Source organism: Gadus macrocephalus, chromosome 17 (assembly GCF_031168955.1).
Source record: "Gadus macrocephalus chromosome 17, ASM3116895v1".
Lineage (NCBI taxonomy): Eukaryota > Metazoa > Chordata > Actinopteri > Gadiformes > Gadidae > Gadus > Gadus macrocephalus.
In genome coordinates, this window is record NC_082398.1 from 14536996 (window position 1) to 14679810 (window position 142815).

Here is a 142815-nt window from a genome sequence, read left to right on the forward strand (position 1 = left end):
TGTTGGCTTGGACCCCTAAAAAATATAATACTAAACATGACGGTAACTCTAAAGTCAAACCGTCCAATCTGAAGGCTTTACTTAACCACTCCCCCTACTCACTTCCACCAATGCAAAGTGAACAGAACTGAGTAGGGGAGGGCGTAGCCCAACTAGTTTGTGACAGACCCAGAGGAACGCAACGCAAATTAAATGTGAACATGTATTGAGGCTTTATTAAAATCCCGGACGATTTTGAAATTTCACCCGGACGCATTTGATTCCTACCCTTCCACTGTCAAATAGCGGCGCAAGTTGTGTGTCGTGTGAGCGTGTGCATGGGTTGAATTGCGTGCGTCTCACGGAGAGCCCTGCGCAATGTGCAGCTGTCAGAAATGTGTTGTAATCACTTGTATTCCTCATAGCTCTCAAGGCCGATTTATGCTCAGTTACGTAAGCGTAAGCGCAAGCGCAAGAGGCCCTTGCGCGCCCTTGCGCACCCCTTGCGCGACTTCTCACGTCTTGCGTGCGTCGGGCGATTTTTCTAGACTTGCGTAATTTTTTACGTAAGCTTTTACGCGAGCCGCGCAGCCTGCAAGGCTGTGATTGGTCTGCTTACTACTTCCTGTCTGGAGTATCACATTTCTCTGCCATAGTTCACTGAATGTGTAGAACATGACTGGGAGGCGGTTTATAAACAGCCGACGACGACGCCCACACACAAATACACCATATAGGCTTCACTTAGGTAGTCTTCGACCAATACCATGAAAATCTCCTTTTCATGGTTCAATTTGAGAAACGCTGCCGTAGGAGGAAGGAGGGTGGGTGGTTTGATAGAATGGAACCCGGCCGGCAGGCTCATATGCAAAATCATTAACGTGAAGTGAAGTTAACTTTGCTGCCAACACATTATGTCGTTTTAAAATGTAGAGAGATATGCACATTTATACAACCCCAATGATCAACAACTTCATCACCCCTGTTCCTCTGTCTGTTGCCATCATTCACTGTGTATGGGGAGAACACGATCTGGCACATAAACAAACCAACGACTCCCACAGACAAAGACATCATTCTCGAGGTCGTCTTCAACGAAAAACTTCACTCCACATATTACTCCACCTACTGTTCTGGCGGTAAATTGCTTGGCAACACGCGCAACCTAAAGGGAGCATGAATTGCTTTGAGTAAATTTTGCGCAACAACGTAACACCAACGCTGAAGCATGCAGCCGCCTTCAGGCTGTGAGGAAATCAGCAGCCCGCGATCGCAGCTCCTTTGATGTGAACGCGTACAGAGCGCATAGTTCAGAGCCGGACAATGATGTCGTAGTAAAGCCCTCAGGTCTATTCTGCATGTATTAACTGTGGCTAAACATCAACTGCACTGAAGTCATCATAACTTCATAAGTTCTCATTGTCAAATGATTATGAACACTATTATTGTTATTTGAAGCCGTGTCAGTCTTGACTGTGGGTGGTGTGGTCCTCTGTGTCTGCTAGTGTCTATAATAAAGTAATATTTTTGTCGACATGATCAAACGGAAGAACTTTTATTATGAAGAGCACAGGTCAATGAAGCACGCTAGCCAATAGAGTGGCGAAGTCACGCCCCTTCCGGTAGGGCTCATGGGACCTATGAGATCGAAAAATATGAATGGGTGTCAATGGAGAGAAAATAATTATTTTCTGGTCCCGGTCTTTATATGCCCTGGATTACACATATGTTGTTTGTGGATTTAAAGGATCATTTTTCATGCAAAGAGTTCGACCGTTTATTGTGCAATTGTTCAGATGAAGGCTGTAGAGAAAACACAACGAGAAAGACTACACGGCTCGTATGTGACGTCACGCTCCCTGCGACTGGCGTGGAGAAGACCGACAATCTTCCCATCGGCATAACTGAAACTCTGCACGTGCCCCGACTTATAATGGTTTTCACCTCTTTCGATGCTTTTATCCTCCCCTTGGAAAAAGCGGTGAAGTGGGGCAGAGAGATCGCCATCTCTGTGCCGAGTTCCAAGGGCGGGTGTGGTGACGTATATCATATGCGTCTAGAGCAGCGAAGAGCTGTAGTTCACAAAGCGGCCTCACATAAAACCTAAAATTATCAAACTTCTTCAAGAACATTTTTAGTTTTCTTTGCATGAAAAATTATCATTTAAATCCACAAACAACATATGTGTAATCCAGGGCATATAAAGCCTGGGACCAGAAAATAATTATTTTCTCTCCATTGACACCCATTCATATTTTTCGATCTCATAGGTCCCATGAGCCCTACCGGAAGAGGCGTGACTTCGCCACTCTATAAGAGGACCCGCCCACCGGCGGAAACCAGATATTAGCTGTGTTCGAAATCGTTCCCTATCATGGATGTGGTGCACTAAATAGGGTGCACGCCATTTTGTAGGGTGTTCGAATTCTCAGTGGTCCACTATATAGGGCACTATATAGTGGACTTAAAATAGGGTACATACGATGTACCCTACATGATACTCCCGTATACCACAATGCAATGCGGTCGTGTTTTCCCGGAGGAAAAGAAGCTGAATAACCTCGAAAACGAATAACATTTAATGACGGCTTTCGTTTACAAATGTCAACAATTTATTTGGGGTTTAACATTAAATATTTAACATTCAAAATTAATTAAACAAGGAAATGTAACATTCAACATCAATACAACCTCCAGCTTTCGTCGTGAGTGCCCGGTTTGTTTACATGATGTGGGCGCATCTGTCTGCGTCACACAAATACCCGGTGCATTTACTGACGCAAATGACGTTTAGAAATCTTAAGCGTAGTGTTCGAATTCTCGTTTGTTCGTTCCCTAAATAGTGCACTATATCATGAACACCATATAGGGAATAGTGAGTGAGTGGATAGGGAACGATTTCGAACACAGCTATTGAGTGGTAAATTCGTTTCGCTCAGTAAGAACCAAAAAACGAATAAACGAACTGAAATCTTGATTTTCGTTTTCTTGTCAAAACGAAAAAACTGCTATTTTTTTTTGGTTTCTGCTTGCGTCAATTATTCCCAGAAAACAGTAATAAAACGTACCTTGCTCGTGAAGGATCCGGTGGATCCTTCGAATCCGGGAAAAGAAGGCTGCATTTGTCGGCCGCATTTGAAGGATTTGAAGGAGCCTTCGAAATGGGACAGCCTTGACGCGTCGCAGTGACGCAATCGCCCTTCGAATGTACCCTTCGAAGGAATGCGTCCCTATAAACTAGATGCCTCGTCCGCGGTGCTGACCAATGGAGCCGAACGTCACCACTGGCGGCCATCTTACCACAGTAAGCTGTTCACCAATGTGTTTGTAGTGATTGATTTTAAATAACCATAACTTGCTAAATTTTCAACCGATTTTCAAACGGTTTGGTTTGGTTTGTTATAAACGTCAGAGATGTAGGTATGACAGTACATACTTATGAATAATTGCTAGGTTCTAAGAAAAGTAGAATGTCCTAAAATAGGTACAATATATCCCTTTACAAATATACATCAAGAAAGGCTGCATGTTGAAATCCCCACCCTGTTGTATAGATGTAATTATAACCATGTGTTTTCATATGAAATGAACATTAAACAGAACAGATAGGTGCAAAAAATACACACGCACAAGGTATTCATGTTATGTTAAATCAATATATGGGCTGCTAAAACTCAGCAATCTATTGTTTTGGTAACTTCACTCAAATCTATCGACAGTCAAGTATGCATTTAGAAAAATACGATAATATATTATGTTCAACCTTTGTGGCTGTTCAAGACACACTGAAGGCATGATGCCACCATAGGTTTGAAACCTTAAAAAAGTGAGAAATTCACCCAGATATATTAATTATTGTCAATATTTTCAATCAGTATTTAAGATTAACCACACTAAAAACAACATATTCCAAAAAGCCTTGTGTCAACAACAATCTAGCAATACTATTATGTAGGGCTGGGGGTAAACGATTATTTATTAAAAGATTAATAGGGCGATTATTTCATCGATTAGTCGACTAATCTAATGACTAATTGGATGGTTATCTATTTCTGTTGGTCGATTAATAAAAACCATAATGTATCTCAAATAAATACCAAAAAATTCTTAATAATATACTTTATTTAACAACAGTTTTGCACAGCAAAAAACCTTATGCTTTACACAAAATAAAATAAATAAAATAGTTTCACTGTTATACAAAATGAAAGGCCAGCCGTGCTCAAATCTGCCAGTGTGAGTGTGGCCAGTCTGGCCAGGCCGGGCCAATTTGGCCACTTGGGAGAGGTGTGCTGCTACGGTACGGGCCGCTACGGTACAGATGCTAATGAGCCGACACGCGCAGTCGAGCACACGCACGGCTACGCAACCTGAGCTGGATGACGTATAGTCCATGCGACGACCACGGACATAATAAAGGCGACAAGCTTTCTTTCCCATTAAACGTTAAACATATATCCAAATAAGCAACAGACTCAGCAAAGTGCGAACTGTGTTCTCTGTGTTGTTGTCCATTGTCCTCGAAAATCGTCGACAGAGAAATTTGACGTCGACGAATTTTTGACGTCGACACGTCATCGACGCGTCGCTACAGCTCTACTATTATGTCATACTAGCCCCGCTGTTCCTGTGTAACAGGACCTGTATTGTATATAATTCCACTAAGTAACTACCGATTATCCTAAAAATAAAAGTCATAATATTGTAATATCCTACAGGTGAAAGGTGATCCCACGGGTTCTCGTTTCGAGAGTTCGCAGATTAACGCATCGTAATCTGCGAGTCAGCAATTTCCTGTAGAATTCATTATGTAAGACAAACAAACCCGATTGGAAATCATGTGCAACTTCAGTTTAATCATGTTCAAATTAAATTAGAATGAAAATAGCAATTCTGCCTCTCCCATCGATGTAAAATTACTGGGTAGCTAGTAGCCTACCCGTGATACACAACCAAGCTGCACGATTAAGTAGTTTTTCGAAGAGAAAAGCTGCAATTTAAACATGTTCAAGCATCCAGAATTATAACCACGTTAATAACGTTTGTAAGTGCCAAACCCGTTTGTAAATCCATCCAGATTTCAGCGAGATAAGAGAATTAGCGTTTGTGCAGATCACTGCCTTACGTCCGCTACAACAAATTCCACCAGAAAGCTTTACTGTGGTAAGATGGCGGCCTATGGTGACATTCTAGACGCCGCTGTAGGGCATCTAGTTAATATATATATCGATGTTTGGAACAGTACTTGGGCTACGACTGATGACGTTTCACAAGAACGCAAGCACACAAGTACAGAAAATAATGTAAATTGAGAAACGGCCCGATGCTAAATGGCGTATTCAGTTCATGTCACATATATATTATATCCTGACGTTGTTTTTAAGTTTCACACACATATCTCGGGCAATTTAACACACAATTACTTATTTTAGCAACAACCAGGTGATGCTAAGCTGCTAACCAAGTGCTAATTAGCTAACCAGAGCAGTTGACTCACCAGGATAATCCGTCTATTAACTCGGAAAGCACCTGTCAGGAGCTCTCCCCAGAAGACTTCTCCCAAACCACTAGCAGTTTTCTTATCATTTAGGTATATTATATATTCTATATCATTCTATATTATATATTCTATATCATTTTCTTCATCAATAAACTATCGCAGTTGCGTGTGTGTCTCGTATCTTTCTCGTTGCTGCCGTTGTGGGTGTCGGATTGACTCGGCTGCAAGATCGACATGGGGTCCTAGATGCGCAATAATGACGCACTTCCTGTAAACGCTGTCTTTTCATTGTCATTCATTCCCATGTTATCCCTAAGTGTTAACGATCTCCTTTTGTTTTCTAATCTATGAATAATAATCGAATGTACAAATTAATGTTGCCGATACTTGGGTTATAAAGAAGAATCGGTTAACTCCATTCACTGAACGGGGCGATCCACTTTATTTCCAGCGCTCCCAACAGAGTCAAAACAGCGACCCACACGCAGGCACTTCCGTTCTCCGCCTTCAGAATAAGAGTCCCTAACAGGAACTGGGTTACATAATGCATTCATCAGTGCTTTTAGACGTGTTTCCATTTACTTTGTTTGTGTGAAAGAACGGGCTGCGTTCAGTGAAATCAAAACCAAAACGGATTGAACCTTCTTTTTAAGTCCATGATTGAGCCCCGTTTATAAACAACCCTTCCGGGTTTTGTCCGTTGGCTTGTATCGATACGTCATCTGTAAGCGCAGGATCCCGAGTCGATCTGACAGCCGAGTCAATGCGGTACCCACACTGTGTCATTGGCTGTCTGCCGTACATGAGCCCGCGATGCGTTTAGCGGGCATCGTAAACTACAGTACTTCTGAATTCCTGTATCTTTGGAACTACACAGAATACCCTGGGTTACATTTGCATTTTCACTCTATATTTGTTATGATGTCATCTAAATAAAGTTCCATAAAAAAAACACATCCTGCTTGAGTTGAAAATAATAAACAGTCTGTGCAAATGACTGAGCGGCATAACACAATGTGATACTTATGCAGCCCCTTGTCTATATGCATTGGCTTCAAGGTTCTCAGCATTTCAAAAATATGCACTTCATTTTCCAAGCTCTCTTTCATAAAGCTGTTCCCAGCAGTGGTATTGAACTTGGAACCGCCGTAACATAAGTTCAAATAAAGGACTGCTCGGTCTTCTTGCTGCAGCCATTCGCTTGTCCGTGCAGTTTAAGCTGTAATGGCATCAAAGAAAAAAATATATGCGAGGGTCCATCCTGTATTATTCCTTCATATTTCTTGCCAGGTTAATATGAGCACTCATCTTGGATGTGATAATCATTATTTCTAATCTGTTTAACATGTTTCAACCTCTAAGCCTCAATTGGATGAGTGTTTTACTAGCAAGAGAGGTCAAGATAAGGGGAGATAAACATGCCGCTATGAAGGTCAGATGGTTATTCAAATACATTCATCTGACCTTCACGTCATCTGCCTTTGGGGGTAATGGCATTTATTTAAATTATTCTACAAAAATGGTTCTTTGCCGGATGAGGGTCAGGGCCATGAGGTTGAACCTTGGGCCATGGAGCATGGATAGAGCCTGTGTCCTTCCAGGAGAGGGAGGGGAATCAGAGGAACGGGGGAGAGATGGCTTGCAGCTGTGCTCTTCATCTGCTCAACACATTTCCCTTTTATACCTCCTCCTGGGCCCAAGGAATTCTTTCTCTTTTTGGTCTTGTTCCTCCTTGGCCGGTTTTCATCGATGTCTGCTTCCCATTTCAGTTTGCCCTTATGAAACATATTGTGCATTTGTGTTACCCATGGAAGATTCTGAATGCCTTCATATTGCAATCATGATAGAGCTGCATTTGCAACATGGTCTCACAGGAATCCGTGAAATGACTACGGTCGAACGCTTAACTCGAAATCCGTGGCCACATCACGGAAACACGCCGATATCCGTGTGTGAGCCACGGAATAACAGTGTCATTTACTTGCATTGGAGCAAATTGCGTGGCCACATCACGGACAATTGAAGTGATTCCGTCAGACCACCACGGATTTTGAGTTAAGCCCCCGCTGTGGTCAAATGTGGCACACACACAGGGAATGGGAAATGGGAATCTGTGTGTGTGCCACGGAATATCATTGTCATTTACTTGCATTGGAGCAACTTCCGTGGACACAACAAGGACAATTTAAGTGTTTCAGTGAGACCACCCCGGGTTTTGAGTTAAGCCCCCGTGGTCGACTCGCTCGTTGAAACGGGGATCCGTGTGTGAGCCACGGAACATCAGCGTCATTAACTTGCATTGGAGCGAATTCCGTGGCCACATCACGGAAATCGGCGTGTTTCCGTGATCGCTCCACGTATTTCGAGTTATCATTTCCGTAGTCATTTCACGTATTCCTGTGAGACCAGGTTGTGCATTTGCCAATGTATTCTCATGCCCTAAAAGTCTTAATTTGCTGCTGTACTGTATATACGGTTCTATTGATATTTGAACATGTCTAAAAAGCCTGGCTACGATTATTTAAACAAAACTACAAAACTAAAGGTTAAACGTCATCTTTGATTGATTTCATTTGTTATATTACAAGAAGATAAATATTTTCGGTTACGCTTTATATTAAGGTCCTTGTAATAGCCTTAGTTATATGTAATAAGACCCTTATTATATAAATTTGTGTTAATAAGACTATCAATAAGTGTTAATAATAACATATTAAACATGTTTTTTGTGAGATGAAAGACATTTATAAGCACTTATAAGAAACTATTTATGTATTGCTTAATAATATTATGAGTTTCTTAAGTTGTTAATAAACGCATTACAAACCCATTTATTGAGTCTTCTTTGCATATTATATCATTGTTAAACCTTTACTAAGCATTTTTTATGCTTATTAAGGTTAATAAATCCTTTATTAAACTGCTAATTATGCATTTTGCAGATACAGGATCTAAAGCAGGAAAGCATTTTTTATTCTTATTAAGGTTAATAAGTCCTTTAATATACATTGATTAGCAGTAAATGATTAGGCTACTAAATGCTATGAAGGTTGCTAAAATGTGAAATAAAAAATACATATACTGTAAAAAAAAAAATTATGGTGGCAAGACTATAACATTGACTCACAAAAACACAGTGTAAGACAGCTCTTTCCAAAAATATATGCTGTATTTTTAATTTTTAAAAAAAATTGAACATCAACATTTAAAAAAACTGACTAGATGAGTCCGGCTTCTCCATGGCCTCAGGGTATGGTTGGGAATTCTTCTGAATGGTCTTTCTTGTTGGTGTATAAAGAAGCACAAAGAACATTGACCACAATAGACAGTTAGCAGACATGTTACATTAAGCCGTTTAGACATGGACAAATGTAGCACGCGAAAGCCTTAAGCCTCTGAAAGAAAGTTTGCTAGAAAAAACAGCTTGCTAGCTAGAACCAGCTACCGTTACTATAGCATTAAACTCTTAAACTTACCAGAAGAGTCGTCCTCCAGTTCGGACTTCTTCCTCTTATCCATGTTTTTTGTGCTAGTTGCCTGACTTTTGTCTGTCAGTTGTTGGTTTGGGGCATCGACCTATAAAGAAACCTTAATAAGCATTGTTCGCGCTTTAGATCCAGTACCTGCAAAACACATATTTAGCAATTTAATAAAGGATTTATTAACCTTAATAAGCATAAAAAATGCTTAGTAAAGGTTTAACAATGACATAATAGGTAAGATAGTAAGACTCAATAAATGTTGTTTTAATGCTTTTATTAACAACTATAAGACTATTATATATGTTCTTAAGCAATCAATAAATACTTAATAAGTTTCTTATAAGTGCTTATAAAAGTCTTATAATCTCACAAGAAACATGTTTATTATGTTATTATTAACAATTACAAATAGTCTTATTAACACCTCATCCTCATCCTCATCCTCATCCTCATCCTCATCCGCTTATCCGGGGTCGGGTCGCGGGGGGAGCAGCTCAAGCAGGGGGCCCCAGACTTCCCTTTCCCGGGCCACATTGACCAGCTCTGACGGGGGGATCCCGAGGCGTTCCCAGGCCAGTGTTGAGATATAATCTCTCCACCTAGTCCTGGGTCTTCCCCGAGGTCTCCTCCCCACTGGACGTGCCTGAAACACCTCCCAAGGAAGGCGCCCAGTGGGCATCCTTACCAGATGCCCGAACCACCTCAGCTGACTCCTTTCTAAGTAAAGGAGCAGCGGCTCTAATCCGAGTTCCTCACGGATGGCTGAGCTTCTCACCCTATCCCTAAGGGAGACGCCAGCCACCCTTCTGAGAAAACTCATCTCGGCCGCTTGTACCCGCGATCTCGTCCTTTCGGTCATCACCCAGCCCTCATGACCATAGGTGAGGATAGGAACGAAGATCGACCGGTAGATCGAGAGCTTTGCCTTGCGGCTCAGCTCTCTTTTCGTTACAACGGTGCGGTAAAGCGAACGCAATACCGCCCCCGCTGCTCCGATTCTCCGGCCAATCTCACGCTCCATAGTACCCTCACTCGCGAACAAGACCCCGAGGTACTTGAACTCCTTCACTTGGGCTAAGGACTCATTTCCTACCCGGAGTAAGCAATCCACCGGTTTCCTGCTAAGAGTCATGGCCTCAGATTTAGCGGTGCTGATCCTCATCCCAGCCGATTCACACTCGGCCGCCAGCCGATCCAGTGAGTGCTGAAGGTCACAGGCCGATGATCCAATGAGGACCACATCATCTGCAAAAAGCAGTGACGAGATCCTCAGACCACCGAACTGCAACCCCTCCCCACCACGACTACGCCTCGATATCCTGTCCATGTATATCACAAACAGGATTGGTGACAAGGCGCAGCCCTGGCGGAGACCAGCACCCACTGAGAACGAAACTGACTGGCTGCCGAGAACACGAACACACTTATTAACACCAATTAATGTTAATAAGCATATAATAAGCGTCTCGTTACCTATTAACAAAGGCTTATTACAAGGACCTTAATAGAAAGCGTTACCATATTTTTCATTTTCAAATAAAGTACTTTGGAAAATAAACTAGTGTTACAGACACTAGAGTTACATTGCGATGACATTTCTCCTTGCACAGTGCTCCTGCCAACAACATACTTTCATAGCTGGGTAATATTTATACTCTTCAATTCATTTAGATTGTTTTTTCGGCATTCTTCACTTTAAATCTTAAATCGGGCTCAAGAAAACAGGCCTGGCCTGAGCCTGAACTGGTTCTGTCCGCCAGGCACGGCCCATTGGCTGCAATAATGGGCCTGAGCACGCCTTCAACCCAAACTGACTTGGTAGGTTGACTGAAGTTAACAAATACATTTGAGTTGATTGAATGACAAAATTTGATTCACAATTACGTGCACAGGATCATAATGAATACTTCCTCTCTTTAAACATTTTATTAACAGGTAGAAGGACGTAATATAAACAAATTAGGCATAGAATTTAGTCTGATAATGAATTCTATTCACTCTATTCAGACATGGCAGAATACAGTTTTGTGCATACATTTGTATGACACACAAAAATAGCCCAACACGGATAAATGTCATTGTAGAAATATCAGTAGTGTAGAAACGTTAAGTCCTGCTAATTAAAGAAATTATTAAATTTCGCTATTAAATTAAGCTTCTTCATGTATGAACTACGTAATGAACCAGTGTATGAAGCCTCAATTATGAAATACCAATGCCCTTTTCTACATGTCACAGTTTTCTCCCTGAAAGTCATGTGGGAACAAAGCCATTTTTGATGGCTGCAAGGTCATACATTGATGACATTCACTTTTTGTCTAAATGGACTGGTTATTTAACTAGATTGCACTTCAACCCCTCCCTGGAAGCATGAATGCCTGTATGTGTCCCTGCTAATGTTAACTCCCGTTCCCTGTGGGAGTCCTTAGAGAGTGAGAGTGTAATAGTGTGTATCGAAGTGTAATATTCGCTTGCTTGAGCCTGACCTGTGACTTTTATGACATTTGAATCCTGCCTCTGACTGTTAACTCTGCTTGCTGTTTGGTTTAACCATGCTGGCTGCTAACCTATGGGGAGTTAATAATAGCCATTTAGCTAACCATGCTGTGCTGGTAATCTGGGTACTTGAATCAGCATTTCTTTATTGAGCAGTTTAAGTCCAAGCAGTTTTCTTTTTGGCGGGGAGCTCATTGCGAAAGATTGTTTTGCAATTGTGGTGGTCTTGTCTTGCCCAACTGATAGAGCATTGCATTAACACTCAAAGGTTACTGGAGCCAGCCATTCTAAAAATGCATGCCCTCACGCATTGGCTAAAACATAAATAGCATACATATGTCATTATTTCATAACAAAATCATCACAGTCCACCCATGTTAAAATAAAAGATGTACTCAAAATGTAACTAAATTAATGATTTCTCCAACAATACAATGCAAAATTTATATTAGCCATCATAATACCAGCAAATCGTCTAGCGTAGTGTGAGTAAGCTGAGGGGAATCCAGTGTCTCCCTTCTGTTTGCTATGCCTGAGTGGAAATGTACCCATAAACGTAGGGTAACACTCTACACGCCAAACGGTCCACTGAGCAGTTTGTTCCTACTAGTAATGTCTTCATTGGGGCAAGGCAGGGAAAGACCTGCTAACAAATTTCAATAATCCGTTATGTGCAAGTTCGTCTTTGTTGCTTTATATGACGAGGGAAAATAAACTGTGTGTTTCATGGCATGGCTATTCATGGTAACTAACATTTTGCCTGATTAATTTCTGAAGCTTGTACACACTTTCCACGCACTGAAAGGGCCTAGAACTGTCCATGTCACACCTACAATGTCATCCGAATGTTCCAAAAATGGCCAATCGGTTTAATTGGATACTCTGTGCTAACTATATATATATATATGTGTATGTATGTGTAGAAATATATACATATACATATATGTGTGTATATATATATATATATATATATATATATATATATATATATATATATAAATATTAGGGCCCGACCGATATTGATTTTTGAGTGCCGATGCCGATTATTTTCAGAGAAAAAAAAAAAGGCTATAAAACATAGTTTTTGATACCTTAAATATACTTTAAACACTTTTGACGAATATGTGAATTGAAATGCAGAACCTTTGAGTGTTTTAGAATACATTTACAGTCAAAAATTAGTGCAATGTAAAATGTAAAATAAATAACTAACTCCCAATGTGCTGCGCTCGTGAGCAGTGACTAACACGTGCGTGCTGAGCAGTATGGTCTCACTGTTAGAGTCTACAGTATAACAAATTAACATGGCCTGGGACCTAAAGAAAAACAGGCACAACATGCTCAAACAACGCGTCTTGTGTACATTGGTGAGGTAAGCGCGCAGCTGCCTGAGCGAGCATGCTTTCATGTTGTACGGTAAAATTCAATCTCCTCTTTTTTACTCCAGCTAAAGTTGTTAGTTAGCAAGGCGAGTAGGAGCGCAATCTGCAGGATACTAAGCGCAATAACATTTCTAAAAGAAAAAAAAATCGGTTGTAATCGGCGTCTTTTTGGCAGATGTCGATTATTTTCAAAAAGGCTATAATCGGCCGATTAAATCGGCAGGCCGATTAATCGGATATATATGTGTATATATATATATATATGTATATAAATTGCAGGTATAAGTATTCACTAACAATTTACTAACAGTTAAATAATTCTAGTAATTGTTTACTAATGGTTCTCATGTGTATTGATGGTTTTCATGTTAAATAAGATAATCGTGTTCATGTTAACCATGGTATTAAATCATACATTCATACATAACGCAATTAATAAGTTCATACCTTGAACATGAACACTATTGTCTTAGTTGACATTAACACCATTAGTAAATCATTGAAAATCCCTCAGTTAACTGTGATTTACTGAGGGTCTTTTACTTTTAGTTAATTGCAAGTTAATGCTTAATACGGCACCAACTAAAGTTAGTTAATTTAATTATTGTACCCCTATCATAGGGTTAGGGTTTTACTATATATATATATACACACACACATATAGATATAGATCTATACATATATATATCAAAGCTGGAGATCATTAGGTAGAAGAAGTGGTTGGTTTAGAGGACAGGAACTATTGCGTTCTTCTAGCCACACCCTATGAGGTCACCCAGGTGGCGTAGCTATAACGTTGGGCCAGATGTTAGGCTCGCTGTGCCTTGACATCCTGGCCAAGTGCTGTGAGTGTGATGTTAATAGCCCACAACAATGTCATCATTAGCTTTTCAAAGGGGCGCAAAAGGGTGTGAATTGAAAAGCTCTCGGTTTAGTTAGTGCTTGCTGTCCATGTGTGAATGTGTGGCCTGTTTCTAAAATCAGACATCTTTCTCTTGATCGACATGTTGCGTAAGGATCTCCTAACTTTAGCGTCCACAGAACCCGATTTGTTGCTAAAATACGTACATGACGATGTCACTCATCGTCTGGCCTGCCTCCGTTTCATCAGAGCAGAAAGCCTAAATTTGTACCGCTCTTGTGTCGTCCAGCTAGCCACACTGCAAGCATTTATGTGAGAACATGAGACTAAAGAACAGCTTGTAGTCTGATGGGATGCAACAGCATTTCCAGGATGGGGTTGCCTAGCAGCATAACAGCACAACACAATGCAGGAAGTGTGCGAGCATTGACCTATTAACTCTGACTGTACTGCACATGGACTAGAGCAGGCTACATGAGGAACCTACAGAGAAACACCTATTAGCTAGTCAAGTGATTCATTACCCTTTTTGCATTCACGATTAAAGACATCTTTGGGTCATTTTTAAGAAAATTGTGTGGAGGCTCTTTTCAGTGACAGATTTGGAGATTTTTCTTAGTTGGGAAACATATAGTCTATGGTTTTTGTGGAAACGGAAGTGAGGATGCAAGGTCCACTACACTAAGGCCACTGAGAATAGCTCAGGTCTTGCTCACTGCTCAACAATTGCAGACGTCCCCAACAGCTGTCCCCCTCTTCTCATCATGGTCTGGTCTGGACTCTAGTTCTAGTTCGTTGTCGTTCTACAGTCCTGTCCCCTCTGCGTGTGCCCTCTTGTGTGCCCACTTGTATTAAACTCAGCCAATCAATTATACTGGTCCTTTCACTTTGGAAGTCGTTAGTGTTAGCATATATCATCATAGTTGGTGTTGTTATAAATATAATTACTATGGCCTTGTAGTGCTGTTTTTTTTATTGTGTGCTTGTGGGCAAAATTGCCTAATACTGACAAATCTTCTGTGGTAGCATTTGAAACGATATGTCTCAATGATATAGATGTCATATGAGCAGTGACATTGCAATGAGACAACAAAAACCCACTAACTGTAGTAAGTCTAAGCAATAAAACACTCTACAATGCACATCCAACTGACAAGGGTTTTCCTGCCGCTTTATACGTGTACATTAAGGGATCCATACATTCTCAGTCGGGATCAGCTGCAGATCATTTTGCAGCAGCTGTAATGAGGCTCCATGAAAGGCCGCCTGATATGCTGAGGCTCTGCTAATCGTGCCTACCACAGTGTGTCATTGCTTTTCCCAGGCAGCAGAATCCTATCTTCAATGGCTGCCAAGCCCACAGCCCTGTCTGTTGCACATTCCCGAGTGATCTGCAAGTGTAAACATTTATTTGGAGAAAAACAAATCCCATGGCTCATCCTATCCTGCTACAAGTAGTGTTCTTCGGACTGTGAATACGCCCTAGAAAAGAGAACCGGAATAGGTGTTTTAGCTGAATATGTGTGCTGAAAACACATTTTGGTCTTCATGAATAAGGACATTTTATGGTTTTCGTGTAGTCTGAGAGAATTTTACATGGATGGGGTAAGAGAAATCCCACCGAGGGGCTGTGACATCATCCCCCCCCCTCGCTCACATCCAACACCAAACAGGGCCCGGGGTCTGGTTCTCGTTTGGGGCTACTCTTTTCCTTTTTTTCCTCTTTGCTCCCACCCTCTTCGGCCTCCTTTTTTCTTCTTCTGTGGATAGAGTGGGAGGAGGAAAAGAAAGGTGGCAAGGCTCCAGAAGTCGAGAGGTTTGTCCCATCGCAGACTCGGAGTCCGTACCACAGCTCCTCTGGTGAGAGACTAGGAGGTTGTCTGTCCGTCTCTCTGTCTTTGCTCCTTCTGCTCTCAGTTGCCCCCCCCCCCACATCCTCTCCCTGAAAGACTTTTCTTATCATCTCCCCTCAAACCCCATGCCCCCCACCCCACCCCCATCACATCCTTTTTCATCCACCTCCCGTCAGGAAGAGTTGGTGCAGCCAGGGGATTTACACCGGAGGATATTGCCCAAGAGGGCACTGTTTTCTCCTTTGGTATAAGTGTTTCTTACAGTTAACGAAGAGAAGAAGACAATACCTTGGAATACATCCAGTTCCATACAGGGTAAGTAGATTATAAATGTGGGCCTAACTGGGAAAGTTTGATGTTTGGTGGCTTACTTTTGTGCAAATGGTTGCAATGTGCATACTCAAACTAATCCTTTTTTGTTGCCTCCTTTGAGGTTGACATTGACAATGGCATGTGCATGAAATTGAACATACAGTTGGAATTCCAGTTGTGACTCGGGAGCTTACACTGTGTGCCTTGATCATAGAGTTGCAGAGGCCTTTTGACCTGCTCATAAATATCAGGCAGCATGCATTTATCTTATGAGCGAGAGCAGTAGTTTGGCGGAGAGACTCATGGAAAGGGCTAAAGGGGAACCACAGACTAGTCCAGAGGACTGAGATATATATTGTTATGGAATATACTAGTCGTGTGTGTGTGTGTGTGTGTGTGTGTGTGTGTGTGTGTGTGTGTGTGTGTGTGTGTGTGTGTGTGTGTGTGTGTGTGTGTGTGTGTGTGTGTTCCATATGCTTTTTCTATTTGCCATCATCTTTGTATTCTTATTTAGTTTTTAAGAGGTTTGATATCTGCAACCTGACCTGACCAACGTTATATATGCAAACTTTATTAAATTATATTCTTGAGAGAACTGAGACTTTCCTAGCATCAAAGATCCCAATAAAAATACCGGGGCTGACCCGAGTATTTCCATACAGAGAGCTGCAGACTTTTATAGACTCAAACAAACAGTCGGTTATTTCAAATTGTACTACTAAATTATATCATCTTCAGTGATCTGCAATTGGATCAAAAATACATTCAGCCATATATTCAGTGTTAAAGGACGGAGTCCATTGTGCAGAACAGAAAACCTCAACAACTACTGTGCCCCAGCACACAGTGGTGGTTGAACAGATTGAGGCGATGCAACGGTAGCGCACACAAAGACCACACCCTCTCTAAGGCCGACGCAAGAGTGGAAAGTGTGAAAAGTCTATTTTCCACCCCACTGGCCAGATTTGGCCGGGCCAGCGGTCTTTGGGTCCCCTGGAAGAGGGGAGTGGGGGGTGGAGGATTGAGCCTGTCCAGGTGTGGGCCGTTAATCTTCATCGCCGCCTGCATGTCTGTCCAGGTGGAGACGGACAGTTTCCTTTACTTTTTAAACAAATATTAAAAGAAAAAAGGAAACATAAAATAATGTATAACTTCATGTGACAAAGGAACGGTAATTTTCACAACAGCGTTACATGCTACGTATCTAGAATAATACGATGGGATCCCGTTTTACTATGCTGGAGGCGCTGAATTCCCCGCCGCTCACCAGTGAAATGGAAAGTGAGGGTTGCCTCCGGCTTGCGCTGCTGTTTGTCTAAACATAAGGTTTACAAGCAGCCGCCCTGCACGCCCATATATAGCCGTACCTAAAGAGCACACTCAGGACAGACACCAAATAGAATCCCATTTTATTGGCTGTTGCCAACAGTCTCTTCTGCTGCTTTGGTTGATGGAAACAAACAGGTTTGCTAGTGTGATCAGAAGCGTGCCAGGTACCTTATTTACGAAGATAAGTCAAATTCAAGAAAAGTACTTTGGTTACTTTGTGGGCCTGTCCGTTGACCAAAGTCATGTGGACGCCCGGATAGAGGCGTCCTGTAGACGTAGCCGGAGCGCGGTGCTTGAGGGAACATCTGCTAGGTGTCAGACGAGCTCTAACTCACTGCTGGAGGAGCTGGCCGCCCTGTCTGCTGGCTCCTCCCCCTCGACCCAACCCCTCCTCTTAAACTCGGCCCTTGATCCGCCTCCATCACCTGCAGCACACATGTCATGTTCAAGAGGCAGAGCCTGGGCTAGGCCTGCCCTAGGATTGTGCTGTGCCTGCCCTAGGGCTGTGCTAGGTCTATGATAGGCCTGTGCTAGGACTGTACAGGGCCTGTGCTAGGCCTATGCTACGCCTGCACAGGGCCTTAGCTATTCCTGTGCTCGGGCTGCAGTAGGCCTGTGCCTAGTGCAGGCCTCTGATAGGGCTACACCGGGCCTTTGCTTGGCCTGCACAGGGCCTATGCAGGCCTGCACTGGGCCTATGTAGGCCTGCACTGGGCCTATGTAGGCCTGCACTGGGCCTATGCTAGGCTACGGGGCTGGGCTTTGGGTAGCAGGGCCAGGTAGTGGGTCAGAGTGATTCAAACCTCATGGCCTTGTTCATTTGTTACCTACGAATGAAAGACAATAGGTACATTATCACACCCTTGATTATTTAATCGTATTTAGTGTCACATATTAGGAGCTGTGACAGGTAACCCCTTAACAAGAAGCAGGAAGGGGTCTGTCTGGTGAAGTGTTGAGAGAGGTGCTAATGCAACCTACGTGAGAATGTGAATCATAAAGCCCAGGGAAACACCTATTCAATGGAAGGGTTACTTATGATCGTGTGTGTGTCCGTGTGTGCCTGCCTGCGTGTGTGTGTGTGTGTGTGTGTGTGTGTGTGTGCTGCAGAAAGAAAAAGCAATAAACAGACAAAGCCATATGCACATAGTGTGCATATGGCTTGGACTGTTTATTGCTTTGGATTGGTAAAAAGAACATATGTTTTTTTGGCAATGGACACCCATTATGGTGTCTTTATGCTTGGTTCATTATCACATGCCTTTGCCATGAGGGAACCAGAAGGACGGGGTGTATGCACAGAGTGCTGCAGACGGTTAGATGTTCTGTTCTGTACTGGAGGATGAGGTCGGTTGCTGGAGTTCCTGGGGTCACCCTTAGTGGGTGGCAGGCAGCGTGTCATTAATATTGTTTCCCTTTAATCTTGTGGCTCTGACTGTTGTTGGTACAGTAATGAGGGGATGATTATAACATTATTGATGTGTGTTTTTGTTTGTGCATGGTTGCTAGTGATATGTTCCTATGAACATGCTTGTGTATTACGTGTGTGTGCTTGTGTGAGTCTGTGTGTGTGTGTGTCCGTGTGCGGCTGTTGGTGTGTGTGTGTGTGTTCATGTTTGTTTGTGTGTGGGTGTGTGTGTGTGTGTGTGTGTGTGTGTGTGTGTGTGTGTGTGTGTGTGTGTGTGTGTGTGTGTGTGTGTGTGTGTGTGTGTGTGTGTGTGCGTGAGTGTGTCTCTGTATTTGCGTGTGGGTGTGTGGTCTTGCCTTAAAAAGATAAACTTGTGAGGTCCGGCTTCACAATGTGCTTGACAGCAGCTATTGGTTTGCTGAGACACTCCTCAAGGAGGGCCACAGCCCGCACAACCTTGAGGGTCCCATAAAGGAGTGCTTTAAAGAGGTGTGTTTGTGGTGGGCTGGGCACAGGTGCTAAGAAGTAGGTTACATGGAACACGCACCTCGTGGCATCTCCGTGTGTCTCCAGTATTGACTGATCCTCATTAAGAAAAAAAAACATTTTTGATTGATAAATTAATCCAACTAATTACCCCAACATGAAGAGCATGTGGGCGAGCGCCACTTGATGTTGTAGAATCGTATGGAAAAATGTGTACACTGGCCAGACTGGATTTGATTGGAATTCACTAGCCTTTGAAATACCACTATTACAAATCAACTGTTACAATTTATAAAAGAAAGTGTATTGCATTTTGTTAGTTGAGATAGATTCCTCTTGTTGTGCAGACCCATTTAAAGGTCCCTTGACATGCCGTTTGAGTGTGATTAGCCGTTACAAGCCTTAAAGAGAGAGAGACAGAAGGCCATAGAGATGTTAGCGCCAGATAGGCAGAGAAGAAAATATTGGATTTACGAGAAACCCTGTAGTGACATGTAGGATGGCTGGCTAGCACTTAGCCTCTCAATCCGGAGGGGCTTAGCACTCTTGTTTTTGCAAGACGGTGAAGGAAGTTCTGAGATATCTCAGACTATATGACATAACACATCTGCCTTCTGAAAAATGTCTGGTTAAACGTGGGACTCAAATAAAAGTATTGTTTTAGCTGGGATAGTTTGAAACATTGCTTTGGAGTTGTAATTGGTAGTAAACTGCATTGTGACCACTGGGATGGCTGATTGGATGTCCCCAGTGAAGAGCCTAACCAAGGAGCAGGTAGTATGTAAACATGCTGCTGCAACCGTAACTCAGTGCGCCATAGGCAGGCCTGTGCTATGACAGCCTCATGCTAGTGTTTTATCATCCATGGTTTAGTTCAACTGCAGCTGACCCAAGACTTGCCGTCGCTATGAAAGCTTTTCTTTCAGCGCAGAGACCAACCACCTTTCATTCAATTCCCACAAGCTTTGCAAATGTTTGCTTTCAATTAACAAGAGTCACAGGACCTGGAGCATAAGCTATTAAACCACATGGAGCGAATTAATGATTTGTTAGTTGATGATGAGTCAATTATGTTTTTTTTTAACCTGCTAATTTTCCGGTTCTATTTTCAATGTTTTACTTTCTGTTCTATTAAAAACTACATTGAGTCTGCTTAACCGGACAGTGATGTAATGTCTCCCCTGTCCACCAGAGGGCACTAGTAATGCAATGTATCTGAGACAGGAATCCTAGCCTTCTGTTATAGTTCATAGTACTTCAGTCTTACCCTTAACAAATGCACATTTATGTCACGTTTTAAGAAACCTTTAATTTCATTTTCGATTTTTGACACTACTATATAATGAACCAACAGTTCCTGATTACTCTGACCTTTCTGTCAGAAGGTCGCCTGGTGAAAGCCATTAGTTCTGAGGGCTCCAATGGGCCTCAGGCCATAAGCTTCTCTCATTATCCATCAGCCACTTAATGAGGAACACCTACTCACATGATTACCACTCAAGTCAAACAAGGCACGGTGTGGTTTCCACAGATGAGGGAGTGTAAGTGCATTACCGCATTGTTGCGTCACCTTTATCTTGGTCTTTACCATGGATTTTATAAACCTTGCACTGTCTATAACCAAATAATGTATTACCAATAAAACCTGCATGACCACCTGGCACGTACAACATTAGGAACAAATAGCACATTAGAAGATTTAAGACAGTAGAATATTTTAATAATTTGTTTCACTGACTCTCTTGCTTTTGCAGTTCTCTATCTGAAAAAAAATACATTCACACACACACACACACACACACACACACACACACACACACACACACACACACACACACACACACACACACACACACACACACATTGTTACTTTAGCTGTATTTGTTATATCCCTTTAACCTGCTGACAATTAAGCATTCAAAGCCCTGAAATGTAGTCTGTTTAGTGAAGGAGCTGCTGTAGAACAAAACCATAACATGTAGAAAGTAAGTGTTGAACATTAAGAGCAGGAACTCTGGGCTTTTCATTTTAAAAATGAAATGATGAAAGACCTTAAAGATAGCCAATTTGAATGCGTCATGGAAAGCTTGGACAACACAATTGCAGCATTCTGTGCTGCCTTGACAACATGAAGTCAACAGCCTGTGCTGCTTTGACAACACGATGACCACGCCCTCTGCTAACTCTGCAGGTGTCCTCGTTGGAGTGGACGATGGGGAGGCATCTGCTGCTACCGCTGTGCGCCCTCCTGGGCGTCCTGCTCGCAGGGTCCCTCCATAAAACCGAAGCACAGGAAGGTAAGGTTCACACGGTGCTGTTAACCTCCACAGCAGGGACCCCCTCCGTCACTCTGCCAGTAACGCATTTCCCCCCAGTTTCCAGCAATGCTCACAGCTGGCCTGAGGAGTGTGGTTATCTCATTGCTGCCAAACAGTGTGTCCAGATCTGGGTCCACGAGGGGCAGCTCCGCCTGAGCGCAGCCAACACATCCCAATACAGATGTTCAGTTTAGCTCATTCAAATCCACAATTGGACCAATGGTTATTATCGTTAAATACAAAAAGAGAAATTCACACCAGCGCTGAGCATTGTTACAAGCTGGACCTATTGAGTCTCTTGACTATGTGTTTAACTTAAGGTCTGTGGAAAACCAGAGTACCAAATCCAGTGGAGTGGCTTTCCTATAATTCAAAAGTATATTTTTATTAGTACAAAAACATTAAAATGATCTTAATGTATTTCCTGAGAATAATGTTGCAGCAGTTGTAGTGCGATCAAATGAGAGGTGATGGTTTCGTTCATACACTGGACTTTGTACTGGGCTCTTTATCATCTCAATGGGTATCTCCTCAAAACAACGGCTTTTCTCTTTTGAAGATTGCGCTCAAGGCCTACCAGCCGATGTATACTTTCTAGTGGATTCGTCCTGGAGTATGGGCCAGCAGAACTTTGAACATGTCAAGCACTTTCTGCTGGGGGTGATCAAAGCGCTGCATGAGAGGGCGGGGGACAGCTTCCAGTACGCCCTGGTGCAGTACAGCGCCACGCCCCACACACAGTTCAAGCTGAACACCTACGCCGCCGCCGAGGACGCCATGGAGCACGTGGCGGCCATGCGCTACCGCGGCGGCGGCACCCGTACAGGCCTGGGCCTGGACTTCCTGATCCGAGCCCACATGACCACGGCGTCGGGCAGCCGCGCCGGCGGGGGCGTGTCCCAGCTGGTGGTGGTGCTGACAGATGGCCGCTCGCAGGACGACGTGAGTGAGCCGGCGCGGGTGCTGCACCTGGCGGGCGTGGAGGTGTTTGCGGTGGGCGTGCAGGGCGCCGCAGAATGGGAGCTAAAGGAAATGGCCAGCCGGCCCGCTGACTCTCACGTGTTGAGCGTAGACTCTTTTGTGGCCTTGAGGGACATAACGCAGGATTTAGTAGCGGGGATCTGCGGCGCGGTGAGCCAGGCTCTGGGCGCTCCCGTGGGGATGGAGGCCCGGGATGTGGCCGCAGGCGGGACAGGTAACGCCAGAGGGGTCGGCACTACCATACTAATTTTCCCACGTCATCAGACAGAGGCGGCTGCACAGCAAGCCTCCGTGGGGATCTAGGATTAACGCAATCAAGGGTTCTAACCACTATAACCCCTCACCACCTACCAGCAAGATTAACATCACTTGTTTTCGTTTGTTTGTTCTCACCCCATTTGATATGCTTATAACACAATTCACCAGACAATTATGCATGTTTATAGACATTGTTGAGCAACAGTTTGGTTGCGAATAGCCATGTTAAAACACAGTAATGCTTGAGCATGGAACAGTCTTAGCTGTGTATATAATTGCTAAGCGCTTTCCACATTCACACACACACACACACACACACACACACACACACACACACACACACACACACACACATGCAGACACGCACACATACACACTTACATATATATTTGAGCAAATCCATAAGAGAACCCAAAAGGAAGTGTGGCCTGTTATTAATAATATTAATAAGAATAATCTTATTACAAAGGTTACTGGGCATTTTTACAATGGCTAACCTTCCACCACTGCTTGTATGGCGTTTTTATGTTTGTCTTTTTCATTGTCAATGTGTCAATCACAATAAAACATGTGATCTATTCTGCACTTGAAACAGTGATGAACTTGTATGGATCCATCCTTGAATAGCAACAAGTTATCATTTTACATTGTTATACAGTAATGTATTCCTACATTGTGTTAGGGTTAGGGCCTAACCCTTTAGGGCACAATGTTATTGAGTAATAAGTGAACAAATAAAAGTTACCTTTAATAAAATAAGTGAAAGATGGGAACTCTGAAGCAACAAGGATGGACCACAGGGTCATGACTGGTCACTTTATCTGGGGTCTGTAACATGAGTCTGCATGGTGTGGCTGAACTCAGTGGAGTAAATATTTAGCACAGGGGCTTCTGCACCTGTCTTACAGGCTTTATAGGCAAATCGTTAGGATTATTCTAATGAAATATAACAGGCAAAGTCCCCCCTTAGTACTTTCAAACATAATCCATTATTATTTTCATAACTAGTAGACATCTGGTAATTAATAACCATAATTGCTAAAAATACAGGAATTAATTAAAGGATAAGAATACAAAAAACAATTATATATCCCTAGCTCCTTGGTTCAGCCTACATGTAGTATGATTTGTTTTGCAATGTTTGTGTTTTACAATTGAATGTAACTTGACACATGCAAAAATGTGCTAGCATGCAGTTTTTTGTCCCTCACTGTTTTAACACATTCACTTTGTTGCACTTTGTTCTGTTTTGTCTCTCTCTCTCTCACTCTCTCTCTCCCACTCCTTAAAGCACAAGAGTCAGCCGACCTTGTGCTGTTAATTGACGGATCAAAGAACGTTGGAGCAGCAAACTTCCCCCGTGTGCGTGATTTGGCTTTGAGAATCATTGAGGGCCTTGATGTGGGCAGGGACACTATTCGAGTCGCCGTGGCCCTGTACAGTACTGACCCAGAGGTTCAGTTCTATCTCAATAGTTATGAGAGCAAGGCGGCGGTCCAGGATGCGGTGAAGGGCCTCTCCTTCACGGGAGGCGAAGAAGCCAACCTGGGGGCGGCCTTGGCGGAGGTGTCCGAGAGCCTCTTAAGCCAGACATCCGGGGGCAGGGCGGAAGAGGGCGTGCCCCAGGCTGTGGTGGTCATCAGCGCCGGGCCGTCCACGGATGACACTAGCGTTGGCGACAGGGCCCTTAAGAAGGCCAACGTTATCACGTTCGGCCTTGCCATCGGTGGCACCACCGTCGCTGAGCTCGAGTCAGTAGCCTCTGACAAAAGCTTTGTGCTAGAAGCCCCTGATTTCCAAACGGCAGCAAGCATGGGTGACCAGCTGCGGCCGTACATTGTTGGGGTCGCCCAGCGTACCATTGTGGTTCAGAATGAGTTCACTGAAGGTATGTTTCTTCACTGCATGGAGGGTGGGGCAGCGAGTGTTGGTGATGCTGAATCAAAGCAGATAGCGTTTACGAGGTTCATAAGAAGTATTGTGACATATAGTTGGGCAAGGTAAGAATTCCCTGTGAATAGTCACCTAAAGAAATGTATATGCGTTGGAATGATCACACCTACAGACTTAAAGAGCCAGTGAGCCCACTGCTTCAGATTGAATATGAACACTATGCCACAACCCGGGTCACAACCCAGGCCAACTTCATGATACTTTTTCAGTTCCGGCATTGTGAACGCGGGTATAAAAAAAACACACTGTGGCGTTAGACAGGTCGCCCAGACAGATCTCCACACGTCCACACACACTGCCCAGACAGAGCTCCACACACACTGCCCGGACAGAACTCCACACGCACCGCCCGTACAGAACTCCACACACACCGCCCAGACAGAGCTCCACACGTCAACACACACAGACTGCCACTGCCACATGGTCGTGACGTCAGACTACCTTATCCGAGGTAGTCTGATGTCAACGACCAAGTGGCAGTGGCAGTGCGGTCTGTGGGAACGAGACTATTCCTCTAAATTAGGGACTTATTATTAGTCACTGACAAAATGGCATAGATTACTGTGTTTATGATCATATAAGAAAAAAAAGATTTATGGTTTTGGAATCGATGGCTCTTGAGACTATGGCCCCGTCCACACGAAGCCGAAACGGGCAAAACTGTTAAGGTTTCGATCTATCCGGTTTCGGAGTATCTCCGTAAAGACGGAGTCAAGCGAAACCGGGTAGATCTGTAGAAACGCTGTAGTACACATTCCAGGCCCATAAGGGGCGCCGCTTCTGCTACAGAAATCCAGAAGAAAAATAAATAATAAGAAGAGGCGAGCATGCGCACAAAGGGTGAGACTCCGCGGCCTTAACAGTCATTGGCTAGAGGGTCGAGGGGTGGGGCGTTGACGTCATGGTTTACATGTGGACGGAAGGCCGAACCGTACAAGGCCTTTGCGGTTTCGCCATGAAATTGGCTTCGTGTGGACGGGGCCTATGAATACCTATGATTGGCTGACAACACAAAAGGATTAGCATTGAATATCATAAGCATTTATTGATTTAAAGTCATTTGCTTTCGTCTCTTTCAGCCATTGCAGTAGGCAGAAGGGACATCGTTTTCCTTCTGGACAGCACAATGGGCGCAACCATCATCAACTCCATGCGCGAGTTCATCAAGCGCTTCGTTGACACGATCCCCATTGGACCCGACGACGTGCAGATCGGTGTGGCCCAGTTCAGCAACGTTGGCCGGCGTGAGATAGATCTCAACAGCTATGGAACCCGTGATGAGCTCTCTGCGGCGCTGGGCAGAATCAAACCCAAAGCCGGCCAGACGGTGAACATCGGAGCCGCCCTGGACTTTGTGAGGACCAACATGTTTCAACCTGACAAGGGCAGTCGCATCCGGCAGGGAGTTCCACAGCTTCTGCTGGTCCTGACCTCTAAGAGGTCCAGCGACAGCGTGGATGCCCCAGCCCAGGCCCTTCAGCAAATGGGGGTTCTGACCTTGGCTGCGGGATCCAAGGCTGCCGATGAGGCTGAACTGAGGCGGATTGCTTTCGATGACTCTCTGGTCTTCATGATGAAAGACTTCCGCTTTCTGGTCCGCAACCCCAAGTCGGTCATCTCTCCACTGTCCACTCTCAGTGGGGTTGTGGTGACAGAAGGACCTGGTAATGGTTACAAGTTATACTTAAACACGTATTTAAAGCACTTACACATGTTACAAATAGATTGTGGATTAGCTTTATTCTATAAAACAAATGTGAGATAAATACATTCCTCAAGTGGCTTCTAATACACTTCTGCATTTTACAATTGATTGGTTATACCACCTGTTCATTGAATTGATCCTGACTGGAAACATCTTTAATGTTAAAAAGGTGGTAATGTGTTTTTACCCTCTGCTGTTCCTCAGAATTGGAGATAACCACTGTCCAGACATCTAAAGTCATTAGGGACATTGTCTTCCTTGTGGATAGCTCCAGCTACGTTGGGAACCAAAACCTCCCCTACGTGCGTCAGTTCATCACTAAGGTGGTCAACCAGCTGGATGTGCGGCCGGAACGAGTCCAGATTGGCCTCATGCAGTTCTCTGAACATCCCAAAATTGAATTCTACCTGAACACTTACCAAAACAAGGAGGACGTTTTGGACAGAATCTCCCAATTGAGTGTAACCGGGGGAAATGTATTGAACACAGGAGCCGCCATGAATTATGCTCTATCCAACATGTTCCAATCCTCCAGTGGCTCCAGGAGGAGCCAGAATGTCCCTCAGGCATTGGTTCTGATTACAGGGGGCCCTTATCAGGATGAGGTTGCAAAGGTTGCAGATAGGCTGGCTCTAGCTGGAGTCCTGACCTACACAGTCAGTACTGGACATGCAGATCCAAACTTACTACGATCAGTGGCCTTTGTTCCAGATTTGGCCTTCCATACGGAAAGTTTTGCTGACATGCCACAGCTCGCTGAATCAATCTATCCGCCATTGATAACGGTAGTCGGTGACACTGATGTGACTGAAACCACAGAAAGTCCTGAAGTCCCAAGTGGTGAGCTCTCTTTTACTTGCCGTAAAAAACTTTAATATTTAAGTTATTCAAATGACTATAATTCAAATAATTTTGCATTTGTTCATGCTGTGGTTATCATATTACAATAGGAGAATAATTTGGGCAGTGAGAAAATATGTGTAAATTGTATTTTTTTACTTTGTTTAATAATTAATTGTTTTAATAATTTCTTATTCATTTTTTCTATATTTCATCTAGATCCTACAAGGGCTGAGAGGGATGTAGCTTTCCTCATTGATGGCTCAGACAATGTTCAAGACGACTTCCCCTACATCCAGGATTTCATCCTTAAAGTCATCCAGCCACTTGATATCGCAAGGGATAGAGTGCGTATTTCAGTGGTCCAGCATAGTGAGACGCCAACTTCTGTTTTCTACCTTAACACCTACCAAACCAAAGACGAGGTAATAAGAGCTGTTAATAACATGAGGATCGCTGGTGGGCGTAGTCTGAACACAGGATCTGCCCTAAAATTCATGAAGGAGACCATCTTGTCTGAAAGTAATGGCAGTAGGGCCCGACAAAATGTCCCACAATTTCTGATTGTCTTGACCGGAGGTAGATCCAGGGATAATGTTAAAGATTCCGCCGTTGCGCTGAAGACCGGGGGAGTGGTGCCATTTGGCGTGGGTGTCAAGGATGCAGACATGAGGCAGATCCAGGACATCTCACACAACCCATCCTTTGCTTTCAAAGTGAAAGAATTCAGTGAACTGAGCACAGTCCAACAAAAGCTCAACAACTATGTGAGCCTTCCCAAAGAGCAGCTTCAAGTTGTCCTTGAACAAGGTAAGCAAAGCGTTTCATTAGTATATAAAGTGTATCTTTCAAATGTGATAAGAAATGTGATGATATTGGTGCCCTAAAAACTGTACCCTAAAATGACTTTCATGTGTTGTGTCTTAGCACATAGGGATGCTGAAAAAATTGATATAGTGTTCCTACTGGATGGCACTGATGGTACAAAGGTTGGATTTCCAGAAGTACAGCACTTTGTAAAAAGTATAGTTGAGAGGCTCACTGTGGAGGAGGACAAAGTAAGGGTATCTGTTGTGCAGTATGCCAATAGACCTGAAGTCAATTTCTATCTGAGTTCTCACAGAACTAAGGATGATGTCTTGAATGCCATAGATGGTTTAACCCACAAGGGTGGAAAGATCCTGAATACTGGGGCAGCTCTCCAGTTTGTCAGACACAATATCTTCACAGCCTCCACAGGAAGTAGAACACTCAAGGGCGTTCCCCAGGTATTGGTTCTTCTAACAAGTGCCCAGTCCAGGGATTATGTCAATGCTCCAGCTGTGGCTCTTAAAGATCGAGAAATCATAGTGCTTGGTATTGGAGTGGAGGATGCCAATCTCCCCGAGTTGGAAAAAATTGCTTTCCAACCAGATTTTGCATACAAAGTGAATGACTTCTCTGAGTTGCCATTACTTCAACCACTGCTTGTTGGTAAATTAAATGTGTCAAAAGTTGCAATGGAATATCCAGGAATCCCAAGCTTAATAGGTAAGATTTTTAACATTACATTGCTTATACATATGTAAAAAATGCTTCAACAGGTCTTCAATATTCGGTCGAGAATATTGTTGCATGAACTTTTCATGCATCCTTTCAACTTTCCAAAGTGTCCTTTTAGAGCAAGATGTTTTGCCACTTTTTCCCAGACTTTGCATTTTTTATTTTCAGCTACTAGTTTAAAGCAGAATGTCAAATCATTGACTTCATTTGTCTACACTTCTCATCGTACTTGTCCTTCATGCTGCTAAACAGCATGCATTTTCTTCTTCTACGACTTTGGATTCTCTGCAGTTGTTTCTTTGTAGTTTGTTTTCATCTATACAGACATTATCAAATCTTAAACACCAGGTACTTGTATTCCGTGTGTTTCTAGTTGATACAGCAGGGGGAAAAGGGACATAGGGCCCTATTTTAACGGTCTGAAACGCAAGTGGGAAACGCAAAGCGCAAGTAGCTTTGTGGGCGGTTCTACGGCGCTATCGCTATTTTACAGGCGGATAAATGACACTTGCGTCGCGGTGCAAGTGTCAAAAGGGTTGGTCTGAAGCAGCCTAGTTACCCGTAGGTGTGGTTTGGGCGTAACGTAACGAGAGTGCCAGCTCCCATCCCCTTTAAGAGCCATGAGCGCATTTGAATCGGAGGAGTTGATATTTTGACAGCGCGTCTGCAGTCTCCGATGAGACAGATGCACATGAATTTCAAACTGCAAATGGCTCAGTTTATTGCCAAATAATATGGCCTAATTCACACATGGAATAAGGGGTTTTCTTCCACAACTTCAGAAATACTGAGTCCTCAAATAAATTTCGGCAAAGAAAACGTATATGATATAACATATGATATGCGGTAACTGTGGTTCTATTTAATGATATACGCAATACATTATAAACTTTTTCTTATCAGTATTGTATGCTATCCTAATATGCATGTGTCCCCGCGGTAATAGACATTGCCATTGATTGTATTATGCGTAACGTGTTTAGTTTGCGTGTGTTTAAACAGAGCACACACGCGCGCCCGCATTCATTCATTATTTTTAACACTCACTCGCGGTAAAACAATGTTTTTCACGATCAAATACTCATCAATCCTAAAAGTTATGGGCATGTAGGCCTACATGATGTCTCTGTCAAGAAAATATGTGTTTGCTGTACGGTGTTTGCAGATGCATTGATTTAAAATTACAACTTATTACCGCTGCATCAGCTGTTCTTTCCCAAATAATTTACCAAGAATGTGAGGCTAGGTAGATGGGAGAGGCAAAGTGTATGCGCGAGGTGCACAAGCAATCCGTATGCATCGCATGCGCATGCATGCCCCTTAAAATAGCATCTGAACAACGCGCAACTAACTTTAAACCAGGTATTTCCTGGTCAGTAGCGCAATGGTATTCAGAAACGGCAAAATACCGTTTGCGCCAGAACACGCCTCCTCCTTCCGCCGAACCGCCCCTTGCGGCGCATGATCAATCCCTAATTTACCGGCGAGTGGCGGTGGTGGGAAAAGAACGCTCTGCGCCAGTTGTAAACTAGCAACGACACATGCGCCAGTGACTAAGTCACTTGCGCCGGATGCAAGATAGGGCCCATAATGTTCCTCCTTGACAGTTCTGAAGACTCCAGAAACGGATTGCCGGCCATTCGACAATTCATCAGAAGAATGGCAGAAGGACTAGACTTTGATGGGGAAAACATTCGTGTGGCGGTTGTTCAGTATAGTGGCGACACCAGAGTATATTTTAATTTGCTAACACATAAATCCAAAAGAGCTATAATTCACGCTGTAAGAAGTCTTCGCCATAAAGGGGGTGTACCTCGCAACACTGGTACAGCAATTCAGTTTGTTCAGGATAACGTTTTCTGTTTGTACTTACTGGAGGCCACTCCAATGATAATGTCGCAGTCGCTGCAAACAATCTGAAGCAACTTGCGGTTCTCTCTTTTGCAATCGGAATGAAAAACACAACAGTTGAAGACCTTCAAGAAATTGCGTACTCCTCCAAATTCGTTTTTAACTTACCAGTCTTTGGTGAACTCTTGTCTATTCAGCCGGAAATCCTTGCTTTTGTCCAATCAAAAATGGGAATCAAACCGCCTACTATTGTAGGTAAGAAGTATCATTGATTCTATGCTGGGAATCAATGTGATCTTGCGCGATCTTGGTACTTGTATGTGTAGATAGTATTCTCCTTATCATTACCAATGAAATCATCGTCTTTTGAGGAATACTATTGTTTTGTTTCATGCAAACAGTTCTCACTTGATGCCTGCCTGACCTCATGGAGCATGTTTGTTCCCATTCATAAGATTAGCTCTTTCTTGAGCGAATGATAAACAGATCATTGACCTGACCTTTTACTCCAGATTTTTCTGTTCCATATAATTACTATCTAACTTTCCTTTTTCATTCAAAGACAATGGATGCACTTCCTTAACACCGTTTATGTGTGGAAGTTTACATGGATTTCTTGTTAGCTAGATAACCTTAAATGTTTTGTAATTTAAGACTACATTTCCAATTTTTGCATGAATTGTTTGCTAGACTTTCTAGATGTTTGATGTGCATGACATTTTTAGCACTGCAATGAAAAATATATTTATTGTTGTGGTTAAAATAACAATAATATATCCCAAGTTTGTCTTTTGTTTTAAAAATGTACTTCCCATCTCTCCTAGTCAAATTAAATGCAACACAGAAGGACATAGTGTTCCTATTGGATGGGTCAGATGACACAAGAAGAGACTTTGCTGAAATGCTCAGCTTTGTCCAAAAAGTTATAGAGGCATTGAATGTTAAAGAAAACAAAGACCGTGTTTCTGTGGTCCAATACAGCAGCGATCAACAGACTCATTTTGACCTTGGCACGTATAAAGGAGAGCAGGATGTTCTTGCAGCCATCCGGCAAATACAACAAAAAGGAGGCATGCCCCTGAATACTGGGGCAGCACTTGACTATGTGAGGAGAAATGTCTTCACTGAGTCCTCTGGAAGTCGACGCCTTGAAGGTGTCCCCCAGATTCTGATTGTTTTGAGTGGGGGAAAATCTCAAGATGAGGTTGCCAGTTCTGCCACAGCCTTGAAACTGGAACAGGTCATTGTGTTCAGCATAGGCTCAAGGAATTCAGATTTACTCGAGCTCCAAATGATGGCACATAGCCCTTCCTATGCTTTAACTGTGCCTCGATTCAATGACCTGATGAGCATCTATCAACAACTTATGTCATTTGTGAAAAGAGTGCCTCGCCAACCAAAATATATGCAAAAGACTGGATTAGGTAAGAGGACATTTATTTTGCCATTTACCATCTTTTCTACCCAACGTGTTAATTTCATGGTGTATGGCAAATGAAGACATAAAGTGAAGACATAATGTGCAACCTAATTAAGCAAATTTTCCTTCCATAAAATAGCATTCACAGATAAACGGGAATCCATCCACCGAGATTTTGTGTTTTTACTGGATGGCTCGGATGACGTTCAGAATGCGTTTGAAGCAATGCGTGGCTTTGTTCAGAGAATTGTGGCAAAATTCGACATAGATGAAAACAGAGATCGCATGGCATTGGTTCAGTACAGCGACGACTCAGCTGTCGAATTCTATTTGAACACTCATAAATCACAACAGGAGGCTGCCAATGCCATACAAGCTCTGGTGCATAAAGGAGGAAGTCTACTCAACACAGGAGCAGCTCTCCAGTATGTGAGGGACAATGTCTTCACGGTTTCCTCTGGGAGCAGGCACCAACAGGGCATCCCTCAGATATTGATTTTGTTGACAGGAGGGCAGTCCAGTGATGATGTTAGAAATGCGGTGGCAAACCTGGAAGAAATGGATGTGACATCCTATGCTTTGGGAATGATGCATGCTGATGCTACTGAGCTTTTAAGTATTTCACATGAACCCAGTAATGTGTATTTTGCAGCAGATTTAACTGACCTTGCATATATGGATGCACGTTTATTTTCTACCATTGAGATGGCTAAAGCAACAGCTAATGTGGCAGCTCTATATGGTAAGTCCAATCACATCTTGCACATGATTTATCAATACAACTCAGCGCTGAATACTGCTCTTAATAGTAATATGTTTTTTTGATAACCTTCATACAACAGAAAACAGCAAGAAAGACATTGTATTTTTAGTTGATGGCTCTGATGATTCCCGGGGAAAATTTCAAGATATCAAAGCCTTTGTGCAGGGAATTGTTGTGACTTTGAATTTGGAGAAAAACCAAGACCGTGTGGCTGTGGTCCAGTACAGTGACACAGCAGAAACTATATTCGCTTTGAACACACACTCAACAAAAAGTGAGATCATTACAGCAATAAGAAGCTTAAGTCACAAAGGAGGTTATCCACACAACCTGGGAGCAGCTCTCCAACATGTAGAGCACAATGTCTTTACTCCAGGCTATGGAAGCAGACGTACTGAGGGAATTTCACAAATAGTAATACTACTGAGTGGTGGGAGATCTGGAGATGACATTAGAGCCCCGCTCAAACACCTCAAAGAAACGGGTGTTATTTTAATTGGGGTTGGAACAACTGACGCAGATACGCTGGAACTACAGACAATGTCTCACAAACCTAACTATGCCCTCAAAATCAATGATTATGGCGAGCTTTCGACCATCCAACGTGATGTTTTATCATTGGTGGATGAGGTTTCTGTTAAAACAGTTTACACTGATCCCATAAAGAGTTTTGGTAAGGTAGTATTTCTCTTGCCTTCCCTGCTAAAACATTACTTTGTTAATCCTTAATAATACCACAAAAATTTATTCACTAGGGCTGTAACGATACGCGTATCGAAACCGAAATCGCGACACTCAAAGCCACAAACCTGTCTTGCGGTGTGAGAAGGCTGAAGCGCGATATGTATGGCGACACATTAGTGCCGTAATTCACTAATGTGATAAAAGATGCATTCGGCTTATTATATTATTCCACACGCGTAGATGTTAACTGCGAGCGCGCAAATGATATCTGCGTGTGCAAAACAGCCTCTCGCGCGAGCAAATTACCTCAGCGCGCGCAAAACAGCCTCTCGCGCGCGCAAATTACCTCAGCAGGCGCAAAACCTCTCGCGAAAGATGTTTTTACGCTCTCGCTCGAATTTAATTTTGGCACTATGGGGGAGGGAACCAAGGGCTTTCCTATGATTGGCCGTTTCTAAAGCGCGATATTTGATTGACAGCCCTCCTCAGCCCTCTCATTCAATTCTGATTTGTACAGTAAATGGCTGAAACGATAGTTACGTATTGTAACTCCAGATTCTATGAGTATAGGCGCAGCCTTTTAAGTGTCGGCCTCATTGTCCTTTAAATAGCTGAAGAAAAGCTGTTTATTGGGAGCAGACTATATCTGCGAAATGCGGACGTCGTTGAGGCACGCCGCACGCGGACGTAATTGAGGCCCGCGCTGTTGGTGGTCGGGGATTACAAATTTTTCAGTGCTACGGCTCACGCCTAGGGATAACCCAATAGCGATAGCCTTAAAAGGCTGCGCCTATACTCATAAAATCTAGAGTTACAATAAGTAACTATCGTTTCAGCCATTTACTGTACAATTCAGAATTGAATGAGAGGAGGGCTGAGGAGGGCTGTCAATCAAATATCGCGCTTCAGAAACGGCCAATCATAGGAAAGCCTGCCCTGCCTTGGTTCCCTCCCCCATAGTGGCAAAATTAAATTCGAGCGAGAGCGTAAAAACATCTTTCGCGAGAGGTTTTGCGCGCGCTGAGGTAATTTGCGCGCGCAAGAGGCTGTTTTGCGCGCGCTGAGGTAATTTGCGCGCGCGAGAGGCTGTTTTGCGCGCGCAGAGATCATTTGCGCGCTCGCAGTTAATATCTACGCGTGTGGAATAATATAATACGCCCGAATGCATCTTTTATCACATTAGTGAATTATGGCACTAATGTGTCGCCATAGATATGCCCTTTCTAACTCTTCGGTCAAATTGTCCGATTGAAATTTGCTAATAATTTGTCTGAATAATAGTCTGCTGACAGCGCGCCCTCCTATCGATGCCGTAAGTATGTGACGAGATGCCCTCTCTGTAATGACAGCTCTCCGTGGCTACGGAGGATTGCATTTCTCCACAGCCGTCGAAGTCCTCATATGCGATATGAACGACATTTATCCAGAGTGGGCCAAGCGCGAAAAAAATTGCCTGTGTGATCCTGTCTCTATTGTTTTGTGTGATTTGACTGGCAGTTTGTCTGCTTATAGGTCGGAATGAAGCGGCCACCGATTATTGACAGGATGGGTACTTTATTCTACCGGACTCGTTCGCTTCTTCACTAGACACACGCGCTACCGCTCGCTCTCCTCGCTCGTCCACTCACTCGCTGACGTCACTCACACACGCATACGCACACTGCCATTCTCGCGCACACACATATGCTACTCGTAACACTATGCCTCGTTATTGCGACGTTCATGTTTTTCCTCATCTATTGAAAGTTAGGCTATTAAACATGTTTCATTCTATACGGCCTGATTATGTCATTATTTAAGCTACATAGCCTAATAAGAAGCGCAGTTAAAGGGGCCATATTATGCCTACCAGCAAAAAGCATCCTCCAACTGCAATCTTTGGTTATTTCTTTATTAATTTAGCTATACTTTAATAGTATTCTTTCTGTTCAAATCTGTTTAGTGTTCCAAATTATTTGTTATTAAATGTTACATTAAGATAATTGGTATATATGTGTTGTTTAAATAAAATGCTTTTTAAATTTAAAAAAATCGTGGGATGTATCGAACCGTGGGTCAAAAATCGTGATACAAACCGAATCGTGAGTTTGTATCGTTACAGCCCTAGTATTCACTATTGATTTTTCTTATAATTATGTCTTATTTACATTTTTCATCTTGACAAGGTTTACTACTACACCATATACACTGTTTAGAATTAGAATAGACTTTCACTTCTTTCTTTTTGGTGTCTTTGTTTGCAGATTCAGAGAAAACTGATGTAGTGTTTCTTATTGACGGCTCATCTGACGCTAGAAATGGCTTTGAGGGAATCCGTAGCTTGATGGAAAGAATTGTTGAAAACATGAAAGTCGAAGCAAATCACGACCGCGTGGCTTTGGTTCAATATAGCCGTGATGCCACAACCAATTTCTATTTGAATTCATACTCCATCAAAAATGATGTGCTGAATTCCATAAGAACTATCAGGCACAAGTTGGGAAGGCCCCTCAACACTGGCAAGGCCCTGGAGTTTGTCCGAGATAATGTGTTTTCTGCTTCAGTTGGGGGCAGACGTGCTGAGAGTGTGCCTCAATATTTATTTGTGTTTACTGGTGGAAGATCAGGGGATGATGTCAGAGGGCCGGCACAGTCACTCAGAGACAGTGGAATTAAGACCATTAGTGTTGGAACAACAAATGCTGATACTTTAGAACTGCAAACCATCTCTTTCAACCCATCGCATTCTTTCTCCGTCATGGATTTTAACACTCTATCTCATGATACCTTATACTCAATTGCAAAAGATATAATGAGTGGTGCCCAGGTAACAACAGAAATCCGAACTCTTACGGGTAAGAAGCAGATATAAACACTCTAAAACACAAATTAATACAATTTCGAGCAAAGTCTTTCAAGCATGGATTTATAAAATTGATAATTGTCAGATATAACCTTATGCTTACTTTGAACCTCTTGTATCAAATTTAATTGTGTTTTTCAATCTATTGCAGACACTTACGATGTTGGTGATGTAGAACAACTAAAAGCTGATATTGTTTTTCTCATGGATGGATCTGATGAAATGCAGCAAAGTGCCAGGGGAATTCAATCTTTTCTCAAGGAATTTGTTGAACGAATAGATATTGGGCCAGACAAGGCACAGGTTGCTATTATTCAATTCAGTGAAAAACCGACTCAAGCCTTTTATCTGAATACATACTCATTAAAAAGGGACATCTTGAAGTATGTAAGCGATTTGAAGTTAAAAGGAGGCAAGCAAGTGAACACCGGAAAAGCCCTTGATTATGTGGCAAGGAATGTCTTCACATCATCTGCTGGAGGCAGAGCTCTGACAGGAGTTCCTCAGATACTAATTCTCTTAAGTGGCAGGAAGTCACAAGATGATGTCCAGGTTCCGTTGGAAGGTTTGAACAATGCTGGAGTGGTACTTTTCAGTGTTGGAGTGGGAAATGCAGATTGGTTGGAGATGCAGAGTCTAGCACACAATCCCAGAGATGCATATCTAATCAAAGAGACTTCTGATTTTTCTGTTGTGCGGCAAAAGTTGTTATCTCAAATTGCTTCTCACAAAGCTTCAATCATCCCAAGTATAGGTGAGTGAAATAAAATACATTGTTGTTTTACTTTTTTGTTAGCTGGGCATTTATGTCATTTGAAAAATACAATTAATTGTGGTATCTTAGTTTCAGGTCCAAGTGTGAAAAGGGATATCGTTTTCCTTCTTGATGGGTCTGACGACAATAAGGATAGATTTACATCTATGCTTGATTTTGTTGCCGAATTGGTGAGAGGCCTTGACCTGGAAAAGGGGAAGGATCAAGTTGCTATTGTACAATATAGTAACAATGCAGAAGTTAACTTCAACCTGAATACTTACCAAAATAGAGATGAAGTCATGACACACATAACAAACCTTAAGCAAAAAGGAGGAACGGCACAATACATTGGAACTGCTCTAGAGTTTGTAAGAAACAATATATTTGTTTCAAAAGCTGGAAGCCGAAAACATGAGGGAGCAAAACAGATACTTGTCCTTATTTCTGGTGGCAGATCAAGAGATTCTCCTCGAGGACCATCAGTTGCTCTGAAGGCTGGTGGTGTTATTACATTTGCCATTGGATCAAGGATGACAAACGTGGTTGAATTGCAGGGAATTTCTTCGGATCCAAACTATGCTTTCCTAGTCTCTGACTTTGCAAATTTTGACAGCATTCAACACACATTGGTGACTCACATGAGGAGAATCAGTAGTCAAAAGGAAACTGCATCTGGTAAGATACTAACAGTTTGAATGATCTACTATTATCAACAAATTCTATTCATATGAAAACAGATTCTAGAAAAGATAATGTATTCCTTCTGGATTAATTAATTTAAGCCTAAATTCATATATTACAAAATTTGACGGATACAAAAAAATTATGCCATTGATATGTTAAGCTCCTCTTTGTGCTTTTCAAATAACTACTGCAAATACAGTCCCCCTGATCAATGTTTATTATTCATGTTTTCAAGTTGAGGGCAGCCTGGCCAAAAGGGATGTTGTGTTCTTGCTGGATGGATCTCATGGCACCCGAACTGGATTCCCAGCAATGCGTGACTTTGTGCAGAAAGTCGTAGAGACGCTCAATGTGGATGACGACCGAGATCGAGTCGCAGTTGTTCAGTACAGCAGTGATCCAGCTGTCCAATTCTATCTAAACACGTACAAAACACAGGGCGACGTCATTGCTAATGTCAGGGGCTTGAGGCACAAGGGCGGAAGACCACTTAACACTGGAGCAGCGCTCCAATACTTGAGGGATAATGTCTTCACTGCCTCGGCTGGAAGTAGGCGTCTGGAAGGAGTTCCACAGATGCTCATAGTCCTCAGCGGTGGAAGGTCCTTTGACAGCGTTGACGCAGCAGCCACCGCTCTGAAGGAGCTGGGGGTCTTTACCCTTGCCATTGGAACCAGTGGCTCTGATAGCAGAGAACTGCAGAAGATATCCCATGGTCCCAATCAGGCTCTGTCTGTGTCTGATTTTACTGACCTTCCCAGTGTCCAACAGCAACTGCAGTCCTCAATGGAATCAGTGGTCATTGTTGTAACTCCAGAATCTCCCACAGTTTTAGGTATGTTCCCAAGCGTGGCCATTTGTTGTGGTGTCAGATTAAATGATGTATTTTAGGGATAACCTGAAGCTATATCAGCTATGTCAACCATGTGCTCAAAAGGGAAAAGGTGGCATGCTTAATCACACATAGTAGCCAAACGTAGGCATTTGCAGTCGTGCACAATCAATGTCTGTCCCCAAAACAAATGTCCCTTGCTCATCAATGTCTTTGTACGTTTGCTCAGTTGACCATGAGGTTGCCGGGAAGGATGTAGTATTCCTTCTGGATGGCTCTGATAACACAAGGAATGGATTTGCTGCCATGCGTGATTTTGTTCAGAGAATGGTGGAGGAACTTAATGTGGGCGAAAACAACGACCGTGTGTCAGTTGTCCAGTACGGCAGAGACGCAGAGGCCCACTTCTATCTGAACACATACACCACAAAGGACGATATTCTTGACACGGTCAGAGGACTCATACACAGAGGGGGAAGACCCCTCAACACCGGTTCAGCCCTCAAGTATGTCCGAGACAACGTGTTTACGGCGGCCTCTGGAAGTAGGAGGCAAGAGGGCATTCCTCAGCTACTGATTGTGCTGAGTGGAGGGCGATCTAGTGACAACGTAGACATACCGGCGTCTGCCCTCAAAGACAACGGGGTCTTAATTCTAGGCATCGGAACTAGAAATTCTAGCACAGAGGTTCAAAGAATCGCCTCCGATCCTAGTTATGCCCAGTCTGTGTCTGACTTCTCTGACCTCCCAAACGTCCAGCATCCATTCGCCTCCTCTCTTAGCCATGTAGTTGTTGGGGTTAAACCAATGACCCCTACAGTGAGAGGTAAGACACTGTTGCTAATTTCAACGCAAATCATGTTGTACCTTTTGGTGCCTTCCTGCACGTAATGTCAGCACAAAGGCCAATGCTTGCATGCCGCTTTCAACTTTAGCATCAATGTTCTGTTTTTCACATTCTCCCAGTTGACCAGAGAACTCCAAAAAGGGATGTGGTATTTCTTCTGGATGGCTCTGATGGCACAAGGAATGGATTCCCTGCCATGCGTGATTTTATTCACACGGTGGTGGAGAAACTGAATGTGGGAGAAAACAACGACCGTGTGTCTGTTGCCCAGTACAGCGGAGATGCAGAGGCCAATTTCTATCTGAACACATATAACACAAAGGAAGATATTCTTGACATGGTCAGCGGGCTTAGGCACAAAGGAGGCAGGCCCGTCAACACCGGGGCAGCCCTCCAGTATGTCAGAGACAACGTGTTTACAGCCTCTTCCGGCAGCAGGCGCCAAGAAGGGGTTCCGCAGTTGTTGATCCTTGTAAATGGTGGAAGGTCTTCTGACACTGTAGATACACCAGCGTCTGCTCTTAAGCAGCTTGGAATCACTGTCCTTGGAATTGGAACAAGGAACTCTGACCATGGACAACTGCAAAAGATCTCCTCTAAGCCAAATTATGCTTTGTCAGTGTCCGACTTCAGTGACCTGCCCAACATACAAGAGCAACTGTCCTCTGCCATCAGCACAGTCACAGTTAGGGCCACACCAATGACGCCAACTGTAATCGGTGAGCTATTAATCGTCTCCAGAAGGCCATTAGACCATTCAAATGGGCCTTTTAAGACGCCAGATGCATGTCTTGCTAGCTCATGTGATTGTTCCCAAGTTTTTAGCTCAAGCAATGTTTGATAAGGCTGAGGTTAGACATCTTTTATAACAGGGTTTAAGGCAGAAGCCTATATATTTTAAAAAATGCTAATAGAATGGATTAGCTTCTGTTTCCGCCTTTCCCAACACATGTGTAAATACAGCCCCCTAATCTTTGTCTACTATTATTATTTTCTAGTTGAGCACAGCCTGCCCAAAAGGGATGTTGTGTTCTTGCTGGATGGATCTCATGGCACCCAAACTGGATTCCCAGCAATGCGTGACTTTGTGCAGAAAGTCGTAGAGACGCTCAATGTGGATGGCAACAGAGATCGAGTCTCAGTTGTTCAGTACAGCAGTGATCCAGACGTCCAATTCTATCTAAACACATACAAAACACAGGGCGACATTGTTGCTAATGTCAGGGGTTTGAGGCACAAGGGCGGAAGACCACTTAACACTGGAGCAGCGCTCCAATACTTGAGGGATAATGTCTTCACTGCCTCGGCTGGAAGTAGGCGTCTGGAAGGAGTTCCACAGATGCTCATAGTCCTATGCGGTGGAAAGTCCTATGACAGTGTTGACGCAGCAGCCACCGCTCTGAAGGAGCTGGGGGTCTTTACCCTTGCCATTGGAACCAGTGGCTCTGATAGCAGAGAACTGCAGAAGATATCCCATGGTCCCAATCAGGCTCTGTCTGTGTCTGATTTTACTGACCTTCCCAGTGTCCAACCGCAACTGCAGTCTTCAATGGAATCAGTGGTCATTGTTGTAACACCAGAATCTCCCACAGTTTTAGGTATGTTCCCAAGCGTGGCCATTTGTAATGGTGTCTGATTAAATGATGTATTTTAGGGATAACCTGAAGCTATATCAGCTATGTCAACCATGTGCTCAAAAGGGAAAAGGTGGCATGCTTAATCACACATAGTAGCCAAACGTAGGCATTTGCTGTCGTGCTCAATCAATGTCTGTCCCCAAAACAAATGTCCCTTGCTCATCGATGTTTTGTTTTTCTACTTTTGTTCAGTTGACCATGAGGTTGCCGGGAAGGATGTAGTATTCCTTCTGGATGGCTCTGATAACACAAGGAATGGATTCGCTGCCATGCGTGATTTTGTTCAGAGAATGGTGGAGCAACTTAATGTGGGCGAAAACAACGACCATGTGTCAGTTGTCCAGTACGGCAGAGACGCAGAGGCCCACTTCTATCTGAACACATACACCACAAAGGACGATATTCTTGACACGGTCAGAGGACTCAGACACAGAGGGGGAAGACCCCTCAACACTGGGTCAGCCCTCAAGTATGTCCGAGACAACGTGTTTACGGCGGCCTCTGGAAGTAGGAGGCAAGAGGGCATTCCTCAGCTACTGATTGTGCTGAGTGGAGGGCGATCTAGTGACAACGTAGACATACCGGCGTCTGCCCTCAAAGACAACGGGGTCTTAATTCTAGGCATCGGAACTAGAAATTCTAGCACAGAGGTTCAAAGAATCGCCTCTGATCCTAGTTATGCCCAGTCTGTGTCTGACTTCTCTGACCTCCCAAACGTCCAGCATCCATTCGCCTCCTCTCTTAGCCATGTAGTTGTTGGGGTTAAACCAATGACCCCTACAGTGAGAGGTAAGACACTGTTGCTAATTTCAACGCAAATCATGTTGTACCTTTTGGTGCCTTCCTGCACGTAATGTCAACACAAAGGCCAATGCTTGCATGCCGCTTTCAACTTTAGCATCAATGTTCTGTTTTTCACATTCTCCCAGTTGACCACAGAACTCCAAAAAGGGATGTGGTATTTCTTCTGGATGGCTCTGATGGCACAAGGAATGGATTCCCTGCCATGCGTGATTTTATTCACACGGTGGTGGAGAAACTGAATGTGGGAGAAAACAACGACCGTGTGTCTGTTGCCCAGTACAGCGGAGATGCAGAGGCCAATTTCTATCTGAACACATATAACACAAAGGAAGATATTCTTGACATGGTCAGTGGGCTTAGGCACAAAGGAGGCAGGCCCGTCAACACCGGGGCAGCCCTCCAGTATGTCAGAGACAACGTGTTTACAGCCTCTTCCGGCAGCAGGCGCCAAGAAGGGGTTCCACAGTTGTTGATCCTTGTAAATGGTGGAAGGTCTTCTGACACTGTAGATACACCAGCGTCTGCTCTTAAGCAGCTTGGAATCACTGTCCTTGGAATTGGAACAAGGAACTCTGACCATGGACAACTGCAAAAGATCTCCTCTAAGCCAAATTATGCTTTGTCAGTGTCCGACTTCAGTGACCTCCCCAACATACAAGAGCAACTGTCCTCTGCCATCAGCACAGTCACAGTTAGGGCCACACCAATGACGCCAACTGTAATCGGTGAGCTATTAATCGTCTCCAGAAGGCCATTAGAACATTCAAATGGGCCTTTTATGACGCCAGATGCATGTCTTGCTAGCTCATGTAATTGTTCCCAAGTTTTTAGCTCAAGAAATGTTTGATAAGGCTGAAGTTAGACATCTTTCATAACAGGGTTTAAGGCAGTAGCCTATATATCTTAAGAAATGCTAATAGATTGGATGAGCTTCTGTTTGCGCCTTTCCCAACACATGTGTAAATACAGCCCCCTAATCTTTGTCTACTATTATTATTTTCTAGTTGAGCACAGCCTGCCCAAAAGGGATGTTGTGTTCTTGCTGGATGGATCTCATGGCACCCGAACTGGATTCCCAGCAATGCGTGACTTTGTGCAGAAAGTCGTAGAGACGCTCAATGTGGATGGCGACAGAGATCGAGTCTCAGTTGTTCAGTACAGCAGTGATCCAGCTGTCCAATTCTATCTAAACACGTACAAAACACAGGGCGACGTCGTTGCTAATGTCAGGGGTTTGAGGCACAAGGGCGGAAGTCCACTTAACACTGGAGCAGCGCTCCAATACTTGAGGGATAATGTCTTCACTGCCTCGGCTGGAAGTAGGCGTCTGGAAGGAGTTCCGCAGATGCTCATAGTCCTATGCGGTGGAAAGTCCTATGACAGTGTTGACGCAGCAGCCACCGCTCTGAAGGAGCTGGGGGTCTTTACCCTTGCCATTGGAACCAGTGGCTCTGATAGCAGAGAACTGCAGAAGATATCCCATGGTCCCAATAAGGCTCTGTCTGTGTCTGATTTTACTGACCTTCCCAGTGTCCAACAACAACTGCAGACCTCAATGGAATCAGTGGTCATTGTTGTGACTCCAGAATCTCCCACAGTTTTAGGTATGTTTCCAAGGGTGGCCATTTGTAGCGGTGTCATTTTAAATGACGTATTTTTGGGATTACCTGAAGCTATATCAGCTATGTTAACCATGTGCTCAAAATGGAAAAGGTGGCATGCTTAATCACACATAGTAGCCAAACGTAGGCATTTGCAGTCGTGCACAATCAATGTCTGTCCCCAAAACAAATGTCCCTTGCTCATCGATGTTTTGTTTTTCTACGTTTGCTCAGTTGACCATGAGGTTGCCGGGAAGGATGTAGTATTCCTTCTGGATGGCTCTGATAACACAAGGAATGGATTCGCTGCCATGCGTGATTTTGTTCAGAGAATGGTGGAGCAACTTAATGTGGGCGAAAACAACGACCGTGTGTCAGTTGTCCAGTACGGCAGAGACGCAGAGGCCCACTTCTATCTGAACACATACACCACAAAGGACGATATTCTTGACACGGTCAGAGGACTCAGACACAGAGGGGGAAGACCCCTCAACACCGGGTCAGCCCTCAAGTATGTCCGAGACAACGTGTTTACGGCGGCCTCTGGAAGTAGGAGGCAAGAGGGCATTCCTCAGCTACTGATTGTGCTGAGTGGAGGGCGATCTAGTGACAACGTAGACATACCGGCGTCTGCCCTCAAAGACAACGGGGTCTTAATTCTAGGCATCGGAACTAGAAATTCTAGCACAGAGGTTCAAAGAATCGCCTCTGATCCTAGTTATGCCCAGTCTGTGTCTGACTTCTCTGACCTCCCAAACGTCCAGCATCCATTCGCCTCCTCTCTTAGCCATGTAGTTGTTGGGGTTAAACCAATGACCCCTACAGTGAGAGGTAAGACACTGTTGCTAATTTCAACGCAAATCATGTTGTACCTTTTGGTGCCTTCCTGCACGTAATGTCAACACAAAGGCCAATGCTTGCATGCCGCTTTCAACTTTAGCATCAATGTTCTGTTTTTCACATTCTCCCAGTTGACCAGAGAACTCCAAAAAGGGATGTGGTATTTCTTCTGGATGGCTCTGATGGCACAAGGAATGGATTCCCTGCCATGCGTGATTTTATTCACACGGTGGTGGAGAAACTGAATGTGGGAGAAAACAACGACCGTGTGTCTGTTGCCCAGTACAGCGGAGATGCAGAGGCCAATTTCTATCTGAACACATATAACACAAAGGAAGATATTCTTGACATGGTCAGCGGGCTTAGGCACAAAGGAGGCAGGCCCGTCAACACCGGGGCAGCCCTCCAGTATGTCAGAGACAACGTGTTTACAGCCTCTTCCGGCAGCAGGCGCCAAGAAGGGGTTCCACAGTTGTTGATCCTTGTAAATGGTGGAAGGTCTTCTGACACTGTAGATACACCAGCGTCTGCTCTTAAGCAGCTTGGAATCACTGTCCTTGGAATTGGAACAAGGAACTCTGACCATGGACAACTGCAAAAGATCTCCTCTAAGCCAAATTATGCTTTGTCAGTGTCCGACTTCAGTGACCTCCCCAACATACAAGAGCAACTGTCCTCTGCCATCAGCACAGTCACAGTTAGGGCCACACCAATGACGCCAACTGTAATCGGTGAGCTATTAATCGTCTCCAGAAGGCCATTAGAACATTCAAATGGGCCTTTTATGACGCCAGATGCATGTCTTGCTAGCTCATGTAATTGTTCCCAAGTTTTTAGCTCAAGAAATGTTTGATAAGGCTGAAGTTAGACATCTTTCATAACAGGGTTTAAGGCAGTAGCCTATATATCTTAAGAAATGCTAATAGATTGGATGAGCTTCTGTTTGCGCCTTTCCCAACACATGTGTAAATACAGCCCCCTAATCTTTGTCTACTATTATTATTTTCTAGTTGAGCACAGCCTGCCCAAAAGGGATGTTGTGTTCTTGCTGGATGGATCTCATGGCACCCGAACTGGATTCCCAGCAATGCGTGACTTTGTGCAGAAAGTCGTAGAGACGCTCAATGTGGATGGCGACAGAGATCGAGTCTCAGTTGTTCAGTACAGCAGTGATCCAGCTGTCCAATTCTATCTAAACACGTACAAAACACAGGGCGACGTCGTTGCTAATGTCAGGGGTTTGAGGCACAAGGGCGGAAGTCCACTTAACACTGGAGCAGCGCTCCAATACTTGAGGGATAATGTCTTCACTGCCTCGGCTGGAAGTAGGCGTCTGGAAGGAGTTCCGCAGATGCTCATAGTCCTATGCGGTGGAAAGTCCTATGACAGTGTTGACGCAGCAGCCACCGCTCTGAAGGAGCTGGGGGTCTTTACCCTTGCCATTGGAACCAGTGGCTCTGATAGCAGAGAACTGCAGAAGATATCCCATGGTCCCAATAAGGCTCTGTCTGTGTCTGATTTTACTGACCTTCCCAGTGTCCAACAACAACTGCAGACCTCAATGGAATCAGTGGTCATTGTTGTGACTCCAGAATCTCCCACAGTTTTAGGTATGTTTCCAAGGGTGGCCATTTGTAGTGGTGTCATTTTAAATGACGTATTTTTGGGATTACCTGAAGCTATATCAGCTATGTTAACCATGTGCTCAAAATGGAAAAGGTGGCATGCTTAATCACACATAGTAGCCAAACGTAGGCATTTGCAGTCGTGCACAATCAATGTCTGTCCCCAAAACAAATGTCCCTTGCTCATCGATGTTTTGTTTTTCTACGTTTGCTCAGTTGACCATGAGGTTGCCGGGAAGGATGTAGTATTCCTTCTGGATGGCTCTGATAACACAAGGAATGGATTCGCTGCCATGCGTGATTTTGTTCAGAGAATGGTGGAGCAACTTAATGTGGGCGAAAACAACGACCGTGTGTCAGTTGTCCAGTACGGCAGAGACGCAGAGGCCCACTTCTATCTGAACACATACACCACAAAGGACGATATTCTTGACACGGTCAGAGGACTCAGACACAGAGGGGGAAGACCCCTCAACACTGGGTCAGCCCTCAAGTATGTCCGAGACAACGTGTTTACGGCGGCCTCTGGAAGTAGGAGGCAAGAGGGCATTCCTCAGCTACTGATTGTGCTGAGTGGAGGGCGATCTAGTGACAACGTAGACATACCGGCGTCTGCCCTCAAAGACAACGGGGTCTTAATTCTAGGCATCGGAACTAGAAATTCTAGCACAGAGGTTCAAAGAATCGCCTCTGATCCTAGTTATGCCCAGTCTGTGTCTGACTTCTCTGACCTCCCAAACGTCCAGCATCCATTCGCCTCCTCTCTTAGCCATGTAGTTGTTGGGGTTAAACCAATGACCCCTACAGTGAGAGGTAAGACACTGTTGCTAATTTCAACGCAAATCATGTTGTACCTTTTGGTGCCTTCCTGCACGTAATGTCAACACAAAGGCCAATGCTTGCATGCCGCTTTCAACTTTAGCATCAATGTTCTGTTTTTCACATTCTCCCAGTTGACCAGAGAACTCCAAAAAGGGATGTGGTATTTCTTCTGGATGGCTCTGATGGCACAAGGAATGGATTCCCTGCCATGCGTGATTTTATTCACACGGTGGTGGAGAAACTGAATGTGGGAGAAAACAACGACCGTGTGTCTGTTGCCCAGTACAGCGGAGATGCAGAGGCCAATTTCTATCTGAACACATATAACACAAAGGAAGATATTCTTGACATGGTCAGCGGGCTTAGGCACAAAGGAGGCAGGCCCGTCAACACCGGGGCAGCCCTCCAGTATGTCAGAGACAACGTGTTTACAGCCTCTTCCGGCAGCAGGCGCCAAGAAGGGGTTCCACAGTTGTTGATCCTTGTAAATGGTGGAAGGTCTTCTGACACTGTAGATACACCAGCGTCTGCTCTTAAGCAGCTTGGAATCACTGTCCTTGGAATTGGAACAAGGAACTCTGACCATGGACAACTGCAAAAGATCTCCTCTAAGCCAAATTATGCTTTGTCAGTGTCCGACTTCAGTGACCTCCCCAACATACAAGAGCAACTGTCCTCTGCCATCAGCACAGTCACAGTTAGGGCCACACCAATGACGCCAACTGTAATCGGTGAGCTATTAATCGTCTCCAGAAGGCCATTAGAACATTCAAATGGGCCTTTTATGACGCCAGATGCATGTCTTGCTAGCTCATGTAATTGTTCCCAAGTTTTTAGCTCAAGAAATGTTTGATAAGGCTGAAGTTAGACATCTTTCATAACAGGGTTTAAGGCAGTAGCCTATATATCTTAAGAAATGCTAATAGATTGGATGAGCTTCTGTTTGCGCCTTTCCCAACACATGTGTAAATACAGCCCCCTAATCTTTGTCTACTATTATTATTTTCTAGTTGAGCACAGCCTGCCCAAAAGGGATGTTGTGTTCTTGCTGGATGGATCTCATGGCACCCGAACTGGATTCCCAGCAATGCGTGACTTTGTGCAGAAAGTCGTAGAGACGCTCAATGTGGATGGCGACAGAGATCGAGTCTCAGTTGTTCAGTACAGCAGTGATCCAGCTGTCCAATTCTATCTAAACACGTACAAAACACAGGGCGACGTCGTTGCTAATGTCAGGGGTTTGAGGCACAAGGGCGGAAGTCCACTTAACACTGGAGCAGCGCTCCAATACTTGAGGGATAATGTCTTCACTGCCTCGGCTGGAAGTAGGCGTCTGGAAGGAGTTCCGCAGATGCTCATAGTCCTATGCGGTGGAAAGTCCTATGACAGTGTTGACGCAGCAGCCACCGCTCTGAAGGAGCTGGGGGTCTTTACCCTTGCCATTGGAACCAGTGGCTCTGATAGCAGAGAACTGCAGAAGATATCCCATGGTCCCAATAAGGCTCTGTCTGTGTCTGATTTTACTGACCTTCCCAGTGTCCAACAACAACTGCAGACCTCAATGGAATCAGTGGTCATTGTTGTGACTCCAGAATCTCCCACAGTTTTAGGTATGTTTCCAAGGGTGGCCATTTGTAGTGGTGTCATTTTAAATGACGTATTTTTGGGATTACCTGAAGCTATATCAGCTATGTTAACCATGTGCTCAAAATGGAAAAGGTGGCATGCTTAATCACACATAGTAGCCAAACGTAGGCATTTGCAGTCGTGCACAATCAATGTCTGTCCCCAAAACAAATGTCCCTTGCTCATCGATGTTTTGTTTTTCTACGTTTGCTCAGTTGACCATGAGGTTGCCGGGAAGGATGTAGTATTCCTTCTGGATGGCTCTGATAACACAAGGAATGGATTCGCTGCCATGCGTGATTTTGTTCAGAGAATGGTGGAGCAACTTAATGTGGGCGAAAACAACGACCGTGTGTCAGTTGTCCAGTACGGCAGAGACGCAGAGGCCCACTTCTATCTGAACACATACACCACAAAGGACGATATTCTTGACACGGTCAGAGGACTCAGACACAGAGGGGGAAGACCCCTCAACACTGGGTCAGCCCTCAAGTATGTCCGAGACAACGTGTTTACGGCGGCCTCTGGAAGTAGGAGGCAAGAGGGCATTCCTCAGCTACTGATTGTGCTGAGTGGAGGGCGATCTAGTGACAACGTAGACATACCGGCGTCTGCCCTCAAAGACAACGGGGTCTTAATTCTAGGCATCGGAACTAGAAATTCTAGCACAGAGGTTCAAAGAATCGCCTCTGATCCTAGTTATGCCCAGTCTGTGTCTGACTTCTCTGACCTCCCAAACGTCCAGCATCCATTCGCCTCCTCTCTTAGCCATGTAGTTGTTGGGGTTAAACCAATGACCCCTACAGTGAGAGGTAAGACACTGTTGCTAATTTCAACGCAAATCATGTTGTACCTTTTGGTGCCTTCCTGCACGTAATGTCAACACAAAGGCCAATGCTTGCATGCCGCTTTCAACTTTAGCATCAATGTTCTGTTTTTCACATTCTCCCAGTTGACCAGAGAACTCCAAAAAGGGATGTGGTATTTCTTCTGGATGGCTCTGATGGCACAAGGAATGGATTCCCTGCCATGCGTGATTTTATTCACACGGTGGTGGAGAAACTGAATGTGGGAGAAAACAACGACCGTGTGTCTGTTGCCCAGTACAGCGGAGATGCAGAGGCCAATTTCTATCTGAACACATATAACACAAAGGAAGATATTCTTGACATGGTCAGCGGGCTTAGGCACAAAGGAGGCAGGCCCGTCAACACCGGGGCAGCCCTCCAGTATGTCAGAGACAACGTGTTTACAGCCTCTTCCGGCAGCAGGCGCCAAGAAGGGGTTCCACAGTTGTTGATCCTTGTAAATGGTGGAAGGTCTTCTGACACTGTAGATACACCAGCGTCTGCTCTTAAGCAGCTTGGAATCACTGTCCTTGGAATTGGAACAAGGAACTCTGACCATGGACAACTGCAAAAGATCTCCTCTAAGCCAAATTATGCTTTGTCAGTGTCCGACTTCAGTGACCTCCCCAACATACAAGAGCAACTGTCCTCTGCCATCAGCACAGTCACAGTTAGGGCCACACCAATGACGCCAACTGTAATCGGTGAGCTATTAATCGTCTCCAGAAGGCCATTAGAACATTCAAATGGGCCTTTTATGACGCCAGATGCATGTCTTGCTAGCTCATGTAATTGTTCCCAAGTTTTTAGCTCAAGAAATGTTTGATAAGGCTGAAGTTAGACATCTTTCATAACAGGGTTTAAGGCAGTAGCCTATATATCTTAAGAAATGCTAATAGATTGGATGAGCTTCTGTTTGCGCCTTTCCCAACACATGTGTAAATACAGCCCCCTAATCTTTGTCTACTATTATTATTTTCTAGTTGAGCACAGCCTGCCCAAAAGGGATGTTGTGTTCTTGCTGGATGGATCTCATGGCACCCGAACTGGATTCCCAGCAATGCGTGACTTTGTGCAGAAAGTCGTAGAGACGCTCAATGTGGATGGCGACAGAGATCGAGTCTCAGTTGTTCAGTACAGCAGTGATCCAGCTGTCCAATTCTATCTAAACACGTACAAAACACAGGGCGACGTCGTTGCTAATGTCAGGGGTTTGAGGCACAAGGGCGGAAGTCCACTTAACACTGGAGCAGCGCTCCAATACTTGAGGGATAATGTCTTCACTGCCTCGGCTGGAAGTAGGCGTCTGGAAGGAGTTCCGCAGATGCTCATAGTCCTATGCGGTGGAAAGTCCTATGACAGTGTTGACGCAGCAGCCACCGCTCTGAAGGAGCTGGGGGTCTTTACCCTTGCCATTGGAACCAGTGGCTCTGATAGCAGAGAACTGCAGAAGATATCCCATGGTCCCAATAAGGCTCTGTCTGTGTCTGATTTTACTGACCTTCCCAGTGTCCAACAACAACTGCAGACCTCAATGGAATCAGTGGTCATTGTTGTGACTCCAGAATCTCCCACAGTTTTAGGTATGTTTCCAAGGGTGGCCATTTGTAGCGGTGTCATTTTAAATGACGTATTTTTGGGATTACCTGAAGCTATATCAGCTATGTTAACCATGTGCTCAAAATGGAAAAGGTGGCATGCTTAATCACACATAGTAGCCAAACGTAGGCATTTGCAGTCGTGCACAATCAATGTCTGTCCCCAAAACAAATGTCCCTTGCTCATCGATGTTTTGTTTTTCTACGTTTGCTCAGTTGACCATGAGGTTGCCGGGAAGGATGTAGTATTCCTTCTGGATGGCTCTGATAACACAAGGAATGGATTCGCTGCCATGCGTGATTTTGTTCAGAGAATGGTGGAGCAACTTAATGTGGGCGAAAACAACGACCGTGTGTCAGTTGTCCAGTACGGCAGAGACGCAGAGGCCCACTTCTATCTGAACACATACACCACAAAGGACGATATTCTTGACACGGTCAGAGGACTCAGACACAGAGGGGGAAGACCCCTCAACACCGGGTCAGCCCTCAAGTATGTCCGAGACAACGTGTTTACGGCGGCCTCTGGAAGTAGGAGGCAAGAGGGCATTCCTCAGCTACTGATTGTGCTGAGTGGAGGGCGATCTAGTGACAACGTAGACATACCGGCGTCTGCCCTCAAAGACAACGGGGTCTTAATTCTAGGCATCGGAACTAGAAATTCTAGCACAGAGGTTCAAAGAATCGCCTCTGATCCTAGTTATGCCCAGTCTGTGTCTGACTTCTCTGACCTCCCAAACGTCCAGCATCCATTCGCCTCCTCTCTTAGCCATGTAGTTGTTGGGGTTAAACCAATGACCCCTACAGTGAGAGGTAAGACACTGTTGCTAATTTCAACGCAAATCATGTTGTACCTTTTGGTGCCTTCCTGCACGTAATGTCAACACAAAGGCCAATGCTTGCATGCCGCTTTCAACTTTAGCATCAATGTTCTGTTTTTCACATTCTCCCAGTTGACCAGAGAACTCCAAAAAGGGATGTGGTATTTCTTCTGGATGGCTCTGATGGCACAAGGAATGGATTCCCTGCCATGCGTGATTTTATTCACACGGTGGTGGAGAAACTGAATGTGGGAGAAAACAACGACCGTGTGTCTGTTGCCCAGTACAGCGGAGATGCAGAGGCCAATTTCTATCTGAACACATATAACACAAAGGAAGATATTCTTGACATGGTCAGCGGGCTTAGGCACAAAGGAGGCAGGCCCGTCAACACCGGGGCAGCCCTCCAGTATGTCAGAGACAACGTGTTTACAGCCTCTTCCGGCAGCAGGCGCCAAGAAGGGGTTCCACAGTTGTTGATCCTTGTAAATGGTGGAAGGTCTTCTGACACTGTAGATACACCAGCGTCTGCTCTTAAGCAGCTTGGAATCACTGTCCTTGGAATTGGAACAAGGAACTCTGACCATGGACAACTGCAAAAGATCTCCTCTAAGCCAAATTATGCTTTGTCAGTGTCCGACTTCAGTGACCTCCCCAACATACAAGAGCAACTGTCCTCTGCCATCAGCACAGTCACAGTTAGGGCCACACCAATGACGCCAACTGTAATCGGTGAGCTATTAATCGTCTCCAGAAGGCCATTAGAACATTCAAATGGGCCTTTTATGACGCCAGATGCATGTCTTGCTAGCTCATGTAATTGTTCCCAAGTTTTTAGCTCAAGAAATGTTTGATAAGGCTGAAGTTAGACATCTTTCATAACAGGGTTTAAGGCAGTAGCCTATATATCTTAAGAAATGCTAATAGATTGGATGAGCTTCTGTTTGCGCCTTTCCCAACACATGTGTAAATACAGCCCCCTAATCTTTGTCTACTATTATTATTTTCTAGTTGAGCACAGCCTGCCCAAAAGGGATGTTGTGTTCTTGCTGGATGGATCTCATGGCACCCGAACTGGATTCCCAGCAATGCGTGACTTTGTGCAGAAAGTCGTAGAGACGCTCAATGTGGATGGCGACAGAGATCGAGTCTCAGTTGTTCAGTACAGCAGTGATCCAGCTGTCCAATTCTATCTAAACACGTACAAAACACAGGGCGACGTCGTTGCTAATGTCAGGGGTTTGAGGCACAAGGGCGGAAGTCCACTTAACACTGGAGCAGCGCTCCAATACTTGAGGGATAATGTCTTCACTGCCTCGGCTGGAAGTAGGCGTCTGGAAGGAGTTCCGCAGATGCTCATAGTCCTATGCGGTGGAAAGTCCTATGACAGTGTTGACGCAGCAGCCACCGCTCTGAAGGAGCTGGGGGTCTTTACCCTTGCCATTGGAACCAGTGGCTCTGATAGCAGAGAACTGCAGAAGATATCCCATGGTCCCAATAAGGCTCTGTCTGTGTCTGATTTTACTGACCTTCCCAGTGTCCAACAACAACTGCAGACCTCAATGGAATCAGTGGTCATTGTTGTGACTCCAGAATCTCCCACAGTTTTAGGTATGTTTCCAAGGGTGGCCATTTGTAGTGGTGTCATTTTAAATGACGTATTTTTGGGATTACCTGAAGCTATATCAGCTATGTTAACCATGTGCTCAAAATGGAAAAGGTGGCATGCTTAATCACACATAGTAGCCAAACGTAGGCATTTGCAGTCGTGCACAATCAATGTCTGTCCCCAAAACAAATGTCCCTTGCTCATCGATGTTTTGTTTTTCTACGTTTGCTCAGTTGACCATGAGGTTGCCGGGAAGGATGTAGTATTCCTTCTGGATGGCTCTGATAACACAAGGAATGGATTCGCTGCCATGCGTGATTTTGTTCAGAGAATGGTGGAGCAACTTAATGTGGGCGAAAACAACGACCGTGTGTCAGTTGTCCAGTACGGCAGAGACGCAGAGGCCCACTTCTATCTGAACACATACACCACAAAGGACGATATTCTTGACACGGTCAGAGGACTCAGACACAGAGGGGGAAGACCCCTCAACACTGGGTCAGCCCTCAAGTATGTCCGAGACAACGTGTTTACGGCGGCCTCTGGAAGTAGGAGGCAAGAGGGCATTCCTCAGCTACTGATTGTGCTGAGTGGAGGGCGATCTAGTGACAACGTAGACATACCGGCGTCTGCCCTCAAAGACAACGGGGTCTTAATTCTAGGCATCGGAACTAGAAATTCTAGCACAGAGGTTCAAAGAATCGCCTCTGATCCTAGTTATGCCCAGTCTGTGTCTGACTTCTCTGACCTCCCAAACGTCCAGCATCCATTCGCCTCCTCTCTTAGCCATGTAGTTGTTGGGGTTAAACCAATGACCCCTACAGTGAGAGGTAAGACACTGTTGCTAATTTCAACGCAAATCATGTTGTACCTTTTGGTGCCTTCCTGCACGTAATGTCAACACAAAGGCCAATGCTTGCATGCCGCTTTCAACTTTAGCATCAATGTTCTGTTTTTCACATTCTCCCAGTTGACCAGAGAACTCCAAAAAGGGATGTGGTATTTCTTCTGGATGGCTCTGATGGCACAAGGAATGGATTCCCTGCCATGCGTGATTTTATTCACACGGTGGTGGAGAAACTGAATGTGGGAGAAAACAACGACCGTGTGTCTGTTGCCCAGTACAGCGGAGATGCAGAGGCCAATTTCTATCTGAACACATATAACACAAAGGAAGATATTCTTGACATGGTCAGCGGGCTTAGGCACAAAGGAGGCAGGCCCGTCAACACCGGGGCAGCCCTCCAGTATGTCAGAGACAACGTGTTTACAGCCTCTTCCGGCAGCAGGCGCCAAGAAGGGGTTCCACAGTTGTTGATCCTTGTAAATGGTGGAAGGTCTTCTGACACTGTAGATACACCAGCGTCTGCTCTTAAGCAGCTTGGAATCACTGTCCTTGGAATTGGAACAAGGAACTCTGACCATGGACAACTGCAAAAGATCTCCTCTAAGCCAAATTATGCTTTGTCAGTGTCCGACTTCAGTGACCTCCCCAACATACAAGAGCAACTGTCCTCTGCCATCAGCACAGTCACAGTTAGGGCCACACCAATGACGCCAACTGTAATCGGTGAGCTATTAATCGTCTCCAGAAGGCCATTAGAACATTCAAATGGGCCTTTTATGACGCCAGATGCATGTCTTGCTAGCTCATGTAATTGTTCCCAAGTTTTTAGCTCAAGAAATGTTTGATAAGGCTGAAGTTAGACATCTTTCATAACAGGGTTTAAGGCAGTAGCCTATATATCTTAAGAAATGCTAATAGATTGGATGAGCTTCTGTTTGCGCCTTTCCCAACACATGTGTAAATACAGCCCCCTAATCTTTGTCTACTATTATTATTTTCTAGTTGAGCACAGCCTGCCCAAAAGGGATGTTGTGTTCTTGCTGGATGGATCTCATGGCACCCGAACTGGATTCCCAGCAATGCGTGACTTTGTGCAGAAAGTCGTAGAGACGCTCAATGTGGATGGCGACAGAGATCGAGTCTCAGTTGTTCAGTACAGCAGTGATCCAGCTGTCCAATTCTATCTAAACACGTACAAAACACAGGGCGACGTCGTTGCTAATGTCAGGGGTTTGAGGCACAAGGGCGGAAGTCCACTTAACACTGGAGCAGCGCTCCAATACTTGAGGGATAATGTCTTCACTGCCTCGGCTGGAAGTAGGCGTCTGGAAGGAGTTCCGCAGATGCTCATAGTCCTATGCGGTGGAAAGTCCTATGACAGTGTTGACGCAGCAGCCACCGCTCTGAAGGAGCTGGGGGTCTTTACCCTTGCCATTGGAACCAGTGGCTCTGATAGCAGAGAACTGCAGAAGATATCCCATGGTCCCAATAAGGCTCTGTCTGTGTCTGATTTTACTGACCTTCCCAGTGTCCAACAACAACTGCAGACCTCAATGGAATCAGTGGTCATTGTTGTGACTCCAGAATCTCCCACAGTTTTAGGTATGTTTCCAAGGGTGGCCATTTGTAGTGGTGTCATTTTAAATGACGTATTTTTGGGATTACCTGAAGCTATATCAGCTATGTTAACCATGTGCTCAAAATGGAAAAGGTGGCATGCTTAATCACACATAGTAGCCAAACGTAGGCATTTGCAGTCGTGCACAATCAATGTCTGTCCCCAAAACAAATGTCCCTTGCTCATCGATGTTTTGTTTTTCTACGTTTGCTCAGTTGACCATGAGGTTGCCGGGAAGGATGTAGTATTCCTTCTGGATGGCTCTGATAACACAAGGAATGGATTCGCTGCCATGCGTGATTTTGTTCAGAGAATGGTGGAGCAACTTAATGTGGGCGAAAACAACGACCGTGTGTCAGTTGTCCAGTACGGCAGAGACGCAGAGGCCCACTTCTATCTGAACACATACACCACAAAGGACGATATTCTTGACACGGTCAGAGGACTCAGACACAGAGGGGGAAGACCCCTCAACACTGGGTCAGCCCTCAAGTATGTCCGAGACAACGTGTTTACGGCGGCCTCTGGAAGTAGGAGGCAAGAGGGCATTCCTCAGCTACTGATTGTGCTGAGTGGAGGGCGATCTAGTGACAACGTAGACATACCGGCGTCTGCCCTCAAAGACAACGGGGTCTTAATTCTAGGCATCGGAACTAGAAATTCTAGCACAGAGGTTCAAAGAATCGCCTCTGATCCTAGTTATGCCCAGTCTGTGTCTGACTTCTCTGACCTCCCAAACGTCCAGCATCCATTCGCCTCCTCTCTTAGCCATGTAGTTGTTGGGGTTAAACCAATGACCCCTACAGTGAGAGGTAAGACACTGTTGCTAATTTCAACGCAAATCATGTTGTACCTTTTGGTGCCTTCCTGCACGTAATGTCAACACAAAGGCCAATGCTTGCATGCCGCTTTCAACTTTAGCATCAATGTTCTGTTTTTCACATTCTCCCAGTTGACCAGAGAACTCCAAAAAGGGATGTGGTATTTCTTCTGGATGGCTCTGATGGCACAAGGAATGGATTCCCTGCCATGCGTGATTTTATTCACACGGTGGTGGAGAAACTGAATGTGGGAGAAAACAACGACCGTGTGTCTGTTGCCCAGTACAGCGGAGATGCAGAGGCCAATTTCTATCTGAACACATATAACACAAAGGAAGATATTCTTGACATGGTCAGCGGGCTTAGGCACAAAGGAGGCAGGCCCGTCAACACCGGGGCAGCCCTCCAGTATGTCAGAGACAACGTGTTTACAGCCTCTTCCGGCAGCAGGCGCCAAGAAGGGGTTCCACAGTTGTTGATCCTTGTAAATGGTGGAAGGTCTTCTGACACTGTAGATACACCAGCGTCTGCTCTTAAGCAGCTTGGAATCACTGTCCTTGGAATTGGAACAAGGAACTCTGACCATGGACAACTGCAAAAGATCTCCTCTAAGCCAAATTATGCTTTGTCAGTGTCCGACTTCAGTGACCTCCCCAACATACAAGAGCAACTGTCCTCTGCCATCAGCACAGTCACAGTTAGGGCCACACCAATGACGCCAACTGTAATCGGTGAGCTATTAATCGTCTCCAGAAGGCCATTAGAACATTCAAATGGGCCTTTTATGACGCCAGATGCATGTCTTGCTAGCTCATGTAATTGTTCCCAAGTTTTTAGCTCAAGAAATGTTTGATAAGGCTGAAGTTAGACATCTTTCATAACAGGGTTTAAGGCAGTAGCCTATATATCTTAAGAAATGCTAATAGATTGGATGAGCTTCTGTTTGCGCCTTTCCCAACACATGTGTAAATACAGCCCCCTAATCTTTGTCTACTATTATTATTTTCTAGTTGAGCACAGCCTGCCCAAAAGGGATGTTGTGTTCTTGCTGGATGGATCTCATGGCACCCGAACTGGATTCCCAGCAATGCGTGACTTTGTGCAGAAAGTCGTAGAGACGCTCAATGTGGATGGCGACAGAGATCGAGTCTCAGTTGTTCAGTACAGCAGTGATCCAGCTGTCCAATTCTATCTAAACACGTACAAAACACAGGGCGACGTCGTTGCTAATGTCAGGGGTTTGAGGCACAAGGGCGGAAGTCCACTTAACACTGGAGCAGCGCTCCAATACTTGAGGGATAATGTCTTCACTGCCTCGGCTGGAAGTAGGCGTCTGGAAGGAGTTCCGCAGATGCTCATAGTCCTATGCGGTGGAAAGTCCTATGACAGTGTTGACGCAGCAGCCACCGCTCTGAAGGAGCTGGGGGTCTTTACCCTTGCCATTGGAACCAGTGGCTCTGATAGCAGAGAACTGCAGAAGATATCCCATGGTCCCAATAAGGCTCTGTCTGTGTCTGATTTTACTGACCTTCCCAGTGTCCAACAACAACTGCAGACCTCAATGGAATCAGTGGTCATTGTTGTGACTCCAGAATCTCCCACAGTTTTAGGTATGTTTCCAAGGGTGGCCATTTGTAGTGGTGTCATTTTAAATGACGTATTTTTGGGATTACCTGAAGCTATATCAGCTATGTTAACCATGTGCTCAAAATGGAAAAGGTGGCATGCTTAATCACACATAGTAGCCAAACGTAGGCATTTGCAGTCGTGCACAATCAATGTCTGTCCCCAAAACAAATGTCCCTTGCTCATCGATGTTTTGTTTTTCTACGTTTGCTCAGTTGACCATGAGGTTGCCGGGAAGGATGTAGTATTCCTTCTGGATGGCTCTGATAACACAAGGAATGGATTCGCTGCCATGCGTGATTTTGTTCAGAGAATGGTGGAGCAACTTAATGTGGGCGAAAACAACGACCGTGTGTCAGTTGTCCAGTACGGCAGAGACGCAGAGGCCCACTTCTATCTGAACACATACACCACAAAGGACGATATTCTTGACACGGTCAGAGGACTCAGACACAGAGGGGGAAGACCCCTCAACACTGGGTCAGCCCTCAAGTATGTCCGAGACAACGTGTTTACGGCGGCCTCTGGAAGTAGGAGGCAAGAGGGCATTCCTCAGCTACTGATTGTGCTGAGTGGAGGGCGATCTAGTGACAACGTAGACATACCGGCGTCTGCCCTCAAAGACAACGGGGTCTTAATTCTAGGCATCGGAACTAGAAATTCTAGCACAGAGGTTCAAAGAATCGCCTCTGATCCTAGTTATGCCCAGTCTGTGTCTGACTTCTCTGACCTCCCAAACGTCCAGCATCCATTCGCCTCCTCTCTTAGCCATGTAGTTGTTGGGGTTAAACCAATGACCCCTACAGTGAGAGGTAAGACACTGTTGCTAATTTCAACGCAAATCATGTTGTACCTTTTGGTGCCTTCCTGCACGTAATGTCAACACAAAGGCCAATGCTTGCATGCCGCTTTCAACTTTAGCATCAATGTTCTGTTTTTCACATTCTCCCAGTTGACCAGAGAACTCCAAAAAGGGATGTGGTATTTCTTCTGGATGGCTCTGATGGCACAAGGAATGGATTCCCTGCCATGCGTGATTTTATTCACACGGTGGTGGAGAAACTGAATGTGGGAGAAAACAACGACCGTGTGTCTGTTGCCCAGTACAGCGGAGATGCAGAGGCCAATTTCTATCTGAACACATATAACACAAAGGAAGATATTCTTGACATGGTCAGCGGGCTTAGGCACAAAGGAGGCAGGCCCGTCAACACCGGGGCAGCCCTCCAGTATGTCAGAGACAACGTGTTTACAGCCTCTTCCGGCAGCAGGCGCCAAGAAGGGGTTCCACAGTTGTTGATCCTTGTAAATGGTGGAAGGTCTTCTGACACTGTAGATACACCAGCGTCTGCTCTTAAGCAGCTTGGAATCACTGTCCTTGGAATTGGAACAAGGAACTCTGACCATGGACAACTGCAAAAGATCTCCTCTAAGCCAAATTATGCTTTGTCAGTGTCCGACTTCAGTGACCTCCCCAACATACAAGAGCAACTGTCCTCTGCCATCAGCACAGTCACAGTTAGGGCCACACCAATGACGCCAACTGTAATCGGTGAGCTATTAATCGTCCCCAGAAGGCCATTAGAACATTCAAATGGGCCTTTCATGACGCCAGATGCATGTCTTGCTAGCTAATGTAATTGTTCCCAAGTTTATAGCTCAAGCAATGTTTGATGAGGCTGAAGTTAGACATCTTTCATAACAGGGTTTAAGGCAGTAGCCTATATATCTTAAGAAATGCTAATAGATTGGATGAGCTTCTGTATGCGCCTTTCCCAACACATGTGTAAATACAGCCCCCTAATCTTTGTCTACTATTATTATTTTCTAGTTGAGCACAGCCTGCCCAAAAGGGATGTTGTGTTCTTGCTGGATGGATCTCATGGCACCCGAACTGGATTCCCAGCAATGCGTGACTTTGTGCAGAAAGTCGTAGAGACGCTCAATGTGGATGGCGACAGAGATCGAGTCTCAGTTGTTCAGTACAGCAGTGATCCAGCTGTCCAATTCTATCTAAACACGTACAAAACACAAGGCGACGTCGTTGCTAATGTCAGGGGTTTGAGGCACAAGGGCGGAAGACCACTTAACACTGGAGCAGCGCTCCAATACTTGAGGGATAATGTCTTCACTGCCTCGGCTGGAAGTAGGCGTCTGGAAGGAGTTCCGCAGATGCTCATAGTCCTATGCGGTGGAAAGTCTTATGACAGTGTTGACGCAGCAGCCACCGCTCTGAAGGAGCTGGGGGTCTTTACCCTTGCCATTGGAACCAGTGGCTCTGATAGCGGAGAACTGCAGAAGATATCCCATGGTCCCAATAAGGCTCTGTCTGTGTCTGATTTTACTGACCTTCCCAGTGTCCAACAACAACTGCAGTCCTCAATGGAATCAGTGGTCATTGTTGTAACTCCTGAATCTCCCACAGTTTTAGGTATGTTTCCAAGGGTGGCCATTTGTAGTGGTGTCATTTTAAATGACGTATTTTAGGGATAACCTGAAGCTATATCAGCTATGTCAACCATGTGCTCAAAATGGAAAAGGTGGCATGCTTAATCACACATAGTAGCCAAACGTAGGCATTTGCAGTCGTGCACAATCAATGTCTGTCCCCAAAACAAATGTCCCTTGCTCATCGATGTTTTGTTTTTCTACGTTTGCTCAGTTGACCATGAGGTCGCCGGGAAGGATGTAGTATTCCTTCTGGATGGCTCTGATAACACAAGGAATGGATTCGCTGCCATGCGTGATTTTGTTCAGAGAATGGTGGAGGAACTTAATGTGGGCGAAAACAACGACCGTGTGTCAGTTGTCCAATACGGCAGAGACGCAGAGGCCCACTTCTATCTGAACACATACACCACAAAGGACGATATTCTTGACACGGTCAGAGGACTCAGACACAGAGGGGGAAGACCCCTCAACACTGGGTCAGCCCTCAAGTATGTCCGAGACAACGTGTTTACGGCGGCCTCTGGAAGTAGGAGGCAAGAGGGCATTCCTCAGCTACTGATTGTGCTGAGTGGAGGGCGATCTAGTGACAACGTAGACATACCGGCGTCTGCCCTCAAAGACAACGGGGTCTTAATTCTAGGCATCGGAACTAGAAATTCTAGCACAGAGGTTCAAAGAATCGCCTCTGATCCTAGTTATGCCCAGTCTGTGTCTGACTTCTCTGACCTCCCAAATGTCCAGCATCCATTCGCCTCCTCTCTTAGCCATGTAGTTGTTGGGGTTAAACCAATGACCCCTACAGTGAGAGGTAAGACACTGTTGCTAATTTCAACGCAAATCATGTTGTACCTTTTGGTGCCTTCCTGCACGTAATGTCAACACAAAGGCCAATGCTTGCATGCCGCTTTCAACTTTAGCATCAATGTTCTGTTTTTCACATTCTCCCAGTTGACCAGAGAACTCCAAAAAGGGATGTGGTATTTCTTCTGGATGGCTCTGATGGCACAAGGAATGGATTCCCTGCCATGCGTGATTTTATTCACACGGTGGTGGAGAAACTGAATGTGGGAGAAAACAACGACCGTGTGTCTGTTGCCCAGTACAGCGGAGATGCAGAGGCCAATTTCTATCTGAACACATATAACACAAAGGAAGATATTCTTGACATGGTCAGCGGGCTTAGGCACAAAGGAGGCAGGCCCGTCAACACCGGGGCAGCCCTCCAGTATGTCAGAGACAACGTGTTTACAGCCTCTTCCGGCAGCAGGCGCCAAGAAGGGGTTCCACAGTTGTTGATCCTTGTAAATGGTGGAAGGTCTTCTGACACTGTAGATACACCAGCGTCTGCTCTTAAGCAGCTTGGAATCACTGTCCTTGGAATTGGAACAAGGAACTCTGACCATGGACAACTGCAAAAGATCTCCTCTAAGCCAAATTATGCTTTGTCAGTGTCCGACTTCAGTGACCTCCCCAACATACAAGAGCAACTGTCCTCTGCCATCAGCACAGTCACAGTTAGGGCCACACCAATGACGCCAACTGTAATCGGTGAGCTATTAATCGTCCCCAGAAGGCCATTAGAACATTCAAATGGGCCTTTCATGACGCCAGATGCATGTCTTGCTAGCTAATGTAATTGTTCCCAAGTTTTTAGCTCAAGCAATGTTTGATAAGGCTGAAGTTAGACATCTTTCATAACAGGGTTTAAGGCAGTAGCCTATATATCTTAAGAAATGCTAATAGATTGGATGAGCTTCTGTATGCGACTTTCCCAACACATGTGTAAATACAGCCCCCTAATCTTTGTCTACCATTATTATTTTCTAGTTGAGCACAGCCTGCCCAAAAGGGATGTTGTGTTCTTGCTGGATGGATCTCATGGCACCCGAACTGGATTCCCAGCAATGCGTGACTTTGTGCAGAAAGTCGTAGAGACGCTCAATGTGGATGGCGACAGAGATCGAGTCTCAGTTGTTCAGTACAGCAGTGATCCAGCTGTCCAATTCTATCTAAACACGTACAATACACAAGGCGACGTCGTTGCTAATGTCAGGGGTTTGAGGCACAAGGGCGGAAGACCACTTAACACTGGAGCAGCGCTCCAATACTTGAGGGATAATGTCTTCACTGCCTCGGCTGGAAGTAGGCGTCTGGAAGGAGTTCCGCAGATGCTCATAGTCCTATGCGGTGGAAAGTCTTATGACAGTGTTGACGCAGCAGCCACCGCTCTGAAGGAGCTGGGGGTCTTTACCCTTGCCATTGGAACCAGTGGCTCTGATAGCGGAGAACTGCAGAAGATATCCCATGGTCCCAATAAGGCTCTGTCTGTGTCTGATTTTACTGACCTTCCCAGTGTCCAACAACAACTGCAGTCCTCAATGGAATCAGTGGTCATTGTTGTAACTCCTGAATCTCCCACAGTTTTAGGTATGTTTCCAAGGGTGGCCATTTGTAGTGGTGTCATTTTAAATGACGTATTTTAGGGATAACCTGAAGCTATATCAGCTATGTCAACCATGTGCTCAAAATGGAAAAGGTGGCATGCTTAATCACACATAGTAGCCAAACGTAGGCATTTGCAGTAGTGCACAATCAATGTCTGTCCCCAAAACAAATGTCCCTTGCTCATCGATGTTTTGTTTTTCTACGTTTGCTCAGTTGACCATGAGGTTGCCGGGAAGGATGTAGTATTCCTTCTGGATGGCTCTGATAACACAAGGAATGGATTCGCTGCCATGCGTGATTTTGTTCAGAGAATGGTGGAGGAACTTAATGTGGGCGAAAACAACGACCGTGTGTCAGTTGTCCAATACGGCAGAGACGCAGAGGCCCACTTCTATCTGAACACATACACCACAAAGGACGATATTCTTGACACGGTCAGAGGACTCAGACACAGAGGGGGAAGACCCCTCAACACTGGGTCAGCCCTCAAGTATGTCCGAGACAACGTGTTTACGGCGGCCTCTGGAAGTAGGAGGCAAGAGGGCATTCCTCAGCTACTGATTGTGCTGAGTGGAGGGCGATCTAGTGACAACGTAGACATACCGGCGTCTGCCCTCAAAGACAACGGGGTCTTAATTCTAGGCATCGGAACTAGAAATTCTAGCACAGAGGTTCAAAGAATCGCCTCTGATCCTAGTTATGCCCAGTCTGTGTCTGACTTCTCTGACCTCCCAAATGTCCAGCATCCATTTGCCTCCTCTCTTAGCCATGTAGTTGTTGGGGTTAAACCAATGACCCCTACAGTGAGAGGTAAGACACTGTTGATAATTTCAACGCAAATCATGTTGTACCTTTTGGTGCCTTCCTGCACGTAATGTCAACACAAAGGCCAATGCTTGCATGCCGCTTTCAACTTTAGCATCAATGTTCTGTTTTTCACATTCTCCCAGTTGACCAGAGAACTCCAAAAAGGGATGTGGTATTTCTTCTGGATGGCTCTGATGGCACAAGGAATGGATTCCCTGCCATGCGTGATTTTATTCACACGGTGGTGGAGAAACTGAATGTGGGAGAAAACAACGACCGTGTGTCTGTTGCCCAGTACAGCGGAGATGCAGAGGCCAATTTCTATCTGAACACATATAACACAAAGGAAGATATTCTTGACATGGTCAGCGGGCTTAGGCACAAAGGAGGCAGGCCCGTCAACACCGGGGCAGCCCTCCAGTATGTCAGAGACAACGTGTTTACAGCCTCTTCCGGCAGCAGGCGCCAAGAAGGGGTTCCACAGTTGTTGATCCTTGTAAATGGTGGAAGGTCTTCTGACACTGTAGATACACCAGCGTCTGCTCTTAAGCAGCTTGGAATCACTGTCCTTGGAATTGGAACAAGGAACTCTGACCATGGACAACTGCAAAAGATCTCCTCTAAGCCAAATTATGCTTTGTCAGTGTCCGACTTCAGTGACCTCCCCAACATACAAGAGCAACTGTCCTCTGCCATCAGCACAGTCACAGTTAGGGCCACACCAATGACGCCAACTGTAATCGGTGAGCTATTAATCGTCCCCAGAAGGCCATTAGAACATTCAAATGGGCCTTTCATGACGCCAGATGCATGTCTTGCTAGCTAATGTAATTGTTCCCAAGTTTTTAGCTCAAGCAATGTTTGATAAGGCTGAAGTTAGACATCTTTCATAACAGGGTTTAAGGCAGTAGCCTATATATCTTAAGAAATGCTAATAGATTGGATGAGCTTCTGTATGCGCCTTTCCCAACACATGTGTAAATACAGCCCCCTAATCTTTGTCTACTATTATTATTTTCTAGTTGAGCACAGCCTGCCCAAAAGGGATGTTGTGTTCTTGCTGGATGGATCTCATGGCACCCGAACTGGATTCCCAGCAATGCGTGACTTTGTGCAGAAAGTCGTAGAGACGCTCAATGTGGATGGCGACAGAGATCGAGTCTCAGTTGTTCAGTACAGCAGTGATCCAGCTGTCCAATTCTATCTAAACACGTACAAAACACAAGGCGACGTCGTTGCTAATGTCAGGGGTTTGAGGCACAAGGGCGGAAGACCACTTAACACTGGAGCAGCGCTCCAATACTTGAGGGATAATGTCTTCACTGCCTCGGCTGGAAGTAGGCGTCTGGAAGGAGTTCCGCAGATACTCATAGTCCTATGCGGTGGAAAGTCTTATGACAGTGTTGACGCAGCAGCCACCGCTCTGAAGGAGCTGGGGGTCTTTACCCTTGCCATTGGAACCAGTGGCTCTGATAGCGGAGAACTGCAGAAGATATCCCATGGTCCCAATAAGGCTCTGTCTGTGTCTGATTTTACTGACCTTCCCAGTGTCCAACAACAACTGCAGTCCTCAATGGAATCAGTGGTCATTGTTGTAACTCCTGAATCTCCCACAGTTTTAGGTATGTTTCCAAGGGTGGCCATTTGTAGTGGTGTCATTTTAAATGACGTATTTTAGGGATAACCTGAAGCTATATCAGCTATGTCAACCATGTGCTCAAAATGGAAAAGGTGGCATGCTTAATCACACATAGTAGCCAAACGTAGGCATTTGCAGTCGTGCACAATCAATGTCTGTCCCCAAAACAAATGTCCCTTGCTCATCGATGTTTTGTTTTTCTATGTTTGCTCAGTTGACCATGAGGTTGCCGCGAAGGATGTAGTATTCCTTCTGGATGGCTCTGATAACACAAGGAATGGATTCGCTGCCATGCGTGATTTTGTTCAGAGAATGGTGGAGGAACTTAATGTGGGCGAAAACAACGACCGTGTGTCAGTTGTCCAATACGGCAGAGACGCAGAGGCCCACTTCTATCTGAACACATACACCACAAAGGACGATATTCTTGACACGGTCAGAGGACTCAGACACAGAGGGGGAAGACCCCTCAACACTGGGTCAGCCCTCAAGTATGTCCGAGACAACGTGTTTACGGCGGCCTCTGGAAGTAGGAGGCAAGAGGGCATTCCTCAGCTACTGATTGTGCTGAGTGGAGGGCGATCTAGTGACAACGTAGACATACCGGCGTCTGCCCTCAAAGACAACGGGGTCTTAATTCTAGGCATCGGAACTAGAAATTCTAGCACAGAGGTTCAAAGAATCGCCTCTGATCCTAGTTATGCCCAGTCTGTGTCTGACTTCTCTGACCTCCCAAATGTCCAGCATCCATTCGCCTCCTCTCTTAGCCATGTAGTTGTTGGGGTTAAACCAATGACCCCTACAGTGAGAGGTAAGACACTGTTGCTAATTTCAACGCAAATCATGTTGTACCTTTTGGTGCCTTCCTGCACGTAATGTCAACACAAAGGCCAATGCTTGCATGCCGCTTTCAACTTTAGCATCAATGTTCTGTTTTTCACATTCTCCCAGTTGACCAGAGAACTCCAAAAAGGGATGTGGTATTTCTTCTGGATGGCTCTGATGGCACAAGGAATGGATTCCCTGCCATGCGTGATTTTATTCACACGGTGGTGGAGAAACTGAATGTGGGAGAAAACAACGACCGTGTGTCTGTTGCCCAGTACAGCGGAGATGCAGAGGCCAATTTCTATCTGAACACATATAACACAAAGGAAGATATTCTTGACATGGTCAGCGGGCTTAGGCACAAAGGAGGCAGGCCCGTCAACACCGGGGCAGCCCTCCAGTATGTCAGAGACAACGTGTTTACAGCCTCTTCCGGCAGCAGGCGCCAAGAAGGGGTTCCACAGTTGTTGATCCTTGTAAATGGTGGAAGGTCTTCTGACACTGTAGATACACCAGCGTCTGCTCTTAAGCAGCTTGGAATCACTGTCCTTGGAATTGGAACAAGGAACTCTGACCATGGACAACTGCAAAAGATCTCCTCTAAGCCAAATTATGCTTTGTCAGTGTCCGACTTCAGTGACCTCCCCAACATACAAGAGCAACTGTCCTCTGCCATCAGCACAGTCACAGTTAGGGCCACACCAATGACGCCAACTGTAATCGGTGAGCTATTAATCGTCCCCAGAAGGCCATTAGAACATTCAAATGGGCCTTTCATGACGCCAGATGCATGTCTTGCTAGCTAATGTAATTGTTCCCAAGTTTTTAGCTCAAGCAATGTTTGATAAGGCTGAAGTTAGACATCTTTCATAACAGGGTTTAAGGCAGTAGCCTATATATCTTAAGAAATGCTAATAGATTGGATGAGCTTCTGTTTGCGCCTTTCCCAACACATGTGTAAATACAGCCCCCTAATCTTTGTCTACTATTATTATTTTCTAGTTGAGCACAGCCTGCCCAAAAGGGATGTTGTGTTCTTGCTGGATGGATCTCATGGCACCCGAACTGGATTCCCAGCAATGCGTGACTTTGTGCAGAAAGTCGTAGAGACGCTCAATGTGGATGGCGACAGAGATCGAGTCTCAGTTGTTCAGTACAGCAGTGATCCAGCTGTCCAATTCTATCTAAACACGTACAAAACACAGGGCGACGTCGTTGCTAATGTCAGGGGTTTGAGGCACAAGGGCGGAAGACCACTTAACACTGGAGCAGCGCTCCAATACTTGAGGGATAATGTCTTCACTGCCTCGGCTGGAAGTAGGCGTCTGGAAGGAGTTCCACAGATGCTCATAGTCTTATGCGGTGGAAAGTCCCATGACAGTGTTGACGCAGCAGCCACCGCTCTGAAGGAGCTGGGGGTCTTTACCCTTGCCATTGGAACCAGTGGCTCTGATAGCAGAGAACTGCAGAAGATATCCCATGGTCCCAATCAGGCTCTGTCTGTGTCTGATTTTACTGACCTTCCCAGTGTCCAACAGCAACTGCAGTCCTCAATGGAATCAGTGGTCATTGTTGTAACTCCGGAATCTCCCACAGTTTTAGGTATGTTCCCAAGCGTGGCCATTTGTAGTGGTGTCAGTTTAAATGATGTATTTTGGGGATAACCTGAAGCTATATGAGCTATGTCAACCATTTGCTCAAAAGGGAAAAGGTGGCATGCTTAAGCACACATAGTAGCCAAATGTAGGCATATGCAGTCGTGCACAATCAATGTCTGTCCCCAAAACAAATGTCCCTTGCTCATCGATGTTTTGTCTTTCTACGTTTGCTCAGTTAACCATGACGTTGCCGGGAAGGATGTAGTATTCCTTCTGGATGGCTCTGATAACACAAGGAATGGATTCGCTGCCATGCGTGATTTTGTTCAGAGAACGGTGGAGGAACTTAATGTGGGCGAAAACAACGACCGTGTGTCAGTTGTCCAGTACGGCAGAGACGCAGAGGCCCACTTCTATCTGAACACATATACCACAAAGGACGATATTCTTGACACGGTCAGAGGACTCAGACACAGAGGGGGAAGACCCCTCAACACTGGGTCAGCCCTCATGTATGTCCGAGACAACGTGTTTACGGCGGCCTCTGGAAGTAGGAGGCAAGAGGGCATTCCTCAGCTACTGATTGTGCTGAGTGGAGGGCGATCTAATGACAACGTAGACATACCGGCGTCTGCCCTCAAAGACAACGGGGTCTTAATTCTAGGCATCGGAACTAGAGATTCTAGCACAGAGGTTCAAAGAATCGCCTCTGATCCTAGTTATGCCCAGTCTGTGTCTGACTTCTCTGACCTCCCAAACGTCCAGCAGCCATTCGCCTCCTCTCTTAGCCATGTAGTGGTTGGGGTTAAACCAATGACCCCTACAGTGAGAGGTAAGACACTGTTGCAAATTTCCACGCAAAACATGTTGTACCTTTTGGTGCCTTCCTGAACGTATTGTCAACACAAAGGCTTAATGCTTGCATGCCGCTTTCAACTTTAGCATCAATGTTCTGTTTTTCACATTCTCCCAGTTGACCAGAGAACTCCAAAACGGGATGTGGTATTTCTTCTGGATGGCTCTGATGGCACAAGGAATGGATTCCCTGCCATGCGTGATTTTATTCACTCGGTGGTGGAGAAACTGAATGTGGGAGAAAACAACGACCGTGTGTCCGTTGCCCAGTACAGCGGAGATGCAAAGGCCAATTTCTATCTGAACACATATAACACAAAGGAAGATATTCTTGACATGGTCAGTGGGCTTAGGCACAAAGGAGGCAGGCCCGTCAACACCGGGGGAGCCCTCCAGTATGTCAGAGACAACTTGTTTACAGCCTCTTCCGGCAGCAGGCGCCAAGAAGGGGTTCCACAGTTGTTGATCCTTGTGAATGGTGGAAGGTCTTCTGACAGTGTAGATACACCAGCGTCTGCTCTCAAACAGCTTGGCATCACTGTCCTTGGAATTGGAACAAGGAACTCTGACCATGGACAACTGCAAAAGATCTCCTCAAAGCCAAATTATGCTTTGTCTGTGTCCGACTTCAGTGACCTCCCCAACATACAAGAGCAACTGTCCTCTGCCATCAGCACAGTCACAGTCAGGGCCACACCAATGGCGCCAACTGTAATCGGTGAGCTATTAATCGTCTCCAGAAGGCCCTTAGAACATTAAAATGGGCCTTTTAAGACGCCAGATGCATGTCTAGCTAGCTCATGTTATTGTTCCCAAGTTTTTAGCTCAAGCAATGTTTGATAAGGCTGAGGTTAGATATCCTTCATAACGGGGTATAAGGCAGTAGCCTATACATCTTAAAAAATGCTAATAGATTGGATGAGCTTCTGTTTGCGCCTTTCCCAACACATGTGTAAATACACCCCCCTAATCTTTATCTACTATTATTATTTTCTAGTTGAGCACAGCCTGCCCAAAAGAGATGTTGTGTTCTTGCTGGATGGATCTTATGGCACCCAAACTGGATTCCCAGCAATGCGTGACTTTGTGGAGAAAGTCGTCGAGACGCTCAATGTGGATGGCGACAGAAATCGAGTCTCAGTTGTTCAGTACAGCAATGATCCAGCTGTCCAATTCTATCTAAACACATACAAAACACAGGGCGACGTCGTTGCTAATGTCAGGGGTTTAAGGCACAAGGGCGGAAGACCACTTAACACTGGAGCAGCGCTCCAATACTTGAGGGATAATGTCTTCACTGCCTCGGCTGGAAGTAGGCGTCTGGAAGGAGTTCCGCAGATGCTCATAGTCCTATGCGGTGGAAAGTCTTATGACAGTGTTGACGCAGCAGCCACCGCTCTGAAGGAGCTGGGGGTCTTTACCCTTGCCATTGGAACCAGTGGCTCTGATAGCAGAGAACTGCAGAAGATATCCCATGGTCCCAATCAGGCTCTGTCTGTGTCTGATTTTGCTGACCTTCCCAGTGTCCAACAGCAACTACAGTCCTCAATGGAATCATTGGTATTCGAGGTTGTTCCTGGATCCCCAACATTCGTAGGTACGTTAACATGTGGCAGTTGCTTTTTTATTGATCTTGTCAAATTTTAATAAATGTTCAATTATTTAATTTAAACAATATATTTTTTCGTATTATTTTCATCTATCTCTATTATTACCGTACCTTGACTAATATAGTAAACATGTAGCATTTGTGCTTCTATAATTTGATTATTTATGATAAAAAGGGATTTTTTTTGGGTTACAATTATTGTTGATGTTCTGTTTGTCTGTTGAGCCCTAGAATGCATTTTTAGGTAACATTGCATCGTTGTTGGATATATTTAACGTTCAATTTGTATTTCTTTTTAATGTCTGGTTTTTTACCTGCTATTTTGAAGCTTCAGCATTGTATACTCTTTCAAGCAATCCAGCATTTCTTTTCTTTTGAAATGTGGGTTAATTTCTTCGTCCTTTCTTTCCGTTGTTCATTGGTGAAATGAGAACAATGTGCTTTTCTTTTTTGAATCAGTCTTAGCCTGCTCATTTCAAATATTTACCAATCTTTTCTTTGGACTTTTCTTTGCCATCATCCGTGGTTCAAGAAAATTGTACTACTTGCTAGAGAGCATGTGCTGATCTTAATTATTTTGGGCTACGTATTCAATCATTCAGTGTTCCTGAAAGATGGCATTCATATCTTTTCTCTTCGGATACTTTTTTACATCATTCTTTGCAGTGAATGATGTTGGCATGCCTTGTCCATATCCATTCTTATCTGAACTTATTAAGACCAAGGATATTTGTATATTACTGTCTGTACCTATCAATCAGCTTGTCAACCAAACATACTGTCTCATTATGACACTCTCTTGTACAGAATTGCGCACCTTGAGACGAGATGTGGTGCTTCTCATTGATGGCTCTGATAGTAGCCGAAGTGGATTTCCCGCAATGCGTGACTTTACACAAAGGATTGCTGAGAATCTTGACATCGCCAAAGACAAGGACAGAATTGCCGTAGTACAGTTTAGTGGGGATACAAAGGTTCACTTCTATTTGAGATCTCATCCGACCAAAGACGCTGTTTCCAGGATAATTAGAACACTCAGGCACAGGGGAGGGAGGGAGCGGAACACTGGAGAAGCTTTTCAGTACATCTTGGATAAGGTCTTCACCACCCAGGCTGGGAGTCGGCATCACGAGGGGGTCAAACAAGTGTTGATAGTACTTTCAGGAGGACCGTCCAGTGATAGCTTTATTCAACAGGCTCTGTCCGTCCATTCTCGTGACATTTTCATATTTTTCATTGGTGTAAACCTGGTTAGTCCTTTGTCCACTGAGTTGACAAATGCATATACATTCCCGATCATTGACTTTGGAGTTCTCGCAGACATCCTTGTAGATGTGCTTTTTGCTTTAAAACATGTTACCGTGGCAGGTAAGTTGACACGACTTTTACATGATATTTTTCTAAATGAGTTGGTCTGTTAAATAAAAGAAAAACAAAAAAATTATCTGGATCAAACTACATTTGGTTAACATCAAAAATGTATGGCTTTATATATGCAGTATTATTATTCCTCATTTGTGATTCACTTCTCTGATATTATTTCATACAGCAGAAGGTTTGAAAATTGACTTTTCATCTAAATGTTTTTCTGAACGTGGACTTTTCTTCAAATTGTTATTTTAAATGTAAAACCCTTACATTGCATTTTGAGCCTCGTAGTTATTGGTAGCTGTAGGGCCTTTATGCCACTTACATTCTTTCAGTGGGGGAGACACTAATTTCCTTCTTTCTCACTTTTTCTAGCCTCGTCCTTGGGTCCAAAGAAGGATGTGGTCTTCCTTGTTGATGGATCCTCGAGTGTTGGACGGGAATTCCCTATTATCCAGGAGTTCATGCGCCGAGTTGTGGAGAATCTCAATGTCGGCGAAAACCAGATCCGGATAGGTGTTGTCCAATATGGTGACTCTCCGAATGCTGATATGTATTTGAACACCCATGCAACCAAGGAGGGTGTTTTGAATGGGATCAAAGGGGTAAGGCAAAGAGGAGGAAGGCAGCGCAACCTTGGCCAGGCTTTGGAGTTTGTGAACCGGGATTTCCTTACCGCAGCCCGTGGAAGCAGGAAGCAAGAGGGTGTCCCTCAGTTTGTGATTGTTGTTTCCAGTGGAAGCTCAACAGATGATGTGATTGGTGCTGCATCCACCCTCAAAAGGTCCGGTGTTCTCCCCTTCAGTATTGGGACCAGGGATGTGAGCTCTCATGAGCTCAAAGCAGTTGCATATGTTCCCAACTTTGCCCTTGTTGTGGATGACCTTCCCGGGCTCTACACCGTCCAGAACAGCCTGATCACCACTCTCACTGAGCTATCTGATGATGATCTCGCAGCGATGCAGCCTGTTTACCCAACCCGAGATGGTAATTGTTGTATCTTTAAAGTCCTAAGATACACACAAGTCTTGTAATTTAACCTGCCATACCTGCTCTACAAGTAAATATGTTAAATGCATTAAGTAGGAACCAAATAATATTTATATTTTTCTTTATTTTGCAGTTACAACAATAACCACTCATGGAGACAAAAGGGATGTTGTGTTTTTAGTTGACGGCTCAACCGCAACACGCAGTGAGTTCAAGTCTATCCGCGAAATGATCAAGAGAGTTATCGATAAGCTGGATGTGGGACTGGACAACGTCAGAATATCAGTAGTGCAATACAGTGATGACCCGCACGTGGAATTCCTCCTGAATCAGTACTCAACCAAAGAAGAGGTCAGGCAGGCTGTGGCAAGGCTTCAGAGCAGAGGAGGGAGCCAGTTAAACACCGGCCGTGCCCTTGACTGGGTCTCTAAACACATCTACCAGAGGTCAGCAGGAAGCCGTATCGAGGAGGCTGTTCCACAGTTCCTCATTCTAGTAACAGGTGGCAAGTCCACGGACGATGTGACTCGTCCAGCGCACCAACTCAAGAGCAGCATGGTGGCACCTATTGCTATTGGTTCAAGAAACGCTGACGCCAATGAACTGAGAACGATTGCGCTGAAGCAAGAGCTCACATACACAGTGGACAGCTTCCAACAGCTCCCGTCTGTGGAACAGCAGTTCTTTGCGTCAGTGAACACGATGACTCATGATGATATCTCCACTATTATTGACCGAGAAAGAGGGGTCCAAAGTAAGACATTTCAATTGTATCAAAAGCACATACCAGGTTTTCAGATCCAGGAGAGCCTAAATTTAACAACATTTATGAAGCTCAATCCATATCAAACCTATTATGTTTTATTGTTCATCCTCTTTCCTGCTGTACAGAGATTCTTAATCTTGGACGAAAAGACATCGTCTTCCTTGTCGATGGCTCAGACAACACCGGAGCCATGGGGCTGGCGCATATCCGTGACTTCATCCTCAGAACCATTCAGCAGCTCGATGTGCAGTCTGATCAAGTTCGCATTGCCGTAGTGCAGTACGCAGACAGAGCGCAGAGAGAGTTCTCCCTGAACACATACGGCAACAAACCTGACGTTCTCAAAGCTGTCAAAAGGCTGCGTTTAATGGGTGGGCGGTCCTCGGACCTCGCTCAAGCCATTGAGTATGTCATCCGAAACGAGCTGATATCATCCACAGGGATGCGCCATGCGGGGGCCTCGCAGCACCTTGTCGTGCTGACGGGAGGACGTTCTCCCACTGATGTGTCCCTTTATGGGCCTCTGCTTAAGAGCTCTCGGGTCAACTGTATTGGTGTTGGAGCTGGCGGAGCTGATACAAGGCAGCTCCAACAGATTGCCACAAGCCCGGAAGACGTTATCCAAGTTTCCAGCTTCCCCGGACTCCCTGGCGCCGACGACAAGTTCATTGCCAGGTTGAGTGGAGATCCCTTCCCTGAAACTCCTACAGACCTCGAAGAGACATGTAAGTAGATCATGCAAGACACGTCAACGTTCTTAGTTTATTGCGATTATCTGTAATTCTTTTGTTTAATTAAACATATTGGGCCCTATTTTAACGGTCTGAAACGCAAGTGAGTAGCGCCAAGCGCCAGTCACTTTGCGGGTGGTTCTGTGGCGATGAGTGCATTTGAATCTGAAGAGTTGATATTTTGACAGCGTGTTTGCAGTCTCCGATGAGACAGATGACTGACCACATGAATTTCAAACTTCAAATGGCTCAGTTTATGGCCAAATAATATGGCCTAATTAACACATGGAAGGAATAGCGTTTTCTTCCACAACTTCAGAAACACTGAGTCCTCAAATAAATTTCGGCAAAAAAAACTTAACACACATAACTGCGGTTCTATTTAATGATATATGCAATACATTAACAAACATCGTTTCTTACCAGTATTGTATGCATTATCGTTATCGACTTGTGTTCCTAATATGCATGCGTTAATATACATTGCCATCGACTGTATTATGCGTTACGTGTTTAGTTTGCATGTGTTTAAACAGGTGCACACACGCGCACCCGCTTTCATTAATATGTGAAAAATATGTGTTTGCTGTACGGTGTTTGCAGATGCATTGATTTAAAAGTACAACTTATTACCGCTGTATCAGCTGTTCTTTCCCAAATAATATACCAAGAATGTGTGGCTAAGTAGATGAGAGAAGCAAAGTGTATGCGCAAGGTGCACAAGCAACATTATGCATGCGCCTTTAAAATCACATCAGAACAATTAAACCAGGTATTTCCTGGTTTGTGGCGCAATTGTTTTCTGAAACTGCAAAATAACACCAGGGAACGTTTGCGCCAGAACACGCCTCCTCCGTTCGCCGAACCGCCCCTTGGGTTGCAAGATCATTCCCTAATTTACAGGCGCGTGGCGGTGGAGGGAAAAGAACGCTCTGCGCCAGTTGCAAACTAGCAACGACACATGTGTCAGTGTAGAAAGTCCATTGCCTGTTATGCACAAATACATTTTGACCTCCATCTCACTGTTTATCAACTCTTCACTCTCCATCTACAATCTTCAGCTGAAGGCCTTCCCAAACCCAAGGAGGCTGATATTGTGTTTTTGGTGGATAGTTCCCTAAATGTGGGCAAGGACAACTTCAAGACGGTGATCGAGTTCATTTACAATCTTGTTGACCTCTTCTACAACGAGAGAGACAAGCTGCAGATCGGCATGGCACACTATGCCACAGATGTCACAAATGACTTCTACCTCAACACCTACCCCAACAGGGATGATGTCATTAACGCCATTGGTAGTGTGGAATACAAAGGGGGGCGTAGGATAAACACAGGTGCAGCCATCCGTCACGTGCAGGATAACCACTTTACAACAGCAAGAGGCAGCCGGAAAGATCAAGGCGTCCCGCAGGTCTTGTTGGTTCTTACCGGAGGACGCTCCTCAGATGACAGTAAGACGGCTGCACTCGCCCTGAAGGCCAGTGGGGTCAGAGTTTATGCAGTGGGGGTGGGAGACATGATGGATGAGCTGGAAAACCTAGCAAGCCAGTCCCACACTATTGCTCGGGCAAGTCGATTTGAAGGGCTGTCCGAGCTGAATGAGCAGATCCTGGAGACATTGGACGATGAGGTGACCGGAGTCAAGCTCTGTAATAGCGTTGTGGAACCTTTCAAAGGTGATTATTTCATACCACCTTTTGTATTATTGTATTATGTCTCAGTATTCTATTTTGTTACTTTGCACACACAGTTTTCCCTTTACAATACAAGGCATTCCTAATACCCTGCTCTCTGCTAAAGCCTGCAATGTGGAAGTGCTGGTGGGCTTTGACGTTGGCGCCCAGAACATTTTCTCCGCTCAGACCAACCTCCAAAGTAAGATGGGGGCCATTCTTCAAAGAATCACCAAGATGGCGTCCATCAGTTGTTCGTCTGGACAGCTCCCTTCAGTGCAGGTCGGCGTACTGGCCATGGACTCTAATGGACAAGCCACCCAGTTGGACTTCACAGACGACGCAGATGTCCTGTTTGAGGCCTTCAAGGGATTGCGTAGTCGTGGCCCATTTGTACTAAATGCCAAGACCATCTCAGGCTACACTAGCAGGTTTAAATCCAGGAATGAGAATGTTGTCAAGGTGGGTAATTCAAACTGTTTATACCTTATCTTAATGTTGCGGAAATATTAATCATAACTATAATACACAATTATAAACATTACATAAACCTTGTTTATATATTTACTAGTCAATCTTAAAGGAACTATTTACATTCTCCTTGGACCTTAAGATACCAGCCTTCCTCTCTCTAACAGAGAGGTTAAGGTAGTTCAGATTTGCATTCCCACTGGAGCCACTGAGTCTGATACTGAAGCCAGGCCAATCAACTGACTTCTTTGTTGTGTGGATGTGTTTAACTGTCTTGCAGCCCTGTCTTGCAGACTTGCAGACATGTTCACTTCCCCCATAGTGTATTGCATTTTAACTTGGCCTCTCCCGCCTACCTTTGTCAACTGTGTATTCCCTACCCCCAATGCAAACGTTTCCCTAAAAGAATCTTGTTCACCCATTGTTTCCCTGAATGTATTCTTGGTAACTTTTCTGCCTGTACTATCCAATGATCATATATTTGATTATGGGAAATATATTTTCTCTTCAACACTTAATATCCTTTCAATTTCATGCGATGTCACAACTTTCCGACCCTGTGTTATTTAGTTTTGTTAGGTTTAGCAAGGCTAAATATAATTAGACGTCAGAAATATGAGTAATGTTTTATCAACTTTCAGCTGAGGAAAATGGTATTTATCATGAACAGGTTGTAATCCATCTGACTGATGGTCTGGACGCGCCGTACGCTGAGATGAAGAGGAAAACGGAAGAGCTTCAGCAGTCAGGTGAGAAAAGCCACACTAGGTGAAAGTCTATTGACTCATATATTGTTATGTGTTATGAACGTGTGGGTAAGTAATTGCATTAGGATTACATTTGATCATAGCCAAAAAAGCATTACTCTTAAGTCTTAACCTTCCTAAACAGGTGTTAACAGTTTCATCGTCGTGGGCCTGGAGAGAGTTCCTAAATTTGAGGAAGCACTCCTTCTGGAGTTCGGTCGAGGGTTCAGGTACACCAGACCCCTCCGTGTCAACGTCATGGATCTGGACTACGAGCTGGCGGAGGAACTGGTGGGTAGCAAAGAAACCAGGGAAATAGCAGTGCATTGGTTCTAATGCATTCCTCTAACTTTGAACCTGGCAATTAATCACAGAAACAATCACTCAACAAGATTGTTGTTAAATTATGACCTATCCACCTGCAAGTCGACCCAGGTTGAATCTAGTATTGATCTCTTTCTTTGCAGGACAATATTGCAGAGAGAGAATGCTGTGCTGTACCCTGCAAGTGCACCGGAACTAGAGGGGACAGAGGTTCAGTAGGCGTCCCAGGCCCTAAGGTGACCACCCTAAAAAAAACACACACACACACACACACATACACACAATCACACACACCTTCACACAATCACACACACCTTCACACAATCACACACACATACACACAATCACACACACCTTCACACAATCACACATACAAGTCGCATGCACACAAACACAATACGCCTGCACACAGACACATATTACACAAAGAATGCTCATGCACAACCTCACTACCCCCCACACACACACACACACACACACACACACACACACACACACATACACACATACATACATACATACATACATACATACATACATACATACATACATACATACATACATACATACATACATACATACATACATACATACATACACACATACACACTGTCGTGTTCTTTTAGAAAAGGTACTCAAATCAGGATTGCTTTACCTCACTTTATTTGGTAATGTTTCGGCATGGTAACTGTGAAGCAAGTTGAGGGGAATTGTACACTTTAACTCACAAATAGACACACACAAACACACCCACATCCCCAACCACCCTTGCACACACACACACACACACACACACACACGAACACGAACACGAACACACACACACACACACACACACACACACACACATAACCCCTCCCCGTCACACACACACACAAACATCATTGTGAACCACAGCGATAGTAGAAAGTACCATTTTGTGATCTTGCAGGGAGGCCCCGGAGGCGTCGGCGGCCCAGGACACCCGGGTGATGAGGGGGGACCGGTGAGTCTGGAGGCCTATCTGGATGTCTATAAATGGGTTTAATCTGTGCAGAATGAATGTAGAACGCGTAAAGATGACACTTCTCTCAGTTGCAGTTTGTTTACGTTTAAAGTATATTACTCATTGCCGTCTGTGTTGCGCACTGACAGGGAGAGCGAGGACCCCCTGGTGTGAATGGAACTCAAGGTTTCCAGGGCTGTCCAGGACAGAGAGGTGTCAAGGTAAAGACTTCCACTCATCGGTCGAATGGTCCCCTTTAGTACTTTCTTATTTCTTATCAATGTGTAGAAAAATCTAACTCTGATCATGTTTATGCCATTCCTTTCTCTGTGTTCAGGGTTCCCGAGGCTATTCTGGAGAGAAAGTGAGCTTAATTTCTTTATCTTACATTAACACACATTGAAATATTACATTGACATTTAAACCATTACACAAAGACGTGTATGTAAAGAATAGCTCAAACATTAACCTTTAACAAAATTACTCTTTTCTTTTCAGGGAGAATTTGGAGAACTTGGTCTGGATGGAATCAATGGAGAAGAGGCAAGTGTGGACATTGATTATTTGGTTTTCAATAGGGAGATCACTCTGAGAGCACACACACAATGATGTAACATTGGACCAGATCCTTTCTTTTCCTTCAACATATCCGAATGCATCCTTTCCTAAACTTACGGTTGTGAGACAAAAAGGGCCCACCAATTTCCTGACTAAAAAGCATATATATGCTCTGGGAATGAATTGTCCTAATTAAAACTGAAGCGCTCTAGACCTGAAACCGTTTGTGTGTTCTCTGGCCGAGGTAAAGTTAGTAGAGTGTGACTTATTTGATTCCCTCACTCTCGATCACAATGTCAAATTGAAAATGTGAGACAGAGCCGAGGCCATCAGTACTCTCCCCACCCTCTCCTTGACATGGACACACGGATAGACACACAGGACTCATACCGGTGATCAGGTCTTTAATTCCCCGCATCACATCGCTAATTCAGAGCCTGAATATCTGTCGAATAACTAATATCTTCATAACAAACAACACAAAAAACTCTTTCAAACTACATCAGTCGGGTTTGAGATGTGATTATTTGACACAGCAGCGCTATGCTGCTATACATTTCACTTTCAGTTTAGAATTTGGGACGTTTAGAAGACAGGACGATTAGGTGTCAGGAGATTTAGTTTATAGAGGTCATTATAAGGGATGAGTCGGTCGCGACCGATTCGTTACAGCGAACGAATCCCGAACGTGAACGACAAGAACTGGTTCCCCAAAACAAGAAGAACTGGTTCTTTGATTCTTTTTTTTTAACCTAAACCAAAAATATGGTCACGTAAATATGGTCAGAGCTTCGTCTCCCCGCGACTTATATTGATTGAGTCTACAACGTTCTCAAAGATTCAGCCAATGAGAGGTAGCAATGGTGTTGCAATGGCACCTGGGTAAACAAATGACAAGGCGGTACCGTCGAATATGCGCGCTTTCTCTGTCTGACGTATCTTGGGTCATACCATTCGACGTGGGGCCACTCATATATCCCCCTACATTTTTTCGAAAATAGACTTGACCTCCATCTGTTTATTGGATAAACGCATTTCCCAATCCAAGGAGTCTTTGCTCCATTCTACGTCAATTTAAAAACAAACAAAGAAATTAAACTGCAGTTCGTATTTTTTATTTATGACCATGAAAGTTCTGTAATGCCTGAACAATGAAGAATTAAATGTAAAGTAAAAAAATAATGATAAATGTAAATCCGTGAATGAAATATAGAAAGTAAGCAAGTGGTATAAATATTGGTGGGACGTTCAGTTATACTATATAGTATATCTTGGGTTAGAGCCTAGAAGTGGATTAAATTATGCTCACGGCCGTCTCGCGGGGGGGGGGGGGGGGGCAGACACCAATTTACGTAATCTGACGTAACGAACGAATCAAATATCAAATAAACGAATCGTTATAGTGAACTGAACTGAAAGAACTAGTTCCCGGAAAATAATCATTTTGCCCTTCCCTAGTCATTATTGTAAAACGCGTGGGGAACTCAGCCTACTCGGGCCAGTCACTAAACGAATGCGAACAAACCTATTTTATACAGCTTCTGAGCAACAATGCATGACTGCGCAATGACATAGGCTTTTGTAACGACGACATAAAGGCTCCTCTTCCACCAAGCAGCCTTTCAGCAGCTGGCGGGAAACAGAGGTCGCATTGAAGTTACAAGTGTGGACGTCAGACCTGTTTTCTGATCTGGCCTTCTGATAACATAACATTGAAACGACAAGTGTAACCAAGGCCTTTTAGTTTTTACCTCACTTCCATGTGACACTTAGTCAAAACCACACTGGTCAAAAATTGACAGCCACATTGTGGACTGTATTATTCACTGTTCACAAATGCACATTCCTCTTACTAATAGACGAATAGGACATTTAGCATCTGTTGGCCTACCCTTTATTGAACTGCCTAGGCTATATGAAATACTATATCAATGAATTAAAGATACAAGAAGTTTTAGTTATTGATTTAATAATGATTTTACTTTGATGATAACTACATTCAACCACATAAACCTCAATCCTTCATTTATATAAAAGTGTTATATAAAAGTTTTTATTACACTCCTATTGTTATTTTAGGAGCTATTATTGCAGAGATTAGATTATGTACTGTGTATTTAAGATTCTTGACCACATCCCCAATCCAGCTGTCCTAGGGAGATAATTGCTTAGTGCTGAGTTTTTAAGTTTATCGTGCAAGTTCGCAATGAAATGGTGAGGAGTGTGACATTACACTGAGGACATTGCTGTGATGCCCTTTTCTATTGAAATATAACAACTTAATTTCCATTTTAAATTCATGGTTTGCCGTGTTCTGTGTTTCTGATGGATCTTTGTCAATTTTGGTCCGGGGTGGACACCAAATCCTCTATTGTGTGTCAAGGTAAAAAACCTTCAACCCCTTGTCTAGAGAATCTCGCCTAACTGATGCGTGTAACTGAGTTAAATGTCCACCGTGACACATCAAAGCACAGTCTCACTAGGAACGCCGAAAGGTAGCAGAAATGAAGGCCATTTGAAGCTGCTTTTGAATGATCCATGACGTGGGAGGTGTATTTGCATACACTAATTAACACCTACCTTTCTCTCTCCAGGGGCTCAGCGGTGTGGCAGGACCACCGGGAGGTAGTGGAAGCCCTGGCAGAAGGGTGAGTCATAGTGGCTTTTATCCTTGTACACAAAGCACACTCATTCATTTGTGGCGGGTCATGACATGCTACACATGCTGATGTCTGTGGTTTTATTTTCTATTTTGTAGGGGCCGAAAGGAACCAAGGGCCAGGCGGGAGACACTGGAGACATGGGCATCAGAGGAGACCCTGTGAGTGCACTTACTGCTGAACTGAGATGAGATGTTGATGAGATAGGGCGGCAGTAGCTCAGGAGGTAGAGCGGGTTGACTAAACCGGAAGGTTGCTAGCTCGATCCCCGGCTCCTCCTAGAGTGTCAAGGTGTCCCTGAGCATGACAGCTCACCCTGACTGCTTCCGATGAGCTGGCTGTCACTCTGCGTGGTTGACTCCGCCGTCGGTGTGTGAATGTGTGCATTAATGGTTGTAAGTCGCTTTGGATGAAAGCGAAAATCCCCTGAATGTAAATGTAAATGTTGAGCGTGAGAGTACAATTACTGCTGAACTGAGATGAGAAGAGGTCCAACTGCTTATATGAGATGAGACGGGTGAGCGGCCAATCCTAATGTGTGTGAGACATGACTTGCCTTACAGTTGAAAAAAGACAGAGCAAAGCTGTGTGTTCATCTTTTGAAAGCTCAGGGTTGGAGAAGGAAGTAAATTCCTCCCTAGGCTTTGTGAAGTTATTGTCCAAAGGCCTGTTGAACTGTGAAGAGGCAAACAGAAGACTTGGCTCCACCTGAAACAACCGTGGCTGTCTGAGGGATCTTTATCTAATCACGATAGTAGCAAGAGTGCTAGCCAGCCGAACCTGTGAACATATCCAGAAGACCTGCCTCCACCAGATGCTACTCTGGTCCTGCAGCATTGCCCGCACTGAAGGAACTCTCCGGCTCTTTACCTCGGACGAGGAGCTGCACCGAAGTGCTGCTTTAATCATGTTATTTTGTGCCGACTAGGGCATAACTGGGAGAGACAACAGAGAGGCCGGACCCAAGGGGGACCCCGGTGACGTCGGCCCAGTGGTAATGTTCACCTCCACTTTAGTTGTTGTTTTCAAATAAGTAGTCATTTTTTCCATTTGAACTCACAAACATTTGTTGTGGTGGACAGGGAGAGCCTGGCGAAGACGGAAAGAGGGGAGGCGCTGGAGAGCCAGGACGAGGGGTACGACCTGCCCGCTTGACCCCTGCACCTCACACTGTCTGAATCCACATTCTCACCTAATTATATTGTGCTTTGTATCTCATTGACCAGGGATCTGATGGAAGGAGAGGCTCAGCTGGACAGCCTGTGAGTAGTGGACCCGAAAAATGGCATCACAAACAAACTATTATGAGTCAGATCAGGTATATGTTGTCATGTTTTTACAGAAGAATACAATAGTAATGTTTCCGGCTGCATCTCTGTCTTGCCATTCAGGGAGCGCCTGGGAAGCCCGGAGCAGAGGGAGTGGGAGGAGAGCCTGGTATCGGAGGCTCCAGAGTGAGTACACTTCCCAGCCTGCTCATTTATTAACCCACTGTTTGACAGATGAGTCACTACTGGCCGTCTAAGTGCGTCGTCTTCCTCCACCACAGCAGAGCTCTCCGTCAGAGCACTTGTTGACCTTCTCTGTAAATGCTTCTGTTGGCTGCGCACACATGACCATAATGTTTGGTCCTTGAGGAATGACTAATAATGTATATTTATACGTTGGTGTTCCACCATGGCTTACCCGCGGGATGCTGCTCTGCTGGGAGTGCAGGGTAAGAGAATGTTGCGGTATGCATGTTGATGTTCTACGTGTTTGTCTGTGACCTACCAGGGCAAATCCGGTCCGATTGGTGCCCCTGGACAGCGTGGAGAGGAGGGGAATCCTGGACCAAGAGTAAGTGTCAAGCTACTGTTGATGTTAAAAATAAAAGTGGTATGTATGTATAGACGATGGTAATGAACAGCCAAAAACACAGCCACCCATGTCTCAGGAAGTCCCCATTCATTGGGGGGGCCGTGGTCAACTTATAATGCATGGAACCTACTGTCCAATACTGATAATATCTGCCTAGTTGTTGCTGTGTGCAAATAACTGATCTTGTATTTGGATTTCCCCAGGGACCTGGAGGAGATCCGGGAAAACTCGGAGAGAAGGGCAGAAGAGGAGCTTTGAGCCGCAAGGTACTGAGCAGAACATAAGTGGTCCACCCCCTTTAAGTCCATCCCATAAAAGCCTTGTTTCAGTCATAAACACGGTGGCTGCAGCCTCTCACTCTCTCATGTTACTGCACACACACAGGCCTGCCTATGGGAGCAATGGAAACCCCCCCCCCCCCCCCCCCCCCCGCTCCATAGCCCGTTCAAATAAAATACAACATGAGGGCTTAATTATTTCAGATCAACTCTGCATAGTTTCATTTATAACGTTAGCCACTTCAGCGTTTCTTCTCTGTAGGATGGCTAAAGGTTCTGTCTGTCCTCACTCCCTTCTCTTCCTCCGTGTCCTGGACAGGGGGAGCCGGGAGACCCAGGACCCAAAGGAGTTGTTGGACCTCTGGGACCGCGGGGCGAACCCGTAAGACCGGAAACCACAAGCGTAGAAAGGGTCTAGAAGAACAAAAGAGTGTCTTAAACAAGTTGAACGTGCTTCTTTTCTAACACTTGGTCAATGTGACACAAGCGAGGGTATCTGAGAGCCCTCTGGCCTCGGCTGTGTCAGTAGGTTCATTATTCATGCTTCATGAGCTTCCCTAAGCCCTGGCATGCATCTTGGAAAAGGGACAGCATAGCTTTTGATCCAGATCAGACCTCAGTGGGATGAGCCGGTCTGTGCTCCACTGTCTGGCCTGGTTGAAACATAATTTATGTCAGAGTGTGCTCTGTTTCTGAGAATATATGGCATGGATTAAATCAAGTAGACAACAGGATTTATGTTTCCAGTGCAATGCTTTCCTCTTTCAGGCAACTACGGTCACATGCTAATATACTGTATTATAGACTTTGTTTATATACATAAGTCAGATAATGGAAGCATTCATGTTGTTGTTTCAAGTTTTGTAGGATGAGGTTTGGTGTTAGTAGTACTTTAGGTTAGTCATCTTGCTTATCTTGTTCCTCCAGGGTGAAGATGGCAGGGACGGCTTTGGCGTCTTGGGGTCCAAAGGAAGGAAGGCATGTGAAACATACTGGACCTTCCTGCTTTACTGTTTGATTTGAATCACATTAATATATTATCAAAGCCATTAGTGAATCAGGTCAACCGCAGGACACTGAAAGGTGTTGCATTACAATTACTCTTATAAACTATGGCTAACTCTTACATCTCCAGCAAACACACAAGCAAATGCACACACACACACACACACACGCACACGCACACACACACAAAACCATATGTGATAGACAAAGAACATATGATGTGTGGGAGATCAAAGAGAGGCCTGTTTCAGACACATGCTGTATGTTTGGTTACAGACCAGAGCAAAGAAAGGGGCTTGTGCCCCGCAGCCCGGCTCCATTATAACATCCTTTGTTTTGTCTCTCTGTTGTCTTGCTTGTTTATTTGGACTTACAGGGTGATGAAGGCTTCCCAGGATTTCCAGGACCCAAGGTAATGGCTCTCATGGATCTAGTTTGAAAGTACTCAGACACCAGATGGCTCAATTTGAAAGTGTGACCCCTTCAGGGCCAGTGTCCCAGCAGCTCTCTTCATGTTCTCTCTCTCTCGCGCGCTCGCTCTCGCTTTCTCTCTCTCTCCCTGTCTGTCTCTGAGCAGGGTGCAGGTGGTGGTGCGGGGGTTGAAGGTGGACCAGGACCCAAGGGAAACAGCGGTCAGAGGGTGAGTTCTGGCCCCCCTGTGGACCACGCTATGGTCAACACTCTGGTGTACCGGGTCACTCCGTGGTATAAACCCAGGGCCGACACTCTGGTGTACTGGGTCACTCCGTGGTATAAACCCAGGGCCCTGCTGTGTCTATAACACAGCCTCTATAACACAGTGCAGAAAGCACTCTGCATATCCATTGAATAAGTCTTAAAGATTGAATGCTAAATGCACATATAAAGTACTCTTTCAAAGAGGTCTTTGATCAAGTGTCCAACTCACGAGAAGACCATATTTAACCGGTGGTTATTTATACGGTGTGCTTGCTGAACATTATATGTATATATTTGACAGCAGTAACAAGTTATATTTTGATATGTATAATACATAATTTATAGATAATAAATGTATGTTATAATAACTGCGTGTGTGTGTGTGTGTGTGTGTGTGTGTGTGTGTGTGTGTGTGTGTGTGTGTGTGTGTGTGTGTGTGTGTGTGTGTGTGTGTGTGTGTGTGTGTGTGTTTACCCTGCAGGGTGTCTCAGGGGACCTCGGACCGTCAGGACAGAAGGGAGAAGGTGGATACTCCGGTCCCTATGTGAGTAACACGCCGCCTGCTGTTGACAAGCCCTTCACATTCCAGATCCTCCATAGAACGCCATAGCATCCAATGCACTGGGAGTTTATAGGGCTCACCAGTTTACACTCTCAAGTGGCCTTGAGCCTCATTACTTGTTGAAACTGTGTTATTGTGAACTTTTCCATGAGTGCGTATGTGTGCATGTATGCTCTGTGCTCTCCGCTGATGTTCTGTTAGGATGGTCCATTATATAACAATGCCTTTTAAGACCTGTCCATGGGCAGCACTGGGCCCAGAGTCCTGCAGCTGTGTAACACCGCTGCTTGTGTTCCCCCAGGGCGAGAAAGGACCCAGAGGCCCCGGCGTTGTGGTATGTGCTTCTGTTCCTCCAACTCTCACATAATGCACAAAACGTGTTGGATGACAAGACCAAAAACCGTCAAGTTATCAACTCTCAATGTGTTTCAAACATCTGTTCTTCATTCTCCTTCTCTCCAGCAATGTGACCTCGTCAAGAAGATTAGAGATAACTGTCGTAAGTCCAGCGTATTAGCTCACTAAATACCCCCGTCCTTGATGAACTGTCTGACCTTTTCAAAGGGTTATTCTTCTAATTATTTTGGCTTTTGTCTTCATTTCAGCTTGCTGCTACGGTAAGACAAATGAAGGCAAACCGTCGTCTTTGATCTTTACTTGTGCACACACTGCTAACGTTGTACCATAGAGCTAGAAGTGGTAACCTCTCCAAATGCTCATAGGCAAGCAGGAGTGCCCCCTGTACCCAACCGAGCTGGCCTTCGCCATGGACGTCTCGGACGGCGTGGGCCGCCCGGCCTTCAACAACATGCGCGACGTCGTGCTGCGTCTGGTCCGTGACATCACCATCGCCGAAAGCAACTGCCCGCGCGGTGCGCGCGTGGCGCTCACGCTCTACAACAACGAGGTGACCACCGAGGTGCGCTTCGCCGACGCGCTGAAGAAGCGTGCGCTCCTGCAGCGCATCGAGGGGCTGCAAGCCCTGGCCACCCGCAAGCAGCGCATCCTGGAAAACGCCATGAACTTCCTGGCGCAGAGCACCTTCAAGAGGGTGCGCAGCGGGTTCCTGATGAGGAAGGTGGCCGTCTTCTTCGTCAACGGGCCGATCAAGGACGGCCGGCCTATCAGCACGGCCGCACTGCGCCTGTACGACGCCGGCATCGCCTCGGTGTTCCTGGTGAACCGCGAGGACAGATTGCTCAGCAGAGCTCTGCAGGTAACCTCCCTTCATCTCTGTGATGCTTGTTTGCGCTACCGTTATATCGGCCCACTTTGGCAACCATTGTGACCTCCTCTTCCCTGTAAGGGGAGGGCCCTCCTCTGGGTTTCATCTCTAGGTTCCTTCCTTGATAATTAGAGAGGAATCAAGGAACAAACCGTATTCTGCGACAGTAACTGTTTAAGAGATATATACGAATCAACTTGCCTTGACGTAAATAATTTGGATGTCACTTTGGTTGTTGGGACGCCATAAGTGACTTTGTTGTTTCATTGTGGTAAAGGGTTCAATAACTGCAGCCAGTGTGTTCTATTGTGTATTGGTGGTTTGCTGACTTACTTGTTTGTGTTCTGGAAGGTAAACAACACGGCGCTGGCTCAAGTGCTGGTGCTGCCAAGTGCCGGGAGTGCTGAGTTCAACTCCGTCTTCCAGAAGATTATGAGCTGCCACGTTTGCCTGGGTAAGAGCTGCTCCTACACACCGTGGATCAGATCACCAACATAGTGCTTGGACCTTAGCCGTCCAACCAGCACGGTGCCCTTATTGTGTTGTAAGTGGAAACACATTGTGCGTCTGTAGCACTGAAGCACACATTCAAGCCACATGAAATGTAGTCGGGCTTTACAAATAAAACCAGTTGGGAATAATAGGAAACATAACGATAACATGAGATAAAGCCAATGCATTATCCTCCCCCCACAGACTCCTGCGCTCCGGACCAGATGTGCGACTATGTGCCCCCGACGAGCAGCCGAGACCGGCGCTCCTCCACCACTGATGTGGACATCGACATGGCCTTCGTGGTGGACAGCTCCGAGACCACCTACCCCTCGGTGTTCACCGAGATCAAGCGCTACATCTCGCACATCGTGGAGCACCTGGAGGTGTCCTCGGAGCCCACCACGTCGGTCCACCAGGCCCGAGTGGCCGTGGTCCAGCAGGCGCCCTACGAGTTCCTCCGCAACCACAGCGGGGCCGCCATCCGCACCGACATCGGCCTGACGGAGCACCGCTCCAGCCAGGACATCGTCAACTTCCTGCTGGAGAAGACGCCCCAGCTGGAGGGCAGCCGGGCGCTGGCCGCGGCCATGGAGCAGACGGTGGAGCAGGTGCTGGAGCTGGTGCCGCTGCAGCGCGCCCGGAAGGTGCTGATGCTGTTCGTGACGGGCAGCGTGGAGGAGCACGAGGCCGCGCTGGTGCGCGTGGCCACCGAGGTTAAGTGCAAGGGCTACTTCCTGGTCATCCTGGGGGTGGGCGGCGGACTGAGTGCCGGGGACGCCAAGGTCCTGTCGCGCATGGCCAGCGAGCCGTCAGACGTGTTCTTCAAGAGGATCCAGAGCATCTCGCACTTCTACGACAAGCACATCCAGACCTTCGGGGAGCTGCTGCCCAAGTATATCAGCAGTAAGGTCCCAGCACACATCTGTAACACCTACCACAGTCATGATTGCCTCGGGTTGAGGGTTTATTTATCTGAATTGAATGTTAACGGTAATACGGTTTCAATGTTTGTGTTTTCTTTTGGGATATAACATGGATTATTATCCTCTTGTTATTTATTTCAGTCGAAAACGCTTTCTACATGTCCCCGGAAGTGTCCCGAAACTGCACTTGGTTTGTGAACGACCAACCGTTCAAAAACCCCTTCAAGTCATCCCAGTCCGATGAGTGAGTCTTTAAACCCTTTCCGTAGCTGAGGTCCAACCACTGTACCCAGATGTTTCTGCTGCTCACTCATCACGCATCTCTCGTGTAGGACCTACAAGAAGGAGCATGACCACCAGCAGACAGCCCATCAGAGGAAGCACGAAGGTACGCCCACTAGGTTTCCACCCTGTGTTCTGTGGGAGGCTGAATTGTCCAGTGCCTCTAACCAACTTGTCCAACCGCCCTCAGATTCGGCCGAGTTGCACGCCACCAACATCACGTCCAGCGGTCTGAAGCTGCGCTGGGCCCCTGCAGATCCCAAGCTCTCGGCCTACTTCCAGGTGGTGGTGACCCGGCTCCGCGACCACTTCCTGGTGGTGAAGACCAATGTGTCCGACACAGAGTTCTCCCTCCAGAACCTAGAGAGCAGCCAGACCTACCACGCCGTGGTAACGGCCCACACCGCCGCGGGGCTGGTCACCTCCACCCACAAGGGCATCCTCACCACCAGTAAGACCAGAGCTGGGGATCGGTCGGAGGCATTTGTAGCGTAGTGGGGACTTTTAAAGTGGGGGAACTCTGTTTCTGTTTAGCTCCTCACCTAAAGCTGGAACCTTCTTTCAGTGCTCAACAAGACTGTATGAGGCATCTTGCAATATTATTAAAGCTTGAATAAAGTAATTTTCACCGTGTTTAAAACTTGTGTTGTATTGAAATTGTACTGAATACAATACAATTCCAATATGGAAATTTTTAGCAATAGAACTTAGTAGAATTACCTGCATTGGCTACACATTTCTCAACAATCCAAACACAAAGTAGTGCTATATTTATGTTCAAATATTTTGTCTATTTAATGTGTCATATTTAATCTGTATTCAATATCAAATTTGGTTCTTGCCACTCTTGTACTTCCCAACTGCTTCTTCTCAGTCGACTCTCCCATCGCTTGGGGGAAGCTCAGGATATCTCCATGAATATGTGATGTTGAGGCCCATGGCCGGACTCTAGCCACTCTGTTAACTGTTGCTCTTGTTTTGACAGAATCAGCCGAGCCGAAGCCTGCCAGTCCAATTATGGACTCTGATATGGTAAACACACCCCTGGACAAACCAGAAACTGGTGAGTACCCGGACCTTACAAGTGCATGTGTCGGCTTTCCCTCTTCAAAATCATTTAGCGCTGTGTGAAACGTGCACCGGTTCTCCATTTTGAAGCATCACAAACCCCATAAGAATGTGGTTCTCAAACTATGGTATGCGTACCACTGGTGGAACGCGATGCACTATTTAGTGGTATACAAAATATATATATATTTATGATGAATGGAAATACATTAACCATGAGATCATTAAAAATTTGGTTTAATAAAGTTTTGCCTTTCATGTAATATTTTTGATTCAATATCAGCTTGCTTCATAGACATCCACGATTACAAGCTAAACTGATGGCAATATATATGTGCTGCAATTAAAAAATACTGCGATGGTGGCTCCAAGTGGGAACTATTTGGAAGTGAAGTGCAGACAGGAGGAGAATATTTCGAGCAGAACTGTAAAAAACTGTGACAGTGAACAGAGTACAGGTGGTATGTGGTGATGTTCTTAGAAATAAATCCATGACACACACGCATCACACAACCAAACCAAAGTCATCTTACAGCCGAACATGCAGCCTTCTCATTAGTCTTATCATTTTATAATAATAATTAGGCTTTTTCAAAAAAAGTTGTTGATATACAATTGTTAAATGTGCCTCCTGCTTGAGCTGTGCGTAGCTGAATAGTGCAGCAGGCCTACGCTACTGTACTTTGTTATATTTATAACATCATAATAATGGTGGCACTTGGGGGGTCAAATATTTTCTGAGGTGGTACGCGGTATAAAACGTTTGAGAACCACTGCCATAAGATATATGAGATGATATCTATGATTGATGGGATTGTTTCACTAATAGGGCTTGTTTTATATATAGCTGGCTTGGATTAAATCTGGGCAAGGCCATTGATTTTGCAGAGCCAATAATAGTGTCAAATAATCCCAGTTGATTTGTTTTTTATTGGCAGTCCCCCCCAACCCCAAAGAAATGTATTTAATTGTCCCCGAGTAGCCTTCCCTAATAAATGTTTTCATTGCTCCGAGCAAACTGTTTTTAATGCAGGGCCTAGTCCCTAGCCAAGAATATAGCATTTGAAACATGCATTACTATCAACACTTCAAAAATAGACCCAACTTTGGTAAATATACATTTAGATGGACTTATCTTAAGCCAATGATGGACATAATGTCTTTGAAGGTTCATTGACGTGTTTAGCTATTGGTATTGTTGTTCCTACTTTATTGTTATTGTTCACTATTTTACCACATGTTTTATTCTGTTTCATGATGACAAGCACTGGGTAGGTTCTCCAGCAAACATTTTGCTGTCAAATGTTGTGTTAATTGAAAAAGTCCTTTTGTTACAGCCGTCTATGAATCTTACGTGAATAGGCATGCTTGTTATATAGGCTATAATATACTGCTCAGTGCTCAGTCATACAAAACTAGGTTTGAGTGCGCTTTGATGAGTTTTAAGGGTTTGACTTTAAGGCGATTAGGGCCAGATGGTGACGTTTACGATGGAACTGGAGACCACACAACCATGGCTCGAAGACTGAACTAACCCTAAACTACTACTACTACTACTACTGCTACTAGATTAACGGTTGTAATGGTTGCCTAGCGCACGTGTAGATCTAAAATTCACTCTCTTACTCTTCCCTGACTACATCACCTTTGCCCACCAAATCACATCATCGCTTTTTAATGCAACTCACTTCAGCTCCCTCTGGTTGCTAATACCATCTTGAATGCCATTTCCTTTTTCTCGATGATGCCGTTGTTCTCAGCGTTACACTCAACCTTAGATGCCTGATTCACCTCTGATCATGATTAGCTTTTATATTAAACTTCTTACAATTTCGACTTCACTGGTATCATCAAGATTATTTAAATCCCGATAGTGTCTCCAGGTTGGTAGTCCAAACGATCTTCACTCATACTCATCTTCTCCCCTTGTCTGTCTGTTTTGTCGTCTATACTCGCTGTTGTGTTGTTTTTGTTTGTTGCACGTTCTAGTTACTGGACTGACAGATCCATGCTCACTTGACTATGACCCTGGAATGCCATGCAAAGACTATCAGGCAAAGTGGTTCTTTGACAGAATGAACGGGATCTGTACCCAGTTCTGGTACGGAGGTTGTGGAGGCAATGAGAATAGGTTCGAGACAGAGGCCCTCTGTTTGAGCAGCTGCCCAAGCACAGGTGAGTGGCCAGGCGTTCAGCGCAACCAGTGTCACAGCAGCGGTGTGTCCCATCAAGCACTGCCTCGGCTCCAGACACATTGATGGGTTCTGTAAGGACCCTGGGGCATGTGGAAAATGTAGGCTTCCAGTGACATCCAGAGACATCCAGTTCTCTGGATGTACTTTCCAGAGAACTGGTGTCATCTATTGTACAGTATGTCTCTAATGCAGGCTGTGGGCTGGGAAATATTACTAATTAAAAGCCTCAGCAGATTGTTGAGAGCAGGAGCTCTCATTCTAGATATTTAAAACAAGAACGACGTATGAAAAGTAAAACACTTATTCTTACGCCATATAGGACTAGATGATGTCCGGAATGGAGGTACAGGTATACTTATATTTTAAGAGAGAAAATATACCTTGCCAATTCTGGGTGGATGGAGATGGTGGAGATCTGGGAGTGGACAGGGTATGACACCATGGTATCGTGTTCACAGTGTCGGAGCAACAGCAGGCTGAACCCGCACAGATCATCTCGGCCCCAGGTGAACAGGTGGCCGTCCTCCCCTCTCTGACTGCAGAGATAGATACCCCTATCGCTACGGCTGCCCAGGTGGAGCCCATCATCTCTGCCAGAGTGCTGGTGGAGTCCAGCCCATCTGCAGCCAAACCAGTGGAGGAGCTGCTCCCATCTCCAGGTGAGAGGTGCAGCGAGATGAAGACGTAGCTGTGAGATGTTACCACGCTAAAAGAGTACATATGACATATGGCATATGAAAGAGTGAGACTAGGTTTAAAGAGTATCTAAAAGGGAGTTGATTCTTTATTTGTTTGTACAACAGAATTATCCAGACAATGAGTAAAACTCAAAAATGTCTGAATCATTCTTAATCAATATTTGATTAATCAAATCCAAATCCATAAAATCGATGCGGACATGATGTCTCCAGCAGAGCGACATTGGCCTTCAATGAGCAGGACAACAGGGCCTTTTTTATGTGGACTTGCCCCCCCAATCCTCCTCCCTCCAAAATGAACCATGGAGCCAGTCTAAGGCCAAGCAGTGGAAAAAAAGCACCAATGCCATTCTTCAGTGATTCCCAGGAGAAGCCAAGGTCATAAGTGTAGCAGCAAATGAATGGAAAGCCTTGTTCACTAGCTCATTGTTATGTCGAAAGCTGCACTTTCATGAACCAAAGGATTTGGTCCTTAAATATTGTCCATAGACTAAGTGGAGATGGAACCTCTACAGTGGCTTTGAGGTTACTTAAACCATCACTTAACTTTGAAGCATACATTTTAATAGAGAAATGCTTTGTTTAAAAATTTTGAAATCTTGTAATGTATTCTTTTTTTATCTCCCTTTTTTAGCGCCAAGGCTAATTAGAGGTAGTGGCATTTAGAGCCAAGAAAATAGATCCTTAACCATACACTTTGGCTGGCAACAGGGTTAAACTCAGATCAACTGAAAAATAACCATGAATCATTTAAATGTACAACTGGTTCTCAGCGTTATGTATCTTCCCATTATGTATAAGCCAGTTAAATGTATCTAGCCAACACATTTTTATGTTTAAGTAACTTCACTAGCTCCATAGCTCTATATTTATTTTAGCTAATATGTATGTTAGCAATTACCCACTCTCATTTACTAGATTAGTAGTCATTGTTCCTTCTTCTGGTTTCTTGTCTAATGAGCTTTGCGCTAACTGCTCTTCTTCAGCTGACCCAGTGGCGACCACAGTGGTGGACGTCTGCCAGCTTCCTAAAGAGGAGGGCGCCTGTGCTAAGTTCGTCCTCAAGTGGCACTACGACGCCCTCAGCAAGAGCTGCACGCGCTTCTGGTACGGCGGCTGTGGCGGCAACCGGAACCGCTTCGACACGTTTGTGGAGTGTCAGAAGACCTGTGGGAAGCCAGGTAAAGCCCTCGTCCCTTCTTGAAAGCAAGTCAAGCCCTGGCTGGCGCCCATTTGCAACACATGCTCAGGGTACAACTGGCATCACATTGTGGCCTTTATCCCGGCCTATATACCTGCACCTGTTTTGATAATAGTGTGTTAACCAAGTGCCCTCAGTGTAACGGAAATAAGGAGAGGTTGTGCGTTGACACAAGAGGGTTTACATACCAATATACACTGGGAAAGACGGGTTCCACATCATCTGTAGTAAAGAGCGGTAACACACAGAGCAGACATGTTGAATCAGATGTTTGCTAACTAAGCCAAGAGACCGGAAATCATAACATGTGGGTGGATTCACAGTTAACATTGCCGTCCTACATGTCAACATTCTTGTTCTAGGCCATGTATATATCTAATGTGATGTCTGTTCCTTTTCTCCGGCAGCGTTGAAACCTAGGATGAATGTTGCGATAAGGACATAGGACATTGAGAACAGGTCAACCTCGCCTCAGAGGAGAAACACCAAGCTATGATGCGATACCAAATCAATGGTGGCTGCACTGGATTCCACACAACATTCGAAGAGAGAAGATTTAAACCCAAACCAAATTCTTGAAGTAGTCTACTTCACAGAAATAAAGTGAAGGAAGAAAGCAACACAATTTGCTGCATGATTTGTTATGACCTTCTGGTGCTATGTCGTTTTGTGATTGTTTATTTTGATCTGGCTGAAGGAGTTCAAAGGTCCTTCTGTTTTGAGTATGTTTCAGTCAACTACACAGCTTTCTTTTCCTTTTTCATTGTTTTTTTTCACATGATGAAACAAAAGTCATATATGAATATGTTGGACAGAGATAATCAATAAACCAGTATTTGCAGGACTAACCTTAGTAGTGAATGTGATGAGTCTTTCTACATTCCATCTTCACAAGGCAACAAAGCTTGTCACTTTAAAAAACAATTATAGATTGTCAAATGACCTGATCCATATGGATCCTCTTCCACAACTAGCAGTGTTTACAGCCGTTGAACAAGCCCATCGTATAGTGAAACGCCAGCAGCCATTCGTTCAAATGACGAGAGGAGAAAAATGAGGCGCTGCCAAAAACACACACACAGTCCCATGGTGACTAGAAAGGGAATGTACTTGTCTAGCTGTTTGATGTTTGTTTCTTTAATGTAGGATCTTGTTTAGTTTTACGTAAAATTTGTGTTTTCATTTTGGGGAATGGGGGGGAAATAAAGATGAATTAGACTTTCTAATAAACTGGGTGCCTTTCTTTTTTAAATCAGAATCAGAAAAATCCTATATGATCCTTTCCCTAGCATGTACTGGTATTTGCTACGTTGGTTCAATACAGAAAAGTTCTAATACAGTTCAGATGGACCCCAAAGTTAATTGATCCTTACTAAGCTAATAAAGAAAGATGAAAATAATAACAAAGTAAAAACAATGAAGTTAACCCAAAGTAAGGACATGCATGTCAATAACTGAAATACAAAAGCACAGTATCATATATCAGAAAACTGAAACCCAGAGCCCCGTGTTCTGCAATATGTTGCTGGTGGACAGCTGCCCATGTGTGCATCAACACATGTGCATTCACAGCATTCAGTCATGACAGGATATAAACACAGACCAGTAGGCTACAATCAAAGCTTCCTGTAGAGGTTTTCCAAAAGCCAAAGCAACCTTGACACATGAGGGAATCAATGGATCGCACTACTTTGGAAGAGATTAACAAAGTTTTTGCATTTGAGCTCATTTCACTTCAAATAATCAGCCTTAATGTTTCTTGTTGTAGATCGGGGTTGGGCAGTCATTTTGGGGCCACATGATAAATCCTGAATGACTTTGAGGGCCGAGGAAATTCTGTTGTGTCTTCCTTCAAGTCAATCAAAAAAAAACATCCAATCTTAATCCAGTAAACTCAAAACCTTTATAGATATCCCCCCCCCTGAACTGCTGCATGTGTACAAATGCATATCCAGAATCCAATCCCTTTTCTTTGTTTCTATGTTTTCATTCATTTTCCAACATAATTACAAAGCACACTGCAGTAATATCAATCTGCATATTTCTTAAAGGCTGTGAGTGTTTCAAAAAAAGAATCAGAAAAGGGCTTCAGGGCTTGGAACCCCAGATGTTCTGTCTCTTGTGGTATTTTGAGAATGGCATAGATAACTAGAGCAGGGGAAGACAATCTCAGTTCCTCTGCACTTGGGATTACATCGGTTCCCATAGTAACCGCTGTCAACATGAATCAACTGACTTTTAGATTATTATTGAAACTTTCGTAAAGCAGACGCTATGTTGTGTGCATTCATTACAGAGCAGTTATCCAGAGTGGGGCTGTGGGAGCTTCTCTAAATAAATATGGTGTCTGGTAACCACCAGCAATTGCTACGGAAGGCGACGGTTGATGATGCATTGGTAATGGCAAAGTACTGAATCTCATCATGGGATGACAAGCAGTTTTTCCAAGCATTACAACTGCTGATAGTTTAAGATAACCAGAAACGTATCTGTGTAGCATTGGGTGCTTCCAACTGCCTCAATTTAGAGTTCACCATGCACTCAATACAAACCCTCACACACTCATGCACATGCACTTTCATAATGAGTACCACTTGATCCAGCTGGTGTCCCCATTCTATAAGCTGTGTGTTTATGGATCCCACAAGACCACACATCCATCCTGCCTTCATGGTCGTGCACTGCACCGCCATGCGTGGTCTCGTGTGATTGAGTGCCCTTGCGGTTCTACAGTAAATATCCAACATGTGTTTACACGTGTCATCTTGCAATGGTTGTTGCAGAAATCCCCCCCCCCCCCAGATCATCATGTTGTGTTGATTTGTCGAGCCCTTCATTAAAGTAAGAGGGGTCTCAAGGGTTTCACAGGACCCCCCCCTAAATCCCAAGGCCTCCAATGCTCATCATTATTATATCATCTGGTTTTTGAACGTTCTAGTTCCTCATGTTAAGGAGATTAAATCACTTTTTTCTGCCCTAATCAAATTTTAATGTGATGTTTCCCACAACAGAAACTATATTTAGCGTTGAGTCTGGTCGATAGATCGAACAAAGGATCAGTGGCTAATGACAAAATGTTGACACCATCATGTTCATGCAACCATATTTATCTGCAATATGGTCACTAGTTTTTTGCAAGTTGTGACTTGGACCAAAAACACCAAACTTCTTAACAGTGGGCGTGAGAGAGTGGGATCAACAGGAAAGATGAGTCACCATGACAAATGGAAATGGTAACGGTTAGACATGAGTTTGAGGATGGGGCATTTGTGGTTAAGGTCAGGGTTAGGATCATGGGAAAAAGTTCTTTATTATGGAAATACCCATCAATTAAAGTCCCATCACTTTTAAGGAAGGGGGGTGAGAGTAGATGAAATGGCAATTTTTGTGTCAATTTCTTTTTGAGATGTTGCGTCTAGGACAGATGAGACTTCTAAATGCAAAGAAATGCACCCATTAGTTGCAGAAAATTAAGTAAGGAATAATCACCGAGAGGCAGGGCAATAAACAGTTTGATATGCCCGGCTCGTGGACGGCTTTCCGGTAACCGGCTCGCGGTAACCTGAGCCGGTTTATTCTACCTCTTGCTAACAACATAATAAAACAAATCAAATACTTTAATAATTATGCTTTTTCTTATTCGCATTGCATGCTTATTAAATGTATACTCTGAGTTCATCTCCCTCAAAAAGTAGTCCCCTTTAATTACGATCGGTCAAGCATGTTTTGGACACCTCGAAGGGTATTATCCCCCCCCATCAGTACCTCTTGTATACAGTGCCCAGAATTTGGTGCTACGCCCCTGACCATGGTCACTCGGCAAAGAATAGAAATTAAGATCATTCATTTATATTTTCATGCGTTTTACAATCCAAATATAAAGTTTTTCACATGCCATCATTTAGTTTCCCGCAAAATCCTTAGTGTTAATTTAACTCTCATAAATTTAACACTTTCTTGGTGTTTATATAATCCTCACCAAGTTGGAGTTAAAGTAACACTTTTGAAAGTGTTAATATTTTAACTCTTAAATAGTGTTAAATATTTAACACTCACAGTACCAACACTAAGAGTGTTGATTTATTACACATTAAAGTGTGTTTTTAACACTATATGGTGTTAACGTTCAGTTCATCATTTTCACCAAGTTTAAAATGCTTCTATATTCAACTGTAAGAAAAACCACATTGCTACAGTATAAAGTATAATAAATCCTTAAAACAAACTATTATTATTTTTTTTTTTTTTATTCAACATTGCAGCTCACAAACAATATTGCACACAAGATCCAGGCATCAAACACATTGACAGATAATGTCTCTCCTCCACCCTTCTCTCTAATGAACCACTCAAGTGTGGATATGAGAAAGGTGGAAATAGGCCCAAATAAATATGTTTACACATTTCAGAAAATGACAAATACAACTTTATGCACATGAAAAAAGTTACAGTTGACCAGAACAACCAGTGCGTGAGGAAAAGGCGGGTCTAGGAACCCACTTAAACCTGCTGCTAGGATAGAAACTGATCAATTCTTAAATGGGTTCCCAAGGACTGGACAACCTGGAGTACAGCTTCACATATGAAACACTTATACATGTTTTAATCCTAGTTCAGGAGTTTTGCCCGCAACTCACGGATTCTTGGAGACTCATCTGTTGTTGTGACATCGATGTTGTAGACTGTTGTCTGCACAAATGTGTAGAGCTGGACCAGGGACTCCTCGTATGACAGGTTGAACACGTAGTGTGATTTGAACAGTCCATCAAAAGCACCTAAGGAGCTGGTGGCTTGGCAGGGGATGAGCTGTTTATCAACGACGATATAGATGGTGTCAATCTTGTTCTGGGTGCGACCAGCAGCAAGGATGTACGGTTGTTGACCCTTTCTCCCACGCAGGGGTTCATCAATGCTGCAGCACGACTGAAAAACAGAATAAGTTGAACACCTTAATGTTAGTGCTCCCTCTTTTATGACGTTATTCAATAGTTTGCTTTTCAATATCGTGTTTGACAAATATCACTAATTTTTTTCCATTTTATTTTTCTATTTCATGAATTAATTCTCAAAAATCCATCTAAAGCGCGTTAATGGCAAAGAGGGCCTTGTATATTAAATCATAAAGTCCATGAAATAATGTTTTTTGTTTTTTTTAAATGTTACCCAAATAGTAACAGAATTTTTATATTTTAATAATTACAGATTGCTGGAAGGAAACAAGCAGGTGTTAAATGCTGTTGTTAAGGGCACTACTTTGATTTTCTACTTTTAAGTTTAATGTTGTTTCTCATTTGTAATTAAATGTCATTTATCAAATGCAAAAGTCTGCTTTGTATATGGGCCTTTGGCCTACCTGCTCGCTAAGCGATAGGCATCAGCCTTTGAAAAACTCATATTGGGCAACTACCAACTAGATTAGTTCTCTCTTTTGTTGCTGGGGAAAGAACAGATGAGACATCCATACCTTGTGAAAGTGAACCATTTTTTCCACTGCATCACTGGCACTGATTTTGCTCCTCTTCCGTCCAGCTGTGGATGGCAAGAGATGAAGGAGCAGCAGCAGAGAAGCCATGTCACTGTTCCAGCCTATCAGGAGGGGAGATACAACACAAAACAAGTAATCAGTATCTACTTGGAAGGCACAAAGTAAAGAGCACTAGCTATTTGGAATGAAAACCAACACTGCACACTTACTAGTGTCATCATTCTCCGTAGGTTTCTCAGCAGCATTCAGAAGTCGGCACAGCTCTTTTGACTGAGTCAGTTGTTTGGCCTCTTTGATAACCTTGTTCTTGAATGCCGTGTCCCACTTGTCAAGCATCTTGGATGCTGTTTCACCACCAAACAGCAGCAGGAAGTCTTGATTCAGCTGTTGATCATACACAAATGTAAATACATAAATACAAATACGCTAATGGTCAATAATTGCTTTAAGCTATAGTATTAGTTATTATCTCTTAGTAGCCTAGGCTACAATTGATTGCATCTTCTTTGTATAATAAGCCAAGCTCGGTCTGTTGCTAATGATATTGAAATATTGTTGAAAACTTAAACTTAACTTAAATTAAACAGACTTCTGAAATAGTCGGCCTCATGTTATACAAGCATAACTAAACTATGTGGGATATATTCGATTCCTGACCGCTTTTAAAGTCTATTGGCCTTGGATCTATAGAGTGACGCGCAAAAGCACAGCCAGGTATGGTGTGCAATGGAGATTCCAAAGCGCTCTTCTTTGGTCAGTACCAAGAGACGTCTTTACACTCCCGGACCCTACCCACTGGCAGTTTATTTTTTATGCAAACGCGATTAGACGCTCCGCAGCACAAGAGGGGGTGCGGGGGGGCTTGGGTAGAGGTGTTGCTGCGTTGTCTACAACAGAGACAATAACGCAGTGATATCAACATGAGCAGTTCTAACTGGCGAGACGGTGGAATCCGCGAGCTGCTGAACATCATGGGAGAGAAGGTGATGCAGTCGCATTTAACAAAGACGTTGAAAGATGGTGCGATCTACGAGAAAGACGCAAAGGAACGTTCATTCGTGCCAAGCCGCGACCAAACCGGCTTGGCAGTGTAAAAAGGCCTAAGCAGCGATCGCGGATAGGTCGGTCCTATGCACCGAAACTTTTTAAAATGCTACAAAATATTTAAAGTGCATCAAGCTATTATACACAGATAATATAACAGTATATTAGTCATTTGTATTAGATTTCGTAAGGTTTTTAATTTAAGGACCACCCAGAATTTGTCTGGCCCATCCACCACTGGTATCCTGGCGCCGTGCCTGCTTCAGATTGATGTGGACGTGGAAGAACCAGAGACGTCGGAGAACCCGACGCGGTCGTTTGAGATTCATAATATCTTCTGGTGGCTCACACAGCTTTTGGCCATGATAATATATATTATATGATATAGATATCTATGTATAATATGATATTATTTAGATATAGAGCTCCAGGACTCCCGTGTGTTCTAGAATATTTACAGAACACAGCTAAAGGCTGTGTGCGCCTCGCCATTGCGATACATCCACTGTAAAAAGAGGGCATTGTACCGTGGCTGCAAGCTGCTCAGGGCAACACCCCCACCCTCCTCCTTGACCAGCCTCTCTCCTCATTTACATTAAAGCTACAGACACCGAAACAGCGCATTTGGAGAAAGCTCAATGTGCGACTAGCTCGTAGTGGCTGTAATTCTGCACCACGGCAGAATTTCGGGAACGTCTTCAAATACTGTGTTTGGGGGCTACTAATATCTATATTAAAGCATCCATAAAGAAGCATGCCATGGGACCTTTAAAATGTCACACACAACTGATTCTTTATGCCTGTTACACATTATACTGAAATGACAAACAGTTACAATTAAGCAGTTCCTTTATTTTTATTGTTTTTTAATTACAGTAAGCATAACAGAATATTAATTGAATAGATAATCTGTGAATCACACTGAATAATCACAACCCTGATATCGGGCGAAATAATTATAATTATCCTTGTTTTGTAAATCGTGCAGCCCAATTACTTCGATATCCTTCATTTTTAAGATTATTTAATGTAGCTCGAGATTATCTCATTGATTTCCATAAATCAATCCAACCCCTTGTAAAGATAAATATGACGTAAACTGGCAAGGAAATCATAATCACTAGCATCACTATGATCATTATTGAAATCCTGTTCCTTGTGCCCTTTCTCCTTTCTTCCCTAGTTAGCTAGTTTACTAGATACTAGCTAGCCCTAACAGATTAGCGTGAATCTGGTCTCCACATTTCCTCCTTCTTCCTGATGTGAGGTCCTTGGCGTCCCAAGGTCTCTTTCCCAGGACATCCACCCACAAAATGCCCACTTTACTCTTCTGTTACTACGGTTTTGGCATACCCTAACTCTGCCAAACCAGTGGTCTGTGAGTTTTCCCTCGCTACAACTGATGAATAATGTTGGGTGGTTGGATATTCCAACGTAAACATGGTGGTGGTGGTAATGACGGTTGGAGGAGGGGCGCCTGAGGTTGGGAATGAGGTTGTGGGTTGAAGCGGGCATAATGTAATTCCTTTGCAAAAAAATAAATAAAAAATTGTTCAAAGGAATGACTGCGGGGAGAAATTGGCAGTTTTGGTCGGAAAATGCAATAGAAAGGGATAAATAGGACAAAAACAAATGTGAATGGTTATTTCTTCATGAAAGTTCTTTGAAGGGTGTAAAAACTCATGATAAAGCGTTTGAGGAGGCAGGGTCTTTAGAGAACCCGAGGGAGGGCTCCTCGTCTGCCAGCGGAGAACCAGAACTTGGCGGGAACGGCCTCGCTCTGTGGGTCCATGAACTTGGCAAGGTTGAACCTGAGAGCGTGGGAGAGCCTGTTAGATCCCTGGTGGCCATGCATAAGGCCAAGAGAGCGAGAGATTGAGTTAGGGGATGAGGGAGAGAGATGTAGAGAGGGGGAAAGGTTAAAGGAGAAAGAGCGAGAGATAAGTAGACAGAGAGGACGAGAGACAGACAAAGGATAGAGATGACAGTGACAAAGAGAAAAACAGAGCTGGGACAGGGCAACAGGGAGGACGGATTGAGAGAGATTTAGAGTGGAAATGAGGAGAAGGAGAGACCGATGTGGAGTGTAGAGAGGGATCCGCCAGGCGCCGCCAGCTATGACTCACAATGTTGGCGCTGCTTCTTTCCACAGGAGCTGTAAACGTCAGGCAGTGAACGACATGGAGAACAGAGCGGTAAAATACCTCCTTCTCTCTCCCTCCTTCTCCCTCCGTTCAGCCCTCATATCATTTACTTCCTTCCAACCAGAACAACACGCTGGCCGCATGAACACACAGGGGGTCAAAGGTTAGCCAATCAGGAACACGCATAGCAATGGGCTATAGCGCTGCCTGGGCTCGGCGAAGATAAACATCCGACAAAGGGAGTTTACAGAGACAAGGAGGGAGGGAGGGAGGGAGGGGGGGAGAGAGGGGGAGAGAGAGAGAGAGAGAGAGAGAGAGAGAGAGAGAGAGAGAGAGAGAGAGAGAGAGAGAGAAAGAGAGAGAGAGAGAGAGAAAAAATTAACAGGACAGTGATAAAGTGAGATGCAGGGGAGAAAGAGGGATAGGGAGAGAGATGGGAGAGAGATTGGAGTTACCCCCTTGATGGCATACAATAGAAACAGACCTAACAGATACACTAGTAACCCCCATGAGGGTTGACAATAGAAACACATTGGTACGAACAAATCACTTCGCGTAAAAGAGCCATTCCATCATGTTCACCAGGACGGGATCCCGAAGCAGAACCGGCACTGCACTCCTTCAGGGCCTAGAGATCCTTCTACACCAAGAATTTCAGCTCTCAAAAGAGAAAGAGAGAGAGAGAGAGAGAGAGAGAGAGATTAAAAACACATTGTGATGGGAGAAAGTCATTACTCTTTGCATTCCTCCCTTCGGTCTCCGGGGAAACAAAATATTTACTGCCATACATTCTTCCTCTTCAGACGACCGACATTCTTTCACTTCGCTGGAGTGTGCCTTCAATTTATCCTGGGATTAGACAATGATTCTGACACATTATACTATATCATATTCATCTTTTCACCATGCGGCACTATTGTATTAAGTGTTGGAGATGTATCTTTGATTGCAGGTGATTGGTTTGTGCTGATTTGTTTTTGGACTTAATGACTTGGTTTCTAATCTTTCCTTAATTTCTTCCTAATTACTTCCCTTCTCTCTTCCATCCTGTTCTGCTCCTTCCCTTGCTCCCTGAATTTTATCCTATATCCTCCAATAAGACCATTCGCGTGTTCAGGTACGTTCACAGTTGGCCCACACCACTGCTGCTTTTCCAATGAGCGAGCAGGAGCTCTCTGATCAGTCCTCAGGTGGTTGTGCTGCTGAATGACATTCAGTCACCGCAGTTCAAAATTCTACTAATAATAATTTTCTGGGGTCTGTTTTAAACATTGTTTACCAGTGGCGGCTGGTGGTTTTTAAAGTGAGGGAGGTAGGACTGAGTGCTTGGTTGCCATTGGCCTGCTTGCAGTTAGTGGCGTATGGTGGCATAAGTATGTGAGACTCAAGTTGTTTCAGGGTGTTTTGGGGAACTACAAAATAGCAGGGAGGAATAATTATGTGAATTGGTACAAATCCACCAGTGGCAACCTTGTACTTTGAAAGCTGGTGGGCAGCATGTCTAAAAGGGCAGAAGGAAAGGATTCAAAAGCCAATTAGTCAAACCAGGCCTACTCTTGATTTGAAAAACTAAATAAAAAAATATGGGCCTAGAATTGGGCCTATTTTTGCCCGCAATGACTGAAGCTATTGGTTGTAATTTGGCTATGTTTATTTTCAGCTACAATTGTTTTAAGAAAAATTAAGACACAAGACCAAAAGTAATACCATTTAAAATGCTTCATGCAGCCCGGCCACGGTCTCCGCAGCGCTACGGAAACGCCAATACAACCGAACGGACCGCACTGTACCGCAAAGAACAGTAGCGGACTGATCAGTGGAAATGAGACATACGACTGAGCGGGTTCGTTGGTTCTTGTAGCCTAGACTTGAGGGGATAACCCCACCCTCCAGGCTGCTCCACAGCCAGGGCTCCTGCTTACTGCATAGCGCAGCCATTCGCTATGAACAGACGGCAGAGTGACAGAAAATCAAGCCCGACCCGGCACGTTGTGTCCGAGCCCGGCCTGGCCCGGTCCGACACATTAAATGTAATTATGAGCCCGAGGCCGATTTCAACCCGACATTTTTTTGTAATACATGGGTAACTTTAAACACATTTGTTACTTAGGCCTACTCTGCTAAGGGATAATGTATAGAACGCCGGTCATTATTGGGAAAATAAGCCAAGGGCGAAGTAAGCCCAGGGCGAAGCAAGACACCTCCGCTGTGCGTTGGTGTCCTGTTCGCCCTGAAGGGGCTCACTTTCGATAATGACCGGCGACGTTCTATACATACCCGCTTATTAGGCAAGGCAACTTTATTTATATAGCACTTTTCATACACAAGGCAGACTCAAAGTGCTTCACATATAAACATTGTCATACAATAAAATAAAATAATAGATAAGTAAAAGAAAACATATGCAAGAAATTAGTAAAATAGAAAGTGCAATGTATTTAAGAGAAATTTAAATTGAAAGTTAAAAAGGCTTTTTAGTAAGTAAAATTGAAAGTGCAATGTATTTAAGATCAGATCAACAGTCTCTCTGGAACCCAAGTCGGGACTACAACCCGACCTAAAGGAACTTGGTCCTTTCTCTGGAACAAACTCAGGACTCTAACCCTTATACAAACAAACTCAGGACTCTAACCCTTATACAAACTCAGGACTCTAACCCTTACACAAATACAAACTCAGGACTCTAACCCTTATACAAACAAACAAACTCAGGACTCTAACCCTTATACAACCTTTCTCTCTGGTATCAGATCATGTATTTTTCTGGTAAAAATAGAAAATAAAGGTAAAGTTAAAAAGGCATTTTAGTAAAATAAAGGTAAAGTATTTAAGATTTAGCAGAAAGCTAAAGCAAACATAAAAGTCTTCAATCTTGTTTTAAAGGTGCTCAGAGTTGGGGCAAGTCTTAAATCCTCAGGGAGTTTATTCCAGCTATTTGTTGCATAGTAACTAAATCCTGCTTTCCCATGTTTCGTGTTTACTCTGGGGATAATTAACAGATTGGTCTCAGAAGATCTTAGTGTTCTAGAAGTAGTGGAAGCATGTAGTGGAAGCATATCAGTTAAATATTTTGGGCTTAAACCATGTAGGGATTTATAGGTTAGCAACATGATTTTAAAATCAATTCTCTGACCTACAGGAAGCCAATGTAAGAATTGGTGTAATATGTTCAAATTTTTTGGTCTTTGTTAAAACTCTAGCAGCAGCATTCTGAACAAGCTGAAGCTTCCTTAGAGTTTGTTTTGGGAGACCTGTAAGGAGACCATTGCAGTAATCAAGTTTACTAGTGATAAAGGCATGTACAAGTTTTTGTAAGTCTTCGGTGGACATGAGCCCGCTACATTTTTAAGGTGATAATATGCAGATTTTGTAACTGATTTGATGTGACTTTCGAAATGTAAATCAGAATCCATGATAACCCCTAGATTTCTGGCTTTGATTGAGGTTTTCAGGGACAGAGAGTGAAGGTGTTGGGTTACTTTAAGCCTTTCCGTTTTAGCACCAAACACAATTATCTCTGTTTTATCCTCATTTAGCTGAAGGAAATTTCGGCACATCCAGTCTTTCACTTGCTCAATGCACTGGCACAGCAGATCTATGGGCCGATAGTCATTTGGTGATAGCGATACATAGATTTACGTGTCATCAGCATAGCAATGATGGTCAATATTGTTATTATGCATGATTTGCCCTAGTGGGAGCATGTAGATGTTGAATAAAGAGGGTCCTAAGATCGAACCTTGTGGGACTCCACACATCACGTTGGTTGATTCTGATACAAAGTCGCCAATGGAAACAAAGTAGTTCCTATTTTGTAGGTAGGATCTGAACCAATTTAAGACTGTGCCTGAAAGCCCCACCCAGTTTTCTAACCTGTCCAAAAGTATTGTATGGTCTACAGTGTCGAATGCAGCACTGAGGTCTAGTAGCATTAGTATTGAGGTTTTGCCAGAGTCCGTGTTAAGACGGATGTCGTTTACAACTTTAATGAGGGCGGTCTCAGTGCTGTTCAGGGGTCGAAATCCTGATTGGAAGGTGTCATAACAACCAGTTGATGCCAGGAAGTGATTAAGTTGCTGGAGGACAACTTTCTCAATGATTTTACTTATGAAGGGTAGATTTGATATTGGTCTGTAGTTGTTAATAATAGAGGTATCTAGGCTCCGCTTTTTTAAAAGGGGTTTAATAACTACAGTTTTCAGGGCTTTTGGGAAGTTGCCTGACTGGAGAGAGTTGTTAACTATCTGCAATATGTCTATTGCTAGGCAGTCAAAAACATTCTTAAAGAGGTTGGTAGGTAAAGAATCAAGGCAACAGGTGGATGGCTTTAGTTGTGTAACAGTTTCCACAAGAGTTTTAGAGTCAATAACATTAAAGCATGCCATCCCTGCCACGTTACTTTTGCCTGAACAGGGTGGTAGTCCAACATTTTCGTTTGAAGTGGAGATATTGATGGCGCGTCTGATGCCTTCAATTTTATCAGTATAAAAAGCTGCAAACTCATTGCATTTCTGCGTGGAATAGAGATCAGGTGAAATTTGTGTTGGGGGGTTGGTCAGTCTGTCAACAGTTGCAAATAGGGTTTTTGCATTATTAGTATTGGTTTTAATGATATTGGAGAAAAATGTTTCTCTAGCACTTTTTAAGTCTGAATTGTAGGCACGGAGGCTCTCTTTGTAGATATCATGGTGAATATGAAGTTTTGTTTTACGCCAGATGCGTTCAACCTTCCTGCATTCTTTTTTCTGTGCTGTTACAGAAGCAGCTTTTCTCCAGGGTGCCTTTTGCTTTCCAGAAATCGTTTTAACCTTATAAGGTGCAATGACATCCATGACTTTCAAAATTTTCAAATTCAAGTTTTCTACAAGATCATCAGCAGAACATGGGTTGAGAGGTGGTAGTAAGTAGATGGCCTTTCTAAAAAGTACATACGATTCTTCATTGATATACCGTTTTTTGACAGTATTTGATTTTGTCTGTATGTCGGGAATAAAAGATATATTAAAGAAAACACAAAAGTGGTCAGACAAGGAAGGATCAGTCACAGAGAGATCAGAAACATTGAGGCCCTTTGTGAGAACCAGGTCTAGAGTGTGCCCCTTACAATGAGTAGTCTCTTTCACATGTTGGGACAGTTCAAATGTGTCCAAAATGGTAAAAAGTTTTTTTGCACACTTGTCATTCAAATCATCAGTATGAAAATTGAAGTCACCAGTTATAACTAGACAGTCAAAGTCTGTGGAGATGCTAGACAATAATTCTGTGAATTCATCGAAAACAATTTGCAGAGTATGTGGGTGGCCTGTAAATAATTAATAGGAGAACTCTGGGGGAGCATTTCAATACAGCACAAAGGTATTCGAATGATGGAAAATCACCAAATAACATCCGTTTCCCCTGAAAAACATTTTTAAATATAACAGCAACCCCTCCACCTCTTTTTCCAGATCTACATGCATCAAAAAAGTTATAGTTGGGAGGAGCTGTCTCTATCAGTTGCACTGTTATTTTGTTCAAGCCATGTTTCAGTTAAAAACATAAAATCCAGTTTAGAGGTGGTAATAAAATCATTAACTAAAAATGATTTGTTATTAAGAGACCTAACATTAAGTAGAGCCATCCTGATGGTCAGGGCCGGCGCTGGCCGTTTCGGAGCCCTAGGCGACTCGAAATCAACTTGCGCCCTGGACAGGTCTTCCGAGCGGGGGGGGGGGGGTGCTACGCTGACGGTATCGGGCCGCCCTGACAATTGCTCCCGCGCCCCCTCGCTTCTCCGTTCGCGTCGTATATTTTAATTGATATATTTTTTAATTAAGGGCGCCACCAGAGGGCGCCCCCAACGCATTTGTCGCCCTAGGCGGACGCCTAGCTCGCCTATGCCGATCGCCGGCCCTGCTGATGGTGTTGTTGATAGGCTTTAAGGTTGTTTTTGGTTTGGAGGCAATATGTATGAGATTTGTGAGGTTAGCAGTGTGTCTAAGTTTCCCTTTGTTTACTCTCTGTGGTTACAGCAGGAATGCAAAAGTTGCCATGTTTTGACATTGGTTCAACCTTGGGTTCAGCAGATTATGCGAAACGTCCTTTATACTTTGTCTACGGCTGAACCCTTTTTTGTCTCAGTAATACTCAGGACTACTATCAGTACAGGGGGCGGGGGGCTGGGGCTCTCTCCGCTTTGGTGTTATCAGCCTGTGGGCATGACCTGGCGATGCTATCATTGACACAGATGCAAGTTTGATGCCAACATATTCCAGTTTCTTAAATTCAGCTGGAAAATCGCAAAGGGAGGAGACAGTGGAGCTGGAGTTGTTGTTGTGGCTATGGGAGAGATGAGGCTGGAGGTCATTGTCGATGGGGGAGTGCAGAGGAGGGGGGTGGCCGTTCCTCGCCAAGCCAGCATCAGCGATGGATTCTTGCCAAAACGAAAAAATAACTTCACATGGTGCGTCTTTTTACCATTTAATTGTTACCAGCATTCATAGTGTTGATCAGCAGAGAAATTGTCCGCAAAGTCGTTGACGTCGCATAGCAACGGAAGACCCGACCCGACCCGACCCGTCCCGTCCCGCGGGCCGGGTCTAAAAAAAAAAAAATTCCCACCACTCGCCTCGGGCCGGACAGATTATTTTTTTTTGGTTGTTTTTTAAATCATTGCTTTATTCGCCTAATCTGAGGAGAAATCTATGCAATAAACAAAAATGTATAGGCCTTTATTACACAGGTCTTCTCAATGCCGTGGAACGCTCCGTTCACGTGCACGGGTAGTAGACTGGTAACTTGTCAACCCCAGCGTCTTCCGTTGCTAAGCGACGTCAACGACTTTGCAGACTATTTCTCTGCTGATCAACACTACGAATGCTGGTAACAAATAAATTGTAAAAAGACGCACCATGTGAAGTTATTTTTTCGTTTTTGGCAAAAAAGTTGGACATGATTCCTGTGTCCAATAACACTGTGTCGCGCCGCATTGATGCCATGCCTTAAGATATTCTGGCTACACTAGTCAGCCGTGTAAAGAAAAGTGAGTTTTACTCTCTGCAAGTAGACGAGTCTACAGATGTTGCAAATCTGGCCAATCTTCTTCTGTATGTCCGTTACCTTTTTGAAGGAACAGCAAGAAGATTTTTTGTTATGTCGGCCCCTTGCTACCCGAACAGCAGGAGAGGAAATCTTCAATTTAGTTGACGTTTTTATGAGGACCAATGGGATCGACTGGTACCACTGTGTGGGAATTTGCACAGATGGGGCAAAATCAATGACGGGGAAACGCACAGGGCTTATAGCCCTCTTAAGAAAGTCTGTCCATCCATCAGCTGGTTACACTGCAGTATTCACAGAAAGGCCCTCGCAGCCAAAAATATGCTAGCTGATCTACTTGCAGTGCTTAATGACGCAGTCAAACTGGTGAACTTCATTAAAGCTTGTCCGCTAAATTCAAGAATATTCACAATGTTATGCAATGAGATGGACAGCGAACACAAATCACTGCTGCTGCACACAGAGATGCGTTGGCTGTCCTGGGGCAAAGTGCTGACAAGGTTCTTTGAACTCCGGCACGAATTGCAGCAGTTTTTTGAGGAGAATCCCCTTCCTTTGGCCTCCAGTATGCATGACGAAGATTTTCTGAAAAGGCTTGCCTATCTAGCGGACATCTTCTCAGCTCTGAATGAACTCAATCTAAGTCTGCAGGGAGTCAGTGTAACTGTGTTCAACACACAAGACAGGGTTGAGGCCATGATAAAGAAGCTATGGTTCTGGGCGAGTTGTGTGAGTGGGAATACACACCTGTGTTTCCCTACGCTTCACGAGTTCTTGGGGGAAAATTACGTGGACCTGGGTGAGCATGTGAAAAGTCTCATAATTGAACACCTCAACCAACTCGCCGAGAAGCTACGGAAACGCTTCCCACCTATGGACACATCTTGCGTTTGGATTCGCAATCCATTTGAAGTTTCCCTGCCCATCCCACAGCTGTCATTTCATGAGCAGGAGCAGCTGATCGAGCTGTCATCTGATGGAGCACTGCAGTTGCAGTTCAAACGAAAGCCACTTGTGGATTTTTGGACAGAGTCACAGACATTATACACAGTCTTTGCAAAGCAAGCCTTCAGAGTTTTAATGCCCTTCGCCACAACTTATCTCTGCGAGGCTGGTTTCTCTGCTATGGCAGCAGTTAAAACTAAACATCAGCAAAGACTGGATGCTGTTGAGAAGGATTTGAGGCTTAAACTGTCTTCCATTGCGCCAAACTTCGGAGAGCTTTGTGCCAAGATGCAAGCCCACCCGTCGCATTAATATTGGTAAGTAGCCTAGTTGATATTATTGCTACACATATAGGCCTACTGGGAATAGTCACACATCCTCCTCCCCGTCTCCCAACCCCCTCCCTCTCTCTCTCTCACTGCAGGCTGAGCGACTTTTGCGCTGCACTTGAAAAGTTCCACATGGATCCTCTTTTAATTTATTTTATGTTTGAGCCTATGTTCTTTGTTACTTAATTATGTTGTGGATCGTGTGTAGGCAAATTTTAATGTCGCACTTGAAAGTTTCAGTTTCATTTCATTTGTTGATGTTGTTATTGTCATGCGTGTTCTGGATATTTGCTCTATATTTGCGCTATATTTGATTAAACATGAGTCTTTATATGGCGATAAAACAAAGCTTTGTTGCGTTTTCTTTTTCTTCTTTTTGAAGTGGGGATTGGGGGTGCGCCAACCCGGTTGGGACGTAGAAGGGGGGCGCAGGAAAAAAAGTTTGGGAACAGCTGATGTAGGCCTATAAGTTAACGGAGCACTAGGCCCTCTTGAATGCCGGGCCGAAAGAACATTTGTTTCACTACGACTCCTTTCAGCTGCCCACCCCTCCTTCTCCAGCAAAAAATAACATTAAAAGGCTAATAAAACGCATGAGGTGACGTTTTGAAAAGAGAAAACTTACATTTTCTAGTACATGGCATATGAGCCTTTGATTGATATCCAGTCATTTTTTGCAGAGACACATTCCTGTTCCCCACTTGTATTGGAGTGAACGGAGATATCTACTTCTGGGCCCCTTGAATGAAGGGACCCGTCCACAGCCTGCTTAAACAGCTGCAATACCAGGCTTGGCCGCTGGGCACTGGTGGATTGCGGAAGTATGCACTGTTCCTGGGGGCTTGGTTTTGTTTTTTTGCCCCCTACTTCCGGGGTATGGAGCCTCGCATAGTTCGAAAACATCCATTTACGGCGTAGGAGATCATTCATTTCTCAATGGAGAAGCCTTCACTGTTTACAGGGGTGCCCAAATTCTTCCCATTGTAGGGCCAAAATTTAATCTGGCGGAGGGTTGTGGCCAAAATTTTAGTTTTGCAGTTAACTACGTTAAATATGGGTATGTAGAGCATGTGTGTGCAAAAGAAAGCCATGGTTGACCGTCTAAACAGCTTACAGCAACAGTGTCTCCATGGTTTGGGCAACCAGTTGCAGGTAAAGTCAAAAGATGACTATATTGCAGTTATCATTTTTATGTATTCTTGCCCTCCTCCTCCCTGCGAGCCCCCCGAGGTTCTCCCCCTTCCTACTAGATTGGAGAATGTAAACTGTTAAACGTCCCTAATCAAATGAACAGGGTTTGGCAGGAGCGTGCTGCTGAATAGTTTGGCTGTACTGAGCTCCTGAAGTGTTCCCAGTGTTCCCCCCTCCTCCGGCAGTCCATAAATTTGGCTGCTGGTTCTGTTCTGTAAACATTTTAAAGGTTGAACTTCTCTCATGGTGACTGATGAAGCAGGAACGAATCCTTGGACATGTCAGATAAGGAGCCGTCAGTCTATAAAACCTGTGCGATATACAACATTGTGGTTAACCCATTCGATGTTTAGACTTTACCAAGTGGTGCCACCAAGGGCGTCAGTTTGTTTTTAGAAGTGGTGGGGACAATAACCATAAGCTTGAGTGTGGTTTGAAAAGTGCTGGGTACCCTTATGTAAGCTATTCATCCATTCAACGCTGCATTACAATATGCTCAGTGTATAGTCAGGTGTTGAAAATCCTATTGAACAATAAGTTGAATACACAGTTTGTGTTTTGGCTTGTTTTGCAAAACGGCGTTGGAAACACCAGGGTATTGGCTCGGGATAAGTAATACTAATACACACAGGACAAAGAACAGTGTTGGCAATTTAACACTTATCTTGACATCAAAAAAGTTTACCAGACAAACAATGCCAGACTGTAAAGGGGGTACGAAATGAAACGAGGTAGGCCTACTGAGCATCAGCCTTTTGAAGACGAGCAAGGGCTGCTGGTAGCATATGTGATGCTGCATTAAAAAAAAAAAGAAGAAAAAAGAAAGCGCCCGGAGGAGAATTGCATCTGCCAAATCCTGACACTTGCGAAGGACCAATGTAGACTCCACTCGTTGCAACAACATAAGCAAATTGCCCGCAAATAAAATCCCTTACAGTTTAGGATAATCACACAGGTTATGCAAGAACATATTTATGTCCGGATAGGCCTACCAGGCTCCAAGTCGTCACATATCTCAATCAGACAAAACAACTATAACCACATTGGCATAGCAATCGCACCGTGTGTAGCTGCTTCTAGCTGCAATCTATACAATGCATACTAGCTGGAGCACCAACCAGAATCAGATCAAAATCGCTTAGGACCGTGGATAACCTTTGGCCAGGTCATCAGGAGCAAACAGAACCAGCAGCAACGTTTACGTAAACCAATTTCTTACCTTATGTGGCCCTCCACATGCAGGCTAGATGATGTATCCATATCGTGTCACAAACATGCCTTTTACAGGAAGCAAAAGGACCGGCTATTTTCTGAATAAAAATGTCAATTTTGGCTGTCTATCTTGAAACTTCTCTAGTGTGTTCACACCAAACGCGACGAGGCAACAAGATCCCATACGAACGTATAGACGGGCAATTTTTTTTGATTTGTTTTGATTTGTCGCGCCACACTTTCGCCGTGCACAGGCGAGCGCGTTCACGAGGATTTGTGGCGCGACAAATTCGCTCGAGTTGAAATATTTCAACTTTGACACGAATTTCGCGTGATGACAGCCAATCAGCGTTCAACAGCGTGGCCACTGAGTGACATGTGTAACGTAACAGCCAATCAGCGTTCAACCGTCAAACTCAGTGCAGTGCAGTCCGTAAAAGTGGTGGGGACAAAATTTGTATTTCAAATAATGGGGGGGACATGTAACCCGTCCCCCCCATAATCGACGCCTATGGGTGCCACAGTGTTCCTGGAAGAGCTGGTCAAAAAACGGCTTTGCAGCTCAGCCATGCCAGAGATGGATTACTAAAAGAAAGCAGGACCTCTGAAGTACCTTTTCATGACCTTCGACTGGACTGAACATACCCTTCCCCATAAATCCCAGACATGTTCTGAAAGGAACCCGACACGAGGAGAAAAAATGACTTTCAGATAGGGGAAGAGCATATTTGTTATTAGAAATGTATTATCTTTTAATTTAGCTGTTATTGTTGCTGCTGCTCAGGTGCACAGAAAAACACTGCTGGCTGGAGACTTGGGATTGATTTCCTGTGTGCATGTGTGTGTGTGTGTGCATGTGTGTGTGCATACGTGCAATTCTTTGTGCGTGTGTGTGTGTATACGTGCAATTCTTTGTGTATGTGTCTGTATTTATGTGTGCATAAGTGCATGCATGTGTGTGTGTCCGTGTGAATTTGTATGCGTGCCACTGCCCACATGCAATTCTTTGTGCCTGTGTGTGCATTTGTGTGTGCATGCATGCGCGCCCGTGTGCATGTTTATGTGTGCGTGCGTGTGTGACCCTGTAATAGTCTGGCATTTCCTTGGAGGATTCTCCCCACCTCGAGCCCAATACCAGCTACGATAGACTGCAACGCCCCACACCCGAACATGCATACACTGGAAGCCTTTTTCAACCCTTTGGAAAACGTCTCGAGGAACCATTATCCAGCTATATTCTGTTTGATTACCTTTTGTTTCAAATCCCTAAACGATGACCATCCATTCAGCCTAACCCATGTCTCTCTGCCTTTACATTTACATATTTCTTTCTTTCTCCACTTTCACTGATGTAGCGCTAGTAGCAGCAGACATGTAGCGGTGTCTGTGCTAGTAGAGGAGGACAGCTGAGCCCAGTACCAGTGGGCCAGGTGGAACATCTTGTTCACATCACCAGCCGTCACATGGTGTCAAAGTAGAACAATGACGTCCATAACGCCTGCTGTTGCTCCCAAGCCAGACCGGCTCAACGATGAGACAAGTGTGGATCAACACCAGCAATAAAAGATAAGAGATTGATATGCGGAGAAAAGATCATGGAAATAACTATTTGTTTTTCCCAGATATTAATGTCGGGCTTATGTCCAAGTAGTGCATTATGGCAGTGGAACACTTTTGTTTTTATTGGATTGAGGTATTTATTGTATAATAAATTGTAATGGGTGTCAGCGTATTCTGCTCAGACTCAGCGAGAGCGGGGAACCTTGTCATGGATGGAACAGTTGGATTTCACAGCAATCCTAACCTCTGTCAAACTGAATTAGTTTGTCACTTTTTAAGTATATTCCACTTGCATAGAGAAAGCTGATTGAGTAACAGAGCGAATGTACCCGAGTGTCTGATGCTGTTTGGCTGTGAATCAAACAGTGGAGATCAAACTAGTCAGCAAGAGCAGCTATGGTGCTTCATGTTGGGCAGTAGACAGCAGCTTACCTAGTCTTTATTATCAGAGCTTTTATTGCATAAGTACACATTTAAAAGGAGTCATTCTTGCAGCATTATTCAGAGATACCTATCTAGAATAAGGCTACTTAGGCTAAAAGGATGTCAGTTATACTGTAGCTACATCGTCCATTAACAAATATCTGAACGAGAATTCCTCCAAAATAAAACGTGCCCATCCACGAGTCCACCTGTCCAGGATTATCTCTCTACATCCTCATATTCTGCCCCACTTTAAGGATCACCTTAACAGTGTAGTAGGACCCCTTTGATCTCTCTCTCTGCTCTCTCTCCGTCTCTGATCTATTTATCTCCCTCTGCATTCTCTCTCATTTCTCTCACTGACACTCGTCAGTGTCAGTGCTGCATGCGTGTGCGCGCCAGTGTGTCTCTGTACTGTATTTTATGCCGACTTCCAAGGGGAAACCTCTCATGACCGTCGCTAGCACGCGTGACCAAGCATTTCTGCAACACTCCAAACCAAACAATGACTTCACAAACTTCAAAGACACACGGTATAGATTGGAAACACGTGCACAGGAAGGTGAAGGGGTCAGACACGGGGAAGGGGAGTGCAGTGAGAAACAGAGACACCGGCGCTGTCCGCGGGCGGGGAGAGAGAGAACCTGGGTCTGTGTTCAATAAGGCTTCAGCCTAGACAACCAAAAGGTTTATCCAACACACTCCACACATCGGTTTGTACTCCCTGGCTAAACTGACGACAGGAACGACATCAACAGTAAGCAAGCAAACACACTGTCGCGTCAGACTAGGTCTACAGCGGTTTGTTTGGATTCACAGGGAAAATGCAGGTGTGTGCGTCTGTAGGTGCAGGTATGTGTGTGTGTGTGTGTGTGTGTGTGTGTGTGTGTGTGTGTGTGTGTGTGTGTGTGTGGGTGGGTGTCGCGTCAGACTAGGTCTGCAGCGGTTTGATTAAATTCACAGGAAAAATGCACGGGAGGAAAATTAAAAACAGAAATTAAAAAAAATAGAAAAAGTAGGTGGTGTGTTAGCCGCGGTAAATGGGAAGAGAAGCGCGAGTCAACTAATGAGCGTCAGCTGTCCGCTGTTCGACTGATTTGGTTGTGCTGCATTCAGCTCACAGGTGCTTATTTATCTGGTTGGCGTTTGGTTGCCCAGACACACTGGTGAGAGTAACACGGAAATTAATCTGTGCTGGCTCTCAGTTTGGGAAAAGTGCTGTGCGGAAACGTAACGCTGAAAATTGGAGAGGCTGCCGGTAAGCGCATGTCTCGTTTGACTTGATTTGTGGCGTATACGGTCGGCATGTTTGGAGCTTGGCGTTTGTTCTGATTGTCACCATTGTAGTGTTTTTAATGTTGGTTAAAAACGGGACGAAAGCTTAATGGCCTGCGCGCATTGCATCTGAGACTTTGCAGTCTATTAATTGTGGTTCCAGCGAAATGGCTGTAACTCTTTTAACCACGCATCTCCAGTTGGGCACGGGCACTTCATATTTCATAGTGGGGCTGCTCATGTTCAATCTAATGTATACTCACTTTGCACAGGATTATAGCATATTTGCACATTTCATCCATGTTTATTGCATTTTGCACATTTATTCAAGTGACAACTAACTACTGCTCTGTGTATCTTCATGTCTGTTTATCTTAGGTTTTTTACCTAAGGACTAAGGGCTAACCATTGCAACCCTATGGACTTGTGCTCTATATTCTAAATAAAAAGAAAAAAAGAGGAAAGACCAAAAACGGGAATAACTGTTGTCTGTCCAGTCCTTGTGTGAAACCCAGTGCCTTCAGAACTCCTTCAGTGTCGCATCCTTTTCGAGTTGGGGAAAAACACAGTGCTTAAAACCAACCAAACAAAACTGAAAACTCACCAAAAACCAAAACAAAACCGTACAACTTGACAGTAAAAAACCGCGGATCCAGCCAGACTGAATCGCCACGCCCAACCCGCCGCTGAGTCCACGCCCAGCCCGCCTGCCGCTGAGTCCACGCCCAGCCCGCCTGCCGCTGAGTCCACGCCCAGCCCGCCTGCCGCTGAGTCCACGCCCAGCCCGCCTGCCGCTGAGTCCACGCCCAGCCCGCCTGCCGCTGAGTCCACGCCCAGCCCGCCTGCCGCTGAGTCCACGCCCAGCCCGCCTGCCGCTGAGTCCACGCCCAGCCCGCCTGCCGCTGAAAATCCAGGCCCATCGATCTTCCCAAAGCCCAAAATGGCCGATTCAAAGTCTCTACAACAGCTGAAAAGAGAGAGAACGACTGCCAAACAGAGGTTCACCCGACAAGCAAACTCACTTCTGAAGTCCTGCCGGAAAATGTCGGCGGAAGAACTGATGGAGGCCTTCAGCAAGGTCAAGCTTGACGCTGAAAAGGTGATGGAGGCAAATGAGGAGGTGGAAATCTTCACCGACAAGTCGGAGCTCGAAGCCACTGCGAAAGCAGACATCGATGCTGAGGTGAAGAGAACGACAGAGGACTGCGAAGAGAAACTGGAAGAGGTGGAGGATGTCGTCCAAAAGGTGCTGTGGCAAAGTTTTGGCTGCTCTGAACTTGCTCTTGCACTGGAGGCAGCTGAAAAGGACTGCAAGCGGCTGACGGGAAGAAAGTCCGACCTGAGGCTGGAGGTTTATGAGCTGATGCTCGGCAACCTCGAGCGGCTGGTGAAGAGAACGAAAGACACCATGCGGCAATGGACTCGGTGGGTCCCAGATGAGGAGCGACCTGACTTCCAGCAGCGCATCTGGAATGTGGAGGGCTCACTGTTGGAGTTAACCTCTGAGAAGGCTGGCCTGCTGCAGACAAAGCTGGACTGCAAGTCCTCAGAAAAAACATCACACCAGTCACCCACCATCAAGCTGAAGCCAACAGCGCTTCCACAGTTTGATGGCAACAAGCGCAACTTCTACCTCTGGAGGAGGGAATGGGAGGCACTCCAAAGGCAAGGAGAACCAACCGGGTCCAAAGAGGTGAAGAAGATCCAGCTGTTGGGCAGCCTGGAGGACAAAGTGGCAAGAGATCTGCGCCTGTCAACTTACGGGACGGCAGAGGAGATCTTCCGGGTCCTCGAAAACCGGTTCGGCAACAAAACTTCTATTGCACTGGAAATCATTGAGGAACTACAGGCGTTGCCACCAGTAAAAAGTCACCAACCTAGGAAGATTGTGGACTTAATCCAAATCGTGGAAAGGGCCCTGTACGACCTCAGTGCACTGGGAAACACTGGCGCTCTAAAGAACCCACTCGTCACGAAGTCCCTGGAAAGTAAGCTGCCAGAGGGCCTAAAGAAGGAATGGCTGCTCCATGTGGCAGAAGAGGAAGACTCTGAAGACGCCTCCCCGGAAGACAGGTTTGACATGCTCCTCAAGTTCCTGAGAAGTCAGGAGAAGATTTATGAGCAGCTAGACCAACTGAAGGATGATGAACCCAGCAGGAGAGACATTAGAGTCCCACAAAGGCATGCGCACACAAAGACCACCAACTCCCAAAGCACCCAAGCACCCTGCGTTGTCTGTGGAGAGAGGGGCCACAGGAAAAAGCTGTACTACTGCAAAAAATTCAAAACTCTCAAAGTACCTGAGAAGAAGGAAGCAATTGAGCGGATCGGCGCATGTGGGAGGTGTCTCGAGGTCCACGACGTTTACGCAGAGTGCAAGACCACCTTCCTGTGCAAGAATGAGGGGTGTAAGGGTGCTCCAGGCCTGGGCCATCACTTCTACCTCTGTCCCAAAGCTGGAAGCCAAGGCGATGGGCCACGGTGGCCAAAGCCCAGTCCAGCACAAGGTGGAGGGAAAAAGGGCACAGAGGCCCAAGAAGAGTTCCTGAAGAGCCTGGCCCCCGACCTTGCTCAGCGATGTCGGAACGCGTTCTGCAACTCTGTCGCCAAGACGTCCAGTTCTGCAGTGCCAGGGAGGAGTCTGCTGGCAGAAAATGGCCTTGAGGAGTTCCCTGTCATCATGATGATCCTGGAAGTCACCGCAAACGCTGGCCAAAGGATTGGGACGTTAATAGACTTGGCGTCCGACACAAATTACATAACTCATGAAGCTGCTGGTGAGCTGAATTTGAGGAGTGAGGTTGTGACGCTCATAGTCCATGGAGTCGGTGGGATGCAGGTGACAGTGGAGACCAAGCGTTACCTCCTGAAGATCCGGGTCTCAACTTCAAAAGGAACCCTCAGATCCCACCAGCTCGTGTGCTACGGGCTGGACAGCATCGCAAAGGTCAGTCGTCATGTGCCACCCAAGACTCTGCAGAAACTATTCCCTGACGTCCCTCTCCATGAACTGGTCCGTCCCACCAAGATCGGGCTGCTCATCAGCCACAAAGAAGGGCAACTCGTCCCGCAAAAGGTGCGCTCCATCGGTGACCTTGTCCTGTGGGATGGCCCCCTCGGGAAAACAGTGGGCGGCTCTCATCCAGACCTCTTGGAGGAAGTCAAGATCACTGCCCACGGGTCCAGAACCCACTTTGCTCGCTCCATGCGCACAGCAGCTGTAGGGTACAGAGAGATCACCCATGGCCCAGTGCAGCCACCTCAACTTGCCCAGGCCACTACATCTTCTGCCAGTCGAGACTTCATGAACTGGTGGAAGTGGGACAGCATCGGGGCCGCGTGCGAGCCCAGGTGCGGCGGCTGCAGGTGTGGAAATTGCCAGCCTGGAGGGAAGGAGATGTCAATCTCAGAGGAGCGAGAACTGGAGCAAATAAAAAGTGGACTGACATACACCACCGGAGATCGCCACAGCGAGAAACCACACTGGCATGCCAAATACCCCTGGGTGGAAGACCCAGCAACACTGCCGAACAACAGGAGAGCTGTCGAAGCAACATTCCTGAGGACAGAAAAACAGTTGGCAAAGGAGCCAAAATGGAAGGCGGCCTACAAAGCTCAAGTCCATGAGATGGTCGACCGGAGAGCTGCAGTCAAACTGTCCAAAGAAGATTCGGCAAGCTGGACTGGGCCTGTGTGGTACATCAGCCACTTGATTGCTCCAAATCCGCACTCTGTGACTACACCAGTCCGTCTCGTCTGGAATAGCAGTCAGAAATTCAAGGGCCAGAGCCTGAATGACCTACTCCTCAAAGGTCCAGACGTCCTTAATGACATTCGTGCTGTCCTCATCCGATTCCGGCAAGGCGTCTTCGCCGCACTTGGTGACATAAAAAAAATGTACAATTCTGTATGGCTTGAGGACCAAGAAGGGCACCTCCACCGCTTCCTGTGGAGAGACTCTGAGGAGGATGACATCCAGGAATATGCCATCACGAGAGTCAACATTGGCAACAAACCAGCAGGCTGTATCGCACAAGTTGCCATGCGGGAAACTGCAAATTTGCCCATGTTCCACCATCTCGCAGAAGAGCGTCGAGTGCTGGAGCAAGACGCGTATGTCGATGACATCTTGGTCTCGAATGACAACCTGAACAAGCTCAAGCAAATCACGGCAAACGTTGAGCACATCCTGGAAGCTGGTGGATTCTATATGAAGCCATGGGTCTACTCAGGCCAAAGTGGGAGGTCAGAACCAGGTGACCCCCAGAAGAAAGAACCCTCAGTGATGGTCCAAAGTGGGAGGTCAGAACCAGGTGACCCCCAGAAGAAAGAACCCTCAGTGATGGTCCTCCCAAACCAACTCTCAGAGGAGAACAACAAAGCCCTGGGTCTTGGGTACGATCCAGAGCACGACAAGCTGCACCTAATGGTGGCTGTGAACTTCTCCAAAAAGAAGAAGAAAATGCGGCTGGGAGTAAACCTGTCAAAAGAGGAAGTCAGGGCCCAGGCACCAAATCCACTTACCCGGCGAGAGCTCCTCAGTCAAGTCTCTGGGCTGTACGATCCCCTCGGCCTTGCAACACCGGTCAAGCAGAAGGGAGCCATCCTGGTAAGAAGAGCATTCCAGGAGGCAAGAGTTAAGTACAGTCCAGCTGAGGATACATGGGACGCACCTTTGTCCGAGGGCCTTCGGGAAGACGCCATCTGCCTCCTTGAAGACTACGCTGAGCTCAGACGGCTGAAGTTCACCAGAACCTTGACACCACCTGACTCTTGTGCCAAACCCTGCGGTATCACCTTCTCCGATGGCAGCGAGCGTTCCTATGGTGCTGTACTGTACCTACGGTGGGAAATGCAACACACTGTGACCCTACGACTGGTCGAAGCCAAAGCCAGGTTGACTCCTCTAGACCACAAGGGCGACGCTGTCAAGGCTGAAGTCTGCGGTGCCGTCTACGCTGGCCGTCTAAAGAAGTACTTCCAGAAGCACTGTAGTATCCGTGTGGAAAAGTGGTACCACCTGATCGACAGCCGGACAGTCCTGGGGGCCATCCAACGTGAGAGCTACGGCTACCAAACGTTTTTTGCCAATAGAATTGGAGAAATCCAAGGCAGCACAAACGTCCAAGACTGGTGGTGGATTCCTGGGCCTCTCAACATCGCAGACATTATCTCAAGAGGGGCATGCCCGGAGGAGCTGGACGAAGACACTGAATGGCAGCTTGGTCCCAAGTTTCTGAGCCTCCCCGAGCGTGAGTGGCCCGTGAAATCTGCAAAAGATGTTGCTGTGGAAGCCAGAGAGAACATCATGCGCATCCAGAAGAAGGCATTCGTTGCTGCACTGACCCGATCTGGAGCAAAGAAGGAACCCAAGACGGAACCAAGCTCAAACCCCACTAATCTGCACAGGCCTCCTGCTGGATCCGCTGTCACAAATCTGGTGAAAATCCAGCGGTTCAGCAGCCTAACCAGACTGGTAAAGTCTCTTGCACTGGTCTGGAGGGCCGCAAAGAAATTTCTCGGTCTCAAAGCCCGGGGGTAACCAAAGTGGGAGGCAGTCCAAATGACCGGTACAGTCACTGTGGCCGAGAGAGAAGACTCCTTCCGAGACATCTGCCTCGCGGCACAAGAAGGAGCTACCTTCCCTGACGCCACAACAAACCGGCTGGTCGCGTACAGGGACGAAGCCAGCGGGCTGTTGCTGTGCGGTGGCAGGGTCCAGCACTTTAAAGAAGATGGCCGTGCTGTTCCACTGATCCCCTTCAACACCTGGTTGGGGACTCTGCTGGCACGCCAAAGTCACCAAGAAGGCCATGAAGGAGTTGCTGGCACTCTACTCAGAATGCGGCAAAAGGCTTGGGTTGTGCAAGGCAGGAGACTGGCTCAACAAGTCATCAATAAGTGCATCCACTGCAAAAAGGCCAGAGCTCAAGTCTGCCAACAAGTGATGGGTGACCTACCCGTAGAAAGGGCAAGACCTGCTGCGCCGTTCCAATTCATGTCAGTCGACCTGTTCAGACCTTACCTGGTCAGAGATGACATCAAAAGAAGAGTCTCCATGAAAGTCTGGGGAGTCGTCTTCTGCTGCATGGCAAGCCGGGCTCTGCATATCGACCTTGTCAACAGCCTTTCAACGGAAAGCTTCCTCATGGCCTACCAAAGGTTCACCGCCATCAGAGGGCACCCCACCAAGGTCTGGTCAGACCCTGGAACCAACAAAGTCTCTGCTGGAAGACCTTTACAGTTTCCTGGGTAGCCAAGACATGCCAAACCTGGAAGAGTATGCTGTGAAGAATGGGACAAGCTGGACATGGAAAGTGCTCCCTGCCGATTCACCGCATCGAAATGGAGCTGCAGAAGCTGCCGTAAAGATCACAAAGAGAGCCCTTCAAAGTCTGTGCACCCAGGCAAACCTCACCTTCAGCGAGTTCCTCACAGCCCTCCAGATGGCAGCAAACCTGGCAAATGAGAGGCCTATTGATGCAAGAGTGCAGAGTCGGGAGGACCGCGTTCAATACGTGACGCCAAACTCTCTCCTCCTTGGTCGAGCATCGCAGACTGGTGACCTCAAGTCCTTTGACTTCCAGAACTACCCCTACAAGCGGCTCCGAGAGATCCAAACCCAGGTCAACGAGTTCTGGAAAGCTTGGTCCCAGCTCGCAGGCCCCAATCTGTTCGTCCGGTCCAAGTGGCACACCGCAGAAAGAAATGTTTCTGTTGGTGACATTGTTTGGCTCTGCGATCAGAATGCCTTGCGGGGGCAATTTAGACTTGGTCGAGTCGTCACCGTATCCTCTGACCCAAAGGGCATCGTTAGAGATGCTGAAGTTCTTGTCACCACAGGGAGCTGTGTCTCAGTTCACCCTCAGCAACCAGCAGTCCACACCTCTGGTGACCGGAAGGAGAAACGCAACTGTGTGGTACTGCGCAGAGATGTTAGGCGGCTCATAGTTTTATTGCCTGTTGAGGAGCAGTGCCCCTAATGGTGATGTAGTTTGTTTTTTGTGTGCAACCTTCCTGTCTAGGCACAGGAAGCTCGAGTGGGAGGTGTCGCGTCAGACTAGGTCTGCAGCGGTTTGTTTGGATTCACAGGGAAAATGCAGGTGTGTGCGTCTGTAGGTGCAGGTGTGTGTATGTGTGTGTGTGTGGGTGTCGCGTCAGACTAGGTCTGCAGCGGTTTGATTAAATTCACAGGAAAAATGCACGGGAGGAAAATTAAAAACAGAAATTAAAAAAAATAGAAAAAGTAGGTGGTGTGTTAGCCGCGGTAAATGGGAAGAGAAGCGCGAGTCAACTAATGAGCGTCAGCTGTCCGCTGTTCGACTGATTTGGTTGTGCTGCATTCAGCTCACAGGTGCTTATTTATCTGGTTGGCGTTTGGTTGCCCAGACACACTGGTGAGAGTAACATGGAAATTAATCTGTGCTGGCTCTCAGTTTGGGAAAAGTGCTGTGCGGAAACGTAACGCTGAAAATTGGAGAGGCTGCCGGTAAGCGCATGTCTCGTTTGACTTGATTTGTGGCGTATACGGTCGGCATGTTTGGAGCTTGGCGTTTGTTCTGATTGTCACCATTGTAGTGTTTTTAATGTTGGTTAAAAACGGGACGAAAGCTTAATGGCCTGCGCGCATTGCATCTGAGACTTTGCAGTCTATTAATTGTGGTTCCAGCGAAATGGCTGTAACTCTTTTAACCACGCATCTCCAGTTGGGCACGGGCACTTCATATTTCATAGTGGGGCTGCTCATGTTCAATCTAATGTATACTCACTTTGCACAGGATTATAGCATATTTGCACATTTCATCCATGTTTATTGCATTTTGCACATTTATTCAAGTGACAACTAACTACTGCTCTGTGTATCTTCATGTCTGTTTATCTTAGGTTTTTTACCTAAGGACTAAGGGCTAACCATTGCAACCCTATGGACTTGTGCTCTATATTCTAAATAAAAAGAAAAAAAGAGGAAAGACCAAAGACGGGAATAACTGTTGTCTGTCCAGTCCTTGTGTGAAACCCAGTGCCTTCAGAACTCCTTCAGTGTCACATCCTTTTCGAGTTGGGGAAAAACACAGTGCTTAAAACCAACCAAACAAAACTGAAAACTCACCAAAAACCAAAACAAAACCGTACAACTTGACACACACACACAAAGGAATTATTGATGGATTAAAAAGTATGATCCAGTTAAGGTGGGATATTGAACTTCTTTCGACTGGACGAAGGAAGGAAGCAAGCAATGGAGGAATTAATGAATTTATGATTTAATGAGTGTCATAAAGCAAGCAGAGTTCCTGAGTGGTTTTCGACGAAGGAACATTTGACTCATGACTTCATTGGCTCTCCCCTCTCAAAGCCCCTAATGCCAAAAAACATAGGACTCCAACTAGTTTACGCATTCAATGTCAAGTGACATTTCCTTCAGTTTGGTTACACTTACACATTATACATTGTCAAACAATGTATTATCTTCCAGGAGAGAGGGAAAAGCGCCACAAATGAAAAATATTGATACTAATTGAGGACCATGTGCTGTGGAAAAACAGCTGCATCTAAAACAAATATCCTTCTCAAATTGTGGGAAGAACAAAAAATCCAAATCTTTTTAGAATTACGTCCATCTGTGCACAAAAGAAAAAACAGTCTTCTTCAACATACAGATGTGCCTCTTCGTTAAAGCCAGGGTTCATTTCAAACAAAGAATCTTGTTAAAACCTGTTCAAGGACTGCAGGAAATCTCTGACACAGCTTCCACCACAGAGCCCACTGAACGTTAAACACTTTAACGACATACGGCACAGGTCTACAGACTTAGCCTCCAAACTTCTGCTATGCCAAATCCTTTACAGTCTATGGCCTGAAGCTGCAGCTAGAAATATAAGGTGAACTTCGGTTCATAGTCATTTTAGAATAGACAGCAGTCAGTTTCAGCAGGTGTGTGACACACACACACACACACACACACACACACACACACACACACACACACACACACACACACACACACACACACACACACACACACACACACACACACACACACACACACACACACACACACACACACACACACACACACACACCAGATATGCTGGGCTACCTAGTGAAAACAGGCGAATGATCTCATTTCGTGGCGATCGTACCACGCACGTCTCCTCTGTCTCTCTTCAGCCCTTGCTTCCGTTTAGATAATGGCTCGTCTTCTTGGAATTTGTCACCCCCCTTCTCCTCCTTTTCCACTACTGCTTCTCTCCTTCGGGGCCCTCCCACCTTCCCTCCTCCCACTTTTCCTTTCTCATTTCTCATCATCCACTTTTCCCACACCCGTATCCCCTCCGGGTTTTCTCTCATGGCTGTAATGACTCGGCGGTCCACATGGAAACGATTTCACCGTGGATGTGTCAACGCTTTTACTGCTGTTAATGAAGAATTACAGCCAAACACCTGAGACAAGAACCAGGAGAGTGTGCATTAGTCCGCACAAACACAAATACAAACACTGCACACATGAACACATGAACACACAAATGCAGGTTTATTTTGCATGCAGGCTTCATAAATGGCATATGTTCATAGAGTAATAACAAGCAAAATCTTCCATGTCCTACAAAACTATTTATAGAGACTCAACTTGAAAGCCTTGCACGTTTCAGCAGAGCCTGCCCTCTACTGGTCTTCCGCCAGTTAGAGCAGAGATGTTTCTTGGTTCAAACCATGTCTCAATACCTACTCCATTACTGCCTGCTAAAGCCATCTGACTCCACCCTCCTTGTTGGAAACAATACTCCCCCCGGATGTGAAGAGAGAGAGAAATAGACAGAGAGAGCAAACTTCCTGTCACCCGAAAAGAATCTTGAACATTTTCAGACATGTGTTAATGGAAAGACGAATTTGTGTTTAATTCATGCAGTCAATTGTAGTGTATTTCAAATGCACTTGTAAATTAAGCTGCCTCAGGCCGTTAAATGTAGGCCTATGCAACAAATATAAAACAATGATGCATGCAATTTAGGGGAAATATTGAAGCGTCCAAAACGTCTGGGTAGTGGACCAGGGCTAGGGTTTGATCCCAATTGTCTGTAGCCTAGCTGCAGTCCTTGAGCAAAATGCCTAACCCTTAATGACCTTCATATGAATGTGTGTTCTTAAGTAACAAAGTAGTAGTAGTGTTCAAAAGACTTAAAAATCAATGCGATTCAAACCTGTACATTTTTGTGATGGGCAGACTGGGGCATTTTTTATTGACCTAACCTATGGTGCTGCATGAAATGGCGCGTGTACTGGAAGCACTCCGGCCCCAGCACCTCAGTGACATGGACTGGGACACTGGGATATGGGGGGTGTGAACATCTGTGTGGAGGATGTAGGATCCACCTACCCAGCCATGTGCTGTTTTCAACTGTTTATTATAGCTTAGACTCAGCAATTAAAAGGATTTATTTTTGTCATTCAAGTTGTATCTGTAAATCATCGTTAATTGTGGCAGGCGTCTCCTCGCGGAGAGTGAGGAAACTAAACCCGGAGTGAGTTAACTGCCACAGCGTTCTGTTCTAGAAGATTTCTGTCACTGAGCAGAACCCACACACTTCAGCCGGCTGACAGAAATACAAGCAACACACGCTCATCCTGAATACACAACCAAGAGATCCATCAGAAGACGGATAAGATCAGTGTGGATGTATAAGGCTAAAACAGAGCTACCAAAATCAACAGGTGAAAAAAAAAAAAAAAAGCGTGCGTGTGTATGTGTGTTTAGGGACCCACTCCTCCTCGTAGTGAACAGGGCTGTAAACCAATCACATCTTAATCAAGTAGATGTTCGTCAAGGCCGGCTGTATTTCACATACTGACCACTAGGGGGACAGTGACCTCGATGTTCCTCAATGCATACACACTCTGGCGCTCGTTCAACACATGGACTCATGCAAATCAACACGTGTTTACGCTAACAGCAGGGACACAAACACTCTGCGGGGTTGCTATGTTTAGAACGGCACATCGTGTTATCACTGTGTATGGGGGGGGTGAAGAATAAACTGGAACAGAATCCATCTGTAATTTAGATGCAAGGGGCAAGTATAAACAACTGACAGGAGGTAGACAGGGTGGGCTAGAGTGTGCACTATGAGTTGCCAGACACAGAACCGTTTATGTGAACTTGTGCATTTTGGCAAGAGGTGAAACAGAGAACCATCTCCTCTGTGAACATACCATCATTGAGCTGACACGGTTGTGTTCCAGGGTGAGGACCTCCTTGAAGACCGCTGAGGTTGTGGGGAGCTCTCCCAGTCTGGTTCTCTGTTAGGCTCCTCAAACGTTTCTGATCATTTTCACATGAATGGGCTAACGGTTCTCTTTGGCGTATTCTGACTCACCAGATGTGAACCAGGCGACGGGAACACAGGGCAACGCATACTAACTGCTATTTTTGTACTATTATACTTCCAGACAGTTTACACAGTTCAGAAGATCTTCAATTATAGTTGTGCTTGTTGGTCAATGCAGTGCACTATTTTAAGCACATGCTAAGCAGCCCGACATTCAAGACCAACAGATGTATACCCATTACCCACCCACAACACACCGATTCTGTTTCCTTCCAATTAGCCTTCTAGTCGTGATATTACTCTACAATAAACGATGATCTTATTGAACCAAGAAGGACATTTAAAAAAATGTCCAACATACAGAAGTGAGCCCAACCATGTCACACATATTATCACAAACAAATCACATTTAAATAAATGTTTAAATTCTTTAAATTAAACAAATGTATCATCTGAGACATGAGAATATTTATTCACCAGGCGTAAACATAAACAAAGAACACAAGGGCAACAGATGGTCCAATCAATTGCCCCCCGTGTGGCCCTCAAGAGGTCCTCAACCACAACCTCCACCTAGCGCAAGCTGTGGGAACACTGGGATTTCTTAAGTGCCAAGAACAGGACGTTTAATGGATGAATAATGCATACACATTATGTGATGAAGAGTGTCGGCACACACAACCACGGCAGAGCGTCTGTCTTAAAGGATCCACACTCAGGTCTGGTCTGGTTCACCTCCTGCTCACAGCCTTGAAAGCAGTTGCTAAGGGGACCACCAAGAGGGGCCCCACACCTCGCCAAGTGGGCCACCACCCCCTCCACAACCTAGTGGTGCTGGTGGTGGTGGTGGTGGTGGATCAAGAGAAGAAGGCGCTAAAGCTTTGTCAGTTCTCCAGGAAGGCCACGTAGTCGGTCAGCCGGGCAAGCTGCTGCTCGTTGGGAACCAGCGATACAGGGGGAGGGTCTGCAGGAGGAAGAGAGGAGGAGGAGGATGAGAGAGAGAGAGCCAGAAGCTCTCCGACATCGCGTCGTAGCTCCCGCTGATCAGTGCTGCCCTCCCGGCCGGAGGGCAGCACTGATCCGTGCATGTTAATTTCATCTGCCTCCTTAACATGTGAATTAAACTTGGTGCCGTGTTGCATTAATGTGTTGTCATATTGTGATATACACACAGCATGTTCTATTGCGACACGGACACCATGTTGACTTCCGCCCAGAATAAAAATGTATTGTAGAGAGTGAGGGTAGCCCCTGTATTCAGAACCAGGTCGAGGAGCCGTCTCCCCTCAGGCTGGTTCAGACACACAGTGAAGCTCCTCCGCTCCGTTCTGTTGATTGTGTTGCCGTGGAGGACATGTACGCGGCAGATGCCTGGACAACAAGGTTCACTGATTACAGAGGTCCGACCGCAGGTCTCCCACCCATCCAGCCCTCTTATGTTTGCTCGAGTAAATAAATCTTTCTCTCCATCCTACGAGGTGGATGGATGGACGTTCTGCACACTGCACTGTCAGAGGGTATGGGGGGGAGAAAGAGGGAGAGATGGATCGAGCTGAAGGAAGAGAGGGGATTCCAACTGATGAAAAAAACCCGGTACGAGCCCGGTGGGCGGGGGTGATGACAGCAAATTGATGAGGGGGAAGAGGATGGGTTCAGATCCAATCCCCCCCTAAAAAAGTGGAGGATAAAAAGTTTCCAGATGAAAACTTAGAAAACCGAATGAGTCAGTCACGAGGGAAAAAAACATTCCCAAGCTGGACATCCTGAGGTGGGTGTCAGCGAACCGAGCCAGACAAAGACAGAGGTCCAATGCCGGGGCCACATCTGGTGCAAAGAACAGGAGGGTATGGAGAAGAAGAGCAACAGTGCCACCTACCTGGCTTCTGGGGCATTACCATCCTGGTGTTGGGGTCGGCCTGCCAACCCTGGCTCACCACGCCTGCAATGGAGCGGACACACGCAAAACACTGTTACTAGTAACACTAATCAGGGATATTGTAGAAAAGGTTCTGTCTTCAAAGCCTCCATGTAGGCATCTATGAGCAAGATTCCCTTCCCTGCTCAAACCTGGATTTTGTGTATTTCAAAAGGTGGTAGTCAAGTACTATAAAATATAAAAAAATCTAACTTACTGAACACCTCAGTTATGAATGAACACATAATGCAGTTGTGTAGAAAATAACATTGTCTAGAAAATAACACCAAATCAATGCTACGACTCATGCAGTCATAGCTTCTCCATAAGTTGGAGCATGTTTAAGACGTACCCTTCACGGCTTCATCCACTGAGTATCCCACGAAGGCGGCGAAGTCCTGAGCTGCTATGGAGGTGTAGGCCTGGGCCACCAGGCCGTACGCCCGCTGACGCGTACCCTCTGGAGGCACAAGCACACTGCATGAGGTGCATGGGAAACACATAACACATGCATAGGCTGCCCTCCAAACCACTAAATAATTATTTTAACTTGTAGTACATACTGCAGCTGCCCTTACGATGTACTACTGTTGCACTCAGTATGCATACACTTTGGACGGACCACAGATGTTTTCAGTGATCAGCACACCTCTAGTTCCACCCATCGACATTCGTGAGCTCCCCTGACCTATCCCTGAATTATTTGTGGCATGTGATAAATCCTTTTTGATGAAAGCTATAATAAAACCAGAAATTATTGCATAACAATTAAGGTAAGTAATTAACATAAATCGTTTTTATAATCTTTTTTGAAAACTTTTTGAATCTACATTGCGTGAACCAGGCGGTGAATATGATTCACAAAGAGAAGTCTTGGAGGACAAATACGAAGGATTGTGGATGTCGATCGAAGTAGCTATGAAAGGCATTCAGGGTATTGGCCAATTATACAAATCCCGTCACTTTCCTACTGTCCCAACTGCTTACCAGGTCCATGACACTAAGGTCCCTATTCTACACACAGCTTGTCCCACAGCCAGCGGCCTGTAGAGCGAGCAGAGCTGTGGAGACGCTAGCGACTGTATCTGCCTCCTCCTGTCAGCGGCCCCGCCCCGCCATCTAAAACACCCTCCTGCTGTGATACCGCAGCGCCTGCTGATGAACGCACGGAAACCCGCCGACCTGCTCCGACTGTGACCATGTAGGAAAACCACTCCGCCCCCTCGGGCTTCGGCCTTCCCCCCTTTCATAGCCTAGCAACTGCTTGGTGTGTGTGTGTGTGTGTGTGTGTGTGTGTGTGTGTGTGTGTGTGTGTGTGTGTGTGTGTGTGTGTGTGTGTGTGTGTGTGTGTGTGTGTGTGTGTGTGTGTTTGTGTGTGTGTGTGCAGAGGAAGCAGCAGTAACAATAACAAGTGTGGGCGATGAGGGAAGGCAGCTGTCTCAGAAGGCCAAAGAATTTGTTCCAAGAACCCCCCCCGCCACACAGCCCACTTTTGGCAACATACTACCGCCACCACCGAACCCTTTTCCATGGTAGAGCGTTGAGTTTGGGGGGTTAGGTCATTTTTTGAAAGAGAACATACCCACTCCATGGTGAGTAATAACAAATAGCAGCAGCAGATAACTAGAGAGGTCATCAAGGTTGGCCTTTATGTTTCCACTGAATGTGGTTCTGTAGGGTGTGCTGTGTTATCTGGAGGGAAGGGGCAAACATGGAGACACCGAGGTTGATGCCATCACACAACTTTCCTTTTGTACTACTTAACGTGAGCGATTTGTAAAATGACCTCATTGCAGCAACAGCAGCTGTACAGAGGCGTGAGTCTGGCCCCCCATCTGATTTCAACAGGCGTGCATCAGCAGCTTTCCATCCAAACCAGGCCAAGCAGGTCACCTTAAGAGCGGTTGGGGGAGGGGGAGGGTCTTCTTATGTCCACAGTCAAGCGTGTATTTATACCACCGACTTCTTGACCCATCGGGGTGCTGTTCAAAGATGACTCATATTGGGGAGCATGGATAGACATGCCTGGCCCACCACCACCTCCTCCTCCTCCTCCTCCTCCACCCCACCAGGCCCCAGATGGGAAGAAGCTGCTGAGCAAGTTGGTGTGCGACGATTGGGGAGGGGTGCGGGCTTGGGGGTGGGATTATGGTCGGAAACAGGACCCAACCTGCCCTTCAGTGGAGGGCTATTTCAGGGCTATCGTTTTCTCACCATCTCGCTTTTAAAAATAGTCCCATCCCACCACCTCACTGTGCTTCACAAGCAAAAGGCAACAGCCAGGCTCTCGCCTTTGTGTTTGTTTTGTTTGTTTTAAAACCCATCTCTTGCTAAGAGAGATCAAAAGCTATCAGGGAGAACCTCTGTTAGTCCAAGAGAAAGAGATCAGAATCACTTCTCGACGATAACCTCTTTGCATTGTATATTCGATCGCATCAATGATAAAATCAGTGTAAGCCAAAGGGAAGACCAGGACACAGTTTCTACTTTATATTAGGTTTATTTTCAGCTCTCAGGTGGATTCTTATCCTGGTACATGCATTTATTGCAAACAATTATGTGGAAAATTATGAAACATAAAGCAGATGCATTCAAACAACATGAGAGTGAAACTACTATTCATGTTAACTACACATTATGAAGATGCACAATGTAAACAAAATGTACGAACTAACACACAAAATCATGTTGAGGAATATCAGTATAATGGTGTTGCAGTAGTATAAAAGTATAAAAATTAGAAAACAGCAGTAAAACAATACGATTGCGCTCACATTTGACTTAACATATCAGTTAAATAACAACCAACAGACTTTCCTGCACCATCTCCTATTGCAACTGGAGTCCCTGCCATAACATTGAGGTCAAGAAACCTGCAAAATCACATTCGTTATTCAAAAGTCCATCACTAAATACGCCCTACTCCTCCTCCTCTGCATCCTCAAACTCATCCTCCTCAGGCAGTCCGAAGTCCATCTTAGAGAGGACCGCCTCCACGTGTTCCGTGGACAGGGTAAAGTGGTCCATCTTCTCAAACCCTGGCTCAGGCCTCTCCTCGCCCAGGGAGCCCTTGGCCGCGTCCTTGGTCCGCAATATGAGGCCCTTGGAGGCCAGGAGGAACTCGGCGGCACCGCCCTGCTCCAGGGCCCTCACGGCGGTGTCCGTGAGCTCCGAGCTGGCCAGCAGCCGCTCGCCGTAGCGCTGGGCCAGGGCCCTCAGGGCCGCCACCTTCTGGTCCTGCTCTGTCCCGATCTGCTCCAGCATCAGGCCCTTGCGTTCCTCCAGCACGGCATAGAGCAGGTCGAAGTGCTCGGCCAGGCCCTGCTTGGCACGCTGGGAGTTCTCCTGCACGGCCCGGCAGGAGTCCTCCATCTGGTGGAGCAGGGCCTGCAGACGCCCGTTGCTGGCGACCAGCGTGTCGATGGCGTTGCTGAGCTCAGCCTTCTGGGTCTGGTAGACGCTGGACAGCGGCGACACCTCGCAGTCCTTGTGCTGGCCGAACACCTTGCACATGGAGCAGGTGGGCACCTGGCAGGTGATGCAGTAGATGTTGATCCTCTCGTCCTCGTGCTCCTGACACAGGGGCTCCTTGGACTCCTTGGGCTTCAGGGACGGCTCCGGGTTCCCGCTGCCGCCGGTGTTGCTGCCCTCCTGCTGCTGCTTGTAGATGTCGATGATGTTCTCCACTAGGAGGTTGCGTTGGAGTCCGTGCACGCCGTGGCGGTCCAGCACCACCTCGAAGCGGCAGGTGGGGCAGCGGAAGACGCCACCGGAGAAGCGGTAGGGGTTGCGCGAGTCATAAAGATCGCTGGCACAACTACGGCACAGGTTGTGCTGGCAAGGCAGGATGACTACCGGCTTGGTGAACATTTCCAAGCAAATGGGGCAGCTAAGCTGCTTCTCAAGGCTCTCCATGGGGCTGGGGGGACGGACCACCGACCCAGTCCTCTGGACATCCATGACTGAAATGCTGAAAGGACTCTTCCTTGCACCACGTCCCGATACAAGATACTTCTTTCTTTCTTCGGTGGTTCTACGAATATCTGTTCAGCAGCAAAAAGGTCTTGTCTCCTTGCCCTCCAGTAGAGAGTGGAAGGCGTGTAGAGATTAATGCTGTGTTGCGGTCACTCTCAACGTGCTTGCTTAGGCTTCTGGCTAGGAGCTAGCAGCTACCACGTCCTTTATAGTGACCCTGCAGAGGCAGTGACACCCGACACTTCCAGACCAGGGCACACATTCCTCCCGGCCGGCTGGCCAGGGATCTTTTCGGGGAAACCTGGCCCCTGCTGGTGTCACATGTTACAGCGCTGCGCCATGTCGGCTGACCCAGTGATGAAGCTCACTGGGTGAGCATAAGTCGAGACTCAGGAGCGATAAACAAGGTCTGCGTGACCAACGTGTCCATGATGCAGCGACCCCCCAGGGAATGTTGACCAGTGGATAAACACGGCCGCACACCCGTGCCTTGCTGTTGCTGTTGAGTTTCAACACTGATATTTTGTATCGTAATAAAACGCTTCTTGTCGAACCTACAAATGTCTTCATCTATTTATAGCGGAACTATTCAATATAACCTTCAATGTATTGCTTAGTACGAAAACTCTGATATTGTTATTTTTTAGTTTACATAATCAAAACAAAAGAAAGTATTAAAATGCTTTTTACGTTTTTTAATAATTGTAAACACAATCAAAAATCCCTTTTAAATTTAAGATCAGACATGTCTATTGATAATGTGTACCATATTGTGTTTAATTTCAGGATGTGATTATTTAGAACAACTTTTTGAAGACTTTGGGAAATGTTCACTGTACAGATAAAAAAAAAATTACCAACACCGACATTTTGGGTCCAAGAGGCAAAAAAGTTCAGCATGCCAAATAAGGCATGTACACCATGCTTCTGAATCTGTTATGCATCGGGGTGGTGGGGGTAATTTAACCTTTAACTTTGACCGTGAATTACAGCGCCCCCTATTGGCAGAATGATACGAAATTCTCAGAAGCCCTGCTCCTACAAATAGGGTGAAGAGATTTCAAAACTTGAATCAAATATATAATTCCAACAAAAATAGTTATCCAGATACACTGTGAAAAGGGTGCCATGCACTTGAGGTTGGCACCCTAATGATATGAAATAAATGTTCTAGGGTTCTCCCCAGGTTTTCTCATCTATGGTGTCGCTCCCACTGCTCAATTGCATCCATATAGTTTACGATAAGGGGGGGGATATGATTTTAGAAGGATTTTAATAATGAACATATTTAGCAGCTATTTCAATGTTTAAATTAGGCTAAATATACAGAAAAGCTTTACATACTAATGATAACTTAGATAAATATATCGAAAACCTGTGTAGAAAAAACAGTGATGTTGTTCCTCTTATGGCGATCCATCCCCCAAAACAGTGCCAGTGAGATCTATCTGCGTGTGATAAGCGCTAGTCGTGCCACGTGTGATAATCAGAGGTAGGCCTATTCTCATACTGTGGAACTTGTGTGTCTTTGGAAACCTTTGGGCTGCACTGAAGCTACCCCAGAGCCGAGTCGGACTCTGACCGACGTCCACGCAGAAATCCAACGTGATATTGAAGCATTTTGTGTTATCGAAATACTGTAGAAATTACAACGAAAAACGATCAGTTGATAAAAACATGAAAACGCATCGCAAGTCTTTTTGTTGATTATTCAAAGCTTGAATTTATGTATTCGGGCCAGACATACAATATACAAGAGTAATTCACTTTATTATTCAAAGTTAGTAAATGTTAAAATAATCTAGATTTTTTTCAAGGGGACTTTTGTTCAAGTGAGTCAATGGGTTTCGCATGCAACTAATTTGTACTTTTTAATAGACCAAACATTTATTCAATACTATTTCAAAGTAATGAATTCTTTAACTAGAATGAATGTGAATGTATGAAGTAAACATCAATGACTGCTGTAAAAACATACACTATTCCCTGTTTGGTCAACCAGGCTTTGGAGCCGGACGCCTGCTGGTCAGTGGTCATAAAGTCAAACCAATACCCCAGCGCTGGACGATACGATATCAAAAGTGGATATGATACTTTATATTGATAGATTATCAAGATAATTAATCATAATAATGCTTAATTTACAGTTGTAAGAGTATTCTCAATAAGTAACCAGAAGGATAATTATGTTTTTGTAATATAATATTTATTTATTAGCAGAACTAAAAGGTGATAAACATTCAACAGAACCAACATGGCTTTACTTAAACACTGAATAATTAAAAAAATATGCAAAGAACTGCTGTGATCCCCATCACATCAAACACCTTGTTTCAAATGTCGCTCAAACATTTAGAGGAAGTATACTGAACATTGTATCATAAGATAACAAAGATGAAAACAACTGCTGGAGAGCTGAGGGAATAATGTTCGGGGAAACATATTTTCACACAGGCCATGGCCCTCAATCGTTCGCTTGCGCCTGTTTTTCAACCGTGCGTATAGGCATCATATCTTTAGCTATAAAGATTATAATTGCGACTGCGTTACTTTATACTATTTATAGCTTCAATCTATTTTTTTGTATGCGGTAATGGCTGAAAAAGCTAATACTTTGCTCAGCCGCGGTGTAGTTTGTGTGTATTGACAGTCAGTTGTGGATGTGGTACCTCTCAGGGACTCCATGACTGGAAGGATGTTTTCTGACCACTGGAAGGCAGCGATGGCCGTGTAGACGCCAGGGAAGTCTCGCTGCCAAATCCTCTGACCGACGGCCCACATAGCTGCTAGCTCAGGGTTTGCCTGTTTACAAGAGGAACGCAACATCAAAACTCATCAAATGAGCTTAGGCTTACATTTAGGTAACATAGGTAACACCAAATTGGCCGTTTCACTCCCACTCAAACAAATCCCAAAATAATTAATAAAGATCCTTCCACCAGTTAGTCCCAACTACTATATATTTATTTTGACATAAAACATGATATAACATATCCCATTTGCAACAGACTTTCATTTCAATTTGGTAAATTCATGTGTTGAGCTGACCAAATCGCAAATAACCAAACAGTACTAGTAAACTACAAGTGTGATATAAGAAAGCAATTTTCAGTTAGAAATAGTGAGTTCCACATTGGATTTTTTGGGGGGGAAGGGAACCTAATTAAATATTTGAAATGTTTCAATAATCATTAGCCGTGTATTTTGGGATAGGTTATCCAGGTTAAATCGGCCTTACCGACTTAATGACCTGTGGTATCCTCTTCCAGAGGTATCTGGCATTGTTCCTAAGAGAAAACAACCAACGTTAATTAAGGCACCTGCTAAGATGCTACTCTTCATGTAATCCATAACTATAATGTGTACTCACATGTCGTTATGCAGTAAATAGAGGGACAGCAGCTGAGCGTACACTTGAGGTGTTGCTATGCCCCCCGGAGCCTGTTAAGATATTGATGGAAAGATTATATCATTAATCCCAATAGGAAAATGTAAGTGTTGTAGCAGCAAATCACATAAACGACAAAGAAGAACACACCTAACCGACAAAAACACCAATAATGAACTAGGCAAAAATATAGACCACAGATTTAGAAAGTATTTATAAATTGAAAAACTACTATCTTAGATCAAAATAGAGTAATTATAGAATTTATGCTTCCGGGCAAGATATTTCCATCTATGTGCAAATGAAAGATAAATAAATAAAGGAGGAATCTCCTCTACTGGCACAGAGGGGATTATTGTATGGTCTATTGCTGTAGGAATTACCTCTAGTAACCTTACTGCAGCGAACTGAGGAGCCTCTGACTGAAGACATCGTTCTCAATACGTTTGTGAGCAGCTTGTATAACAGTAAGGTGTGTTATCATACATAGGGAAAGGTTGTAACAGTAAGGCGAATTATCTAAAAATAGAAAAGGTGTGCTGGAATGATAGCACACCTTACGGTTACAACCTGTATTTATTGAATCACACACCATACTGTAAAAACCTGTCCTTAATGTATGATAACCAACCTTACTGTCACAACTTGTCCTTGTAGTTTGATAGCACACCGTACCGTTACAACCTGTCCTTACTGTTTAAGTTATCATCACATTAGGCTAACGTTAGCCGGTTTTATCGTAGCCATTTAGTCCACTGTGGCTAGGTATACACCGTTTTAACGGCTGTATTAACAGATAAAGTGTTGAAACCCGGAAGAGAAACTCACCTCAAGCTCTTGAGTTTCACACTGCTCCAATAGTTTATCGTAGTTTTCCTCCATAATCACCGCAGCAGGCATGATGACGCCTAGCTTAGCTTAGTTTAGCTTTACTGTTGTGCTCCACTCTCTTCCTCGTTGGTGGGACAGGAAGGTGAGGTCAGAGCATGTTTCTGTGGTGCAACCCCCTACTGGCCACACCACGCGATCAGAGCGTGTTTTCTGCTCTCTCTCCCCCCCCTTTACAGGTGGTCTGTAAATAATTAATAGGAGAACTCTGGGGGAGCATTTCAATACAACACAAAGGTATTCGAATGATTAAAAATCACCAAATAACATATGTTTCCCTGAAATACTTTTTTTTTAAATATAGCAGTAACCCCTCCACCTCTTTTTCCAGATCTACATGCATCAAGATAGTTAGTTGGGAGGAGCTGTCTGTTATTTTGTTTCAGACATGTTTCAGTTAAAAACATAAAATCCAGTTTAGAAGAGGTAATAAAATCATTAACTAAGAATGAGTTATTATTAAGACCTCACATTAAGTAGACACATCCTGATGGTGTTGTTGATAGGCTTTAAGGTTGTTTTTGGTTTGGAGGCAATAGGTATGAGATTTGTGAGGTTAGCAGTGTGTCTAAGTTTCCCTTTGTTTACTCTGTTAGTGGTTACAGCAGGAATGCAAAGTTGCCATGTTTTGACATAGGCAAATGTGATATAAACTGTTATGAGTTTGTAAGTAAGTTAGAAACTACAAACATGGCCTCTTTCCCATTTTCCTTATCTCTTGCAAAATGAAACACTGCACTCAAATCCATGTTCTCTCTCCTCAAAACAGATTCTTTCCCCAAAAAAAGACCATCAAAATACTGTTTTTATATGTTTTGGCTTCATGAGGTAATGTTACATATGCCAATGTATAAAATTGTGTAGATTGTTTTCACAGTTTTTCACACACAAAAAAGTTGCTATGAACCCAATTCTGAAATCTTGAAGACTCCAGACTGCTAAACTCTAAGCACAATTCCATTGTTTGCACATATATAGAAATTCTAAATCACATTTTTGCAAAAGTATAAGCCTAAATCTCATAATTTAGCCCACTTGGTTCACTTGGAAAACGCTGGCCAATTATCAAATGTCCCACTAACTTCTCACATGTTAAAAATCAATTAAATTCAATTCAATTTTATTTGTATAGCCCTAAATCACCATTACAGTCTCAAAGGGCTTAACAGGCCAAATATTTGTGACACCCCCCTATACCCATGGCCATGCCCCCACACGGGCAAGAAAAAACTCCCTTGAATCAGCAAGGAAGAAATCGCAGTGTAGGGGATCCCTTCTTCCAGGGATGGTCAGGAGTGCAATGGGTGCCACAATTGACATACAGGTAAATACATGCACATCATATAAAAATGGTGATGGGGTTCTGGCCGGTTATCCATGAGGAGAGTCGAGGCATCCAGTCCAGCACCCGCAACACGCTAGAACAGACAGAATAGTGAATTAGAACGGAAAAGTACATAGTGGGAATGTATAATGTAATAAGAAAAGCACAAGCAAACAGAGTAGTCTTCACTTCGCATCTGTTGTTTTCACACTCCAAATGCAAGATTGTAGAGGTGCGTTTTGAGCTTCCCTTTGAATAGCTCCACAGAGTCAGCTTCCCTGATCGCTGATGGCAGCCTATTCCATAGGAAGGGGGCTCGATAGGCAAACACTCTCTGTCCAGCCGATTTCTTTTTAACCTTCGGCAGTGAAAGAAGGCCGGCTCCCGAAGACCGGAGGGACCGAGAAGGACTATAAGGAATGATCAGGTCCTTCAGGTACGATGGAGATAATCCATGCAAGGCTTTATAGGTTAGCAATAGCACCTTAAAGTCTGATCTGAAAGTTATTGGTAGCCAGTGTAGAGAGGCGAGAATAGGTGTAATATGATCAAACTTTCTCGTTCTGGTCAGCAGTCTAGCTGCCGCATTATGTACCAGCTGTCTACTTTTTGTGGTAGAGTTCGGTAATCCCGAGAACAGTGCATTGCAATAGTCCAGTCTTGACGAAACAAATGAATCAGTGTCTCTGCAATGCATCCACTGCAGATAACATTGGTCTGATTCTTGCAATGTTTCTCAGATGGAAAAAGGCAATTCTAGTTATACTTCTTATATGCTGGTCAAAGCATAATTGAGGGTCAAACAGGACACCAAGATTTCTGACGGATGCACTCTGTGGGATGGCGAAGCCATCCAACCACAGAGAGACATCCTCAAACTTTTCCCGGTCCCGCTTCGAGCCGATAATCATCAGCTCTGTCTTCCCAGTATTAAGCTGTAGGAAGTTTTGTGACATCCAGCCCTTCACAGCAGCCAGACAGGACTCAACCCTTTGAATCTGGGCCGAGTCCCCGGAATATACAGGAATGTAGAGCTGGGTGTCATCCGCATAGCAATGGAAACTAATTCCGAAGCCGCGGATAACGTCACCCAGGGGAAGCACATAAATTGCAAAAAGTAATGGACCATGAACCGACCCTTGTGGTACGCCAAAGCGCAATTTACAGTGCTTTGATTCTGCACCCTCATGAAGCACAAATTGGGTTCTATCTGTGAGGTACGATTCAAGCCAACCAAGAGCCGTACCCCCGAAACCAACATAGTGTTCAAGACGGTGAAGAAGAATGCTGTGGTCGATCGTATCAAACGCAGCGCTCAGATCCAACATCACAAGCATTGTGCTTGTATTTTTATCCAAAGCTAAAAGGATGTCATTTACAACTCTTGTAATAGCAGTTTCAGTTAAGTGGAAATTCCTGAACCCCGACTGGAAAGGTTCGAAGAGATTATTCCTCGTCAGATAATCAACGATTTGCTTTGCTACAATCCTTTCCTGTACCTTGGACAAGAAGGGCAGATTCGATATATGCCAATAGTTCCTGACTAATTCAGGATCTAGGCCAGGCTTTTTTGAGTAGCGGTTTTAACACCGCAGCCTTGAAATTGGAAGGAACAATTCCTGTTGAAAACGAAAGATTCATAAGCGAGAGGATAACAGGCCCCACCGTCAACTGGCAAAACACTTCAATCCTGTGTGTGAGCATAAAAGAGGCCTCAGGTGAGCTCTACTGTGTTGTATGAGCTCCTCTGGTCTGATCAGGATCAGGGGCCGTATTCACAAAGCATTTTATCTTACCGCTAGGAGTGCTCCTAACTCGCGCTAAAACATTTTACGTAGGAGTTTTTTCTTAAAAGTTATTCACAAAGCCGCTGAGACCTACTCTTACTAAGGATAAATCACAAAGAGTGAACTAAGAGTGACGCGCCGTTGCTATGGATTACGTCAACTCTCGTGCACGAGTTTAGAAGCAGTCAGTTCGGTGATTGGTTGTTCAGACGAGCCCACTGAATCACCGAAAAACAAGGAAATAGCCTAGGCTAGAAATGAATTCCTATTAAGTAGTTATAGTGCAGTTAGCAGAATACACGCATGATGACAATTTTGTGCAGACCACGATAATGACGTTGTAGCCTGCACGTTCAAGAGAGAGAGAAAGCAAACAATAAAAATACGTAAAATTTAAAAGAAAATAAATGTTAAGTGTTGACTGATTTGTGCCAAGGTGTATACCTAAAATGTGTTTTCAAAGTGATCCCTAAATCCCGGTCCACTCGGTTCCACACGGCCAAATTCATTGTCATGTTGATCGCCATCATCATCATCATCATCATCATCGTCTGGCTGTGGAATGTTCCTCCGCTTGCAGAGGTTGTGTAGAATGGCACATACAGTAATGACTGTGCTTGCCCTCTCTGGGGTAAGGCGTATTTCGCCGGGGAGGACATGAACCTAGGGTGACCATACGTCCGTATTTCCCGGGACATGTCCGTATTTCACGTCCTGTCCCGGGTGTTCCGGGTTATTTTTAGAAAGTGAGGAAATGTCCTGGTTTTTAAAATTACCTTCTTTGGACCATTACATTTACATGCACTAGGGCACTGCCCACGGCGCTGCGTGCGACGTAGCCTAATCCCCGCCCCTATGCTGTCAGCCCTATTAATCAGAACGTAGACAACGTGACTGTCAGTCATACGCAAGCAACATGCCGAAGCGGAAGTGCTCGTTTACCGACGAATTACTAAAGAGTTTCCCAGCTTTCAAACCGGGTCGAGACAAATGGGAAGCCTTGTGCACAGTGTGCAAAGCAGGCACATATGTCTCGGTGTCCAATGGAGGTGCAAGAGATCTGAAAATCCACCTGGACACCGAGAAGCACAAAACAGCTGTCCGAGGCGAGGGTAGTGCTAGCTCGATCACACAGTACTTTCTCAGACCAGGGAACGAGGATGCAGTGAATGCAGCGGAGGCTGCATGGTCATTTCACACAGTGAAACACCACAACAGTTACAGATCCATGGACTGCACTAGTGCATTGCTCAAAAAGACCCTCCCCGATTCAGACACTGCTAAAAAGTTTAGTTGTGCCCGAACTAAGACCGAGGCTATTGTTGATAGTGTACTGGCACCGCATTCTGTAGAAGTGGTGCACGAAGCACTAAAAGACATCCCTTATTGTGGTGTAAGTACTGATGGGAGCAATCATGGTGCGGTGAAAATCTTCCCCATCATTATTCAGTATTTTGATTGGAAGGCGGGTGGTGTTCAGAG

The 142815-nt window shown here is 45.0% G+C and overlaps 8 protein-coding genes across 17 annotated transcripts; 5 read left to right on the forward strand and 3 right to left on the reverse strand.

Annotated features, from left to right (window-relative positions):
• The first annotated feature begins 15528 nt into the window (after window positions 1-15528).
• On the forward strand, window positions 15529-95313 carry LOC132475787 (collagen alpha-3(VI) chain-like). Of its 6 annotated transcripts, XM_060077095.1 has the most exons (47): window positions 15565-15869; window positions 21281-21386; window positions 21967-22602; window positions 23938-24534; window positions 25679-26263; window positions 26509-27144; window positions 27364-27954; window positions 28072-28674; window positions 72085-72696; window positions 72833-73453; window positions 73591-74190; window positions 75258-75872; window positions 75997-76331; window positions 77011-77089; window positions 77232-77377; window positions 77554-77646; window positions 78342-78395; window positions 78545-78616; window positions 78733-78759; window positions 78894-78938; window positions 81548-81601; window positions 81712-81774; window positions 82542-82607; window positions 82696-82749; window positions 82840-82875; window positions 83005-83067; window positions 83390-83452; window positions 83677-83739; window positions 84071-84133; window positions 84679-84729; window positions 85133-85168; window positions 85334-85396; window positions 85916-85978; window positions 86298-86330; window positions 86459-86495; window positions 86602-86613; window positions 86719-87212; window positions 87573-87675; window positions 87918-88619; window positions 88781-88883; window positions 88972-89027; window positions 89112-89372; window positions 89907-89984; window positions 91979-92164; window positions 92643-92843; window positions 93869-94063; window positions 94491-95313. In XM_060077095.1, exons 2-47 carry the CDS (start codon window positions 21302-21304, stop codon window positions 94526-94528), a joined length of 10269 nt encoding a protein of 3422 aa, XP_059933078.1. In that variant the 5' UTR covers window positions 15565-15869; window positions 21281-21301; the 3' UTR covers window positions 94529-95313. The 6 variants fall into 6 exon arrangements, with proteins under 6 accessions (XP_059933077.1, XP_059933080.1, XP_059933083.1 ...); XM_060077096.1 differs by lacking the exon at window positions 91979-92164 and having other exon boundaries at window positions 15567-15869; XM_060077098.1 differs by lacking the exon at window positions 28072-28674 and having other exon boundaries at window positions 15569-15869.
• LOC132475786 (uncharacterized) lies at window positions 42010-60604 on the forward strand. 3 transcript variants are annotated; one of them, XM_060077090.1, is made up of 23 exons: window positions 42010-42532; window positions 42812-43411; window positions 43643-44239; window positions 44380-44979; window positions 45259-45858; window positions 46090-46686; window positions 46827-47426; window positions 47706-48305; window positions 48537-49133; window positions 49274-49873; window positions 50153-50752; window positions 50984-51580; window positions 51721-52320; window positions 52600-53199; window positions 53431-54027; window positions 54168-54767; window positions 55047-55646; window positions 55878-56474; window positions 56615-57214; window positions 57494-58093; window positions 58325-58921; window positions 59062-59661; window positions 59941-60604. In XM_060077090.1, exons 1-23 carry the CDS (start codon window positions 42010-42012, stop codon window positions 60594-60596), a joined length of 13758 nt encoding a protein of 4585 aa, XP_059933073.1. In that variant the 3' UTR covers window positions 60597-60604. The 3 variants fall into 3 exon arrangements, with proteins under 3 accessions (XP_059933073.1, XP_059933074.1, XP_059933075.1); XM_060077091.1 differs by lacking the exon at window positions 59941-60604 and having other exon boundaries at window positions 58325-59194; XM_060077092.1 differs by lacking the exons at window positions 42010-42532; window positions 42812-43411 and having other exon boundaries at window positions 43511-44239.
• LOC132475791 (collagen alpha-3(VI) chain-like) lies at window positions 60849-63115 on the forward strand. The gene is made up of 3 exons (XM_060077104.1): window positions 60849-61368; window positions 61509-62108; window positions 62388-63115. The coding sequence occupies exons 1-3, from the start codon at window positions 60849-60851 to the stop codon at window positions 63041-63043; spliced, it is 1776 nt and encodes a 591-aa protein (XP_059933087.1). The 3' UTR covers window positions 63044-63115.
• On the forward strand, window positions 65675-67958 carry LOC132475790 (collagen alpha-3(VI) chain-like). The gene is made up of 3 exons (XM_060077103.1): window positions 65675-66262; window positions 66403-67002; window positions 67282-67958. Exons 1-3 carry the CDS (start codon window positions 65743-65745, stop codon window positions 67941-67943), a joined length of 1782 nt encoding a protein of 593 aa, XP_059933086.1. The 5' UTR covers window positions 65675-65742; the 3' UTR covers window positions 67944-67958.
• Window positions 68016-72078, forward strand: LOC132475789 (collagen alpha-3(VI) chain-like). Of its 2 annotated transcripts, XM_060077101.1 has the most exons (4): window positions 68016-68709; window positions 68851-69450; window positions 69730-70329; window positions 71149-72078. In XM_060077101.1, the coding sequence occupies exons 1-4, from the start codon at window positions 68031-68033 to the stop codon at window positions 71760-71762; spliced, it is 2493 nt and encodes an 830-aa protein (XP_059933084.1). In that variant the 5' UTR covers window positions 68016-68030; the 3' UTR covers window positions 71763-72078. The 2 variants fall into 2 exon arrangements, with proteins under 2 accessions (XP_059933084.1, XP_059933085.1); XM_060077102.1 differs by lacking the exons at window positions 69730-70329; window positions 71149-72078 and having other exon boundaries at window positions 68851-69714.
• Window positions 95314-98260: 2947 nt separating the features above from the next.
• LOC132475521 (uncharacterized) lies at window positions 98261-128374 on the reverse strand. Of its 2 annotated transcripts, none has more exons than XM_060076685.1 (4): window positions 127941-128374; window positions 99778-99952; window positions 99548-99669; window positions 98261-99006 (listed from the first exon to the last, which is right to left on the reverse strand). In XM_060076685.1, the coding sequence occupies exons 1-4, from the start codon at window positions 127944-127946 to the stop codon at window positions 98692-98694; spliced, it is 618 nt and encodes a 205-aa protein (XP_059932668.1). In that variant the 5' UTR covers window positions 127947-128374; the 3' UTR covers window positions 98261-98691. The 2 variants fall into 2 exon arrangements, with proteins under 2 accessions (XP_059932668.1, XP_059932669.1); XM_060076686.1 differs by lacking the exon at window positions 127941-128374 and adding an exon at window positions 102739-102943 and having other exon boundaries at window positions 98268-99006.
• A 130-nt stretch (window positions 128375-128504) lies between these two features.
• cops8 (COP9 signalosome subunit 8) lies at window positions 128505-138321 on the reverse strand. The gene is made up of 7 exons (XM_060076687.1): window positions 138163-138321; window positions 137317-137387; window positions 137185-137233; window positions 136616-136748; window positions 130324-130431; window positions 129933-129995; window positions 128505-129020 (listed from the first exon to the last, which is right to left on the reverse strand). Exons 1-7 carry the CDS (start codon window positions 138232-138234, stop codon window positions 128941-128943), a joined length of 576 nt encoding a protein of 191 aa, XP_059932670.1. The 5' UTR covers window positions 138235-138321; the 3' UTR covers window positions 128505-128940.
• Window positions 132452-134625, reverse strand: trim63b (tripartite motif containing 63b). Its single transcript, XM_060076684.1, has one exon. It carries the CDS (start codon window positions 133929-133931, stop codon window positions 132891-132893), a length of 1041 nt encoding a protein of 346 aa, XP_059932667.1. The 5' UTR covers window positions 133932-134625; the 3' UTR covers window positions 132452-132890.
• Window positions 138322-142815: the final 4494 nt, after the last annotated feature.

Bases quoted from the DNA above. Each gene is read 5' to 3' on its own strand.
- LOC132475789 (XM_060077101.1), top strand. From the start codon at position 68,031: ATGCAGTCGTGCACAATCAATGTCTGTCCCCAAAACAAATGTCCCTTG. The intron at 68,710-68,850 runs GTAAGACACTGT...ACATTCTCCCAG, and splicing joins AATGACCCCTACAGTGAGAG to TTGACCAGAGAACTCCAAAA. The intron at 69,451-69,729 runs GTGAGCTATTAA...ATTATTTTCTAG, and splicing joins AATGGCGCCAACTGTAATCG to TTGAGCACAGCCTGCCCAAA.
- cops8 (XM_060076687.1), bottom strand. From the start codon at position 138,234: ATGCCTGCTGCGGTGATTATGGAGGAAAACTACGATAAACTATTGGAG. The intron at 136,749-137,184 runs GTAAGGCCGATT...TCTTGTAAACAG, and splicing joins TACCACAGGTCATTAAGTCG to GCAAACCCTGAGCTAGCAGC. The intron at 129,021-129,932 runs GTAGGTGGCACT...TTCCTCCTGCAG, and splicing joins GGTAATGCCCCAGAAGCCAG to ACCCTCCCCCTGTATCGCTG.
- trim63b (XM_060076684.1), bottom strand. From the start codon at position 133,931: ATGGATGTCCAGAGGACTGGGTCGGTGGTCCGTCCCCCCAGCCCCATG.
- LOC132475790 (XM_060077103.1), top strand. From the start codon at position 65,743: ATGCGTGATTTTGTTCAGAGAATGGTGGAGGAACTTAATGTGGGCGAA. The intron at 66,263-66,402 runs GTAAGACACTGT...ACATTCTCCCAG, and splicing joins AATGACCCCTACAGTGAGAG to TTGACCAGAGAACTCCAAAA. The intron at 67,003-67,281 runs GTGAGCTATTAA...ATTATTTTCTAG, and splicing joins AATGACGCCAACTGTAATCG to TTGAGCACAGCCTGCCCAAA.
- LOC132475791 (XM_060077104.1), top strand. From the start codon at position 60,849: ATGCGTGATTTTGTTCAGAGAATGGTGGAGGAACTTAATGTGGGCGAA. The intron at 61,369-61,508 runs GTAAGACACTGT...ACATTCTCCCAG, and splicing joins AATGACCCCTACAGTGAGAG to TTGACCAGAGAACTCCAAAA. The intron at 62,109-62,387 runs GTGAGCTATTAA...ATTATTTTCTAG, and splicing joins AATGACGCCAACTGTAATCG to TTGAGCACAGCCTGCCCAAA.
- LOC132475521 (XM_060076685.1), bottom strand. The intron at 99,670-99,777 runs GTAAGTGTGCAG...CCCTCCTGATAG, and splicing joins TACGGAGAATGATGACACTA to GCTGGAACAGTGACATGGCT. The intron at 99,007-99,547 runs GTATGGATGTCT...TCTGTTTTTCAG, and splicing joins AAATGGTTCACTTTCACAAG to TCGTGCTGCAGCATTGATGA.
- LOC132475787 (XM_060077094.1), top strand. From the start codon at position 21,302: ATGGGGAGGCATCTGCTGCTACCGCTGTGCGCCCTCCTGGGCGTCCTG. The intron at 26,264-26,508 runs GTAATGGTTACA...GCTGTTCCTCAG, and splicing joins TGTGGTGACAGAAGGACCTG to AATTGGAGATAACCACTGTC. The intron at 37,001-37,090 runs GTGAGTGAAATA...GTGGTATCTTAG, and splicing joins TTCAATCATCCCAAGTATAG to TTTCAGGTCCAAGTGTGAAA.
- LOC132475786 (XM_060077090.1), top strand. From the start codon at position 42,010: ATGCGTGATTTTATTCACACGGTGGTGGAGAAACTGAATGTGGGAGAA. The intron at 44,980-45,258 runs GTGAGCTATTAA...ATTATTTTCTAG, and splicing joins AATGACGCCAACTGTAATCG to TTGAGCACAGCCTGCCCAAA. The intron at 45,859-46,089 runs GTATGTTTCCAA...ACGTTTGCTCAG, and splicing joins AGAATCTCCCACAGTTTTAG to TTGACCATGAGGTTGCCGGG.